At 49.2% G+C, this 144,179-nt stretch overlaps 1 long non-coding RNA gene across 1 annotated transcript; it reads right to left on the bottom strand.

The window, feature by feature from the left end:
- Nucleotides 1–28,392: 28,392 nt before the first annotated feature.
- Nucleotides 28,393–141,834, bottom strand: LOC138532951 (uncharacterized). The gene is made up of 2 exons (XR_011284867.1): nt 141,600–141,834; nt 28,393–28,775 (listed from the first exon to the last, which is right to left on the bottom strand). It is a non-coding gene; the product is annotated as an uncharacterized lncRNA (long non-coding RNA).
- Between the last annotated feature and the right edge of the window lie 2,345 nt (nt 141,835–144,179).

Genomic DNA, 144,179 nt, shown 5'->3' with positions numbered 1-144,179 from the left:
TACCCAACCAAGCATTCCATCCACTCCACATTGAAATCCCCATGTCATGATAGATCCCAAATAACCAGTATCAGCATGAGTACAAGTCTGTCAGACCCACACAATGGCGACACATGAATGTGAAAACCCACATTGTGACATGCACAAAACCAATGAGAGAAGACCACACAAATGAAGCATAAAATAAAAATGTATTATATACAAAAATGAATGAATGAAACGAAATTACACAAGAAAAATATGATAAATAAAAGGATGTCCGAAATGAAGGAAAAAATATTAATGCTGAAATCAATAAATGCAAAGAAAAATGCCTCCAAAGTGTCCGTCCATAACACCAAATCCAAAGTCAAAATAAAAACAAAACCATTCCTCCATGGTAAAAATAAATATGTAAAATCAGCTCCATAACTATATACAATGAAAAAATCAAGGGTCCATGTGCCCAACAATCCAAAGGAAACCTAAGAAAAAACCTACCTAATAAATAACTATTTACAAAAAGGCGGGGCATAGTCCATGCGCCCCAAAGGAAAAAATAAATAAAGGAAACCTACAACTACATAACTATTTACAAAGGTGGCAGGCTAGTCCCACGGCTCACTGTTTGATTTTTTGGCCGAGGCATCATCGAACTCCACGTCGATGTTCCGGAGGCGGGCCTGTTGCCTGGCCTCGAGGTCTCGCAGGGATACAGCCATGGAATCCCTCAACTCCTTGCGAGTTTCCTCAAGACCCTCTGCCCGCCTCAAAGTCTGGTGCATGGAGTTCTCCGCCCTGAGCATCCTGAGCCGTGCACTCTCCGCCCGCCGCCTCTCTGCATCTATTTGCTGGCCCAACCGCTGCCACACGGAAGAAACTCCCAGTCCGGGGTCCCCCTGCCCCTCGGCCGATGCCTGCCCCCGGGGTGTTGATGGCCCTGAGCCATGATGCCTCCCACGCTGAGCCTGGTGCTGCCTCTGACGCAACTGCCTCTGCCACCACAACGGCACCCGGGCTGATGGAATCCCCTGGTGCCGTCATGCACGTGCCCTACTCGATGATGCCGGCCCATCCTCCATCTGCTGGGGTCCGGTTGGTGGAGTGGCCACCCCTGCTGGACCTCCGACTCCCGTCTGCGGCAGGGATGGGATCTCCACCTGGCTGGCTGCGTTGGTTGGAGCAGATCCACAGGGGGCCCTGGTGGCATCTGGACCGGAAGACGGCACGGAGAACAACTGGCATATAGTGTGCACAGAGGAGGAGAGGGCCGCAAGACTGGCCGACACATGGAGGAAACCCTCGACTATGGACCCTCCCAAATGGGCCACATTGGCACACAGCTCTTCGTGATGACGTGCCTGGTCCACCCAGGAAGCAAGCACGTCATCACGAATGTCACGTGTGCGCAACGTGACACCAATCAAGATGGACTCCATCCGGTCACGGGTCCCCTCGTCCGCAGGTAGAGGAGTGCCAGATGACGTGGACCTCCCCCCTACCTGTGGACGGGCCTGGGACGGGGCATCCCTGCTGGTGCATGGTGATGCAGTCACAGTATCAGGGACAGAGACATGCACAGGCACCTCTGCATCGACCTGTGCTGCCTCCTGCCCATGCCCCTGGACTGCACCACTTGCACCAGTGGTACCACCCCCACCGGGCCCTATGTGCGGCTCTGTAGCGGCCTCCTCCTCCTCTATACACACCACGACCTGGATGGCTCTGCACCGACTTCCACCGTTGCAAGCCCCTGTGGGGGCTCATCTGCCCCTTCCGCTGCAGCTGTAGTGGTAGACGTGGCACCGGTCCCCTCGCTCCCGGATGATGGAATTTCCTAGAAGCATGACTGGGCCTTGCGTCGCTGGCCGGTGGAGGCATCCCTGCCGCTTTCCTCCACAGCGTCGTCTCCGCCCTCTTCTTCACTCGCTGCTGTGTAAAGGGAGACATTGAACACAAGCATCAGGGTACTGTACAATAGTCCCCTAGACAGAAAGCAATAGCACATGAGTGGCACTGTCAAACGTCACTTCCATCATGTCTCCAAACAACACATGGGTCAGTGCAAGCAACACAAATGCAGGAACCGGCATGGCACATGCAACAAACATTTGCATCCATGTCCACCGCACTGTAGAAACATCCAATGGTGGGCTGAAACTCACATGCATCAGGGGACATGCTGATCACATGCACACGCATCACCGGAGGGTCATGCATCTGGCCCCGTATACCCCCAGACACAGTGGATACAAGGATGAGTAGGCTGTATCAATGAATCAACACATCGTCACGGGCATGTGTCATTCATCCATGGTGCACACACTATTCAGACACACGGACATGTACATCATGCATGTCCATGACAGCAGCACACATCTCTCACAGCCCAAACATGTCAAAGTACAGACACAGGCATGCATACATGTGTGCATTCCGCATGCTGCTCCACATGATGCATTGCAACACATACACCATCCATGTGGGTCACGCCTGACTGGACTCACATGCAGCACCATCATGTCCCTGCACATGCACATCCAAACATGACCCATGTCACACATGCAGCCAAGTAGCTAACTACCGGCACACTGCAACATGCACTGTTTTAAACGTGAATGCATGGCCACTTACCGCTCGACTCCAGACGGGCCTGCATCTTGAGGATCTGGTGGTGAAGCACTGGCCGAATGTGCTCCAGGACCCTCATCTGCGGGGTGGTAAGCGGGGCCCGGCGCCCCACTGCATCCACTGCATCCAAGAGGTGCCGGGCCTTCTTGAGGGTCCTGGACCTGTAGTCCTCCCAGCGCTTCTGGATGTGATTGATGTCGCGGGGTGCCACCCCCTCTGCGTTGATGGCACCCACTATGTCCTTCCAGATACTCTTCCGTACTTCCTTGTCGGCGCTCAATGGTTTGAAGAGGGCATCATAATTCCCCAGAACTTGCTCCACCAGGATACCACCTTCCTTTTCAATGAAGCTAGTAGCCCTCTGCCTTTCTGCTGGGAGGGTTGCCACTGGTGCCGGAAGGTGTTGTGTCAGACATGGCAACACCCGAGGCAGGTGTGGGGGGGCAACTGAGTCCTGGGGCTGGGCTGTGGAGTGATGGAACACCAGTCGGGAGTCTTCTGTTCCAGCAGGTGTGGTCACAGCAACTGGACCCCTGCAGATGGCAGATGTGCAGGCACCAAATGGCAGGGCACGCTGGCAGCAGGCAGGCAGCAGCAGATGGCTCGTGGGAGGCTGCTCGGGGCTCTGGGGGGCAGTAATTCCACTTTCTGTGCAGCAGCGTGGTCTTCCGTGTGTTGTCGCATAGCCAGCTTGATACAGGGTGATTTGGCATATGAAAAGACAGCACCTCAGCGTGTAATTTGAGGAAAGCGCGTAGGTGACGTAACATGCACGCGGGTGTTTCCCTGGCACGGGTTAAAGGTCCCAAGTAGGTTTCCATCGCTCTGTACGTGCTTTTCGTGGAAAGCGGTGCGTGTGTTTTCCAGACGTTGGGGTTCACACATGATTACTTCGCATCGGCTACAGTGCGTACTTCTTCTTTTGGCGTGGGTGTTGGCTATGTGTTTTTCTTCTACACGCAAGGCAGAGGGTGAGTCGCACTTGCTATTTTTTGCTACTGCGAGTGTCCCTGTTAGTCACGTACCCCTTTTTTTTCGGGCATACTAGCCTGCGTGCTGTTCACGCATGCATTTTTTGTGTTCCTGGCTGCCACAGCGTACTGCGTGTGTTTTTATACATGCACATGGGCTACAGGGGTCGCGTATCTCTTTTTCTTGCTTTTTGGGGATGCCTGAGCGTTGCGTGACACATCATTTCTCCTAGGGGGCCACAGAATGGGACATTCGTCGTAGCTGTATATACGTGTCGGTTGTTTGCACACACTTTTGTAATGCACAGGGACTCTACCGACAGCCTTCGTGTGGCGGACGTGTTTAGGCCACTGCGTGTATTTGGCCGTGTGCAGGTTTCCCCTATTCGATTCCATGAATACGTGTAGTTTGCGTGTGTGTGGGCGTTCCGTGTATTTCCCTGCAGTACTTCCCCAGTTATGCCTTCTTTTTCACGCGTTGTTCCCCATTCCGCATGTTCCGCCTCATGTTCCACCCCCATTTTGGTGTGTTCGCTGACTTTGTGCACTTTCGCTGTGCGTTTCGCTCACAGCGTTCTGGATGTTGCAATGACGTGTGCGCCTGTGTGCGTCACGCACGGATTTGGCGCACATCCCGGGGTAAACACCACAGGGGCTTCCATGAATCGCACACGTGCGTGTGCGCTTGCTTTTTCACGCTTGCGCCACGATTCTCGGCACACATTTGTTCCATGAATCGGTCCCTTAGTTGGTAGCTGTGGCTAAGCAGTCAGACTTATCGCGAGAGGGAGATGAGCAGTAATCAGAGTTTACACATTAGGGCCTCAGTACTATGGAACAAGGAAACACTGACCAAAGCTTTGTATCAAAAAGAATCTATATTTTACACACTCTGATGTTCACACACAAATCACTATTATAAAAGCAAGTTAAATCAGTCCAGAAAAGTATACACAACTCCCTATTTAAATTGTAGACAAGTTTGAGAAAGAGTGAAAACTGAGCAAAACGGCACAGTGAAAACCAAGCAGAAATGGCACTCTAACAATTTCTCAGAAGGGAGGGAAAGGACAAGTTATTCAGGTTTAGACTCTTTAACACACCAGCAACACTTCCCAAGTAGATTGTGAACAAGTTAGGCAAGACAGTACTTTAGCATTTGCAATACTGAGGTGAAAACCGAGCAAAATGGCACTTCACAAGTTTAAAAAGGGAAGGGAAAAAGGTGGTTATAAGAGTTAGGTGCACCAACACCTTTCTAGGTGAGAAGCAATCTAGAGAAGGCAGTTGTAACAGATTTAGCCAGAGTCAATAGGCCTGTGCCAGAGTCAATGGTATAAGGCAATGTGCCCAGGATCAAACTGTTCTAGTAGCTGCAGTTAAGTCTTTGTTTAACGATTTGAAAAGGCGGTTGCAGAAGGTGAAAGACAATGTTAGATGATAGGGGCGGCCAACCTAGTAGGTAAGTAAAGGATTTAAAACACCTTTAGCGATACCCAACGAAACGGGAGGCCTGGTGGAACAATGTACCTTTGAAGTGGAAGAGGCTCCTGCGGAGGCGGTAGTTCCTGGCAGTTCCTGCAGTTCGGGAGATCCAGCAGAGGAAGAGAGGCTCTCATAGTGGAGGAAGGTTCGAGTTACTGGACTGCCCAGGGATGAAACCAGCCGCGGTGCTGCCAAAATGAATAAAAGGTACGCTCCTTTAAATCGCGGTCGTGGTGGACGGGTGCCTGGCTATCCGGTCTCCGAGTGCAGGGCACTGGCGATTCGACCAAGGCAGGTCCTGGAAGGCGATTGGCGAACTGGTTGGCCCCACCAGCTCAAGGGAAGAAGACTCTTGCAGAGGAAGATCTTCTCAAGTCGTTGGAGAAGGGCTTCACCGGTGGTTCAGTCGTTGCAGATGTCTTCAGCTTCTCTCCTCTTCAGTTTCTTAGTTCTAGTGGCAACGTCTTGTCCTCCAGTCCTCAGGACCCTGCTTTTATGCAGCAAGAACCCCATTCATACAGCCTAGCTGTCACTCACACAGTGGGGTGGCTCTCCTGGAGGGAGAAGCCCCCAGCCTATCAGGGCAGAGTGCGACTTGGGTTGAGTAGGCAACCCTGTCCAGGGTGCCTATTCCCCCTCCCACACATCCTATCCACCCCAGACTCAGCGGCGCCAAGAGGAGGGCTTCTGTGCAGAAGCCCGCCAAAAGGACGAACAAAGGATCCCCGACCTGGGTTAGGATTATAGAGAAAGACATGAGAAAGAAATATTATTAAAGTTCTGGCAATAAAAACCTGCCGGAGTAAAGTTAATATTAAAATAAACCAGCGGAATGTTAGAGGCTGTCAGTAAATGTTGTAGCCTCGAACAATGGGAAAATCCCATAGGAAAATATTTGCAGTCGAATATTTACGGTAGTAACCACTGCCACCAGCCAGAAAGTTTTGAGAGAGGGACTGTACGGTACTCCCTCGAACATGAACACTATGGAAAAACTATTAACCCTTCCCAGTACTTCCATATTAAGATGGGAGTTTGGGGCACTGCACAGTCCCGATTGTAAAGGCTCTCATGGGATGTTATGTTATGTTATGTTAACTTCTAAAGCGCACAGTTGCCTGAAAGCATCATGGCGCTGGAGAGGGAGATCGTGTTAGCCAGGTGAAAAGACAAAGGGAGAAACCTGGAAGAGCACGGTTTTCAGCGCTCTTCTAAAGGACAGATGATTAGACATTTTTCTCATTGGCGGTGGCAGGCCGTTCCATAGGTTGGCAGCGGCTATGGAGAAGGCACAGCCACCTATCCTGGTACGGCAAAACCTCGGGACAGCAAGGAGATCAGCGGTGGAGGAGCAAAGACACCGTTCAGGCTGATAGCAGAGAAATTTAGCCTGGAGGTACTCCGCCCCTTGACAATGAATAGCCCGATGGACTATGCACATAGCCTTAAATCTGATACGCTGGCTGGCTGGCAACCAGTGGAGAGAGCACAGCACCGGAGTGATATGTTCTCCATAAGGGGTGCCAGTAGCCAATCTAGCAGCTAGTTTTTGTATACGTTGCAACTGCTGTATGAGGCCAGACAGTTGAGCCAAATATAACGAGTTACAATAGTCCAGGCGAAATAAGACCAGCGCCGCGACCACCGGAGGACAGAGCGGTTCAGGAATCATGGGAAGGACCCTCTTCAAGACCTTGAGTTGGCAGTGGCCTGCTTGACACAAAGACAAAACTTGATTTAGCATAGATAGAGAGGAGGAAAGGATGACCCCAAGATTTTTGACCCTGCCAACTGGGCAAGGGAGGGGACCAATGGTGGAAGTCCAAAAGACAGCGACCCAGAGCGAAGGGTCAGGAGGACACCCAACCACTAGCACCTCCGTCTTATCTCCGTTAAGCTTGAGCCAGTTATGGTCCATCCAGTCGCCCACGGCCCTCAAGCAGCTCTGAAGGTACGACGACACCTCAGTATGATCCCTGTCTATCCGGATCAAAATCTGGGTGTCGTCGGCATAAGAGTAGCAGTTGGGGCCATGGGCGTGGATGAGAGACACCAATGCCCAGATGTAGATATTAATGAAAATCTGAGATAAAGACGAGCCCTGGGGAACACCACAAGTGAGATAGCAGGGAGACGAGAGGAATGGAGGCATGGCAAGAGTCTGTGTCCAGTCCGCTAGGAAAGACGTAAACCAGGCAAGTACCTGGCCAGATATTCCTATCTGAGCCAGGCGTGATAACAGGAGGGGGTGGTCGACAGTGTCGAATGCCGCTGATAGATCTTATAAAATCAGGGCCCCAACCCCACCTGAATTAACCATCCTGGACATATCATCCTGCACAAACACTAACACACTCTCTGTGCCTCTGCCCGGTCTGAATCCCGACTGTGCTGGGTTAAAGACTTCAGAGGATTCAAGAAAAGAAGACAGTAGAGGTGCAACTAAGGAATCCAAACGATTAAAAAGAAAAGGAAGCAAAAAGATGATATGGAAATTAGCGAGAACAGTAGGATCGAGTGTGGGTTTCTTAAGAAGTGGAATGACCCTGGCAAATTTAAGCTCAGGGGGCACAATTCCAGATTGACAAGAGTCATTAACAGCCACAGTAAGGGCTTCCAATAATTCAGGTGCACTCTTTTTCATGATCTCCATAGGAATGGCATCAACCAGGGAGAATGACTTAATTTTTTGAATAGCCATTAATACTTCACCCTCTGTGAAAAGAGGGAAGGTCGACCAATTGGCCGATTTTTTCAAAAGGAGTGACAGGTGGCATCTTACTCACATAAGCGGCAGATATCGCTAAAAATTTGGCAATGTTGGTCTGGATGACCGCTATTTTATTAATAAAAAAAAGGGAAAGGTCATCACATCATTTTTGGGTAGGTTTAACCCTAGAAGTAAGGGTTTGTGAGGAAGCCACCGATTTGACAATAGAGAAAAGCATTTTGGGTTGACACAGCGCTGTTTCAATCTTATGGGAGAAAAATCTGCTTTGGCAGTTTTGATGTCGGCCAGATAAGTGGAAAGACAAGCTCTATAAGATTCCCTAAATTGAGGGTTATACGTTTTGCGCCATTTACGCTCAGTCTGTCTCAGTTTCAGATGGGTGGCTTTAAGTAGGTCTGAGAACCAAGGTTGAGATGGCAATCTACGCCCTTGTTCTAATTTCAGAGGGGCAAAGTCATCTGCTGCGTCTTGAAATGTCTGAGACAGCGACAGCAGAGATATACGCCGTAAGGATGGCCGTAAGGATGAGGTAAGATGTACATTTCTCTTGCAGTGTACTTTATTTTCTGGTTTCAACATGACTGCTTTGATGTGTCTGTTTATTGTGGGAATTGTGGTTGCTAGGGAATGGTTTGGCCACTGAACCAGTTTAGTGTTACCCGCATTGTGGGTCCAGAGCTGTCCACGCATGTTAGGGAGAATTCTCATAAATGGCTAATTTCCCTTACCTACTGAGTCCCTCAGCAGCTTTGCTGGATTTCTAGGGTTTATTTTTTTCACCTGGTAAGAGTGTGAGCCTTTTACCCACTCTTACATGTGTTTTGCTGTGTGTGTTTTTACCAATTGTGTGATCTTGGGCTCTGGAGCCTCACCTACTCCACGAGCATCATCTTTTTGTGTGTTACACAGCACCTTCAGTGCAGTGATACAGGGTTGTCTTTTAGACTTCCCACTGACTACTGTCCCCCAGAAACATGTAAAGGTGCCATTAACTTTATGTAGTCTCTTTAAATCACAGGCCCAGTACACCCCATCTTACATGGAGAATTGGAAAGGGTTAATTCTTATCCCTTTTTGTCTGTTTCTCTTGGAGCACTATTTCGCTCCCTTTTCATCAAGACTTGGCTGGTGGCAGTGGTAACTACCCTATTTTTCATACCGCGGTTATCTTAAATAACCATGGTATTGTTTTAGGCTATTTTATTAGCCTCGACCTTAAACCCGCTTGACCAAATATATTTTATTTCGGGTCCGGCTGGGTTTATTCACCATTTCTTTTTGTAAAAGTCTTTCTCATGTTTTACTCTGCGTGCCAAACCAGGTTTGGTTCCTTTGTTCGCCGTCTTTTCGCGGGATTCTGCACAGAAGCCCTCCTTAAGGCGCCTGAAAGTCTGGGTAGGCAGGATGTGAGGGAGGGGTCTTAGGACCCCTGCCATGTGTTCCCTTGGTAACCCAAGTCGCACTCCTGTTTGATTGGCTGGGTGACTGTCCTTGCCAGGACAGCCACCCTGCCATGTGATTGACAGCCAGGCTGTGTGAATGGGGGAAACTGCATTAAAAAAAAAAGCAGGTCTCTAGGACTGGAAAGGGAGAGTCGCCACTGGAACGAAAGAACCAAGAGGAGCTGACAGAAGAGGACCCCTAAAACGACTGAACCGCCCAGTGAAGCCCTACTGCAGGTCCGGATTTCAGAATCCGACGACAGAGAGGATCCTTCAGGAATCTTCTTCCCTTGAGCTAGTGGGACCAACCAGTTTGCCCAAACGTCAAGGCAGGACCCCTCCTATGGTCGAATTTGCTGTACAGAGCTACAGTGGGCCGAATAGCCAGGAAGGTCGGACCCTGCTTGGGTTTTAAGGAGCACACCTTTCATTTGTTGCTTTGCCCGCTGCTGGTTTCTTCCCTGGGTAGTGCAGGACCCTACAGTTTTCCTACTTCTTGTCAGTCCGACAGTCGCTTCAGGAACCGTGAGCCTGCAGGAACTACCAGGAACGTCTGCCTCAGTTACAGCTCCCTCTGCGTTTTAAGGTACTGTGCAAATCCGGTTGTTCTTTTCGTTCAGCCGCGGTGAAAGTGTGTGAAATCTTTCTCCAACCCGAGGGCTTGTCCTTCTCTTCTCTTTCAACTAACTTTTCTGCCGACCAACTTCGTCCGGAACTCGTACCACGAACTTTACCGAGAACTACCCTGAACCATGTGATCTTGAGCAAAAGACTTTTGACCTATTGACTTTGGCCTTAAGCCTTTTTTACCTGATTCTATCACTGTAGTTCCTCTTGCTCAATTGCCCTGAGTACTTACCTGTTGGTGTGGTTCAATTTCTGCTAACTTTGTCTTTCCCTCCCTTTTAAATTGCTGGAGTGCCATTTTGCTCCCACTTCATTTTGTGAGCTTAACTTGTCTGGAGCTTATTGGGAGTGGTGTGGTGTATTAAGTGTGTGATTTTAAAACTGCTTTACTTCAGTGAAATGTTATATAACTGAAAAGTAAATAAATGTATATTCTTTTACTTGGAACCTTGAGTCAGTGTTTATTTGAATCATAGTTATTGCTGTCCTTTGTGTAACTATTTGATACTGCGCACTTACTCTTGAGATAAGTCTGGCTGTTGAGCCATCGCTACCACTTTTACTGTGTAGTACAGGCGTGTACCAAAGGTGAATTTGTACTATCACTTGTAATCTTAATTGTGTGTGGTGTTCCCAAAGGGGACTGTATATAATTCTGCCTAACACTGGTGTACAGTGGTGAGGATCAAAGTTTAGTAATTACACTTAGGGGATAATTCATAGAATTCGGCGCACAAATGACACATGCGGCTGGCGCACAGAGTACGTGTGCGGCAGTCTGCGCCAGCCGCGTGTGCCAAAACCCATTTCAGCGCACAGCGTATTCATGGATTTCAACATCCATAAGCAGCCGTGGCGCAGAGCGGCGCAGCAAACCTGCAGCAGCTCCAGTTATGCCCCCAAACCCGCCCCGTGCACCAAAAACATTGCACAAATCCCCTACACGGCGCAAAGGCCAGGGGACCAGCATACAACCCCCCCAAGCACAAAAACGCATGAAAAACTCCCAACGCACCCCTCGGAATACACGTACCCCGCTCGTGCCAGTGGAAATGCGTGTATAACTCCCCGTGCACCCCCGGAATACACGTACCCCGCTTGCGCCAGCGAAAACACGTGTAAAACTCCCCACGCACCCCTCGGAATACACATACCCAGCTCGTGCCAGTGAAAGCGCATGTAAACCTCCCTACGCACCCCTCGGAATACACGTACTCCGCTCGTGCCAGCGAAATCGCGTGTAAAACTCCCTGCGCACCACTCGGATGGGCTGCCTGCGGGGTATGGACTGGGGTGATGAGCTGCCTGCGGGCATGACCAGGGGTGATGGGCTGCCTGCGGGGCATGCCCCGGGGTGAGGGGCTGCCTGCGGGCTATGGACTGGGGTGATGGGCTGCCTGCAGGGCATGGGGAGGGTGGATGGGCTGCCTGCGCATATTCCGGGGGTGCGCGTGGAGTTTCACACACGATAGGCCTGGCGCGAGAAGGGTACGTGTATTCCAAGGGGTGCGTGTGAAGTTTTACACGCGATAGGCCTGGCGCGAGCGGGGTACGTGTATTCTGAGTGGTGCGTGTGAAGTTTTACATGCGATAGGCCTGGCCCGAGTGGGGTATGTGTATTCCGAGGGGTGCGTGTGAAGTTTTACACACGATTGACCCGGCGCGAGCGGGGTGCGTGTGAAGTTCCACGCAATTTGGCAGTATGTGCCCTCCTTGGTGTGCCCCCCTCCCCATGCCCTGCAGGCAGCCAACACCACAGGGGACCACTCCACACCCCTCGGCATGCCCCGCAGGCAGCCCATCACCCCTGGGCATGCCCCACAGGCAGGCCACATGGCACCATGCACTTGCGAGCCCCGACACATGACCCCCACCCCACCCCCATTGACGGGCACCTGCCAGCAGGCCCCGACTCATGTCCCCCACGCACCCACCCACCAGTGACGGGCACCTGTAGCAGGCCCCGACACATGTCCCCCACCCCACCCCAATTGACGGGCAACTGCCAGCAGGCCCCACCTTATGTCCCCCAAATGCCCACCCACCAGTGACAGGCACCTGCCAGCAGGCCCCGACTCATGTCCCCCACCAGTGACAGGCACCTGCCAGCAGGCCCCGGCTCATGTCCCCCACCAGTGACAGGCACCTGCCAGCAGGCCCCGGCTCATGTCCCCCAATGACGGGCACTTGCCAGCAGGCCCCGACTCATGTCCCCCAAACCAGTGACAGGCACCTGCCAGCAGGCTCCGACTCATGTCCCCCACCCACCCACCAGTGATGGCACATGGCCCACCAAACAACATGTCATAACAAAACAGACGCATGGCCCGAATGCCAACCCAAATTCCCCCTACCCCCAGCACAAGCACACAACCATCCACTGCACCCACTCCCAAATTAGCCATGCCATGAGAGTCTCAAAGGAAACAGCATGGCCATGCATGAGTGTACACCAGAGCCACACAGTGGCAACACAGGACTGAGGCAATGCTCATAGAGACATGCACAAAACCAATGACAGTACACCACACAAATAATGAAGGATTATGAAATGTATTGAAAAAGGTTATGAAATAACAACATGAAAAATCGAATGTGCAAATAAAGAAATCATGAAAGGTAAAAAATGAAAAGAAAGAATTCCAATGTAAAAAAAAAATCCACAACAGGAAACAAGAAAAGTGGTCCATTGCCATTGTCCATATAAAGTACATTAAAACAAATAAAAACCATTGATCCATGGAAAGTTCAAATAACGAAAGTATGTACAAGTATGAACTATTTACAATGCAAGTCCAATGGGTCCATTATCCCAAAAGAAAAGGAAACCTACCAAAAAACCTTTAATAAAAAACTATATACATAAAGTGGAGCAATATCCATGAACTACAAAAACAAATACTAAACAAAGGAAACCTAACCCTAAAGAAATTACTACCAAGGCGGCGGGCAAGTCCTACGGCTCACTCTTCGATGATCCGGGCCAGGGCATCATCGAACTCCTCTTCAACGTCCCGGAGGCGGGCCTCTCCCATGGCCTCGAGGTCTCACAGGGATGCAGCAATGGCCTCATCCAACTCCCTGCAAGTTGCCTCGAGGCACTCAGCCCACCTCAATGCCCTGTGCATGGAGTTCTCCGACCTGACCATAGTGAGCCGTGCCTCCTCCGCCCGCCGCCGCTCCGCATCTATCTGCTGGCCCAACCGCTGCCACACAGAAGACACTCCCAATCCAGGGTCCTCCTGCCCTCCGGCCGATGCCTGCCCCTGTGATGTTGATGGCCCCGAGCCATCATCGCTCCCACCTTGAGCCTGCTGCTGCTGTGCATGTGCCCTGTCTGTCGAAGCCTGCATGTCCTCCTCTTTCTGGGGTCCAGTTGGTGGGGTGGCCACCCCTGCTGGACCTCTGACTCCCGACTGTGGCAGGGATGTGTCCTCCACCAGCCTGGCCGCTGGCTTAGGGGCAGCTCCACAGGGTGCCCAGGTGATACTTGGGCAGGAATATGGGATGGAGGATGACTGGAACATAGGGGGTTCAGTTGAGGAGGGGGTCGCTAGATATTCCAGCACACGGAGGAACCCAGCCTTGCTGACCCGTCCTAATAGGTCGACACGGTCAATGAGGTATTCGAAATGACGTGCATTGTCCTCACGAGAACCCTGCACGTCATCCCGAATACCACGTTGACGCAATGCCACCCCAGCAAGGACAGGCTCAACACGGTCCCGGATTGCCACTTCCGCAGGGAGAGGAAGGCCAGTTGTTGTGTGCACATCCCCTCCCTGAGAACGGGTCTGGACGAAGGCATTCCTGCTGGTGCTGGATGATGCAGTCACAGGATCGGGGACAGGTTTACACACAGGCACCTCCGCAGCAGCCTGTGCTGCCTCCTGTCACTGCCCCTGGACTTCACCACTAGCACCAGTGGAATCCCCCCTCCATGCTCCGTGCGTGGGCCTTCCACGGCCTCCTCCTCAACCGAACCCCCTACCAACCTGGATGACTCCGTGCCATCTTCCTCCATAGGCCCCTGTCCGGGCTCAGCTGCCCCTTCTGATGCTGAGGAGTCTACCTCCAACCTCCGCCTCTTGGACCTTCCCTCGGCAGCTGCGGCCGTGGACGCGACACCAGAGTCCTCACTCCCCGAAGAGATGACAACCTGGGAGGGGAGCTGGGCCTTGCGTCTCCCGCTGGTGGTGGGATCCCTGCCGCTGTGCTCCATAGCACTGTCTCCGCCCTCTTCATCAGTTGATGCTGCAGACAGGGAGAGACAGAACACAGGCATCAGGGCCCTGTATAATGGTCTGATATACACATGACAGTTGCACATGAGTGGCAGTCTCAAACTTCACAGTTGGCATCACACTCCCCAACACACATATCATTTGAACCGACACACATGCGTAAATTAACAGGAATCGTGCAGCAGGCAGCAGCATCCATACACATACAACAGCATGAACTTCCGAAGGTTGGCCTGACGTCACATGCAACATGGGGAGTGCAGAACACATGCACACACGCCACCAGACATACATGCATCTGTACATCTCCACCACCTGTCACAGTGCAATCATCGGCAACTATGTCACATCTGCCAGTCGGGTTCCTACATGTCTGTGTCACATGCATCCATGGCGTATCACATTCGCACACATGTCAAACACACACACGCACATGTATGCCGTGCACGTACATGAAGGTGGAACCAGCATCCATGTGTCACACCCCAACTATGCCATAGTACATACACAGAAATGCTAACATGTGTGCATCCCCACATGCATTCATGCATCATGCATTTGAACACATACACCATTGATGTGCCTCACACATGACTGGACTCACATGGAGCAGGCTCATGTCCCTGCACATACACATCCATACATGGGCCTTTCAAGACATATGTCCAAGCTGTACACTCCTGGCACACATCAACATGCACTGCGTCCAATCAGTGCACATGGTCACTTACCGCTCGACTCCAGACGGGTCTGCCTCTCAAGGACTTGGAGGTGAAGTGATGGGCGTATACGTTCCAGGACCCTCATCTGGTCGTCGGTAAGGTGGACCCGGCACCCCTCTGCATCCGCTGCCTCCAAGAGGCGCCGGGCCTTCCTGAGGGTCCTGGACCTGAAGACCTCCCAGTGCTTCCGGACGTGTGGTATGTCGCAGGCTGCCACCCCCTCCATGTTGATGGCAGCCACGATGTCCTTCCAGATCCTCTACCGTCCGTCCTTGTCGGCGCGTGGTCTTCCGAAGAAGGCATCATAATGCACCAGGACTTACTCCACCAGGATACCAACTTCTGCGGCACTGAAGCTGGTAGCCCTCTACCTCTCTGGCTGGGGGTTGCCAGTGGTCTCCGATGGTATTTCCCCCAACATGGCAACCCCTGAGGCAGGTGTGGGTGGGCAACTGGGTCCTGGTGCTGGGCTGTGGAGCGATGGAACTTCAGTCGGAGTCTTCTGTTACAGCAGGGATGATCACAGCAACTGGACCCCTGCAGATGGCTGACGTGCAGGCACCAAATAGCAGGGCACGTGGCCAGCAGGCAGGCAGCAGCAGATGGCTGGTGGGAGTCGGCTCGGGGCTCTGGGGAGCAGTAATTCGGCCTTCTGGGCAGGAGCGTGGTCTTCCATGTGTTGTCGCGTGGCCAGCTTGATACGGAGTGATTTGGCACATGAAAAAACAGTATGTCAGCATGTAATTCAAGGAAAGGCCCTTAGCGCGTAAGCGCATCTGTGACGTAACACGTGCTAGTGTTTCCCTCGCCATGGGTTGAAGGTCCCACGTGGGTTTCCATCGCTCTGTACGTGCTCTTCGTGGAAAGCCGTGCATGTGTTTTCCAGACGTTGGGGTTCACACGCGATTACTTCACAGCGGCTACAGTGCGTACTTCTTCTTTTGGCATAGGTGTTGGCTACGCGTTCTTCTTCTACACCCAAGGCAGATGGTGAGTTGCACATGCTATTTTTCCTACTGTAGTTGTCCCTCTTAGCCGCATACCCCTTTTTTACGGTCATACTAGCCTGCGTGTACGCATTTTTTGTGTTCCTGGCTGCCACAGAGTACTGCGTGTGTTTTTTTACACGCACGTGGGCTACAGAGGTCACGTAACTCTTTTTCTTGCTTTTTTGGGATGCCTGAGCATTGCATGACACGTCATTTCTCCTAAGGGGCCATGGAATGGGACATTCATGTAGCTGTATATACGTGTTTGTTGTTTGTGCGCACTTTTATACTGCGCCAGGATGCTTCCACCTGCCTTCGTGTGGCAGACGGGTTTAGGCCTGTGCGTGTCTTTTGGTGTGCGCGTGTTTCCCCTATTTGATTCCATAAATATGTGTAGTTTGCTTGCGTTAGGGCGTTCTGCGTATTTCCCAGCAGTGCTTCCTCAGTTACGCCTTCATTTTCACGCGTTGTTCCCCATTCTGCATGTTCCGCCCCGTGTTCCGCCCCCTTTTGGTGTGTGCGCTACACGTTGTGCGCTTTCGCTGTGCACGTCGCTCACGGCCTTCAGGATGTTGCAATGACGTGTGCGCCCGTGTGCACCCGTGTGCGCCACCCGCTTATTTGGTGCACATCCCAGGGAAAACACGCGCAGGGCCTTCCATGAATCGCACGCGTGCGCTTGTGCCACATTTTTCTGCGCACATTTGTTCCATGAATCGGCCCCTTAGAGTGCTGCTATTACCTTGGATCAACTAACCACAAGGCTAACATCGCTAAAAAGCAATATTAATCATGTCTGATATGGAAAGCCACAGTCAGGAGACCCTCCTGAGTTACACTGCAGATTATCTAAGAAATCTGTGTAAAGAAAGGAAACTCTCTGCCAAAGGCAAAAAGACTGAATTAGTTGAAAGGTTGTTAAAGAACCAAAGTCTGGGGAGTGGGTCTGAAATACCTGACTCTCTAGTAAATGTGGAAAGTAATGAGGATGATAATATGTCTGTTAATGATGAGTTGGAAGAGGCAGATGTGTCTCCTGATGTAGGCCTCTCTGCTCCCTTGCCTGCTCAGCAACCTCAGCCCTTGTCCACTGGGACCCCCATAGGTCCTACACTCAGTCCTGAATTCATTTTTCTAGAGAAAATGAAGCTTGAACTGGAATTCAAGCTTTTAAATGCTCAAACTAAACAAAAACACCAAGAACTTAAGCTCAGAGAAATGGAGTTGAATCATGAACTAGAAATGAAAAGATTGTCTCTTGAAAATGCTTCTCTCCCTGAGTCTTCTAGGTCTTCCAGTCCTAAGAGACCCCGTATGCCTAAAGACATTGTGGGTATGTATGAGGTTAAGCTTGACATTTTGGATTTGTTGGCAATGTTTGAATATAACCATTGTATTCAAGGTTTAACAGGGAGTCACTTGCTTCCCCGGCTCTTCTCTATGCTACCCACTGTTGCATCTAATGTTGTGATGGAGTTGGGGGAGGTGGATAGTATGGATTATAAGTGTGTACATCTAGCTGTAATTACTAGATTTGGGAAGACACCGTACCAGTACCTTAAGAGGTTTAGGACCCTCAAAAAGCATGATGGTACCCTTTGGGCTACCTGGGTATGTGAATGTTTGAAAAACTTAGATGGTTGGATTAAGGGTTACAGAGTAAACACTTATGAAGGAATGAGAAATCTTTTTATGTTGGAGTCTATTTTTGATGTCTGCTCTCATGAGCTCAGACAGCACTTGGCTGATTCTAAGGAGATAGATACAAAGAAGCTAGCTAAGGCTGCTGACTTGTGGGTTGCCAACAGGGCTACTCACAAGGATTCTGGGGCTACTCAGAGGACGGTTGAGGGAAAACAGCCAAAGAAAGATAACAAGGAGAATTCTAATACCTCCAATCCAAAAGAGGGCCCCAAACAACAACATAAGGGTAAACCACAAGGGAAATTAAATCAGGCTAGTGTACCATCTGGACCCAAACCAGATGGAGGTCAGAACAAACCCCCATTCATCAAGACATTTGGGAAATGTTATGTTTGTGGGACAACTGACCATGTGAAAGGGGATCCCAGATGCATGGGTAAACCTTCAGGGGTCCGCACTGTCTCCTTAGCCTTCTCCTCAGAGGAAGAAGTACCTATGGCAAGTGGAAACTTTCACCTACTGGCTGATGAACCCATGAGAGGTTCAGCTAGAGTTTCTTTAGTGTCCCTGGGCTTGTGGGAACAACAGAATTCAGATATCTGTAATTCCATCCCAGATAATACTAAAGAGTACTATAAAGATAGTCTTCTTGTGGATGGTAAGGAGACCCCAGCCATCAGAGACACTGGAGCCAGAATAACTGTGGTGGATTAATCATTTTTCAGGGTGGAGGATGTTGCTAAGGCACCAAAACGCCTCACCAAGTTAGCTGGATGCCCTGTGCAAATGCTTCCCCAGTTACCAGCTCTCATCCAGTGTAATGATTTCACTGTCAAAATACCTGTTAGTGTGCAGAGTGAAGTGCCTGGGAGAGTCCTGTTGGGTAATGACCTGAAAACTCTTGGAGTTGTGACAAGCACCCCGAAGGCCTCCCAGTAAGAGGAGACAGGAGCTCACTAGGCCTGCAAGGGAGAGAACCTTGAGAGGCTCTCCAGAGGAGTTGATAGAGGAAACTATCACTCCCACTCCACAGGAGTTGCTCACTGCTATTTCTAAGAAAACAGAGGCAAAGGGGAAACCCAAGACCGACAGGGAAAAAATCAGACAGCACCCCTGTGCTACCAACAAGGACATCCCCAAGATTGTCCAAAGTCACACCTGTGACTCCTCCACCTGCTGAGGCAGAGTGTGAGGTGCAACCTTGTGTGGTTGAGCCAGTTTCTGAAGAATCAGATCTGGAAGAAGAAACTGTCTTAGTGGGAGATCTTGACCCTGTTGACCATCCTGAGCTGCAGTCTTTATTGGCAGAAGGTGGACCCAACAGGGCAGACCTCAGCAAAGGACAGAGAGAGTGTCCTACTCTTGAAGGTCTTCGACAACAGGCTGCTAACCAACTTGATGGGCAAGATGTTGGAAAGCACAGGTTAAGCTGGGAAGATGGCCTCTTTTAAAGGGAACCAACTGAGTCTATCCCTGGGGACTGCAAACGAATTGTAGTGCCCCTTGCCAACAGACTCCAGTTCCCACGGTTAGCCCATGAGATACCGTTGGCTGGTCACTTGAGTTTCAAGAAGATCAAGGAAAGGCTCTCCCTCTACTTCTACTGGCCTAAAATGGGTTCTGAGGTTGACAAGTTCTGTAGGAGCTGTCACACTTGCCAAACCTCTGGCAAGAGTGGAGCCAAGAATGTGGTACCCCTGGTGCCTCTCCCAGTGGTGGGAGTTCCTTTTGAGAGGGTGGGCATTGACATTATCGGTCCTCTTTGACCCGCCCACATCTTCAGGGAACAGGTTTATCCTCGTTGTAGTGGCCCATGCTACAAGATACCCAGAAGTCATACCTATGAGAACTGTTGTGGCTCAGGCTGTGGCTAAGGCTCTACTTGGTATTTTTACCAAAGTTGGATTTCCTAAGGAAGTGAGATCCGACAGGGGATCCAATTTTATGTCCCACTACATGCAAGCCATGTGGGAAAACTGTGGTGTCACTTATAAGTTCTCTACAGCCTACCGTCCACAGACAAATGGACTGGTAGAGAGGTTTATTCATACTAATAAGAGCATGATAAGTGCTTTGGAAGAACCCCTTAAGAGAAAGTGGGACCTTCTACTGCCATGCCTTCTCTTTGCATATAGAGAATTCCATCAGGAGGGAGTTGGTTACAGTCCCTTTGGCCTTCTCTATGGCCATCCATTCAGAGGTCCATTGGCCCTGATTAAGGAGGGGTTGGAGAGTGCTCCTTCCCCCAAGCCAGTCAGAGTGACTGACTATGTGATAGGTCTCCGGAGGAGAATGTCATACATGATGGCAGAAGCAAGTGATAACTTGAAAGCAGGTCAGGCTCTGGTCAAACATTGGCATGACCAGAAGGCCAGCATGGTTGAGTTTACTCAAGACCAGCTTGTACTAGTTATGGTGCAAACAAGGCAGAGGGCCATGCAGGGAAAATGGATAGGACCCTTCAATGCTGTGTGAGCATACTTCGAGAGGTGAACTATTTGGTGGACTTAGACAGACCTAAGGAGGCTCCCAGGGTCTTTCACACCAACTGTTTAAAGGCTTATGTCTCGAGACCAGAAGTGGGAGCTTTGCTTCTAGCTTCAGCTCAAGAGGAAGAGGACAACCTTTAGATGAAAAAATAGAAGGAGTTAATCTCTCTTCTCAGCTGACTTCTGAACAACAGGAGTGCAACGTTCTGTTGAATCAGTTTGCCTCCCTGTTTTCCCTCTCACCAGGCTTAACCCCTTGGGGCCAGCATGATATTATCACTGGTGACTGTCTACCTGTGAAAAGCAGAGGTTACAGAATGTCAGAACATGTGAGATCCCACATCAAAGGAGAGGTCAACAAGATGCTTGATCTCTGGGTTATAGAGCCATCTACAAGTTCATGGTCTAGTCCAGTTGTCCAGTTGTTCTAGTTCCAAAGGCAGGATCCAAGGTGTTGAGATTCTGTGTGGACTATAGAGCTCTAAATGGAGTCACTAAGACTGATGCCCATCCTTTGCCAAGGAAAGATGAACTGGTGGATAGACTTGGTTCAGCCAGGTACTTCAGTACATTTGATCTAACCTCAGGCTATTGGCAAATCGCACTGACAGACCATGCCAAGGAGAAAACTGCGTTCTCCACTCCAGCAGGCCTCTACCAGTTTAAGGTTATGCCTTTTGGACTAACAATGCAACTGCTACATTTCAAAGGATTGTTAATCAAGTTCTGAATGGGATGGAGGACTTCTGCATGGCATACTTAGATGACATTGCAGTGTTCAGCTCTACATGGAAATAACATATTGATCACCTGGGATATGTTTTGCAGGCTCTTGAGCAGGCACATCTGACCATAAAGGCAAGCAAATGTCAAATTGGTGAGCGAAAAGTGGTCTACCTTGGTCATGAGGTAGGAGGAGATGGAATAAGGCCATTGCCCAGCAAAGTACAAGCTGTGCAAAACTGGGCCACCCCTACTATTCAAACCCAAGTGAGAGCTTTCCTAGGTCTCACTGTTTACTAAAGGAATTTCATAGAGAACTATGGGACCATAGCTTATCCCTTGAATGTGATCTCCTCTCCAAAATTCCCTAAAAAGGTTAGATAGAATGAGGAGTGCACTCAAGCCTTTGAAAGCCTGAAGAAAGCCCTTTGTCAAGCTCCAGCCCTAAGAGAGAGCTCCTGATAATCACCAACAATTCAATTTAGCAGAAGGATGCATCCAATATTGGTATAGGTGCAGTCCTAAGTCAACTGGATGACAACGGTAGGGAGCACCCCATTTGCCTCATCAGTAGGAAACTGAAGGAACGAGAAACAAGGTGGGCAACCATAGAGCGTGAATGTTTTGCCATTGTGTGTTCTCTGAAGAAGAGGTTTAGACCATACTTGTATGGATCTACCTTTGTCATTCTAACAGACCACCAACCTTTGAGATGGTTAATGCAAATGAAAGGGGAGAACCCACAACTTCTAAGATGGTCAATCTGCCTGCAAGGGTTTGATTTCACCATTGAGCATAGAGCAGGATGTCACCACCAAAACGCTGATGGTCTCTCTAGGATGTTGTTAACCGACTAGAGGTAGAGATTCATCCAGGAGTGGATTAAATCCTCCTGTCCCTTAGTCTGGGGTTGGGGGGGCGAGTGTTAGGGAGAATTCTCATAAATGGCTAATTTCCCTTACCTACTGAGTCCCTCAGCAGCTTTGCTGGATTTCTAGGGTTTATTTTTTTCACCTGGTAAGAATGTGAGCCTTTTTCTCACTCTTACATGTGTTTTGCTGTGTGTATTTTTACCAATTGTGTGATCTTGGGCTCTGGAGCCTCACCTACTCTATGAGCATCATCTTTGTGTGTTACACAGCACCTTCAGTGCAGAGACGCAGGGTTGTCTTTTAGACTTCCCACTGACTCAATTTTTCTGGGACTGACTGCTTTCTCCCAGAAACATGTAAAGTTGCCATTAACTTTATGTAGTCTCTTCAAATCACAGACCCAGTATGCCCCATCTTACATGGAGTATTGGAAAGAGTTCATTCTTATCCTTTTTGTCTGTTTCTCTTGGAGCACTGTTTTGCTCCCTTTTCATCATGGATTGGCTGGTGGCAGTGGTAACTACCCTATTTTTCATACCGGGGTTATCTTAAATAACCATGGTATTGTTTTAGGCTATTTTATTAGCCTCGAACTTAAACCCACTTGACCAAATATATTTTATTTCAGGTACGGCTGGGTTTATTCATCATTTCTTTTTGTAAAAGTCTTTTTCGTGTTTTACTCTGTGCGCCAAACCAGGTTTGGTTCCTTTGTTCGCCTTCTTTTCGTGGGCTTCTGCACAAAAGGCCTTCTTAAGGCGCCTGAAAGTCTGAGTAGGCAGGATGTGAGGGAGGAGTCTTAGGACTGCTGACATGGGTTCCCTTGGTAACCCAAGTCACATTCCTGTTTGATTGGCTGGGTGACTGTCCTTGCCAGGACAGCCACCCTGCTGTGTGATTGACAGCCAGGCTGTGTGAATGGGGGAACACTGCATAAAAAGCAGGTCTTTGGGACTGGAAAGGCAGAGTCGCCACTGGAATGAAAGAACTGACGAGGAGCTGACAGAAGAGGACCCCTACACCGACTGAACCGCCAGGTGAAGCCCTGCTGCAGGTCCGAATCTTCAGAATCCGATGACAGAGAGGATCCTCCAGGAATCTTCTTCCCTTGAGCTGGTGGGACCAACCAGTTCACCCAAACTTCAAGCCAGGACCCCTCCTCTGGTCGAATTCACTGTACAGAGCTACAGTGGGCGGATAGCCAGGAAGGTCGGACCCTGCTTGGGTTTTAAGGAGCGCACCTTTTATTTGTTGCTTTGCTCTGCTGCTGGTTTCTTCCCTGGGTAGTGCAGGACCCTCCAGTCTTCCTACTTCTTGTCAGTCCGACAGTCGCTTCAGGAACCGTGAGCCTGCAGGAACTACCAGGAACATTCGCCTCAGCTACAGCTCCCTCTCTGTTTTAAGGTACTGTGCAAATCCGATTGTTCGTTTCGTTCAGCTGTGGTGAAAGTGTGTTAAATCTTTCTCCAATCCGAGGGCTTGTCCTTCTCTTCTCTTTGAACTAACTTTTCTGCCCACCAACTTCATCCAGAACTCGTAGCATGAACTTTACCACTGAACCAGTTTATTGTTGTGTTACCCGCATTGTGGGTCCAGAGCTGTCCACGCATTTTAGGGAGAATTCTCATAAATGGCTAATTTCCCTTACCTACTGAGTCCCTCAGCAGCTTTGCTGGATTTCTAGGGTTTATTTTTTTCACCTGGTAAGAGTGTGAGCCTTTTCCCCACTCTTACATGTGTTTTGCTGTGTGTGTTTTTACCAATTGTGTGATCTTGGGCTCTGGAGCCTCACCTACTCCACGAGCATCATCTTTTTGTGTGTTACACAGCACCTTCAGTGCAGTGATACAGGGTTGTCTTTTAGACTTCCCACTGACTCAATTTTTCTGGGACTGACTACTGTCTCCCAGAAACATGTAAAGGTGCCATTAACTTTATGTAGTCTCTTTAAATCACAGGCCCAGTACACCCCATCTTACATGGAGTATTGGAAAAGGTTAATTCTCATCCCTTTTTGTCTGTTTCTCTTGGAGCACTATTTCGCTCCCTTTTCATCAAGACTTGGCTGGTGGCAGAGGTAACTACCCTATTTTTCATACTGCGGTTATCTTAAATAACCATGGTATTGTTTTAGGCTATTTTATTAGCCTCGAACTTAAACCTGCTTAACCAAATATATTTTATTTCAGGTCCGGCTGGGTTTATTCACCATTTCTTTTTGTAAAAGTCTTTCTCATGTTTTACTCTGCGCGCCAAACTAGGTTTGGTTCCTTTGTTCGCCGTCTTTTCGCGGGCTTCTGCACAGAAGCCCTCCTTAAGGCGCCTGAAAGTCTGGGTAGGCAGGATGTGAGGGAGGGGTCTTAGGACCCCTGCCATGGGTTCCCTTGGTAACCCAAGTCTCACTCCTGTTTGATGGGCTGGGTGACTGTCCTTGCCAGGACAGCCACCCTGCCATGTGATTGGCAGCCAGGCTGTGTGAATGGGGGAAACTGCATTAAAAAAAGCAGGTCTCTAGGACTGGAAAGGGAGAGTCGCCACTGGAACGAAAGAACCAAGAGGAGCTGACAGAAGAGGACCCCTAAAACGACTGAACTGCCCGGTGAAGCCCTGCTGCAGGTCCGAATTTCAGAATCCGACGACAGAGAGGATCCTTCAGGAATCTTCTTCCCTTGAGCTAGTGGGACCAACCAGTTTGCCCAAACGTCAAGGCAGGACCCCTCCTATGGTCGAATTTGCTGTACAGAGCTACAGTGGGCCGAATAGCCAGGAAGGTCGGACCCTGCTTGGGTTTTAAGGAGCGCACCTTTCATTTGTTGCTTTGCTCTGCTTCTGGTTTCTTCCCTGGGTAGTGCAGGACCCTACAGTTTTCCTACTTCTTGTCAGTCCGACAGTCGCTTCAGGAACCGTGAGCCTGCAGGAACTACCAGGAACGTCTGCCTCAGTTACAGCTCCCTCTGCGTTTTAAGGTACTGTGCAAATCCGGTTGTTCTTTTCGTTCAGCTGTGGTGAAAGTGTGTTAAATCTTTCTCCAATCCGAGGGCTTGTCCTTCTCTTCTCTTTGAACTAACTTTTCTGCCGACCAACTTCGTCCGGAACTCGTAGCACGAACTTTACCAAGAACAACCCTGAACCATGTGATCTTGAGCAAAAGACTTTTGACCTATTGACTTTGGCCTTAAGCCTTTTTTACCTGATTCTATCACTGTAGTTCCTCTTGCTCAATTGCCCTGAGTACTTACCTGTTGGTGTGGTTCAATTTCTGCTAACTTTGTCTTTCCCACCCTTTTAAATTGCTGGAGTGCCATTTTGCTCCCACTTCATTTTGTGAGCTTAACTTGTCTGGAACTTATTGGGAGTGGTGTGGTGTATTAAGAGTGTGATTTTTAAACTGCTTTACTTTAGTGAAAGGTTATATAACTAAAAAGTAAATAAATGTATATTCTTTTACTTGGAAACCGTGAGGCAGTGTTTGTTTGAATCATGGTAATTGCTGTCCTTTGTATAACTAATTGATACTGCTCACTTACTCTTGAGATAAGTCTGGCTGCTCAGCCATCGCTACCACTTATACTGTGTAGTACATGCTTGTACCAAAGGTGAATTTGTACTGTCACTTGGAGCTGGTGTTGTGGGGTTCCTGATGGGTGTCATTATGAAGGTAGTCAGCGGGTAGGCACTGTACCCTGAAAATATCGACATTTTTGGCAGTGTTTATTGTTCAGTGTGTAACGTGCATGCATGTGCATGAGCGTTCATACTCACCAATGAGCCATGCCTTGCCATGTTTTCCAGCTACCAGGGCCCAGTGCATCAGTGACATACAGTTGATGTAGCTGTTGTTTGTGCTGCCTGGGAAATTAGTATAGACCTCTATGACGTTTCCCATCGCATCACACATGACCTGCACATTAATAGAGTTCCAGTGCTTTCTGTTGCTGTATATTTGCTTTGTCAATCTGGGTGGCCGTAGTGCTACATGGGCACAGTCTATGGCAGCTAATACACAGCGGTAGTGTGCCACTGCATAGACCTCCTGCATGACTTTCTGCCTTTCTGCCAGTGTTCAGGGCATATATATGTGCCTGCGCACACATGCATTTGATGTTATACAGGACAGCAGATGATGTATCATAACTGGGTGGCCTGTGATAGGCCACCAACTACCGCAGTCATCCGCTGGAAGCACCAGGTGGCAAGGAAATGTAGTACACTGAGCATTTTTTCTAGCGGCGCAAGGGCCTGGGAGCAGATAGTGGGTGATGTTAGGTCATCATCCCACTCCCTGACAAGGTCTAGAATTATATGAGGGGGATCTGTAACTGCCGAACACCTGATCATCGCCATCCCAAAAAGTGTGGTGCGTGTTGCGAAGATCCAGGCCTTGGTCGTCCTCCTCCTCCTGCGGTGTTAGTGCTCAATGGCTCCTAGTACTGTTGGATTCATCATGGCTGTAGACGTTGGTCCGGTGTTTATTGCATGGATCATACGCATTTGTTCGTATGTGCGTTGACGTTTACGCCTGCTATCATGTGGCGTATAGGTTCCGGGATTTGCGTGTACTTTTTTGCGACCCGACGTTCCCAGTTCAAATCCATGAATACGATTATATTTGCACGGCCATGAGCATGCGATTGCTTGGCCATGTACGTCCCTCGATACGCCTACATTTTCGTGTGTTGTTCCTCATTCTGCATGTTCCTCCCCCTATTTTGGTCGATGCGCAGGGACAGCCCAAACTCTGCGCGGAGACTCGCGCAAGGCGCTCGACGACTCGCACAGATGTTCCGGCCCTGTGATATGATATGATAGGTTATTTATAACGTGCTTAATACCCAGCAGTTTCTAAACGCGGACCGGGGGATCGAACCTGTGGTGCTGCGTGTCGTCTTGGTTCCAAGACTAGCACGGCACCCCTGAGCGAACTCTGCACAAGTCCCAAGAAAGTCCTGTGCTGTCAGTTTCATGAATCAACAAACGTGGATTTGCGTGCAGCTTGCCATCCAAGTTACCTGTTTTCAGGGCAAATAATTCCATGAATCTGGTCCTTTGTGTCTTGGCCCTGTAATGTTTGTGTAATACAAATTAAATAAATCGTTTGATTTTGTGACTCATTTTATTTGCCTTGTTATAGATTTAGCAATAACAATGCTGCTTCCAGGCCCATGCCGCCACTTATTGCATGGCACACTTCACTGTCCTGTAGTTGTGAATGTTTTAATTGCTCCTTGGAGCTTCCATTACCCGTGCTTGACTAAGCAGGGACCCCTGTTCACTACATTTGGTACTGCAAGCTACCCCACGTACTGCTTGCTGACTACTGGGAACTCGGGTAATAACTATTTTAATCGGCGATCATGGACACGCTGAAGGCTATAATTCTACCAGCATAGGTAGCGACCAGACCTACATTTAAAGGATTGCCATCTATCTACCTAGGAGGTTCCGGTATCAGCAGCTGCGGGCGACAACCACGCAGCCTTCTTCACTCCATACCCGGGCAGTGGCTGCGCACGTCACCTGGTAACAACTTCTGGTACTGCACTCTTCTAAACAGTTGTGCGGATGCCTCCATGACGAAAATGATGACCTCCAAGTACCTTTACAATATTTAACGATTATAATAAATATCTGGTGGGAACTGGTCTCCTTCAATTCAATTAAAAACATGTTTTTTTGTGAAAAAGGCCCATAAAACATGTTCAGCCATAATACCACACCATCATTTAATTCATTACATAAGTGACGAAAAACAAACTTTCGAAAATAAGAAATACAGGCACCAAAGTGCACTATACTGGTGATAAACGACTCTAAGAAAACCTTAAAATGTGTATAAATCATCAAGCCATTGTGCTCCATTATCTACGGCTTCCTTGTAACACTTAGATGAATTACATTTGTTTTCACGGATAGAAGAGTGTTCGTTTACAAGCAGCCAGAGTGCAACTTGTTGAAGAGCTACGGGCTTCAACACGGGACATTCTTCACTTGATACCCGACTGTTGGCTACAGACTCCCCCTGTTAACGACTCTGTGTACTGCATTCTTGTTAAAAAAAAAAGCTTCCTCTGACCTACAAGTAACTTTATAGTAGGCACATTTTATTAATGAACATGGAGTAGAGTTGCTTTCAATGTATTCAAGTGAATGTTTATTTGGGGAAAAATGTCCACAAAACATTTGCCGTGCAAATTGAGTAAACTGCCAGATACGCATGGCAGGCTGCGTTTACAATGGATCGCTAAGGGGTCCATCTGCTTTTTACTGGCAGATAAAGCTGGAGGAACCCACAGGGGTCCACAGCATTTGCGCTGGCAGAAAAATGCATGCCTTGCAAATGCTGGGAGTATTTGTTTTGCAGAGAGGAAAGGAGCACTGGAAACGCAAGGCTGCGTTCTACCTTTCCTCTTTACCATACAAATTAAGGAAATGGGCCATGGCGTGAATCAATGGCGTAAAAGTCTTCCTTTAGGCTTCTTCGTTTTCGACTCCATTCCCCCGCTACCCCTTTTTAACACATGGCTGTAAATAAGCCACTATGGGCTGATTCACAGAACGTTTTCCTATGGGATTGTGCCATTAAAAACCGCTTTGGTGAATCAGTCCCTATGTGTCTTGTCCCTGTAATGTTTGTGTAGCAAAAATTCAATAAATTGTTTTATTTTGTGACTCATGTTAATAGCCTTGTTATATATTTGGAAAAAACAATGCTGCTTCCAGACCCACACCACCAATTATTGCATAGTGGTGTCAGCCCCCATTAGGCCAGCCTCCCCTTTTCCAGGGCGGGGGGGATCAGACCATACACCATCTTTTACTAACCAAATAATAGACCGACAGTACTTATACATTTGGAAATAAAAGGTCACATTTTATTGGAGCATAACCATAAAGGGGGAAATCCTAGTCCTAAACACATCATGGTTAACAACCATACACTTCTAAAGGTGGCCCAAAAGCAGGGCAATGTTATAGTTCTGATTGTTCACAGTGTCCCCTTGCCGTCCATGGCTTTAGCAAGGCATCAGACATACGGTCCAGTTTGTACTGTACGCAGTACTTCCTCGTCAGGCCACTGAATCTTGCAGGTGAGGAACCTCAAGTGTCTCTAAGGGACTCAGTGTCCATCGTTCGAATTTGGCTTGAGTGCTGCAATCGGGAAACCTGCCCACAGTTCAAACCGCGGCGTCGCTCTCCTCCCCGGCTAGGACTGCCCCGAACTGCGCCTGTGACAGAAATGGAACAATTAATACATGGTAAAGGAAAAACAAGCAAACTGTATTTACCAACTTACACCTCGAAATCCGGTTAAACAAAATGTAACATATTTACACATCTTGATCCAAATAACCTCTTTAATGCTAAATGCTACCTACATCTGTTTCAATAAACCCAGAAAGTTTAAGACCTAGTGCAGATCGTACCCTACCCATCATCCACAGTTCCCATGGACCTACGACCTTGAGATCAGTTGTACCTAAATTAAGTGGCTGAACCCCCTCTTTTACCTTGGTCTGATACTCATGACAAAGTAACACGGGCTACTTAGCTGTTCTAAATTGGCCAGGAAGGGTGAGGGTGGGTGGGACTTCAGGCAGGGGGGACAGGAAAGAGACTGAGCTCCAGTCCCCCTGCCTTATATGCCATCCCCAGGGCACGCCGGATATTCCAGCCACCCCTGGTGATGCCCCTTCCTCCCGGAGGAAAGACAGGAGATCCTGCAGAGAGGAGGGGGTGGCCAGATGGGCGTCCCGCTATGCGGGCTGTCCCTCTAGCACCCCTTTCGGGGGCTTGGACATCCCCTTGGTGGTGTCAGCCCCCATTGGCCGTGCCTCGCCTTTTCGAGGGGGTGAGGGGGATCATACCACAGACCATCACTTACCACCCAACTAATAGACCGACAGTAGTTATACATTTGGAAAGAAAAGGTCACATTGTATTGGGGCATAACAATAAAGGGGGCAGTCCCAGCCCTAAACACATCATGGTTCAGGACCATACACTTCTGAAGCTGGTCCAAAAGCAGGACAATGTTATAGTTCTGAATGTTCACGGTGTCTCCTTGCTGCCCATGCCTTTAGCAAGACATTCACTCCAGATTGTACTGTAAACAGTACTTCCGCCTCGGGCCACTGAATCTTGCAGGTGAGGAATCTCAAGTGTCCCTAAGGGACTCAGTGCCCATCATCTGAATTTGGTTTGAGTGCGGCCATCAGCAAACCTGCCCACAGTTCAAACCGCAGCGTCACTCTCCTCCCTGGTTAGGACTGCCCGAACTCTGCCACGTTTTGGGGGTGGCCCCCCTGCAACTCCCACGAAAAGCTTCCAACTTCCCATTGCTCCAGCCGCAGCTGACCTTGAGAGGGCACACAGCATGGCTGTGGGGAACAGGTCTTTCCCTTTATCTGATACAAGTACCCTGTCTGCCACCAGTTGGGAAGGGGGCAAATGTAGGCAGGCATATCTAACGAATCCCGGGCCCTCAGCCTTTGTAAATTTCTCAATTCCTTGGCTGAGCCTGCGCCTGGACTTCTCCATGCACATGCGAAAAGTCGTCCCGTACCCTTACAATCTGGGCACCACCTCAGGCCAGATGATGTCAGTACCAGGTGATTCTAGCGCCCGTGTGTGCAGGCCTAATTTTATCTGGGCCCATAGTCGGCCCCTCCCCAGGGTGAAGCGATCGCTACCACCCCAATGCACCACAAACACACGGGGCGCCGGCCAATTTCTATTATTGCACCACTCATTTTGTAACTGTTCATAAGCACATGTGTATTTACTCACACCTTACGCTTCCCATCTAAATTAGTCCTCCACTTTGATGTCCCCCAGTCGATTGAACTACTGTCTCCCTTGGCCGTAAAATAATTTCACTTACCTGACTAATGTAGATCATTCCTGGCAGCCCAAAGTTCCCAGCTTTCCTGCGGTTGGCACATGTTCCACTTCTCTGGTGCATGACCGCCAAGTCCACCCCTTTCCCAGAGCCTGTGTAGGTACCCCCTTACTTCCCGGGCAGTAAATGACCACTGAGTATACCCCTTTCCCAGAGCCTGTGTGGGCACCCCCTTACTTCCCGGGCAGTAAATGACCACTGAGTATACCCCTTTCCCAGAGCCTGTGTGGGCACCCCCTTACTTACCGAGCAGTAAACAGACAGGTCCAGGCTGGTAGGTGTGTCCAAATCAAATCCCTATGTTATCCAATTGATGTTTTTGGGGGGGCTTTGTTCAAAAATCACTTTTCGTTGGGAACCTTCCCAAACCGGGGGGCTCTGACCCTCCTGGCCCACCCTGTGGGCTGATAAATAAGAATCTCTTTACATGTATGTGAAGGCTGGCCAACTACTAATTCAAGATTGGTAGCCCTTCACCACGACAAAGTCGTTTGACGCTCACATTTATGCTTCTCTTCTAACTTATCTCCAAGTTCAATGTCCATCCTCCTATTGACTTTCTGACTCCTTTGGCCAAAACATGCTTTCACTTAGTTGCCTTTGTATATCAGTACTGGCACTATCAGTGCCCCAAAGCCTGCCGGTGGCCCATGACTACCTAGTCAGTGATACCATTGAAGGCCTATGTGGGCCCCCAAACCTGGTAACCATGAACCGGCCTGTTGGTCGAGACCCTCAAATTGTGCACAAACCGTAATTTCAATTATCGGTGCACTTGTGCCATCCTCCCGTTTTTACCGTGGTATGTATCTGGTGGCAGTGTCCCCACAGCTAGCCCAACCTCACAGGGCTGTGGTGCTATGTTACTGGCCAGACCTTCAAGTTGTACGTAAACCACAATTTCAACTTATCAGTGTATGTATGCCATCATCCAGTCTTACCACAAACATGTACCATGTGTGAGTGTCCCACAGTTTACCATTTCAAAATTTCTTGGTGGTCATTATGGTACCTTTGCTGGCCAGACCAACAACTTGCACCCAAACCACAATTTAAAATTATTAAGGAGCTTATGCCAATGTCCAGTTTTCCCATGTGCCTGTACATTGCGGGAGGTTCCACAGTTCAATAAACCTTTGGAGATCTTTGGTCCGTGTTACTCGACAGACCATCCAGTTACATAAAGTGAAAGTTGAACTTATCGTGCATTTACGCCATCCTCCAGCCTTACCACTGGCATGTCATTGTGGGAGTGTCCCACAGCTTGCCAAACCTTTCGGGATTGTTATGCTGCGTTCCTGGTCACACTCCTGGGACCAGACTTAGGTGGTCATTGACATCCTCTATTATCGTCATATCCTATGATAACAAATAATCACAAATCTGTTATTCACACCATAAATATACAGAACAGTGTCCCCCACCTGACACCATCAAGAAATAACCCTCAGTGGATCCCCAAGTCCATCAACCGTAGATTCCCATGGCCAACCAGCTGCTGGTGAACACACTTCTGTTGTATAGAACTGTGACGCTGCCACCAGAGTGCAATCCACCAAGCTATCTCAGTTTTTTAAAACCTGATGTGAACCTGGCCATGATCAGAGTCACGGCAGAATTACTCTGGTAATTGTTTGTTGTTTACATTTGTGTGCAATTTAGACCTACAATTTTCACTGTGTGTGTTTAAACCACACCAATTCAGTAGAAGCTACTCCCTCATTATACCCTGTTCAATGCCGGTATGCCTGCCCCCACTGGCCTGCCAGCCCTATCCCGGACACTGGAAGCAGGCAATTTTAGGGGTATTTAAATCAAGATAACGGCACCTTCTTAACCTTTCTGTTTTTAAAACATTGAAACCAAAGTGCAAATATGCTATGCCAGGCAACCCTCACCCCCCAGGGCTCTGACTGTGCCACAAAATTGTCTCTTGCTTAAATGGAAAATTGCACACAATTGTAACTACCAATTACTTTCCTTTATGACCCAGTACCAATAGCACCCATTACGATGAAATAAGCTGCCAGTTGTGTATTTCAGAATCTGTACTCAGCAACACTGGTCAAACTACTGACCATACAATGCGTAAACGCATCTTAGGTTCTTTGTGGCCATGAGCCTAAAGGCCTTTAGTCCATTCCATGCCTGTCACCTGACCATTTTAATATCACTCAAGCCATGCTAGCATCAAACTCCTTCCTACCTTTTATGACCAGGTCTACTGGCACCCCTTACACCATCAACATCCTCAATATCAGTGCACGTGAACAAACTTTTCAATGGGCTATGTATGCCTAGCACTAGTATTACCCATAAAAGACTATGCCAAGATGTGCACCAACTGAATAGAGGACCAGCCTGGCAAATGTGATGCAAATTGATCATTTTTGAAGATATCTGATCTAGCCGCCTGGTCCGCAAGGCTTCTAGGTTTTCGATTCCCATTCCCCCACACTCCTTTTAACACATGGCTCTAAATACGCCACTGTGGGCCTGATTCACAGAACGTTTTCCTATGAGATTGTGCCGTTAAAAAACGATTCAGTCCCTATGTGTCTTCATTTTAATTGCCTTGTTATATATTTGGAAATACCAATGCTGCTTCCAGGCCCACGCCACCAATTATTACATAGCACACATCAGAGTCCGCTAGTTGTGAGTTTTTGTATTGCACCTTCGGGCTTCTATTTCCCGTGCTTGACTGAACAGGGACCCCTGTTAACTACATTTGGTACTGCACCCTGCCCCAAGCACTGCTTGCTGACTACTGGGAACTCTAGTAATAACTATTTTATTCCACGATCATGGACTCGCTGAAGGCTATAATTCTAGCAGCATAGGTAGCGACCAGACCAACATTTAAAACAAGGGATTGCCATCTATCTACCTAGGAGGTTCCTGTATCAGCAGCAGCTGCGGGCGACAACCACGCAGCCTTCTTAACGCGATACCCGGCCAGTGGCTACGCACGCCACCACGCCACCTGGCAACAACTTCTGGTATTACACGCTTCTAAACTGTCGTGAGGATGCCACTGTGCCGAAAATTATGACCGCCAAGTCCCTTTACAATATGAAACTATTATAATGAATTTGTAGTGACAGCTGGTCTCAATCAATTGAATTAAAAACATGTTTTTGGGGAAAAAGGCCCATAAAACATGTTCAGCCACAACACCACACCATCATTTCAATGATAAGATATGAGAAAAAAAAACTTTGAATACAAGAAATACAGGCACCAAAGTGCACTGTACTTGTGATAAATGACCCTAAGAATACATTCAAATGTGTATAAATAATCAAGCCACTGTGCTCAATTATCTAGAGCTTCCTTGTAACAATTAGATGAACTACATATGTTTTCAAGGATAGAAATATGTATCGTTTACAAGTAGCCAGACTACTACTTCTTAAATAGTTACGGTACCGTATATTCTTCACTTGATACCTGATTGATGGATACAAACGCCACCTGTTAACGACTCTGTGTACTGCATTCTTGTAAAAATGTTCAGAAAGTGATCAGACCTACAAGTCACTTTCTAGTAGGCACATTTTATTAATGAATATGGTGTAGAGTTGGTTTCAAAGTATTCAATTAAAAGAATATTTATTTGGGAAAAATGTCCACAAAACATTTGCCTTGCAAATTGAGTAAACTGCCAGATACGCATGGCAGGCTGCGTTTACAATGGATCGCTAAGGGGTCCATCTGCTTTTTACTGGCACGTAAAGCCGGAAGACCCCACATGGATCCACAACATTTGCGCCGGCAGAAAAATGCATGCTTGCAAATGCTGGGAGTATTTGTTTTGCGGAGAGGAAAGGAGCAGTGGAAACACAAGTGGTGTTCTGCAATTCCTCTTTAGCATGCAAATTAAGGAAATGGTCCATGGCGTGAATCAATGGCGTAAAAGTCTTCCTCAAGGCTTCTACGTTTTCGATTCCCATCCCCCCAACCCCTTTTTAACACATGGCTGTAAATAAGCCAATATGGTCCTGATTCACAGAACGTTCTCATATGTGATTGTGCCATTAAGAAACGCTTCGTGAGTCAGTCCCTATGTGTCTTGTCCCTGTAATGATTGTGTAGTAAAAATTAAATTCATCGTTTTATTTTGTGAATCATTTTAATTGCCTTGTTATATATTTGGAAATAACAATGCTGCTTCCAGGCCCACGCCACCAATTGTTATATAGATAGCACACATCAGAGACCTCTAGTTGTGAATCTTTGTATTGCACCTTCGTGCTTCTATTTCCCGTGCTTTACTGAACAGGGACCCCTGTTAACTACATTTGGCACTGCACTCTGCCCCAAGCACTGCTTGCTGACTACCAGGAACTCTAGTAATAACTATTTTATTCCCTGATAATGGACATGTTGAAGGCTATAATTCTACCAGCAAAGGTAGCGACCAGACCTACATTTAAAGCCAAGGATTGCCATCTATCTATCTAGGAGGTTCCTGTATCAGTAGCTGCGGGCAACAACCACGCAGCCTTCTTAACTCGATACCCGGCTGTTGTGTACGCCTCACGTTACCGCGTTGCGGGACATGCAGCGAGTTGAATAAAAGCCCCGCCCCCGCCAGGAGGAGAGCAGTTCCAGGCACACAACGAGCCACTGTCTGCGTCTCCTTTGTTCATGCTCTGTAGCCAGGCCTCGACCCGCGGAGCCCCACGTGGTCTCTCCCTTGCCAGCACACCGGCAGGAGAAGCCATTACACTGACGATGAGGAAACGAACCATGTCACACCACGTGCGTTTGCTTCAACAAAAATCCCTCGACATGGGTGACATTTTTGGAAACACGATGGGGGGCACATCCCCCATCAAAAAAAAAAAGGAAAACACCCTTCTTTCACCTGACAAGAACCACACCATTGCCACTCATATTTGGAGCCAGCCAACAGACCTCCAGGCAGTCCAGGCAAGACAGCACCACCAGCTACAATCCCCCACCCCTGAGGTGAGGAAATTTCGGCGCACGCTCTCCACTACAGCCCTCATTTCAGTGCACCATGGCATCAGGCTTATCTACACCCATGCCGGGCACGCCATCGAGGATTTCGGCCAACCTAACGCCCACAACACCGCCCCCGCGACCGCAAGGAGGTACCACAATGGCATTCAGACCTTTTGACCCATATACAGACACCTCATCTGTGGGCCCCTGATGGCTGCTGTGGGTCCAGAAGTTTGAAATGGCCATGGACTGCAAAGACATCACAACACCCAGGAAAATGAGGTCACACCTCCTGCTCAACGTGGGTGACGAAGTCCTACGCATCTTCAACTCGCTCGTCATCGGAGATGGTTTAGACGTCTACCAGCTGGCAAAGGACGCTCTCACAGCCCATTTCATGCCACAACTAAACCCAGACTACGAGACGTTCATTTTCTGCACCACCATCCAGCTAGAAGAGGAAACGCTCGACAACACATATCACACGAGACTCAGAAAACTTGCGCTCTCATGTGAGTTTGACAACGTCAAAAAAAGAGATCAGACGCCAAGTCATAAACGGCATGCACTCAGAAAATCTACGCATGATGGTGTTGAGAGAAAAGGGCATCTCACTGGCCAGAATCCTTGAATACGGATGTCAGATGGAACTATCACACGCGAGGGCGGCACACATGAGCACCACCCTGCAGAAGCTCCAGCTAACACTGATGACAGCGACGATAGCGCAAATCGCCAGCCGCCAACAATCAATAGAAGACTCCAGCGATGCAAACAATCCATCTCAGTGGCAATCAAGGACCCCAGGGCCCGCCGAATGTGAATGGTGTGGAGGCGTACGTCATGGAAGGGGAAACTGTCCAGCACAGGGAACCACGTGCGGAGCACGTGGCCGGAAGGATCACTACGCAAGAGTCTGCAGATCATCAGGACCCGCACAACGCCCCCCCCGCCGCAACAAGAAAAAGGGGCCCAGAGAAAAAAAAGACGGCCAACTCATCCACCGACGAAGAATGTGATGGCGACAGCGTCACAACAAAAGAGACAGATAGTAGACAACTGAGAAGAGGGAGGAAAGTCTACCTAGTCTCAGCACTTGACCAGAGTCACAAAGTCGCCAAAAAGGCAAAGAAGACGGAAATGCCTAGTAGCCATTCAAGGCCAAGAGACTCAAATGACAATCGACACGGGGCATCAGTGAACGTCATGCTGGCTACCACGTTCCGAAAGCTACGCCCCCCCCAGTCCTAAAGAAAACAGACACGCTTCTATTCGCCTACGGGTGTGAAACTCCATTACCAGTGGTAGGACGTTTTCAGACAACTCTTAGCAGAAGCGACCGAACACTAAAATCCAAGGTGTATGTCGTCGACTCGGGCATCGAGTGCCTGCTGAGTGGGGATGCAGCAGAAGACCTAGAGTTGATACGTTTTGTCTGCAACATCACAGATCAATCGGACATTGGCGTCCTCCTTGACAAGCACCCAGGCCTCCTCAAAGGTATCGGATGCCTGAAAGGCAAACTCATCAAACTCCATATCGATGAATCAGTGCAGCCCCGAGCAGTGCACCACAGATGGACACCTTTTCACATGAGAGACCTAGTCGAAAAGGAGCTGCGTGAACTCAAGAATGCCGGTTTCATAGAGGAGGTCACTGGGCCGACACCATGGGTGTCACCCATGGTGGTGACTAAGAAGCCAAAACAACCGGGGAAGGTGAGGATCTGCATCGACACGTGCCTCCCCAATGAAGCCATCAAGCGGGAATGGCACATCACCCCCACACTGGACGAAATCATCACAGACCTCACTGGATCAAAGGTGTTCTCCAGGATTGACCTCAATGCTGGATACCATCAGCTAAAACTGCATCGAGACTCGAGGTACATCACAACGTTCTCCACGCACCTGGGTCTGCGCCGATACAAAAGACTGAGCTTCGGCATATCATCAGCGGCCGAAGTCTTTCAGCAAGCCATCCAGGAAGTGATACAGGGCATCCCGGGAGTACTCAATGACAGTGATGACATTCTCATCCACACCAGCGACAAGCAAGAACACATGCGTCGCCTCGAGATGGGAGTTAGCAGGCTGGAGGCCGCAGGGTTAACCATTCATCGGGAAAAGTGTGAGTTTGTGAAGGATGAAATCATCTTCTTCGGATATGTGTTTAACGGTGCAGGAGTCTCAGCTGACCCACAAAAAGTCGCAGACATCAAGGAAGCCTCACAACACCTACTGAAGGGCGCAGTTTCTTGGGGATGGCGACGTACTGCGGGAGATTTATCCCCAACCTGGCAATCATGTCCGAGCCACTCAGGAAACTCACGAAATTGAACATTAAATGGGCCTGGGGCACCAACAGCTAGGAGGCTTTCGAGCAGATCAAGACGTCCCTATCGGACAACACCACAATGGCATACTACGACCCCACATTGTCAACAGAACTATATGTTGATGCCAGCCCCGTCGGCCTCGGGGCGATCCTGGACCAAGTAGCCCTGACAGGTGAGACCAAGCCGATTGCCTATGCGCCCCTGCCTTAACTACCACTGAACAAAGGTACTCCCACATTGAGAAAGAGGCCATTGCGGTACTGTGGGGCTGCCACCACTTTCACATATACCTGTATGGATGAAAATTCAAAGCATACACGGACCACAAGCCTCTCATCCCCATATTTGCAGGATCCTCCTCACACCCCCCGGCGAGGATAGGGAAATGGTTGCTACACCTGCAACAGTACGAATTTGAACTGACATACCAACCTGGCACTAGCAACCCCACAGACTTCCTATCCAGACACCCGAAAGTGGCCACGTCAAGGGAAGTGAATGTGGCAGAAGAAACCGAGGAAAACACATCTGCCAGGTCGTCCACATGATGACACCCAGAGCGATCAGCATCGAGGACATCATACAAGCTACCCAAGCTGACCCCTGCTGCGACCTCGTCAAAGACTCCATCATCTCCGGCAAATGGAAATTGTTTCTGCGAAACGTACACAATCGCACGCACGAAGCCAGAGACTTCCTCACAGGCATATTCCCGGTACGACAAGACCTGTCCGTCACCAAGGAAGGCCTCATACTAAGAGGAGCTCAGATCGTCAAACACACAGGGCTCCAAGACAGAGTCATTGCGCTAGCCCACGAAGGTCACCAAGGCATGGTTAGGACCAAAGCCAGGATCAGACACAGAGTATGGTTCCCGCACATCGACACCAAGGTAGAACAGCTTATAACAGCATGCCTACCATGTCAGATCACAAGCGCACCACCGAACCCTGAACTCACACAAGCAGCAGAACAAAGGGTCATGAAGATGGGACGCAATCAGCGTTGACTTCTGCACGGTCCATGAAGGCACGTACCTGCTGGTAGCAATCGACAACTACTCAAGATATCCCGAGGTGGAATTTGTGTCATCTACCTCTGCAGACATGGTAATGCCTGCTCTGGAGAAGATTTTCGCCACCCATGGCCTACCTCGCTGCATCCGGAGCGACAACGGGCACCCTTCCAAGGGGCGGAAATCAAGAAATACTTGCATGATCTGAACATTCATTATCACCACATCACGCTGAGATGGCCCCAAGCCAATGGAGACGTGGAGCGGTTCATGCATACCCTCAACAAGGTGCTACGCCTATCCCGGGCGCCCTCCAGCCCCTGGAGGGTGGACCTGTATCAATTCCTGTGGAACTACAGCGTGACACCCCACAGCACCACATGGTTACCACCGGCAGATGTCTTGTATGGGACAGTGATAAATTCATCCATTCCACACCACCCAAGCCGCCTACAGATGCCTACGACAGTGAGCACACTCACTAAAGAAGGATCACAGCGAATGAGCGCATGAGCACCAAGAGACATGCAAAGGAATCCAGACACCAATTCGGTGATTAAGTGTTGGTGAAGAGGAACCCCTGGAAAATGAAACTGGACACCCAATATGACGTGGCCTCCTGGACCATAACTCAACAGCGAGGAACCATGATAATGGCCACACGACGGCAACGACAGATCACCAGGAACGCATTATGGTTCAAGGGAGTGCCACGACAAATGTGGACTGATGGGGACCAGCAGCCCTCGGAAGAAGCAGGGTCACTACCGGAAGATGAGTACCAACAACCCGGGGAGGGGTCGACTGAGGAGCACAAGACAGACTGCTAGGCAGAATCCTGTGCAGTGCCCTTAGGGACCACTACACACAATTAAGACTACAGGTGATGATACAAGTTTTACCTTTGGTACAAGCCTGTACTACTATGTCATAGTGGTAGCAGTGGCGGAGCAGCCAGGCCTATCTCAAGAGTATATGAGCAGTAGCAAGGATTACACAAAGGGACCACAATTACTGTGACTCAAGCAAACACTGACTCAAGGTAACAGGTAGAAAAATATAAGTACATTTATTTTTACACCATTCGTTATAAACACAACACTTCTATTAAACTTCAATAAAAACCACACGTTAAATATGCTACAACTAACCAATTCACTTTGTACAGTAAGTCTCAAGGTAAGTACCCTGTGTTAGAATTAACCAGTGTTAGGCACAAAAACACATTACCGCGGATACGATTGCGATCACTTTTTGACAGTTCGGTCTACTAAACAAACGCGTATCCGTGACATGAAATGCTACCGGGGCAAAAACACACTTAGCACCTGAGATACCCAGAGGGGGATGGAGGCAAAAATCACAGGCAATATTTTGGTTAGGCAGGCAGAATCAAGAAACACTCAGAGATAGGAGTTCAAAAGTCAAAGGGGCGGAGCCAGGGTCGAAAGACACCAGAGCCAGTTGCCGAAGATCACACAGTCTAACAGTTCACGATTCAACAGAGCCAAAATTACTTCGATATTGTCAAGGTTCGGAAGCAAAAGTTATAAGAAGGAGGGATGAGGGCGGCAGCAGCAACACAGAATTAAAGGTGCGCTCCTTAAAAACAGGAGAGGCTCTTCAGGTGGCTATCCGGACCACTACAGCAGTTTGCAGCGATTTCGACCATGGAAGAGGATCCTCTGGCTGTAGAAGATGAGCTGGTTATCCCCACCAAGCTCAAGGGAAGAAGACTTCGGACTAGATCTTCTCTGAGTCGTTGAAGGCCAGATAGATCAGGACTGCAGCAGGGCTTCACCGGGACAGGGTAGTTGCAGCAGCCGTTGTTCTCTCCACTTCTCTTCGGTTCCTTGTAGTTCCAGTGGCGACTCTCTGACTTCTAGCCCAAAAGACCTGCCTTATATGCGAAAAACCCCCATTCACGCAGACTGGCTGTCAATCACCCAGCAGGGGGGTTGTCCAGCCCGGACAATTACCCTGGCCAATCATGACAAAGTGTGACTTGGGTTTCTTACGATACCCTGTGCAGGGAGTGACTACACCCCTGCCTCACATTCAGCCCACCTAGACACCCAGGCGCCTTGAGGAGGGCTTCTGGGCAGAAGCCCACCAAAAGACAGTGAACAAAGAAGGCAAACCTATTTTGGCGAATAAACCCAACCGCAGCCAAAAGAAAGACGATTTGGTCAAGCGGGTTTATGTTCAAGGCTAATATAATAGCCAAGAACAGTACGACGTTTATCTAATATAATCGCGGTAGAAAAGTTAGGGTAGATACCACTGCCACCAGCCAAGTCTAAATGTTAAAAGAGCGAAACAATGCTCTAGGAGGTACAGATAAAAAGGGATATGAGTTAACCCTTTCCAGTACTCCATGGAAGATGGGGTGTACTGGATCTGTGGTAGATTGACTAAGTAAAGTTAATGGTAACTTTACTCTTTTCTGGCGGACAATAGTCGCCTCAGAAATGGAGTCGAGGGAAGTCTCAAAGACAACCCTGTGCCACGGCACTGAAGGTGCTGTGTGACACACACAAAGAAGGGAGCTACTGAAGTGGTGTACTTCAGAGTCCACAATCACAAAAACAGATGGAAACACATAGCAACACACAGGTAAGAGTGGGGGAAAAGCTATCACTCTTACCAGATGGAAAAAAATAAACTCCAGAAGTCCAGCAAAGCTGCTGGGGGACTCACTAGGTGAGGGAAATTAGCCATAAATGAGAATTCTCCCTAACACAGACGAACTGCTAGAGGAACCGAGGGAGGCGTCTCTAAGTAAGGCAGATGAGCCGCAACAGAAAACGATCAGGGGGACAGCCCCTAGATGTGGGCACTATACCCTATGAACTGCACCAAGAGCCCCAGAAAAGTTAAGAGACTACGGGCCTCATTACGAGTATGGAGGCAGCCATGCCCTTAATAAGGGCATGGCTGCCTCCATACCGGGCTCCATTACCAGATTCCTCCAATGAGGACTTACCGGGCTATTCCAACCATGGAGGACCCGGTAAGTCCTCATTGGAAAAACCCTTCCCCTTTCCCATTTGAGCCCCCATAGGGCTCAAAGGGGATGGAGCTAATTACGGGCCTGCCAATAGCGGGCACGTTATTAGCTCCTTGGTCCCCCCTTACCAGACATCTGGTCCGGGTCCCGCAAGGGAACCTCGTAATAGGTGCTCCCGTAATGAAGGGTGCCGATCCCGTACCGGCACGCTTCATTAAGGGAGCGCCTGGGTTATAATGAGGCCCTATGAGTGGTAGGACTATAACGTGTGTTGGACTAGAATGCACAGTAGAGTTAAGTTGAATCAGTTGGACGTGCTTGTATTTAGTGTGTTGTGTTTTAAGTTGTTGGGAAAAAGGAGGAATGTTGCGGAACGTGAGGCAAGTTGAATAAAAGCCCCGCCAGGAGGAGAGCAGTTCCGGGCACATCACGAACCACGGTGTGCGTCTCCTTTGTTCATGCTCTGTAGCCAGGCTTCAGCCCACGGAGCCCCACGTGCTTTCTCCCTCGCCAGCGCACCAGCAGGAGAAGCCATTACACCAGCCAGTGGCTACGCACGACACCTGGTAGCAACTTCTGCCACTGCACTCTTCTAAACTGTTGTGCGGATGCCTCTGTGCCGAAAGTTATGACCGCCAAGTCCCTTACAATATGAAACTATTATAATGAATATGTACTGCGAGCTGGACTCATTCAATTCAATTAACAACATGTTTTTTTTGGGAAAAGGCCCATAAAACATGTTCAGCCATAACACCACACCATCATTTCAATCATAAGAAAAACAAACGTTTGAATACAAGAAATACAAGCACCAAAGTGCACTGTACTGGTGATAAATGTCCCTAAGAATGCATTGAAATGTGTATAAATAATCAAGCCACTGTGCTCAATTATCTAGAGCTTCATTGTAACAATTAGATGAACTACATATGTTTTCAAGGATAGAAATATGTATCGCTTGCAAGTAGCCAGACTGCTACTTGTTGAAGAGTTACGGCCTTCCACGCGGGATATTCTTCACTTGATACCCGATTGGTGGATACGCAAGCCACCTGTTAACGACTCTGTGTACTGCATTCTTGTAAAAATGTTCAGAAAGTGATGGACCTGCAAGTCACTTTCTAGTAGGCACATTTTATTAATGAATATGGTGTACAGTTGGTTTCAAAATATTCAATTAAAAGAATATTTATTTGGGAAAAATGTCCACAAAACATTTGCCGTGCGAATTGAGTAAACTGCCAGATACGCGTGACAGGCTGCGTTTACAATGGATTGCTAAGGGGTCCATCTGCTTTTTTACTGGAACCTAAAGCTGGAGGATTCTCCCAGGGACCCACAGCATTTGCCCTGGCAGAAAAATGCATGCCGTGCAAATGCTGGGAGTATCTGTTTTGCAGAGAGGAAAGGAGCGGTGCTAATGCAAGTGGTGTTCTACAATTCCTCTTTAGCATGCAAAGGAAAATGGGCCATGGCGTGAATCAATGGCGTAAAAGTCTTCCTCAAGGTTTTTTACGTTTCGATTCCACCCCCGCCCCACCCTCCCCACCCTTTAACACATGGCTGAAAGTAAGCCACTATGGTCCTTATTCACAGAACGTGTTCCTATGGGATTGCACCTTTAAAGAACGCTTTGGTGAATCAATCCCTATGTGACTTGTCCCTGTAATGTTTGTGTAATAAAAATTTAATAAATCGTTTTATCTTGTGACTCATTTTAATTGTCTTATTATAGATTTAGAAATAACAAAGCTGCTTCCAGACCCACTCTACCAATTATTACATAGCCCACCTCAGTGTCCTCTAGTTGTGAATATTTGTATTGCACCTTCGGGCTTCCATTACCCGTGCTTGACTGAACAAGGACCCCTGTTAACTATATCTGGTACTGCACTCTGCCCCAAGCACTGCTTGCTGACTACTGGGAACTCTAGTAATAACTATTTTATCCCACGATCATGGACACGCTGAAGGCTATAATTCTACCAGCATAGGTAGCGACCAGACCTACATTTAAAGCCAAGGATTGCCATCTATCTACCTAGGAGGTTCCTGTATCAGCACTTCACTCGATACCCGGCCAGTGGCTACGCACGCCACCTGGTAACAACTTCTGGTACTGCACTCTTCTAAACAGTTGTGTGGATGCCTCCGTGCCGAAAATTACGACCGCCAAGTCCCTTTAGAATATGAAACTATTATAATGAATATGTAGTACCAGCTGGTCTCATTCAATTCAATTAAAAACATGTTTTGGGGGAAAAGGCCCATAAAACATGTTCAGCCATAACACCACACCATCATTTTAATCATAAGATATGAGAAAATAAAAAAACGTTTGAATGCAAGAAATACAAGCACCAAAAGTGCACTGTACTGGTGATAAATGACCCTAAGAATACATTGAAATGTGTGTAAATAATCAAGCCACTGTGCTCAATTATCTAGAGCTTCCTTGTAACAATTAGATGAACTACATATGTTTTCAAGGATAGAAATATGTATTTGGGAAAAATGTCCACAAAACATTTGCTGTGCAAATTGAGTAAACTGCCAGGTACGCATGGCAGGCTGCATTTACAATCGATCGTTAACGGGTCCATCTGCTTTTTACTGGAACCGAAAGCCGGAGGACACCACAGGGATCCACAGCATTTGGGCCGGCAGAAAAATGCATGCGTGCAAATGCTGGGAGTATTTGTTTTGTAGAGAGGAAAGGAGCAGTGGAAACGCAAGTGGTGTTCTGCAATTCCTCTTTAGCATGCAAATTAAGGAAATGGGCCATGGTGTGAATCAATGACGTAAAAGTCTTCCTCAATACTTCAACGTTTTCGATTCCCATCCCCCAACCCCTTTTTAACACATGGCTGTAAATAAGCCAATATTGTCCTGATTTACAGAACGTTCTCATAGGCGATTGTGCCATTAAAAAACGCTTAGTGAATCGGTCCCTGCGTGTCTTGTCCCTGTAATGTTTGTGTAGTAAAAATTAAAATAATCGTTTTATTTTGTGACTCATTTTAATTGCCGTGTTATATATTTAGTAATAACAATGCTGCTTTCAGGCCCACGCCACCAATTATTACATAGCACACATCAGAGACCTCTAGTTGTGAGTTTTTATATTGCACCTTCGGGCTTCTATTTCCCGTGCTTGACTGAACAGGGACCCCTGTTAACTACAGTTGGTACTGCACTCTGCCCCAAGCACTGCTTGCTGACTACTGGGAACTCTAGTAATAACTATTTTATCCCACGATCATGGACACGCTGAAGGCTATAATTCTAGCAGCAATTACATTTAAAGCCAAGGATTGCCATCTATCTACATAGGAGGTTCCTGTATCAGCAGCTGCTGCGGGCGACAACCACGCAGCCTTCTTAACACGGCTGCGCACGCCACCTGGTAACAACTTCTGGTACTGCACTCTTCTAAACAGTTGTGTGGATGCCTCCGTGCCAAAAATGATGACCCCCAAGTCCCTTTACAATATGAAAATATTATAATGAATATGTAGTGCCAGCTGGTCTCATTCAATTCAATTAAAAACATGTTTTGGGGAAAAAGGCCCATAAAACATGTTCAGCCACAACACCACACCATCATTTCAACCATAATATATGAGAAAATAAACAAACGTTTGAATACAAGAAATACAGGCACCAAAGTGCACTGTACTGGTGATAAATGACCCTAAGAATACATTGAAATGTGTATAAATAATCAAGCCACTGTGCTCAATTAACTAGAGCTTCATTGTAACAATTAGATGAACTACATATGTTTTCAAGGATAGAAATATGTGTCGTTTACAAGTAGCCAGACTACTACTTGTTCAAGAGTTACGGCCTTCCACACGCGATATTCTTCACATGAAACCTGATTGGTGGATACGCACGTCACCTGTTAACGACTCTGTGTACTGCATTTTTGTAAAAATGTTCAGAAAGTGATCGGATCTACAAGTCACTTTCTAGTAGGCATAGGGATCCACAGCATTTGTGCCGGCAGAAAAATGCATGCCGTGCAAATGCTGCTGGGAGTATTTGTTTTGCAGGGAGGAAAGGAGCGGTGTAAACGCAAGTGGTGTTCTGCAATTCCTCTATAGCATCACATTAAGGAAAATGGGCCATTTCGTGAATCAATGTCGTAAAAGTCTTCCTCAAGGTTTTTTATGTTTTCCAGTCCAATGCCCCCCCTCCACCCACTCCTTTAACACGTGGCTGAAAATAAGTCACTATGGTCCTGATACTCCAGTAATAACTATTTTATTCCGCGATCATGGACACGCTGGAGGCTATAATTCTACCAGCATAGGTAGCGACCAGACCTACATTTAAAGGATTGCCATCTATCTACATAGGAGGTTCCGGTATCAGCAGCTGCTGGCGACAACCACGCAGCCTTCTTAACACGGTACCCGGCCAGTGGCTGCGCACGCCACCTGGCAACAACTTCTGGTACTGCACTCTTCTATACTGTTGTGAGGATGGGTTCGTGCCGAAAATTATGACCCCCATGTCACTTTATGATATGATATGATATGGCATTTGTAAAGCGCCTATACACAAGTGTTTCAAGGCGTGACGAGGCAGGGAGGGGGGAACAAGGGGAGACAGCCAACGATCCCACTAGGCCAGGTGTCATTCAGATCGCGCAAGTGCATGGGTAGGGGGGATGGGAAAAGTGCAAGGGGGAAAGGGAGAGGGGAAAGTGCAGTACAGGGTTAGTAATGAACAAGATAAATAATAAGGGCCAGCTGGTGGCAAGTGCAAGATAAGTGCAGACAAGTGCTGGGAAGGGGGGCTGTAGGGATACAGAGACAGTCCCACAGTGCAGGGGTTGCCAGGAAGGCAGTACAGGGGAGAGTGGCTGGGCCAGGGACCGAGATTGGTGAGTGGCCCAGTTGATGATTCAGTACAGTTTCAGTGATCTAGCAGGGGAGAGGGAGAGAGAAATTAGAAGCAAAGAGGAAGGTTTTGAGGTGCTTCCGGAACCGGAGATGGTTCTCCTCAAGTTTCAGGGAGGCAGGAAGGCTGTTCCAGAGGGAGGCCCCTGCTGCGGAGAGAGATCTTCCCCCAACTCGTTACTTGGAGAAGCGGCTGACCCTGAGGGAGTTAGAGGCGGAAGAGCGAAGTGCTCGAGAAGGAAGATATTTAGGAAGGGAGAGTTGAAGGTAATTTGGCCCCAGGCCCCATAAGGCCTTGTGGACAATGCAGAGGGTTTTGAACTTAATCCTCGCAGCCACAGGGAGCCAGTGTAGTGATTTCAGTCCTGGAGAGATACGGTCCCTGGGCTTGAGGCCAAGGACAAGTCTCGCAGTCCTGTTCTGGAGGAGTTGCAAAGGGCGTAGAGTAGAGGCAGGCAGATTTAGATAGAGGCTGTTACAGTAGTCCAGCTTCGAGAGAACCAGGGCTCTGGAGACAGTGAGCTTCTGGGGGAAGGAGAGGAAAGGAAGGATACCTCTGAGGAGGTGCAGCTGGTAGTGTGACTTCTTAGAAACGTCAGAAATGTGAGGAGAGAAGGAGAGTGTGGAGTCAAAGATGACCCCGAGGTTTTTTGCCTTGCAGGTAGGAGCAGGAAGAGGGCCAAGAGAGGCCGGCTAGAGAGCTGCAGGAAGGAGGGAGTGGGTGTGCCGATGAGTAGAATCTCGGTCTTACTGGCATTAAGGCAGAGGTCATTGGCGGCACACCATTCCTGGATAGCAGAAAGACAGTCAGAGATGAGGGAAGGAGAAGAGGAGGCCGAGGGTAGCCTGGAAATGTGCTGGGTATCATCCGCATAGCACTGAAAGTTGGTGCAGAGAGCAGCGATGCGGTGGGTGAGAAGTGCCAGATACTGGTTGAACAGCCAGGGAGAGAGGTTAGAACCCTGGGGGACACCACAGGTAGAGAAAAAGATGTCAGACAGGAAAGACCCCTGTTGGACCTGGGAAGGTCGATTTGAGAGGAAAGAGGTCAGCCAAGCCAGAGCCTGACCAGTGATACCCAGGTTATCACGGAGACAGTTGAGCAGGATGGTATGGTTGACAGTATCAAAGGCAGAAGAGAGATCAAGCAAAATGAGAACACATGGAATGTTAGAGTCAAGGTTCGAGAGCAGGTCCTCACGGATGTTCAGGAGAGCAGTTTCCGTGCTTCTGGCAGATCTGAAGCCAGACTGATGGTCATGAAGGCTACCAACAGATTCAGCATGGAGACTAAGCTGGGAGATGGCAAGTTTCTCCAGGTGCTTGCCCAGCAAAGGAGTGATAGAGATAGGGCGATAGTTAGCTGGGCAGGACGGGTCGGAAGAGGGTTTCTTAAGAAGGGGGTGCACAAGGGAGTGCTTGAGAGGGGATGGGAAGACTCCAGAGGTGAAGGAGTGATTGCAGAAGTCAGCAAGGGCAGGAGCCAAGGAGTCGATGTGGTCCTTAATAGTTTTGGAGGAGCAGGGGTGGACCTGTGTTGACGAGACTTTCATAGATCGGATTTGTCTCGAAACCTCATCAGCAGAAAAAAGGGGAAAAGCAGAGAAGGAGAGAGGAGGGGTGGCTGCAGAAGGGCCAGAGGATGGGCAGGGAATAGAGGGGGGAGGTGATGGGAGGAGAGTGAGGACAGGATGTCCTGAGTTTTTGAAATGAAGTGAGAGACCAGTGCCGTACAGAGGGCCTGGGAGGGGACAGGAGAGGTAGAGACTGCAGCAGGGTTGGCCAGCTCCTTGCAGATTTTAAAGAGTTCAGCTGAATTGTCAGATGCCGCAGTGATGCGGGCTTGGATAAGGGCTCTCTTCTTGGTGAGAACGGAGAGCCAGTATTGCCTTTGGAGCAGGCGACAGGCCAGTTTGTCAGAGGATGAACATGAAGCACGCCATTTCCTCTCTGCCACCCTGCACAAGCTTTTAAGGGTGACGAGATCCGAGTCATACCAGGAGGTACATTTGGCTTTGGGTTTCAGGCGGATTCTCATAACAGGGGCAAGGATATCAAGAGTATCAGATATAGCAGAGTAGAGAGTGGAGAGGGCTGTGTCAGGGTGGGAGTCAGCCGAGGGTGGCTTTGCCTGTGGGGTAGGGAGGGTGAGGTGGGAGGAGAGGAGAAAATGATCACTCCAGTAGAGAGGGATGGAGAGAGGGACAGAGAGGGGAAGGTCAGAAGAGATCAGGGCATCAAGAGTGTGCCCAGCAGAATGGGTTGGCCCAGACGGGAGAATAGAGAGTGAGAGAGAGTCACAGAGGTCGCGAAAGAGTCCAGAGGGGGGACAGGAGGCATCCAGGTGGATGTTGAAGTCTCCAAGAAAGAGGAGTTGAGTGGTTGAGGACAGGAGTGAGGAGGAAAGGTCCGCCCACTCGGAGAGGAAGGAGGAAATTCGACCAGGTGGCCGATAGATAGTAGCCACGGTAAGGGAATGGCTAGGAGATAGAGAGAGAGTCGGCAGACAAGAAATTCAAAAGAGGAGTAGGTCTGCGTGGGAATAGCAGTGGCAGGAATCCACTCAGGGAAGATAAGGGCCACACCCCCCCCAGCACGGTTGGGCCTGGGCACGGAGAGGATCTTGTAGCCGTCAGGTAGGAGTGTGTCAAAGCTGGTGACAGAGCTGGCCGTGAACCATGTCTCAGTGAGACCGAGTACGTCAAGGTCCAGTTCCTCAAGAAGGCGGCAGATATCAGAGGAATGTTTGACAGCAGAGCGAGAATTAAGAGTGGCAATGTAGAGAAGGTTGCCATCTTTGAAGGACTTCCGGGGAGGGGTACAGATCAGAGGTACGCCCTGCGGAGGAGAATAAGGAGCACGGGAGGGGGCAGGGAGGGAGGGTAGAGGCAAGGTAGCCGAGGACAGAGGAGGGGGGACAGCAGGAGAGGAAAGGAAGTTGATGAGGCGTGGGAAGCGTCTATCAAAGAGGTGAAGGTTGGCCTGAGTGCCTTGGACCAAGACGGTCCCATTAGCGTAAACATTAATGATGGCCTTAGAGGAGTGGAAGGAGGCCAACAGGACATCCCAGCAGGTGCCACCATTAATGGGAGAAGAGGAGAAAGGAGAGAGCACAGAGACCATATGAAGGGTCCATAGGTCAGGTGAAGGCACGAAAAAGAGGATGTCAGTTTCCTTAGAGGAGGCACTAGTGTAGGTGTCAGCGATAGGGAGGCCTGGGTTGGAGACCAGGATGTCCTTTTTAAACTTTTTCCTACCAGATTTACTGAGGAGAGCTGGATAGTCAATGGAGAAGCAGTTAGAAAAGATAGGTGAGATAGAGAGCGCCATGGGATAGGAGGGAGTGGGGGGGGGGGTAGGACAAGCACGAGCGGGCAGGAAGAGAGCATCAAGCCCTAGTTTACCACAGGTTCAGAACACAGTGAACACAGTAATGCATATCAGGTACCCAGTGGAGAGGCCACCTAAGTTTGAAAATCCTGCGAGGGGAGAAGAACCCTAGTTTACCACATTTTGCAAGGCAGGGTGAAGACAGGGCGCAATGCGAAGGAGGTGACAGGTCTCAAAGCGGTGGGCAGAGGGAGCAGGTGGAGCTAACCAAGGTGGACCGGCGCCAAGCGTCCCCTGCGGACACCTGCAGACACACAGGGAGCCGCAACTGTAGGAGTCGCCCTTGGCCTAGGGGCCCTTAGCCGCAGGGGGCTGCCGGGCAGAGGACTGCTCAGGAGGGGGTGGTTATAGGCAGAGGGAGGAGAGGAAGGGGGGAGGGGTGTGGGCGGGCAGGGAGGCGGGAAGGGAGAGGAGGAGCAGGAAATGGGAGGGGGGAGCAGACACAACAACGCGCTCAGAGCGCGAAGCAAATAATCAAATTAAAAACAAACATCCACTCACGGTGGCCCGCAAAGGCCAGGCAGGGCTTCCTTGGCCTGCAGTTCCCTCAGGGCTACCGGTGACCGCTCTCCCACACTCCGCTGAACAAAGAAGCGAGCAGGGGGAGCAGCCGTCGAGTAGGCCAGAAGGGAACCAGCCAGACAGCCAATCAGAGGGGGGGGGTGGGCAGGCAGGGAGGCGGGAAGGGAGAGGAGGACCAGGAAATGGCAGGGGGGAGCAGGCACAACAACGCTCTCAGAGCGCGAAGCAAATAATGCTGAATAAAAAATACTGTATGTAACTATTATAAAGAATATCTAGTGCGAGCTGGTCTCATTCAATTTAATTAAAAACATGTTGCTTTGGGAAAAGGGCCCATAAAACATGTTCAGCCATAACGCCACACCATCATTTCATTCATAAAATAAGAGACGAAAAACAAACGTTTGACCACAAGAAAAACAGGCACCAAAGTGCACTGTAGTGGTGATAAATGACTAAGAAAACCTTAAAATGTGTATAAATGATCAAGCCACTGTGCTCAATAATCTACAGCTTCCTTGTAAGAAATAGATGAATTACATATTTTTTCGCGGATAGAAGAGTGTTCGTATACAAGCAGCCTGAGTACTACTTGATGAAGAGCTACGGGCTTCAACACGGGACATTCTTCAGTTGATACCCTATTGATGGCTGCAGACGCCACCTGTTAACGACTCAGGTGATGTCCAAGCCCCCGAAGGGGGCGCTAGAGGGACAGCCCGCATAGCAGGCTGCCCCTCTGGCCACACCCTGCCCAGTGCAGGGAACTCCCACCTTTTCTCCTCCTGGAGGAAGGGGCGTCCCCAGGGATTCCACATCCGGTGCGCGCCTGGGACAGGATATAAGGCGGGGGGGCTGGTAGCTCAGTCTCTTTCCATTCTCCCCTGCCTGAAGTCATCTTTGGTGTCTTGTCTTCAAGGAGGAAGTCGTTTGCTCACATGAGGTATGTAACGGGAATTTGGGTATGCGTCCAGTGTGGTCCACGCACGGAGGGAGGGCTGACACTATTCGGCCGTTGTTTTTATTGGTTGCCAGCAGTTGGGGGGCCGGCTGTTTTGGTCGCCTCCTGGCTTTCCTTTCAGGCAGGGGATTGAGTGTGCAGCTGCGTCTGTGTATCGCAGTTGTAGGGATTGTCTAGCAGAGGGACATCATTGGTGTGGGGTGTGCTTGGTGTCGGCCACAGTGCCACATGAGTGGGTTAATTGTTCTAATTGTAATGACTTTGCACCATGGGCTCAGTGTATGCACCACAAGAAAATGCTTTTTCCATTGTGTTTTCAACGATCGGCCGCCGCGCCACGTGGGAAGTTACTGTTTGCTATGTTCGCCTATTGTTTCAATGCTGGGACCGGCCACCGCGCCATGTGGGTAATTACTTCTTTCTATGTTCTTCATTTGTTTCAAAGCTGGGATCGGCTGCCGCTCCACATGGGAATTTACTGTTTGCTATGTTCTTCATTTGTTTAATTGCTGGGGCCAGCCACGGTGCCACAAGTGATGTTGCATTTTGTTGCAAAGTAAATTCTGTACAGAGGATGTGATGATGTTGGATTGTCGTGTCTTGAGTGGAATGCTTGATTCTGTATGCCACCATTTGGCGTTGGATTCATGCCCAGGGTTGGTCGCAGTGCCGCATGGGTTGTCTGCTGATAATTACGATGTATGTTTCATTTGAATGGCTGTTTGCTATGTGGTTATCTACCAGTAGTGGACCGAGAGAGGCGGTTCCCTCTGGCTTCAGTAATACTAATATCAATGGAGTCCGCACGCATGGGATTCATTTAAATTAGAGGAAAATGTGTTGCATCAGACACAGATTATTATTTATTGCACAGTATAACTCAAAGCGGATTGTGATTGATTTCGCTCAATCGCACCGGACAATTGAAAAATGCACATTGAAGTTAGGGCGGCGAATGGCCACCATGCCTAGTGAGGCAGCGTTTTACAATTGACCTATTTCCCGGGCATTGGCGACCGCCGGGCCTCAGAAGCACTGTAACGATTTTATGCGCCACATTTTTTAATGGGAGCCAACAAGATGGCAGTGTTTTGGCGCACATTAAGGACCACAAAGGTTCAGCGCCCAGATGCCCTTGGTTTCGATGCGCTTGATAAATGCCAAATAAGTAGGGTTAACACGCACTATCCCCTTTTGGTCCGGCTTCTCCTGAACCTCAATGATATTTTAAGTGGAAATTGGGGGTGCCCAGTCTTAAATATGTTTCCCATCACATTGTTTATTTATATTATTCATGGACTATTGGATTGGACTAAAGTCAGCTAGCATCACGCTGGATGCTTTGAAATCGCTTGTGTTTTAGAAATGGAAGGAACTAAGGGAATGGGCTGCCATCCCGCGTGTGGCAACACTATTCTAAAACCACATACGTCAATTTTTCGAAGTTTGGCGCCGATCTTGGAAGCAGGACGACGCAGCGCAAACGCAGTGTTTTTTTAACCTGCATTTTTGGACCATTGGGTGTGTAGTACCGTGTTCGGGACACACATAAGGCTCGTGAATTTATGTTTGTAGGGATCACAGTATTACTAGCCAGTAGGACAAGCACTGATTAAGGAAATGTTTTTACTGAATGTTTGTAGTGAATTTTGTGCCACAAACAGGTTTAGGTTACTGGAAAGAAGTACTTGGTGTGATTGAACAAGGTATGGTGGAAGAGAACAGACGGATCGGTAAGGTTACTTAAACGAGAATAAACTGCATAGTTTTGACCCAGGATAAGTGGGGAGCTTTTTTAGCAAGTACAGGAATATATTATTTGTGGAGAAACGTGGCAGTCTGGGCAAACACATGAAATAAATGAATTAATTCTTTTGCCCAAATACAGGTCGCGCAGCATGTCTCACCTTGGGTCACCAGACATGTTTTCTGGAATAGACATTGTTTTCAACAGTTCTTGCGGGGACGAATTTGATGAGGAAGCAATGATGTTTGCACGTTTCCAGGAAAAGATGCGTAAAAGGGGCAGAGACTGGCCAGAGAAAATGTTGGAGGATGAGCAAGAACTGCTCCCTCACCAGCATATTGTGCAGGCACAGGTGTGTGCAGTCCCGGACACCCCACTGCCTACCGAGGCACCTGCGGTCGTGACACCCAAACCTAAAAGGGCAGCATGGGTTACAAAGGGTAAGGCTGTGGCTGTATTGCCTGTGGGGGATTTGTTACCACCTGGGGTGGGCAACCAGGGGACACCAACACCAAAGAAGCAGGCGGCAGGGTAAAGATATAGTGGTCATATCACTAGAGATGGTCTCACCACAAGCTCCCGCAAGTGGGATGGATTCTCCCATAGGCACACAGAGGCCTGCGTCAGTCAATTTGGGGAGTACAGTTGTTGGTGCTACTTCACCCACAGAACAATCTAGCAATGATTTGTTGATTTCACTGCCAGCAGTAGTTACAGGGATGAGTGAGAAACTGAATGAGACACGGTGTGAGATGTTGAAGTTATTGCAGGGATCTGTGCTGGCGCCTCCAGGTGCACCTAGCACAGCCATTAGAGAAGTGTGGGGAGCCACCCCCAGAATCAACTCCTGTTGCAGGGGTCTCAGGTACAGTCTGTGGGGCTTCTCACCCTAGTCCTCTAGCTCTGCAGAACCAGGCAGTTTTTGGGGTGACGGGGGTGCAATTCCTGTCTGATCGGGGGGCGGTTACTTCTGGGTCTGATCTAGCAGGGCAACAGCCTGCTCAGCAGTCTGGGGGAGTAGGGGGAACAACCACCATGGAGGGCACTGCAAGGGCCAGGATAGGCGTGGTTGCCCCACACTTGTAACAGTAGCACCCACACCGCAGCCCGCTCAGCCGTCTGGGGGAGTAGCAGGCGTAACCACCATGGTTAGCGCTGTAGGGGAGGGGGAGTGGAAGTTTCCCTCCCACTGGTAACAGTAGCGCCCTTATTATCTGACAGATCCACCCGAGCATGGCATATCCAAATGCATATGAAAGAAAGGATCTGGGCAGGGCGTATTTTGATATATTCTCACTGTTAGAGACAGAAACAGCGGGCCAGGACCTTAATATTAGCACGAACAAGGACAAGAAGAGGCACAGAAGGTTCGAGCCTGAGGAGAACATGCAGAATTGGGAGCTAGCATTTGATCTGCTGGCAGCAGTCTGGATGGAAAAGGATGCAAGCATGGGCCCGGCTTTGGAGAAATATAAGGGAGTATTTGTAATGGAATATAGAATGTATGGCTCCACGGAATGGATTGATTACGACAGGGGGTTTAGGGCTAAAATGGCCCTGGTACCCCAGATGACGTGGGATCAAAAGGATATGGAAGATTGGGTGACATTCATGCGAGGTAAAGATAGGACCAGTAAACCAAATGGTGAGGTGTACAGAGGCACAAAGAAACCATGGTATGGTAAGAATGAGCAGAACCAAAACAATGATGGGCGGCCCTTTCAATCAGCCCCCTCAGGACAGAGGGGGAATGAACGAGCACAAAGGCACTGCATAGCACGTAAGGGGTGTAGATCGTTCAACAAAGGGTCTTGTACTTGGTGGCCTAGGTGTAAGCTCCCACATCGATGCTCTAAGTGTGGGGGGAGCCACCCAAAACTAAATGGGGCTCCAGGGGCAGAGGCCAGCACAAAGGGGGCCAGTGAAAGGGTATGGAAAAAAGGCCCACCTCCAGTGGACAAGTTAGTGTTGCTGGAATTTCTACAGGATTACCCGAGGTTGATGGATACAGATTTATTGTGGGAGGGCTTTGGTGAGGGGTTTAAGATCCCCTGTGAGAGGCCAATGACAGGTCGGATGGCAAGGAACCTCCTTACAACCCTCCAGCAGCCTCATGTTGTAAGACAAAAGATAGACAAGGAAGTTGAGCTGGGTAGGGTGGCAAGCCTCTTCCCCGCCCCCTCCCCTTCCCGATTGTATAGTCTCCCCCTTGGGGATCATGCCCAAGAAAGAGAAAGGCAAGTTTAGGTAGATCCACCACCTGTCCTTCCCCAAAGGGGATTCTGTTAATGATTGGCTGGACCAGGACTGTTGCTCAGTGCATTATGCCTCGTTTGACCAAGCCATGTTGATGGTCACTGCCATGGGGAGACAGGCTCTCTTGGCTAAAGTGGACATAGAGTCTACATTCCGACTCTTGCCAGTACAGCCAGACAGTTTTCACCTGTTGGAGTTTCATTGGGAGGGTAGTTTCTACATTGACAAATGCATGCCAATGGGTTGCTCTGTGTCTTGTGCATTGTTTGAGGCATTTAGCACATTCCTAGAGTGGACTGCTCGCAGGGTGGAATCACAGGGGTGGGGGCATCAGCCATTATTTGGATGACTTTATGTTCATGGGACAGGAAGGGTCCAGGGACTGCAGCCTGGCCCTATCTTCTTATATAAACTTGATGGCCAGAATGAGGATCCCACTGGCACCAGAGAAAACGCAAGGACCCACTGAGATGATGACCCTTTTAGGTATTGAGATAGATACCATAAAGGGGCCTTGCAGGTTGCCACAGGAGAAGGTGTACGAATTGATTAAGGAAATAGAGAGTACATTGGCTAAAGACAGGACCACCTTGGAGGGAGTGCCACAATTGTGGGCAAATTGAATATTATGACCAAAGTCTTCCCGGTGGGCCGGGTGTTCGCCCGAAGGTTGGCAAGGGCAATAGCAGGAGTGTCACAGGGCCACCACCACATCCGCCTAGGGGCGGGTTTAAAAGATGATTTGCGCATGTGGCCAGCATTCCTCTACAAGTTTAATGGGGTGCTAATATGGAGAAGCCCTTGGCAGACCAGTGGGGAATTACAGTTGTACTCTGACGCTTCAGGGAGTGAACATTTTGGGGTAATACTGAGACAGGAGTGGTGCGCCCAGAAGTGGCCGGGGTAGTGGCACAAGAAGGGTAGGACAAAGAATATAATGGCATTAGAACTATTTCCTATTGTACTGGCACTCAGATTATGGACCAAGGAACTAGGTAACAGGAGGGTGCGCTTCTGGTGCGACAACAAGGCCGTGGTGCAGGCCATCAACATGCAGCCAACCTCATGCCTGGCAGTCTTGAGCGTATTAAGGAGATTGGTTGAGGCGTGCTTGCGAGGAAATATCAAGTTCAGGGCACAACATGTACACGGTGTGTGTTACGCTCACCTGGCTCCTACAGAGGCGTCGATCTGAACTGGACAGCTCCGGTCTCCACCAATGTGACAGGTAAGGCAGAGATGACGGACTGGACTGGCCCACCTAACTTTGTTTGCTTGGCCCGTAGGAATATTCTTCTGCAAATGGAGAAGGGGAATTAACCACCCGTGGAGTTGAGCGTAAATCCCCCCACCCCTGCTGTTCTCCCCACTGATCACCTTTGTCCCCTCTTATAGTCTCACCTGATGATTAGAAAAGATGAGCTCTACATCCTGCATTGAGCGCAGGGGCGCGTAGATTACCAGTTGCTACACTGGCTCGAAGGAATTGGTGAGTTCCAGAACAATATTGACTCTGAGATTCCCGGCAAGACGCCGTAAGAATGTAGTTTGTAAGAGTTCAAATGCCTGACTTTCACTCTTCTGATTCCTTGCAGGTTGCAGCTTGACCCTAGTGAAGAGTTCCTCGTGGCAACCGGTAATATTCTGGTAAGGATTGTATTATCCAACACAGTTCGATAAAATAATGTCAATATGTAACCTGTTGCTTTCTCCCTTATTCAGGAGCTGAGAGAATGTATGAAGTCTCGGGGAATAATGCCTCCGGCGGTAAAATCAGGTAAGTCTATTGTGGTGAGGAGGGTTCCCCTTGTTAGTCCCTTTGTTTCACCTTGCTGTCCTTTTGTTTCCCCTTAGGGGCTGGGGTTCGGAGAATATGCAGTGGAAGCTGCGCCGACCCGTGAAGAGGAATAGTACCCCCGGTGATAAAATCAGGTAAGTCCATGGGGGGTAACTAATATTCCTCTCTGTATTCCCTTGGCTCACCTTGCTGTTCTTGTCTTCTTAGGTGCCGGAGTGCAGCGGGAACATGCAGGAGGATGCGGTGGAATCGCATCTTCGAAGATGCTGCGAAGGCCGGTGAGTTCAGCGTGGCGCTGCAGCAGGAGAGGCGATGCGTATAAAATAGCTTCTTTCTTCCAGCTCGAAGGCGCGATGGATCAGGAATTCAGGTAAGGATCAAAGGTATTGCTCTTGTTCTAACCTTTTCCCCTTCTTTCTCCCTTTTTCTAGGAGCTCCAAACTCGAGGCGGGCGTGGCAGAAGACTTGAAGCAGACTTGCAGGCACGGTGAGCATTACGCTGCTGGATGCAGAATAATGCAAAGCTTGTGCTGCTTTTCGGGCGTGGTTTTAATAGCCTCCAAAGTAGTCCCAGGTAGGTATTCCTCCCCAGCCCCACCCGAGTAAAAAAATAGTTCCTAAGTAAAGTAGTCCCTTCCAAGCCTCTTTTGGCTTGGAGATCTTGCAGGATGGTCTGCATCAGGTAAGTTTGCAGCATGGTCTGCATCAGGTAAGTTTTAATCTATGAGCCTGGCGCCATGGGTGCAAGGACTGCACCCAAATAGCCCCTAGCAGGGGTTGTTGGGCTTGCTTGGGATAACTTGATGCCTGCTTCCGGGGTTGCTGGACTTGGTCTGGGTCCCCGGGGGTAGGCATCATGACAGTGTGGTGAATGTGGCCGCTGATGCTCTTTCTCGTTTTCAGTGGTGCAAGTTCCAGGAGGCACATACAACTGCAAGGAAGGAACAGAGGTTATTCAAGAGCAAGTGGTAGAAGCTGGTGTCATGGACCAGGTGTTCTGGAACTTGGGGGAGCGATCGCTCACACCAGGCATTAGATCCAAGTACCGCCAGGGCTATGGTAAGTTTGTAAGCATGACAAAAACACTGCATATAACTGGCTGTTCACTTGAGGAGCAGGTGCGGGCATTTGTGGTATGGGTACATGGTATTGGGAAGAGCAGGAGTTGGGCGGTGGGTCACCTTGCAGCCATAGCATTCCATTGCAAATTAAAGGGGTTGGGAGACCCAACCATACGGTTCTTGGTACGCATGGCTTTGAAGGGATGAGGCCGGGCTGAGGGACCCAAGCGTGCCCTTCGGAAACCCATCGACTTCGAATTACTGCAAAAACTGCTAGGTCCCTTGCCCGGGGTATGCTTTGATGCATTTTTGTGGCTTTTAGGATCAGTGAATTGGTGGCAGCAGGTAAAGAGGATCTCTCCGGTAGGGCTCTAGCCTTTGGGGACGTGCAGTTCAGTCCAAAAGTCGACAGGGAGGTTTTGACCATTAAATTGTGCCAGTGTAAAACGGATCAAAGGGAAGTTGGTGGTGCTTCACAAGTCCACCCACAGCGACAGTTGTCCAATTGCATAGTTAAGGGTTAACTTGGCTTTGAGGTCCCAGCTGCCAGGCACCCAGCTTGTGCACTTTTGTGGAGCCCCACTGACCAACTATCAGTTTAGGAAGATTCTACCAACCACGCTGGGTGCAGTGGGGATTCAGGGGAAGGGATGCTCCTCCCACAGTTTCCGCATTGGTGCAGCCACAGCTGCCTTTTTGCAAGGCATGCCAGCACCCCCGATTCAAAAGATAGTGAAATGGCAGCCAAAACCGCTTTCAGCTATATGTAAGGCCGCAGGGGATGCCAGATTCCGACACAGGTGGCACTTAGTGGGGATTTCTCTGCATGTCAGAGCGGATGGAATTGATGGTGATGGAGCTGATTTTCCCAATATGTTTTTTCAACACATTTTTTTTATCAACAAGCGAGACGGTATGGATTGTAGGCCATTAACTCGGGCTGAGGTGCGGCTCACCGATGGCCCCTGGACCCTAATCTAGAATTGGAAATGAACTGGGTGGTTTGGCTAGGGACCCCAGGTATGAGGTGGCACGCCTTGTTACCAGAACTGCATAGACGGCTGCAGCGGAGGCCCGCGCCCAGGGTGATTGTGGTAAATTTGGGTGGTAATGATCTAGCCATCACGGGAAGGGGTCAACTATGGGCCCAGATCCAAGTAAGTCTGCATGCACTGGTGCAAGAATTGCCTGGTACCAACATCATCTGGTCAGAGGTGGTGCCCAGATTGCAATGGCGCGTGACGGCGTCTCACATGGGCATGGAGAAGTGAAGGTGCAGGCTCAACAGTGGGATTGAAAAATGTGCAACGGCTGAGGGCCTTGGAGTTATGAGACACGCCTGTCTAAATTCGCTCACTTCCCATTAAGTGGCAGATAGTGTGCATTTATCAGATAAACGCAATGACCTGTATTTCACAGCCATTGTGGGTGCCCTCTTGAAGGCCGGTTGCAGCTAGAGCAACGGTAAGTCTGAAGTGTGGTATGGGAGTATTGGGGGGGCAGCGGCGGGCCACCCTCAAAGTGGGGTGGAGTTCGGGGTAGTCCTAGCAGCGGAGGAGTGTGAGGCAGCGGTTTCAACCATGGGCGGTTTCCCGATGGCCGCACACGAGCCAAATTCGGACGATGGGCACTTAGTCCCTTAGGGACAGTTAAGATTCCTCACCATCAAGTTTCAGTGGCCCAAGGAAGAAGTAATGCATGTAGTACTATCTGGAGCGTATGTCCGCTGCCTTGCTAAGGCCGTGTGCAACAAGGGTACACCAGAACTTCAGAACTCTGACATTGCCCTGCTTATGGGCTACCTTAGAAGTCTAAGGTTGTGAACCATGACTTTGATGAGGGCTGGGACTGCCCCCGTATTGTGTTATTGCTCCAATAAATGTGACATTTTGTTTCCAAATGTATGACAACTGTCTTTGTATTAGTTGGGTAGTAATCGTTATGGACTGTGGTCTGACTCCCACAACGGAAAGGGGGAGGAGGGACAATGGGTGATGCCACCGCTAGGTATACTGCATTCTTGTAAAAAGCTTTACGGCTGCCTCTGTTCAGAAAGTGCTATGACCTACAAGCCACTTTCTAGTAGGCACATTTTAGTAATGAATATGGTGTAGATTTGGTTTCAATGTATTCAATTAAAAGAATATTTATTTGGGAAAAATGTCCACAAAACATTTGCTGTGCAAATTGAGTAAACTGCCAGGTATGCATGGCAGGCTGCGTTTACAAAAGATCCCCATGGGGTCCATCTGCTTTTTACTTGCACCTAAAGCTGGAGGACCCCACAGGGATCCACAGCATTTGCGATGGCAGAAAAATACATGCTGCGCAAATGCTTGGAGTATTTTTATTGGCGTAGAGGAAAGGAGCGGTGGAAATGGAAGTTGCGTTCCGCCTCTCCTCTTTACCATACAAATTAAGGAAAATGGGCCATGGAGTGAATCAATGGCGTAAAGGTCTTCCTCAAGACTTCACCAGTCCCTATGTGCCTTGTCCCTGTAATATTTGTGTAATAAAAATGAAATAAATTGTTTTATTTTGTGACTCATTTTAATTGGTTTGTTATAGATTTAGAAATAACAATGCTTCTTCCAGGCCCACGCCACCACTTATCACATAGCACACTTTAGTGACCTCTAGTTGTGAATTCTCTAGTTGTGAAATCTCTATACTTGAAATGGAAAAAGTCATACAATCTAAGAAACCCTCAAATTGCCAGGGTGACAGCAGCCCAGCACAAATAATTAAGGACGCAGCTAGAGATTTAGCACCATTTATCGATAACCTAATTAATGCCTCCATCAAGACTAGTATCGTCCCAAACAATCTCAAAGAATCATGGGTTCTACCGTTACTGAAGAAACAGGCATTAGACCCTTCCATCCCGACAAACTATAGACCAATTACCACGGTCCCCTTCCTCCTCAAAATAATTGAAAGAGTAGTTTATCCCCAAATTCAGAATCATCTTGAAACCCACCACCTAATAGGCTCCCGCCAATCCGGATTCAGACCACAAAATGGTACGAAAACGGCACTAATTGATTAAAAGACTCAAATCGATGAGTTGAAGGATAAAGGTAAAACAGCTATGCTACTACTCCTCGACCTATCGGCAGCATTTGACATGGTGGATCATGCAGTGTTATGCAAACACCTAGCGTCAGCCGCACATTTCTCGAGTGATGCTATAGCCTGGTTACAATCCTTCCTTGCCAACCGTACAATGAGATTATTCTCTCCCTCAGCATCTGCAGACCTAATCAAAATTACCTGTGGTGTTCCACAGGGATCATGTGTCTCACATACAATGTATAACACCTTTACCAGGCCACTCTTAGACAAATTGGACAGTCTGGGTCTCACCTACACTAACTATGCAGACGATAACCAGATCCTCATACCCCTTACGGGCAATTTTGACGCAGACACGGCTTTGGTAAACAAGATATATCTTCTCATTCAGGCATGGATGGCATCACATGGACTCTGCCTGAATGATGATAAAACGGAGATCCTGATTCTGGGCTCAGACACTAACCTAAAAAAACTCAGCCCCAGCTACGCCTCATTCAATATTGATGGCAATGTAATTATGGCAATAACTGAGGTAAACATTTTAGGATTTTACCTAGACTCCACCTTATCACTAAAAAAACAAGTCAGTGCCATGGCATCCTCAAGCGCCTATACCTGCAAACTTATTAGGGCCTGCAGACCCTTCCTTTCCAAAGCCAGCTGCATCACGCTCGCCAATGCACTAATAATGTCTAAACTAGACTACTGTAATGCCCTATATAGAGGGGCTAACAAATACATCATAGATAAAATGCAAACATTGCAAAATAATGCCCTCACAGCAGCTCTGAACATACCCAGTAGAGAACACATTTCCAGCATCAGAAGAGACCAGCACTGGCTAAAAATGTGTGATAGGATCCTTCTTAAAACTGTATCCCTCTCTTTTAAATGCCTGAACAATGCAGCACCCCCTTATCTCTCAGACAGAATGATTAGAAGAACGTCGATCCGCCCTACGAGATCATCTAAGTCCCAGTGCTTAGAAATTCTGAAATTCAAACTGTCCAAATCTGGCAGAGCTAGCTTTCCAGTTAGAGCAGCTCTATCCTGGAATGCTCTCCCGCAAACCTTCAGAATGGAATATCCATACCATAGATTCAGAAGCAACATGTTAAACTGGCTTCGAGCCAATAACATGTAACACTTGCTTGTTTTTGTTGAACTCATATGTTGAACTCATATGTGCACCTTTGTCTGTTACCTTGTCCCCCTTGCATTCCCTAAAATGTTTACTGTACCTTTACCATGCTGTAACTAAGCTTCAAGTATACATGTAACTTCTGCGCCCAGCTACCTAAGGGTTTTGTGCACATTACCAAATAAACAAACAAACAAGATATAAGACGAAAAACAAACGTTTGAATACAAGAAATACAGGCACCAAAGTGCACTGTACTGGTGATAAATGTCCCTAAGAATACATTGAAATGTGCATAAATAATCAAGCCACTGTGCTCAATTATCTAGAGCTTCATTGTAACAATTAGATGAACTACATATGTTTTCAAGGATAGAAATATGTATCGCTTACAAGTAGCCAGACTACTACTTGTTCAAGAGTTACGGCCTTCCACGCGGGATGTTCGTCACTTGATACCCGATTGGTGGATACAAACGCCACCTGTTAACGACTCTGTGTACTGCATTCTTGTAAAAATGTTCAGAAAGTGATCGGACATACAAGTCACTTTCTAGTAGGCACATTTTATTAACGAATATGATGTAGTTATTTTCAAAGTATTCAATTAAAAGAATATTTATTTGGGAAAAATATCCACAAAAAATGTACTGTGCAAATTGAGTAAACTGCCAGGTACGCATGGCAGGCTGCATTTACAATCGATCGTTAACGGGTCCATCTGCTTTTTACTGGCACCTAAAGCTGGAGGACCCCAAAGGGATCCACAGCATTTGCACTGGCAGAAAAATGCATGCCGTGTAAATGCTGGGAGTATTTGTTTTGTGGAGAGGAAAGGAGCAGTGGAAACGCAAGTGGTGTTCTGCAATTCCTCTTTAGCATGCAAATTAAGGAAATGGGCAATGGCATAAAAGTCTTCCTCAAGGCTTCTACGTTTTCGATTCCGATCCACCCAACCCCTTTTTAACACATGGCTGTAAATAAGCCACTATGGTCCTGATTCACAGAACGTTTTCATATGCGATTGTGCCATTAAAAAACGCTTCGGGGAATCAGTCCCTATGTGTCTTGTCCTTGTAATGTTTGTGTAGTAAAAATTAAATGAATCAGTTTATTTTGTGACTCATTTTAATTGCCGTGTTATATATTTGAAATAATAATGCTGCTTCCAGGCCCACGCCACAAATTATTCATAGCACACATCAGAGACCTCTAGTTGTGAATTTTTGTATTGCACCTTCGGGCTTCTATTTCCCGTGCTTGACTGAACAGGGACCCCTGTTAACTACATTTGGTACTGCACTCTGCCCCAAGCACTGCTTGCTGACTACTGGGAACTCTAGTAATAACTATTTTATCCCACGATCATGGACACGCTGAAGGCTATAATTCTACCAGCATAGGTAGCGACCAGACCTACTTTTAAAGCCAAGGATTGCCATCTATCTACCTAGGAGGTTCCTGTATCAGCAGCAGCTGCGGGCGACAACCACGCAGCCTTCTTCACTCGATACCCGGCCAGTGGCTACGCACGCCACCTGGTAACAACTTCGGGTACTGCACTCTTCTAAACAGTTGTGCGGATGCCTCCGTGCTGAAAATTATGACACCAAGTCCCTTTAGAATATGAAACTATTATAATGAATATGTAGTGCCAGCTGCTCTCATTCAATTCAATTACAAACATTTTTTGGGGGGAAAAAGGCCCATAAAACATGCTCAGCCATAACACCAAACCATCATTTCAATCTAACGTTTGAATACAAGGAATACAGGCACCAAAGTGCACTGTACTGGTGATAAATGACCCTAAGAATACATTGAAATGTGCATAAATAATCAAGCCACTGTGCTCAATTATCTAGAGCTTCATTGTAACAATTAGATGAACTACATGGGGCGGCTTCATGGAATAAATGTGCGCCGAAATGTGTGGCGCAAGCCTGAAAAACTAGTGCACGCGCATGCGTGCGATTCATGGTATGCCCTGCTCGTGTTATTCCCGGGATGTGTGCCAAAATCGTGCGTGGCGCACACATCACTGCGACACGCACAGCGAAAGCACACAACGTGTAGCGCACACACCAAAAAGGGGGCGGAGCACGGGGCATAAAACGCGGAATGGGGAACAACGTGTGAAAATGAGGGCGTAACTGGGGAAGCACTGCTGGGAAATACACAGAACGCCCACACGCTTGCGAACTACACGTATTCATGGAATCGAATAGGGGCAACCCGCACACGCCAAAAGACACGCACAGGCGTAAACACGTCCGCCACACAAAGGCAGGCGGAAGTGTCCTGCGCAATATAAAAGTGCGTGCAAACAACCAACACGTACATACAGCTACAATGAATGTCCCATTTCTCGCAGCACTGATCGTGGGACACCGCAGGAAGAGGAGAATAGTCAGACCCTGCATTTTTATGCCTGGGACCAGCCTTTTTGGGATGCCTGATGACGACGTCTATGGCAGGTATAGGTTTCCACCTCATATCATACTAGACCTGATCACTGAGTGGGAGGATGACCTCACATCACCCACCTTGTGCTCCCAAGCACTGAGCCCCTTGGAAAAGGTGCTCAATGTCCTGCATTTTTTGGCCACTGTGTAATTTCAGAGGACAACTGCCATAGTTGGGGGTGTCTCACAGCCCACGCAGTCACGCTGCCTACACCAGGTGTTGGCAATCCTTACTGCGCACCCCTCAGTCCGCAGGCACATATGCATGCCCAGAACTCCTGCAGAAAGGCAGGCCGTGGTCCAGGACTTTTACAGGGTGGCACATTTCCCCAAAGTGCTTGGTGCCATAGATTGCACCCATGTGGCCCTCCGTCCACCTAGGGCCACTGAGAACATCTACCGCAACCGCAAGCACTGGCATTCCATGAACGTGCAGGTTGTATGTGATGCTAAGGGAATCATCACCTCTGCCCATGCAAACTATCCAGGGTCCACCCATGACAGTTTCATATACAGAATGTCCGCCCTGATTCGGGCCCTGGAAGCTGGGAAGCATGGCGACACATGGCTCATAGGTTAGTACAAATGCCTGTGCACATGCATGCATGTCACACAGGCAAATACACAAACCCAACTAATGACAACCATTATCACCACCCCAGGGGACAGTGCCTACCCTCTGAGCAACCACATGATGACGCCAATACGGAACCCCACAACCAACACCACCCCAGGTAAGATACAACGCAGCCCATATTTCAACCTGGGCCATAGTGGAGCGCACATTCAGAGTGCTCAAGACACGCTTCTGCTCCCTTTACCGCTCTGGCGGGCAGCTACTCTATGCACCCCCAGTAGTGTGCAGGATCATTGTGGCAGCATGTGTTCTGCACAATGTTGCAACATGGCGGGCGTACCGGTGGACATGGTGGTGCCCCCACATCCCCAACCACACGCACTGCACATGGGAGGGGAAAGGGCATGTGGAGGCCATCCAACTGAGGTGCCCCTCACCCTTTGTGGCCTCCCAACCATGGCACAGATGTACTAGTACTAATGGGAGGTGCACACAACAATTGTCCTGGGCAACTTGGGTGATGGGGCAAGGTACGTGATGCAAACAGCACCCCTGTGCTACTGCAAGGCTGCCTGTGGCCCCTTAGGAAAAATGCTCAGGCATTCCAAAAAAAACAAGAAAAAGAGATACGCGACCCCTGTAGCCCACGTGCGTGTAAAAAAACACATGCAGTACGCTGTGGCACCCAGGAACCCAAAAAAGACATACGTGCTCAACACGTGGGCTAGTATGACCGAAAAAAGGGGTACAAGACAAACAGGGACACCCGCAGTGGGAAAAATAGCGTGCGCGATTCACCCACTGCCTTGCGTGTAGAAGAAGAACACGTAGGCAACACCCTTGCCAAAAGAAGAAGTACACACTGTAGCCGCTGTGAAGTAATCGCGTGTGAACCCCAACGTCTGGAAAACACACGCATGGCTCTCCATGAAAAGCACGTACAGAGCGATCGAAACCCATGTGGGACCTTTAACCCGTGCCGAGTGAAAAGCCTGTGCGTACATTACGTCACCTACGCGCTAAGGGCCTTTCCTCGGAATTCATGCAAACGTGCTACCTTTCACGTGCTAAATAACTCAGTATCAAGCTGGCCACATGACAACACACGGAAGACCACGCTCCTGCCCAGAAGGCCGAATTACTGCCCTCCAGAACCCCGAGCAGCCTCCTGCAAGCCATTTGCTGCTGCCTGCAGCCAACAGTGCCCTGCCATTTTGTACCTGCACATCAGCCATCTGCAGGAGCCCAGTTGCTGTGACCACCCCTGCTGGAACAGAAGACTCCCGACTGGTGTTCCATCGCTCCACAGCCCAGCCCCAGGACCCAGTTGCCCACCCACACGTGCCTCGGGGTTGCCATGTCTGACCCAACACCATCCTGCACCAGTGGCAACCCCCCAGCACAGAGGCAGAGGGCTGCCAGCTTCAGTGATAAAGAAGTTGGCAACCTGGTGGAGCAAGTCCTGGGGCATTATGATGCCCTCTTCACACCATTGCGCACTGACAAGGAAGGACGGAAGAGGATCTGGAAGTACATAGTGGGTGCCACCCACGTGGAGATGGGTGCTGCTGTCATGGACATGCATGGTGTACATGTTCGTGTGTCTGAGTAGTGTGTGAGTGACTACCAAATGCCATGGATGCATGACACATGTCCATGATGATGTGTTGATTCTCTGATACAGCCTAGTCATCCTTGTATCTGCTGTGTCCGGGGGTATACAGGGCCACATGCATGACCCTCCGGTGATGTGTGTGCATGTGATCAGCATGTCCCATGATGCATGTGAGTTTCAGCCCACCAATGGATGTTTCTACCGTGCCTTGGACATGGATGCAAATGTTTGTCGCATGTGCCATGCCTGTTCCTGCATGTGTGTTACCTGCACTGACCCATGTGTTGTGGAGGGACATGATGAAAGTGACGTTTGACGATGCCACTCATGTGCTATTGCTTTCTGTCTAGGGGACTATTGTACAGTACCGTGATGCTGGTGTTCAATGTCTGCCTTTACACAGCGACGAGTGAAGAAGAAGGCGGAGACGGCGCTGTGGAGGAAAGGCCCAGTCACCCTCCCAGGAAATTCCATCAGCCGGGAGCGAGGGGACTGATGCCGCGTTGGCCACTACAGCTGCAGCGGAAGGGACGGTGAGCCCCCACAGGAGTTTGCGACGACGGGAGATGGTGCAGAGCCATCCAGATTGGTGGTGTGTACGGAGGAGGATGCTTCAGAGCCGCACATGGGGCCTGTGGGGGTGGTACCACTGGTGCAAGTGGTGCAGTCCAGGGGCAGGGGCAGGAGGCAGTAAAGGTCGCCGCGGAGGGGCCTGTGCATGTCACTGTCCCTGACACTGTGACTGCATCACCATGCACCAGTAGGGATGCCCTGTCCCAGGCCCGTCCGCAGGTAGGGGGAGGTCCACGTCATCTAGCACTCCTCTACCTGCGGACGTGGGGACCCGTGAGAGTCCGTCCTGATTGGTGTCGTGTTGCGCACACGTGACATTTGTGATGACGTGCGTGCTTCCTGGGGGGACCACGCACGTCATCATGAAGACATGTGTGGCAACGTGGCCCTGTTGGGAGGGATCATGGTTGGGGGTTTCCTCCATGTGTCGGCCAGTCTTGCGGCCCTCTCCTCCTCTGTGCACACTAAACACCAGTCGTTCTCCGTGCCGTCTTCACCACAGATGCCACCTGGGCCCCCGTGGAACTGCCCCAACCAATGCAGCCAGCCTGGTGAAGATCCCATCCTTGTCACAGTCGGGAGTTGGAGGTCCAGCAGGGGTGGCCACGCCACCAACTGGACCCAGCAGATGGAGGATGCGCCAGCATCATCGGACAGGGCACGTGCACAACGGTGCCGGGGAATTCCATCGACCCGGACGCCATTGTGGTGGCAGAGGCAGTTGCGTCAGAGCAGCAGGTTCAGCGTGGGAGGCATCATGGCTCGGGGCCAGCAACACCCCAGGGGCAGGCATCGGCCGAGGAGCAGGAGGACCCCGGACTGGGAGTGTCTTCCGTGTGGCAGTGGTTGGCCCAGCAAATAGATGCGGAGAGGCGGCGAGCGGAGAGGGCACGGCTCAGGATGGTCAGGACGGAGAACTCCATGCACCGGGCTTTGAGCCGGGCAGAGGGCCTTGAAGAAACTCGCAGGGAGTTGAGGGATTCCATGGCTGCATCCCTGCAAGACCTCGAGGCCAGGGAACAGGCCCGCCTAGGAACATCGATGTGGAGTTCGATGATGCCCTGGCCCGGAACATAGCTAAATGAGACGTGGGACTGGACTGCCTCCTTTGTAAATAGTTATGTAGGTGTAGGTTTCCTTTCTTTTTTATTTTTCTTTGGGGCACATGGACTATGCCCCGCCTTTTTGTAAATAGTTATTTATTAGGTAGATTTTTGGTTAGGTTTCCTTTGGATTGTTGGGCCGATGGACCCTTGATTATTCATTTGTATATAGTTATGGACCTGGATTTTCTTTATTTTTTGACCCATAGAGGAATGCTTTGCTTTTTTTTAAACTTTGGATTTTGTTTAATGGACTGACACTTTGGAGCCATTTTACTTTGGATTTTTTTTATTTCCCCCTTGATTTTTGTTGCTTAATTTTGGACATCCGGACTTGGATTTATTTTTTGTTTTCTTGTGTGCTTTCATTTTATTCATTCAGTTTTGAATTTAATACATGTTTTTTTCTATTTTATTTGTGTAGTCTTCTCTCATTGGTTTCGTGCATATCACAATGTGGGTTTCTCAGTAATAAGTCACCATTGTGTGTGTCTGACGGACATGTATTCATGGGCATGCTGTTTATTTGGTATCTATCATGACATGAGGAATTCAATGTGGAGTGGATGGAATGCTTGGTTGGGTGTTTGGACTGGGGTGGCGTGGGGTGGGATTTGGGTGGCCATAAGGGCAATGGGTCTGGATTGTGATGACATGTTGGGTGGGGGGACATGAGTCAGGGCCTGCTGGCAGGTGCCCGTCAATGTGGATGGTGTGGAGGACATGAGTCAGGGCCTTCTGGCAGGAACCCGTAAATGTGGGTGGGGTGGAGGACATGAGTCGGGGCCTGCTGGCAGATGCCCGTCAATGTGGGTGGGGTGGGCGACATGAGTCTGGGCCTACTGGCAGATGCCCATCACTGGTGGTAGGGGACATGAGTGGGGGCCTGCTGGCAGGTGCCAGTCACTGGGGGTGGGGTGGGGGACATGAGTCGGGGCTCCCAAGTTCATGGTGCCATGTGGCCTGCCTGTGGGGCATGGGGAGGGGTGATGGGCTGCCTGCAGGGCATGGGGAGGGGTGATGGGCTGCCTGAAGGGCCTGGTCTGGGTTGATGGGCTACCTGAGGAGCATGGGGAGGGATGATGGGCAGCCTGTGGGGCATAGGGAGGGGTGATGGGCTGCCTGCAGGGAATGGGGAGGGGTGTGGGGTGGACCCCTGTGGCGTGGTATGGCTGCAGGGGGTGCATGTGTCTTCTCACCACACTGCTGTGTGAATCTGGGGGTACGGGAGTGAGAATTACACGCGATTCCGCTGGTTCAAGCGGGGTACGTGTATTCTAGGGGTGCGCAGGGAGTTTTACACATGCGCGAGCGGTGTACACATATTCCAGGGGTGCGTGGGGAGTTTTACACGCAATTTCACTGGCGCGAGCGGGGTCCATGTATTCCGAGAGGTGCACGGGGAGTTTTACATGCGATTTCACTGGCACGAGCAGGGATACGCATATTCCAGGGGTGAGCAGGGAGTTTTACACGTGATTTCACTGGTGCGAGCGGGGTACGCCTATTCCAGGGGTGCGTGGGGAGTTTTACACGTGCGTGGGCAGGGTACGCCTATTCCAGGGGTGCGTGGGAGTTTTACACATGATTTTGGTGGCGCGAGCAGGGTACGCGTATTCCGAGGGGTGCGCAGGGAGTTTTACACGTGATTTTGCTGGCGCGTGAGGGCTCAGTGGCGTTTTTAATGCATTTTCGTGGTTGGGGGGCTGTATGCTGGTCCACTGGCCTTTGCACCATGTAGGGGATTCGTGCAATGTTTTTGGCGCACGGGGCAGGGTTGCGGGCGTAACTGGTGCTGCTGCAGGGTTACTGCGCCACTCTGCGCTATGGCTGGTTATGGATGTGAGTATCCATGAATACGCTGTGCGTGAAAATGGGTTTTGGTGCACGCGGCTGGTGCCACATCTGCGCTTGATTCCATGAATTACCTCACATATGTTTTCAAGGATAGAAATATTTATCGTTTACAAGTAGCGAGACTACTACTTGTTCAAGAGGTACGGCCTTCCATGCGGGATATTCTTCACTTGATACCCGATTGGTGGATACAAACGGCACCTGCTAGCGACTCTGTGTACTGCATTCTTGTAAAAAATGTCAGAAAGTGATCGGACCTACAAGTCACTTTCTAGTAGGCACATTTTATTAATGAATATGGTGTAGAGTTGGTTTCAAAGTATTCAATTAAAAGAATATTTATTTGGGAAAAATGTCCACAAAACATTTGCTGTGCACATTGAGTAAACTGCCAGGTACGCATGACAGGCTGCATTTACAATGGATCGCTAAGGGGTCCATCTGCTTTTTACTGGCACCTAAAGGTGGAGCACCCCACAGGAATCCACAGCATTTGCACCGGCAGAAAAATGCATGTCGTACAAATGCTGCTGGGAGTATTTGTTTTGCGGACAGGAAAGGATCTGTGGAAATGCCAGTGGTGTTCTGCAATTCCTCTTTAGCAGAGGCGTTGCTAGGGGGGGTGCTGAGGGGGCTATAGCCCCAGGTCTTTTGGTTGTAGCCCCAGATAGAAGCTCAGGGACTGCAACCAAAAGGCTATGGCTAGCCCTGAATCCCGCCAGTCCCGACATTAGCTTAGCCCCTGATCTTTTCCAGACCTAGCATCGCCCCTGCTCTTTAGCATGCAAATGAAGGATATGGGCCATGGCGTGAATCAGTGGCGTAAAAGTCTTCCTCAAGGATTCTACGTTTTCGATACCCACCCCCCCCTAACCCCCTTTTTAACACATGGTTGTAAATAAGCCAATATGGTCCTGATTCACAGAACGTTCTCATTCGCAATTGTGTCATTAAAAAAATGCTTCGGTGAATCAGTCCCTATGTGTCTTGTCCCTGTAATGTTTGTGTAGTAAAAACGTAATAAATCGTTTTATTTTGTGACTCATTTTAACTGCCTTGTCATATATTTGGAAATAACAATGCTGCTTCCAGGCCCACGCCACCGATTATTACATAGCACACATCAGAGTCCTCTAGTTGTGAATTTTTGTATTGCACCTTCGGGCTTCCATTACCCGTGCTTGACTGAACAAGGACCCCTGTTAACTACATTTGGTACTGCACTCTGCCCCAAGCACTGCTTGCTGACTACTGGGAACTCTAGTAATAACTATTTTATCCCACGATCATGGACTCGCTGAAGGCTATAATTCTAGCAGCATAGGTAGCGACCAGACCTACTTTTAAAACCAGGGATTGCCATCTATCTACCTAGGAGGTTCCTGTATCAGCAGCCGCGGGCGACAATCACGCAGCCTTCTTAACGCGATACCCGGCCAGTGGCTACGCACGCCACCTGGTGACGACGTCTGGTACTGCACTCTTCTAAACAGTTGTGCGGATGGCTCCGTGCTGAGAATTATGACCCCGAAGTCACTTCACATGTAACTATTATAAAGAATACCTAGTGCGAGCTGGTCTCATTCAATTTAATTAAAAACATGTTGCTTTCGGAAAAGGGCCCATAAAACATGTTCAGCCATAACGCCACACCATAATTTCATTAATAAAATAAAAGACGAAAAACAAACGTTTCACCCATTAAAAACAGGCAGCAAAGTGCACTGTAGTGGTGATAAATGACTAAGAAAACCTTATGATGTGTATAAATGATCAAGCCACTGTGCTCAATAATCTACAGCTTCCTTGTAAGAAATAGATGAATTACATATTTTTTCGCGGATAGAAGAGTGTTTATATACAAGCAGCCTGAGTACTACTTGGTGAAGAGCTACGGGCTTCAACACGGGACATTCTTCAGTTGATACCCTATTGATGGCTGCAGACGCCACCTGTTAACGACTCAGGTGATGTCCAAGCCCCCGAAGGGGGCGCCAGAGGGACAGCCCGCATAGCAGGCTGCCCCTCTGGCCACACCCTGCCCAGTGCAGGGAACTCCCACCTTTTCTCCTCCTGGAGGAAGGGGCGTCCCCAGGGATTCCACATCCGGTGCGCGCCTGGGACAGGATATAAGGCGGGGGGGGGGCTGGTAGCTCAGTCTCTTTCCATTCTCCCCTGCTTGAAGTCATCGTTGGTGTCTTGTCTTCAAGGAGGAAGTCGTTTGCTCACATGAGGTATGTAACGGGAATTTGGGTATGCGTCCAGTGTGGTCCACGCACGGAGGGAGGGCTGACACTATTCGGCCGTTGTTTTTGTCGGTTGCCAGCAGTTGGGGGGCCGGCTGTTTTGGTCGCCTCCTGGCTTTCCTTTCAGGTAGGGGATTGAGTGTGCAGCTGCGTCTGTGTATCGCAGTTGTAGGGATTGTCTAGCAGAGGGACATCATTGGTGTGGGGTGTGCTTGGTGTCGGCCACAGTGCCACATGAGTGGGTTCATTGTTCTAATTGTAATGACTTCGCACCATGGGCTCAGTGTATGCACCACAAAAAAATGCTTTTTCCATTGTGTTTTCAACGATCGGCCGCCGCGCCACGTGGGAAGTTACTGTTTGCTATGTTCGCCTATTGTTTCAATGCTGGGACCGGCCACAGCGCCATGTGGGTAATTACTTCTTTCTATGTTCTTCATTTGTTTCAAAGCTGGGATCGGCTGCCGCTCCACATGGGAATTTACTGTTTGCTATGTTCTTCATTTGTTTCATTGCTGGGGCCAGCCACGGTGCCACAAGTGATGTTGCATTTTGTTGCGAAGTAAATTCTGTACAGAGGATGTGATGATGTTGGATTGTCGTGTCTTGAGTGGAATGCTTGTTTGATTCTGTATGCCACCATTTGGCGTTGGATTCATGCCCAGGGTTGGTCGCAGTGCCGCATGGGTTGTCTGCTGATAATTGCGATGTATGTTTCATTTGAATGGCTGTTTGCTATGTGGTTATCTACCAGTAGTGGACCGAGAGAGGCGGTTCCCTCTGGCTTCAGTAATACCAATATCAATGGAGTCCGCACGCATGGGATTCATTTAAATTAGAGGAAAATGTGTTGCATCAGACACAGATTATTATTTATTGCACAGTAGAACTCAAAGCGGATTGTGATTGATTTCGCTCAATCGCACGGGACAATTGAAAAATGCACATTGAAGTTAGGGCGGCGAATGGCCACCATGCCTAGTGAGGCAGCGTTTTACAATTGACCTATTTCCCGGGCATTGGCGACCACCGGGCCTCATAAGCACTGTAACGATTTTATGCGCCACATTTTTTATTGGGAGCCAACAAGATGGCAGTGTTTTGGCGCACATTAAGGACCACAAAGATTCAGCGCCCAGATGCCCTTGGTTTCGATGCGCTTGATAAATGCCAGATAAGTAGGGTTAACACGCACTATCCCCTTTTGGTCCGGCTTCTCCTGAACCTCAATGATATTTTAAGTGGAAATTGGGGGTGCCCAGTCTTAAATATGTTTCCCATCACATCGTTTATTTATATTATTCATGGACTATTGGATTGGACTAAAGTCAGCTAGCATCACGCTGGATGCTTTGAAATCGCTTGTTTTAGAAATGGAAGGAACTAAGGGAGTGGGCTGCCGTCCCGCGTGTGGCAACACTATTCTAAAACCACATACGTCCATTTTTCGAAGTTTGGCGCCGATCTTGGAAGCAGGACGACGCAGAGCAAACGCAGTGTTTATTAACCCGCATTTTTGGACCATTGGGTGTGTAGTACCGTGTTCGGGACACACATAAGGCTCGTGAATTTATGTTTGTAGGGATCACAGTATTACTAGCCAGTAGGACAAGCTCTGATTAAGGAAATGTTTTTACTGAATGTTTGTAGTGAATTTTGTGCCACAAATAGGTTTAGGTTACTGGAAAGAATTACTTGGTGTGATTGAACAAGGTATAGTGGGAGAGAACAGACGGATCGGTAAGGTTACTTAAACGAGAATACACTGCATAGTTTTGACCCAGGATAAGTGGGGAGCTGGTTTAGCAAGTACAGGAATATATTATTTGTGGAGAAACGTGGCAGTCTGGGCAAACACATGAAATAAATTAATTAATTGTTTTGCCCAAATACAGGTCGTGCAGCATGTCTCACCTTGGGTCACCAGACATGTTTTCTGGAATAGACATTGTTTTCAACAGTTCTCTCGGGGACGAATTTGATGAGGAAGCAATGATGTTTGCACGTTTCCAGGAAAAGATGCGTAAAAGGGGCAGAGACTGGCCAGAGAAAATGTTGGAGGATGAGCAAGAACTGCTCCCTCACCAGCATATTGTGCAGGCACAGGTGTGTGCAGTCCCGGACACCCCACTGCCTACCGAGGCACCTGCAGTCATGACACCCAAACCTAAAAGGGCAGCATGGGTTACAAAGGGTAAGGCTGTGGCTGTATTGCCTGTGGGGGATTTGTTACCACCTGGGGTGGGCAACCAGGGGACACCAACACCAAAGAAGCAGGCGGCAGGGTAAAGATATAGTGGTCATATCACTAGAGATGGTCCCACCACAAGCACCCGCAAGTGGGGTGGATTCTCCCATAGGCACACAGAGGCCTACATCAGTCAATTTGGGGAGTACAGTTGTTGGTGCTACTTCACCCACAGAACAATCCAGTAATGATTTGTTGATTTCACTGCCAGCAGTAGTTACAGGGATGAGTGAGAAACTGAATGAGACACTGTGTGAAATGTTGAAGTTATTGCAGGGATCTGTGCTGACGCCTCCAGGTGCACCTAGCACAGCCATTAGAGAAGTGTGGGGAGCCCCCCCCCAGAATCAACTGCTGTTGCAGGGGTCTCAGGTACAGTCTGTGGGGCTTCTCACCCTAGTCCTCTAGCTCTGCAGAACCAGGCAGTTTTTGGGGCCACGGGGTGCAATTCCTGTCTGGTAGGGGGGCGGCTGCTTCTGGGTCTGATCTAGCAGGGCAGCAGCCTGCTCAGCAGTCTGGGGGAGTAGGGGGAACAACCACCATGGAGGGCACTGCAAGGGCAGGATAGGCGTGGTTGCCCCACACTTGTAACAATAGCACCCACACCGTAGCCCGCTCAGCCATCTGGGGGAGTAGCAGGCGTAACCACCATGGTTAGCGCTGTAGGGAAGGGGGGAGTGGAAGTTTCCCTCCCACTGGTAACAGTAGCACCCTTATTATCTGACAGATCCACCCGAGCATGGCATATCCAAATGCATATGAAAGAAAGGATCTGGGCAAGGGCGTATTTTGATATATTCTCACTGTTAGAGACAGAAACAGCGGGCCAGGACCTTAATGTTAGCACGAACAAGGACAAGAAGAGGCACAGAAGGTTCAAGCCTGAGGAGAACATGCAGAATTGGGAGTTAGCATTTGATCTGCTGGCAGCAGTCTGGATGGAAAAGGATGCAAGCATGGGCCCGGCTTTGGAGAAATATAAGGGAGTATTTGTAATGGAATATAGAAGGTATGGCTCCACGGGATGGATTGATTACGACAGGGGGTTTAGGGCTAAAAAGGCCCTGGTACCCCAGATGACGTGGGATCAAAAGGATATGGAAGATTGGGTGACATTCATGCGAGGTAAAGATAGGACCAGTAAACCAAATGGCGAGGTGTACAGAGGCACAAAGAAACCATGGTATGGTAAGAATGAGCAGAACCAAAACAATGATGGGCGGCCCTTTCAATCAGCCCCCTCAGGACAGAGGGGGAATGAACGAGCACAAAGGCACTGCATAGCAGGTAAGGGGTGTAGATCGTTCAACAAAGGGTCTTGTACTGGTGTAAGCTCCCACATCGATGCTCTAAGTGTGGGGGGAGCGACCCAAAACTAAATGGGGCTCCAGGGGCAGAGGCCAGCACAAAGGGGGCCAGTGAAAGGGTATGGAAAAAAGGCCCATCTCCAGTGGACAAACTAGTGTTGCTGGAATTTTTACAGGATTACCCGAGGTTGATGGATACAGATTTATTGTGGGAGGGCTTTGGTGAGGGGTTTAAGATCCCCTGTGAGAGGCCAATGACAGGTCGGATGGCAAGGAACCTCCTTACAACCCTCCAGCAGCCTCATGTTGTAAGACAAAAGATAGACAAGGAAGTTGAGCTGGGTAGGGTGGCAAGCCTCTTCCCCGCCCCCCCCCCCCTTCCCGATTGTATAGTCTCCCCCTTGGGGATCATGCCCAAGAAAGAGAACCACCTATCCTACCCCAAAGGGGATTCTGTTAATGATTGGCGGGACCAGGACTGTTGCTCAGTGCATTATGCCTCGTTTGACCAAGCCATGATGATGGTCACTGCCCTGGGGGGACAGGCTCACTTGGCTAAAGTGGACATAGAGTCTGCATTCCGACTCTTGCCAGTACACCCAACAGTTTTCACCTGTTGGGGTTTCATTGGGAAGGTAGTTTCTACATTGGCAAATGCATGCCAATGGGTTGCACTGTGTCTTGTGCATTGTTTGAGGCATTTAGCACATTCCTAGAGTGGATTGCTCGCAGGGTGGAATCACAGGGGTGGGGGAATCAGCCATTATTTGGATGACTTTATGTTCATGGGACAGGCAGGAAGAGTCCAGGGACTGCAGCCTGGCCCTATCTTCTTATATAAACTTGATGGCCAGAATGAGGATCCCACTGGCACCAGAGAAAACGCAAGGACCCACTGAGATGATGACCCTTTTAGGTATTGAGATAGATACAATAAAGGGGTCTTGCAGGTTGCCACAGGAGAAGGTGTACGAATTGATTAAGGAAATAGAGAGTACATTGGCTAAAGACAGGACCACCTTGGAGGGAGTGCAACAATTGTGGGGAAATTGAATATTATGACCAAAGTCATCCCGGTGGGCCGGGTGTTCGCCCGAAGGTTGGCAAGGGCAATAGCAGGAGTGTCACAGGGCCACCACCACATCCGTCTCGGGGCGGGTTTAAAAGATGATTTGCGCATGTGGCTAGCATTCCTCTACAAGTTTAATGGGGTGCTATTATGGAGAAGCCCTTGGCAGACCAGTGGGGAATTACAGTTATACTCTGACGCTTCAGGGAGTGAACATTTTGGGGTAATAATGAGACAGGAGTGGTGTGCCCAGAAGTGGCTGGGGCAGTGGCACAAGAAGGGTAGGACAAAGAATATATTGCCTAGAAGTCTTGAGCGTATTAAGGAGATTGGTTGAGGTGTGCTTGCGAGGAAATATCAAGTTCAGGGCACAACATGTACACGGTGTGTGTTACGCTCACCTGGCTCCCACAGAGGCGTCGATCTGAACTGGACAGCTCCGGTCTCCACCAATGTGATGCGTAGGGCTGAGATGACGGACTGGACTGGCCCACCTAACTTCGTTTGCTTGGCCCGTAGGAATATTCTTCTGCAAATGGAGAAGGGGAATTAACCACCCGTGGAGTTGAGCGTAAATCCCCCCACCCCCGCTGTTCTCCCCATTGATCACCTTTGATGTCCCCTCTTATAGTCTCACCTGATGATTTGAAAAGATGAGCTCTCCATCCAGCATTGAGTGCAGGGGCGCGTAGATTACCAGTTGCTTCACTGGCTCGAAGGAATTGGTGAGTTCCAGAACAATATTGACTCCGAGATTCCCAGCAGGACGCCGTAAGAATGTAGTTCGTAAGAGTTCAAATGCCTGACTTTCACTCTTCCGATTCCTTGCAGGTTGCAGCTTGACCCTAGTGAAGAGTTCCTCGTGGCAACCGGTAATATTCTGGTAAGGATTGTATCATCCAACACAGTTCGATAAAATAATGTCAATATGTAACCTGTTGCTTTCTCCCTTATTCAGGAGCTGAGAGAATGTATGAAGTCTTGGGGAATAATGACTCCGGGGGTAAAATCAGGTAAGTCTATTGTGGTGAGGAGGGTTCCCCTTGTTAGTCCCTTTGTTTCACCTTGCTGTCCTTTTGTTTCCCCTTAGGGGCCGAGGTTCGGCGAATATGCAGTGGAAGCTGCGCCGACCCGTGAAGAGGAATAGTACCCCCGGTGATAAAATCAGGTAAGTCGATGGGGGGTAACTAATATTCCTCTGTGTATTCCCTTGGCTCACCTTGCTGTTCTTGTCTTCTCCTTAGGTGCCGGAGTGCGGCGGGAACATGCAGGAGGATGCGGTGGAATGTGAAGATGCTGCGAAGGCCGGTGAGTTCAGCGCAGTGCTGCAGCAGGAGAGGCGACGCATATAAAATAGCTTCTTTCTTCCAGCTCGAAGGCGCGATGGATCGGGAATTCAGGTAAGGATCAAAGGTATTGCTCTTGTTCTAACCTTTTCTACTTCTTTCTCCCTTTTTCTAGGAGCTCCAAACTCGAGGCGGGCGTGGCAGAAGAGTGGAAGCAGACTTGCAGGCACGGTGAGCGTTACGCTGCTGGATGCAGAATAACGCAAAGCTTGTGCTGCTCTTCGGGCGTGGTTTAAATAGCCTCCAAAGTAGTCCCAGGTAGGTATTCCTCCCCAGCCCCACCCGAGTAAAAAAATAGTCCCTAAGTAAAGTAGTCCCTTCCAAGCCTCTTTTGTCTTGGAGCTCTTGCAGCATGGTCTGCATCAGGTAAGTTTGCAGCATGGTCTGCATCAGGTAAGTTTTAATCTATGAGCCTGGCGCCATAGGCGCAAGGACTGCACTCAAATAGCCCCTAGCAGGGGTTGTTGGGCTTGCTTGGGATAACTTGATGCCTGCTTCTGGGGTTGCTGGACTTGGTCTGGGTCCCCAGGGGTAGGCATCATGACAGTGTGGTGAATGTGGCCGCTGATGCTCTTTCTCGTTTTCAGTAGCGCAAGTTCCAGGAGGCACATACAACTGCAAGGAAGGAACAGAGGTTATTCAAGAGCAAGTGGTAGAAGCTGGTGTCATGGACCAGGTGTTCTGGAACTTGGGGGAGCGATCGCTCACACCAGGCATTAGATCAAAGTACCGCCAGGGCTATGGTAAGTTTGTAAGCATGACAAAAACACTGCATATACCTGGCTGTTCACTTGAGGAGCAGGTGCGGGCATTTGTCGTATGAGTACATGGTATTGGGAAGAGCAGGAGTTGGGCGGTGGGTCACCTTGCAGCCATAGCATTCCATTGCAAATTAAAGGGGTTGGGAGACCCAACCATACGGTTCTTGGTACGCATGGCTTTGAAGGGATGAGGCCGGGCTGAGGGACCCAAGCGGGCCCTTCGGAAACCCATCGACTTCGAATTACTGCAAAAACTGCTAGGTCCCTTGCCCGGGGTATGCTTTGATGCATTTTTGGGGCTTTTAGGATCAGTGAATTGGTGGCAGCAGGTAAAGAGGATCTCTCCGGTAGGGCTCTAGCCTTTGGGGATGTGCAGTTCAGTCCAAAAGCCGACAGGGACGTTTTGACCATTCATTTGTGCCAGTGTAAAACGGATCAAAGGAGTAAAGGGAAATTGGTGGTGCTTCACAAGTCCACCCACAGCGACAGTTGTCCAATTGCATTGTTAAGGGTTAACTTGGCTTTGAGGTCCGAGCTGCCAGGCACCCGCCTTGTGTACTTTTGTGGAGCCCCACTGACCAACTATCAGTTTAGGAAGATTCTGCCAACCACACTGGGTGCAGTGGGGATTCAGGGGAAGGGATGGTCCTCCCACAGTTTCTGCATTGGTGCAGCCACAGCAGCCTTTTTGCAAGGCATGCCAGCAGCCCCGATTCAAAAGATAGTGAAATGGCAACCAAAACCGCTTTCAGCTATATGTAAGGCCGGAGGGGATGGCAAATTCCAACACAGGTGGCACTTAGTGGGGATTTCTCTGCATGTCAGAGCGGACGGAATTGATGGTGATGGAGCTGATTTTCCCAATATGTTTTTTCAACACATTTTATTAATCAACAAGCGAGACGGTATGGATTGTAGGCCATTAATTTGTAACTCGGGCTGAGGAGCGGCTCACCGATGGCCCCTGGACCCTAATCTAGAATTGGAAATGAACTGGGTGGTTTGGCTAGGGACCCCAGGTATGAGGTTTCACGCCTTGTTACCAGAACTGCATAGACGGCTGCAGCGGCTGCCCGCGCCCAGGGTGATTGTGGTAAATTTGGGTGGTAATGATCTAGCCATCATGGGAAGGGGCCAACTATGGGCCCAGATCCAAGTAAGTCTGCATGCACTGGTGCAAGAATTACCTGGTACCCACATCATCTGGTCAGAGGTGGTGCCCAGATTGCAATGGCGCGTGACGGCATCTCACATGGGCATGGAGAAGTGAAGGCATAGGCTCAACAGTGGGATTGAAAAATGTGCAACGGCTGAGGGCCTTGAAGTTATGAGACACGCCTGTCTAAATTCGCTCACTTCCCATTAAGTGGCAAACGGTGTGCATTTATCAGATAAACGCAATTACCTGTATCTCACAGCCATTCTGGGTTCCCTCTTGAAGGCCGGTTGCAGCTAGAGCAACGGTAAGTCTGAAGTGTGGTATGGGGGCATTGGGGGCAGCGGCGGGCCACCCCCAAAGCGGGGTGGAGTTCGGGGTAGTCCTAGCAGCGGAGGAGTGTGAGGCAGCAGTTTCAACCATGGGCGGTTTCCCGATGGCTGCACTCCAGCCAAATTCAGACGATGGGCACTTAGTCCCTTAGAGACAGTTGAGATTCCTCACCAACATGTTTCAGTGACCCAAGGAATAAGTACTGCGTGCAGTACATTCTGGAGCATATGTCTGCTGCCTCGCTAAAGCCGTGTGAGGAAAGGGTACACCGGAACATTCAGAACTTTGATATTGCCCTGCTTATGGGCTACCTTAGAAGTCTAAGGTTGTGAACCATGACCTTGTTTAGGACTGGGTCTGCCCCGTACTGAGTTATTGCCCCAATTAATGTGACCTTTAATTTCCAAAATGTATAACACTGTTGATTAGTAGGGTAGTTATGGTCTGCGGTCTGACTCCCACCCTGGAAAGGGGGGGGGCAATGGAGGGAGGCAATGTTAAGGGAATGTCCAAGCCCCCGAAGGTGGTGCTAGAGGTACAGCCTGCAAAGCGGGCCACCCCTCTGGCCACCCCCTCCCCAGTGCAGGGAACTCCCACCTTTCATCCTCCTGGAAGAAGGGGCGTCCCCAGGCTTGCGCATCCGGTGCACACCTGGGGACAGGATATGAGGCAGGGGGACTGGTAGGTCAGTCTCTTTCTAGTCCCCACCACATGAAGTCCCACCCACCCTCAACTTTCTGGCTAGTTTTAGGATAGGCAGGGATCTCACAGGGTGAGGTAGTTGGCAGATTTACTTTGACCTAAATGTCATATCAATCCCAAACAGTATGCACAGTCATTAACTCTGTTTTCAGCGGATCTTGAGGTCATAAGTCACTAGGTACTGGGATGATGCGGTGTTACTGTCTACATCAGTTATAGGATTTTCAGTGCGTATCAACATCGGTGTAGGTAGCCTTTCACCTCAGTGAGATCAACCCGATTGGGATTTGCAGCTATGTAACTTTTGGTTTCAGTGGATTTCGAGGTGTAATTTTGTAGGTGCGGTTTTGCTTGCTTTGCTTTTACCATGTACTAATTGTTCCATTTCTGTCACAGGTGGAATTCAGGGCAGTCCTAGCAGGGGAGGAGTGTGACGCAGCGGTTTCAACAGTGGATGGTTTCCCAATGGCCGCACACGAGCCAAATTCGTACGATGGGCACTGAGTCCCTTAGGGACAGTTGAGATTCCTCACCATCAAGTTTCAGTGGCCCAAGGAAGAAGTAATGCATGTAGTACTATCTGGAGCCTATGTCCGCTGCCTTGCTAAGGCCGTGTGCAACAAGGGTACACCAGAACTTTGACATTGCCCTGCTTATCGGCTATCTTAGAAGTCTAAGGTTGTGAACCATGACTTTGATTAGGGCTGGGACTGCCCCCGTATTGAGTTATTGCTCCAATAAATGTGACATTTTGTTTCCAAATGTATGACAACTGTTTTTTTATTAGTTGGGTAGTAATGGTTATGGACTGTGGTCTGACTCCCACAACAGAAAGGGGGAGGTGTGACAATGGGTGATGCCACCGCTAGGTGTACTGCATTCTTGTAAAAAGCTTTACGGCTGCCTCTGTTCAGAAAGTGCTCTGACCTATAGGCCACTTTCTAGTAGGCACATTTTAGTAATGAATATTGTGTAGATTTGGTTTCAATGTATTCAATTAAAAGAATGTTTATTTGGGAAAAATGTCCACAAAACATTTGCTGTGCAAATTGAGTAAATTGCCAGGTATGCATGGCAGGGTGCGTTTACAAAAGATCCCCATGGGGTCTATCTGCTTTTTACTTGCACCTAAAGCTGGAGGGCCCCACAGGGATCCACAGCATTTGCGATGGCAGAAAAATACATGCCGCGCAAATGCTTGGAGTATTTTTATTGGCATAGAGGAAAGGAGCGGTGGAAATGGAAGTTGCGTTCCGCCTCTCCTCTTTACCATACAAATTAAGGAAAATGGGCCATGGAGTGAATCAATGGCGTAAAGGTCTTCCTCAAGACTTCATCAGTCCCTATGTGCCTTGTCCCTGTAATATTTGTGTAATAAAAATGAAATAAATTGTTTTATTTTGTGACTCATTTTAATTGGTTTGTTATAGATTTAGAAATAACAATGCTGCTTCCAGGCCCACGCCACCACTTATCACATAGCACACTTTAGTGACCTCTAGTTGTGAATTCTCTAGTTGTGAAATCTCTATACTTGAAACGGAAAAAGTCATACAATCTCTGAAACCCTCAAATTGCCAGGGTGACAGCAGCCCAGCACAAATAATTAAGGACACAGCTAGAGATTTAGCACCATTTATCGCTAACCTAATTAATGCCTCCATCAAGACCAGTATCGTCCCAAACAATCTCAAAGAATCATGGGTTCTACCGTTACTGAAGAAACAGACATTAGACCCTTCAATCCCGACAAACTATAGACCAATTACCACGGTCCCCATCCTCCTCAAAATAATTGACAGAGTAGTTTATCCCCAAATTCAGAATTATCTTGAAACCAACCACCTAATAGGCTCCCGCCAATCCGGATTCAGACCACAAAATGGTACGAAAACGGCACTAACTGATTAAAAGACTCAAATCGATGAGTTGAAGGATAGAGGTAAAACAGCTATGCTACTACTCCTCAACCTATCGGCAGCATTTGACATGGTGGATCATGCAGTGTTATGCAAACACCTAGCGTCAGCCGCACATTTCTCGAGTGATGCTATAGCCTGGGTACAATCCTTCCTAGCCAACCGTACAATGAGAGTATTCTCTCCCTCAGCATCTGCAGACCTAATCAAAATTACCTGTGGTGTTCCACAGGGATCATGTGTCTCACATACGATGTATAACATTTTTACCAGGCCACTCTTAGACAAATTGGACAGACTGGGTCTCACCCACACTAACTATGCAGACGATAACCAGATCCTCATACCCCTTACGGGCAATTTTGACGCAGACACGGCTTTGGTAAACAAGATATATCTTCTCATTCAGGCATGGATGGCATCATATGGACTCTGCCTGAATGATGATAAAACGGAGATCCTGATTCTGGGCTCAGACACTAACCTAAAAAAACTCAGCCCCAGCTACGCCTCATTCAATATTGATGGCAATGTAATTAAGGCAATAACTGAGGTAAACATTTTAGGATTTTACCTAGACTCCACCTTATCACTAAAAAAACAAGTCAGTGCCATGGCATCCTCAACCGCCTATACCTGCAAACTTATTAGGGCCTGCAGACCCTTCCTTTCCAAAGCCAGCTGCATCACGCTCGCCAATGCACTAATAATGTCCAAACTAGACTACTGCAATGCCTTATATACAGGGGCTAACAAATACATCATAGATAAAATGCAAACATTGCAAAATAATGCCCTCACAGCAGCTCTGAACATACCCAGGAGAAAACACATTTCCAGCATCAGGAGAGACCAGCACTGGCTAAAAATGTGTGATAGGATCCTTCTTAAAACTGTATTCCTCACTTTTAAATGCCTGAACAATGCAGCACCCCCTTACCTCTCAGACAGAATGATTAGAACGTCGATCTGCCCTATGAGATCTTCTAAGTCCCAGTGCTTAGAAATTCTGAGATTCAAACTGTCCAAATCTGGCAGAGCTAGTTTCCCAGTTAGAGCAGCTCTATCCTGGAATGCTCTCCCGCAAACCTTCAGAATGGAATAGCCATACTATAGATTCAGAAGCAACATGTTAAACTGGCTTCGAGCCAATAATATCTAACACTTGCCTGTTTTTGTTGAACTCATATGTTGAACTCATATGTGCACCTTTGTCTGTTACCTTGTCTGTTACCTTGTCCCCCTTGCATTCCCTAAAATGTTTACTGTACCTTTACCATGCTGTAACTAAGCTTCAAGTATACATGTAACTACTGCGCCCAGCTACCTAAGGGTTTGGTGCACATTACCAAATAAACAAACAAACAAGATATGAGAAGAAAAACAAATGTTTGAATACAAGAAATACAGGCACCAAAGTGCACTGGACTGGTGATAAATGACCCTAAGAATACATTGAAATGTGCATAAATAATCAAGCCACTGTATTCAATTCAATTATCTAGAGCTTCATTGTAACAATTAGATGAACTACATATGTTTTCTAGGATAGAAATATGTATCGTTTACAAGTAGTCAGACTACTACTTGTTCAAGAGTTACGGCCTTCCACGCGCGATATTCTTCACTTGATACCAGATTGGTGGATACAGTCGCCACCTGTTAACGACTCTGTGTACTGCATTCTTGTAAACATTTTCAGAAAGTGATCGGACCTACAAATCACTTTCTAGTAGGCACATTTTATTAATGAATATGGAGTAGAGTTGGTTTCAAAGTATTCAATTAAAAGAATATTTATTTGGGAAAAATGTCCACAAAAAGTTTGCCGTGCAAATTGAGTAAACTGCCAGGTACGCGTGACAGGCTGCGTTTACAATGGATCGCTAACAGGTCCATCTGCTTTTTACTGGCATGTAAAGCTGGAGGACACCACAGGGATACACAACATTTGCGCCGGCGGAAAAATGCATGCCGTGCAAATGCTGCTGGGAGTATTTGTTTTGTTGAGAGGAAAGGAGCAGTGGAAACGCAAGTGGTGTTCTGCAATTCCTCTTTAGCATGCAAATTAAGGAAATGGGCCATGGCGTGAATCAATGGCGTAAAAGTCTTCCTCAAGGCTTCTACGTTTTCGATTCCCATCCTCCCAATCCCTTTTTAACACATGGCTGTAAATAATCCAATATCGTCCTGATTCACAGAACGTTCTCATATGTGATTGTGCCATTAAAAAACGCTTATTGAATCTTTCCCTATGTGCCTTGTCCCTGTAATGTTTGTGTAGTAAAAATGAAATTAATCGTTTTATTTTGTGACTTGCCTTGTTATATATTTGGGAATAACAATGCTCCTTCCAGGCCCACGCCACCAATTGTTACAAAGCACACATCAGAGACATCTATTATGAATGTTTGTATTGCACCTTCGAGCTTCTATTACCCGTGCTTAACTGAACAGGGACCCCTGTTAACTACAGTTGGTACTGCACTCTGGCCCAAGCACTGCTTGCTGACTACTGGGAACTCTAGTAATAACTATTTTATTCCACGATCATGGACACGCTGAAGGCATTCTACCAGCATAGGTAGCGACCACACCTACATTTAAAACCAGGGATTGCCATCTATGGGCCTCATTACACAAATGGCGGTAAGGGTTTACCGGTACCGGTATTTTACTGGTACGGTAAATCCTTACCGCCTTACTACGAGGTCCCTTTGCGGGTTGGGTAATTTAATGCCTGCTTTTTGCAGGCGTTAAAAACCAACCCTCAAAGGGACCAGGGAGCTAATTACGGTACCGCAATTTGCGGTACCGTAATTAGCACCTTCCCCATTCCCATAGAGCCCTATGGGGCAAAAATGGGAATGGGGAAGGGCAATGGTGGAAGGGGGAATTACCGCCCCACCAACCTTGGAATAGGGCGGTAATTCCCCTTTCCACCAAGGCGGTGCCTGTATTTTACCGGCATGAACCATGGCGCTATTAGCGCCATGGTTCACCGCCATCCGTGTAATGAGGCCCTGTCTACCTAGGAGGTTCCGGTATCAGCAGCTGGGGGCGACAACCACGTAGCCTTCTTAACGCGATGCCCGGCCAGTGGCTACGCACATCACCTGGTAACAACTTCTGGTACTGCACTCTTCTAAACTGTTGTGCGGATGCTTCTGTGCCGATAATTATGACCGCCAAGTCCCTTTAGAATATGAAACTATTCTAATGAATATGTAGTGCCAGCTGGTCTCATTCAATTCAATTACAAACATTTTTTGGGGGGAAAAAGGCCCATAAAACGTTCAGCCATAACTCCACACCATCATTTCAATCAAACGTTTGAATACAAGGAATACAGGAACCAAAGTGCACTGTACTGGTTATAAATGACCCTAAGAATACATTGAAATGTGCATAAATAATCAAGCCACTGTGCTAAATTATCTAGAGCTTCCTTGTAACAATTAGATGAACTACATGGGGCGGCTTCATGGAATAAATGTGCGCCGAAATTTGTGGCGCAAGCCTGAAAAACTAGTGCACGGAAGGCCCTGCGGGTGTTATTCCCAGGATGTGTCAAAATCATGTGTGGCGCACACGGGCGCAAACGTCACTGCGACATCCCGAACGCCGTGCACAACACGCACAGTGAAAGCGTCCAACGTGTAGAGCACACACTAAAAAGGAGGCGAAACACGGGGCGGAACAACATGTGAAAATGAGGGCGTAACGGGGAAGTACTGCTGGGAAATAGACAGAACGTCCACACGCTCACGAACTACACGTATTCATGGAATTGAATAGGGGAAACCCGCACACGCCAAAAGACACGCACAGGCGTAAACACGTCCGCCACACGAAGGCAGGCGGAAGTGTCCTGCGCAGTATAAAAGTGCGCGCAAACAACAAACACGTATATACAGCTACGATGAATGTCCCATTTCTCGCAGCACTGATCGTGGGACACCGCAGGAGGAGGAGGATAGCCAGGCCCTGCATTTTTTTGCCCAGGACCAGCCTTTTTGGGATGCCTCATTACAAGGTCTATGGCAGGTATAGGTTTCCACCTCATATCATCCTAGACCTGGTCACTGAGTGGGAGGATGACCTCACATGACCCACCTTGTGCTCCCAAGCACTGAGCCCCTTGAAAAAGGTGCTCAATGTCCTTCATTTTTTGACCACTGGGTCATTTCAGAGGACAACTGCCATAGTTGGGCGTGTCTCACAGCACACTCAGTCACGCTGCCTACACCAGGTGTTGGCAATCATCACTGCGCGCCCCTCAGTCCGCAGGCACATATACATGCCCAGAACTCCCGCAAAAAGGCAGGCCGTGGTCCAGGAATTTTACAGGGTGGCCCACTTCCCCAAAGTGCTCGGTGCCATAGATTGCACCCATGTGGCCCTCCGTCCACCTAGGGCCACTGAGAACATCTACCGCAACCACAAGCACTGGCATTCCATGAACGTGCAGGTTGTATGCGATGCCAAGGGAATCATCACCTCTGCCCATGCAAACTATCCAGGGTCCACCCATGACAGTTTCATATACAGAATGTCTGCCCTGATCCAGGCCCTGGAAGCTGAGAAGCATAGCGACACATGGCTCATAGGTTAGTACAAATGCCTGCGCACATGCATGCATGTCACACACAGACAACTACACAAACCCAACTAATGACAACCATTATCACCTCCCCAGGGGACAGTGCCTACCCTCTGAGCAGCCACATGATGACTCCAATACAGAACCCCACCACCCACACCACCCCAGGTAAGATACAACGCAGCCCATATTTCAACCTGGGCCATAGTGGAGCGCACATTCGGAGTGCTCAAGTTATGCTTCTGCTCCCTTTACCGCTCTGGCGGGCAGCTACTCTATGCACCCTCAGTAGTGCGCAGTATCATTGTGGCAGCATGTGTCCTGCACAATGTTGCAACACGGCGGGGCGTACTGGTGGACATGGTGGTGCCCCCACATCCCCAACCACACGCACAGGCGCTGTGCATGGGATGGGAAAGGGCACGTGGAGGCCATCCAACTGAGGTGCCCCTCACCCTTTGTGGCCTCCCAACCGTGGCACAGATGTACTAGTACCAATGGGAGGTGCAGACAACAATTGTCCTGGGCAACGTGGGTGATGGGGGCAAGGTACGTAATGCAAACAGCACCCCTGTCCTCCTGCAAGGCTGCCTGTGGCCCCTTAGGAAAAATGACGGGTCACACAACGCTCAGGAAACCCAAAAAAACAAGAAAAAGAGATACACAACCCCTGTAGCCCACGTGCATGTAGAAAAACACATGCAGTATGCCTTGGCACCCAGGAACCCAAAGAATGCATACGTGATCAACATGCCGGCTAGTATGACCCAAAAAAAGGGGTACACGACAAACGGGGACACCCACAGTGGGAAAAATAGCGTGCACGACTCACCGACTGCCTTGCGTGTAGAAGAAGAACGCGTAGGCAACACCCTCGCCAAAAGAAGATGTACACACTGTAGCTGTTGTGAAGTAATCGTGTGTGAACCCCAACGTCTGGAAAACACACGCACTGCTCTCCACGAAAAGCACGTACAGAGAGATCGAAACCCACGCGGGACCTTTAACCTGTGCCGAGTGAAATGCCCGTGCCCACGTTATGTCACCTATGCGCTTACGCGCTAAGGGCCTTTCCTCGGAATTCATGCACACGTGCTATTTTTCACGTGCCAAATCACTCCGTATCAAGCTGGCCACATGACAACACACGGAAGACCACACTCCTGCCCAGAAGGCCGAATTACTGCCACCAGAGCCCCCGAGCAGCCTCCTACAAGCCATCTGCTGCTGCCTGCAGCCAACAGTGCCCTGCCATTTGGTGCCTGCACATCAGCCATCTGCAGGGGTCCAGTTGCTGTGACCACCCCTGCTGGAACAGAAGACTCCCAACTGGTGTTCCATTGCTCCACAGCTCAGCCCCAGGACCCAGTTGCCCACCCACACCTGCCTCGGGGTTGCCATGTCTGACCCAACACCATCCGGCACCAGTGGCAACCCCCCAGCACAGAGGCAGAGGGCTGCCAGCTTCAGTGATAAGAAATTTGGCATCCTGGTGGAGCAAGTCCTGGGGCATTATGATGCCCCCTTCACACCATTGCGCGCCGACAAGGAAGGATGGAAGAGGATCTGGAAGTACATAGTGGGTTCCACCCACTGGGAGGGGGTGGCACCCAGTGACATCAAACAGGTCCAGAAGCGCTGGCAGGACTACAGGCCCAGGACCCTCAAGAATGCCCGGCGCCTCTTGGACGCAGCGGATGCAGTGGGGCACCGGGTCCACCTTATCACCCAGCAGATGAGGGTCTTGGAGCGCATTCGCCCAGTGCTTCACCACCACATCCTCATGATGCAAGTCCGCCTGGTGTCGAGCGGTAAGTGCCCATGCATTCCCGCTTAAAACAGTGCATGTTGCAGTGTGGAGGTAGTTAGCTACTTGGCTGTATGTGTGACATGGGTCATGTATGGATGTGTGTGCGCAGAGACATGATGGTGCTGCATGTGAGTCCAGTCAGCCGTGACCGAAATGGAAGGTGTATGTGTTACAATGCATCATGCGGAGCAGCATGCGGAATGCACACATGTATGGATGCCTGTGTCTGTACTTGGACATGTTTGGGGTGTGAGAGATGGGTGCTGCTGTCGTCAAGGACATGCATGATGTACATGTTCGTGTGTCTGAGTAGTGTGTGAGTGACTGCTAAACGCCATGGATGCATGACACATGTCCGTGACGATGTGTTGATTCTCTGATACAGCCTAGTCATCCTTGTATCCACTGTGTCTGGGGGTATACAGGGCCTCATACATGACCCTCCAGTGATGTGTGTGCATGTGCTCAGCATGTCCCATGATGCATATGAGTTTCAGCCCACCAATGGATGTTTCTACGGTGCCTTGGACATGGATGCAAATGTTTGTTGCATGTGCCATGCCTGTTCCTGCATGTGTGTTGCCTGCACTGACCCATGTGTTGTGAAGGGACATGATGGAAGTGACGTTTGACAGTGCCACTCATGTGCTATAACTTTCTGTCTAGGGGACTATTGTACAGTACCCTGATGCTTGTGTTCAATGTCTCCCTTTACAGAGCGGCGAGTGAAGAAGAGAACGGAGACGGCGCTGTGGAGGAAAGCGGCAGGGATGCCTCCACCGGCTGGCAGCGCAAGGCCCAGTCACCCTCCCAGGAAATTCCAACACCCGGGAGCGAGCGAACTGGTGCCGCGTTGGCCACTATGGCTGCATCGAAAGGAACGGTGAGCTCTTGCAGGAGTTTGCGACGGTGGGACACGGTGCAGAGCCATCCCGGTTGGTGGTGTGTACGGAGGAGGAGGAGGCCGCTTCAGAGCCACATATGGGGCCTGGAGGGGTGGTACCACGGGTGCAAGTGTTGCAGTCCAGGGGCAGGGGGCAGTAAAGGTCGCCACGGAGGGGCCTGTGCATGTCACTGTCCCCGACACTGTGATGCATCACCATGCACCAGCAGGGATGCCCTGTCCCAGGCCCGTCCGCAGGTAGGGGGGAGGTCCACGTCATCTGGCACTCCTCTACCTGCGGACGTGGGGACCTGTGAGAGTCCATCCTGATTGGTGTTGTGTTGTGCACACGTGACATTCGTGATGACGTGCGTGCTTCCTGGGTGGACCATGTGTCGGCTACTCTTGCGGCCCTCTCCTCCTCTGTGCACACTATACGCCAGTCGTTCTCTGTGCTGTCTTCAGGCCCAGATGCCACCAGGGCCCCCTGTGGACCTGCCCCAACCAATGCAGCCAGCCTCGTGGAGATCCCATCCCTGCCACAGTCGGGAGTTGGAGGTCCAGCAGGGGTGGTCACGCCACCAACTGGACCCCAGCAGATGGAGGATGTGCCGACATCATCGGACAGGACACGTGCACAACGGCGCCGGGGGATTCCATCGACCCGGCCGCCATCGTGGTGGCAGAGGCAGTTGCGTCGGAGGCAGCAGCAGGCTCAGCGTGGGAGGCATCATGGGTCGGGGCCATCAACACCCCGGGGGCAGGCACCGGCCAAGGAGCAGGAGGACCCCGGACTGGGAATGTCTTCCGTGCGGCAGTGGTTGGGCCAGCAAATAGATGCAGAGAGGCGACGGGCGGAGAGGGCACAGCTCAGGATGGTCAGGGCGGAGAACTCCATGCACCGGGCTTTGAGGTGGGTGGAGGGCCTTGAGGAAACTCGCAGGGAGTTGAGGGATTCCATGGCTCCATCCCTGCAAGACCTCGAGGCCAGGGAACAGGCCGCCTCGGAACATCGATGTGGAGTTCGACGATGCCCTGGCCCGGAATATAGCTAAATGCGACGTGGGACTGGCCCGTCACCTTTGTAAATAGTTATGTAGGTGTGGGTTTCCTTTCTTTTTTATTTTTCTTTGGGGCGCATGGACTATGCCCCACCTTTTTGTAAATAGGTATTTATTAGGTCGATTTTTGGTTAGATTTCCTTTGGATTGTTGGGCTCATGGACTCTTGATTATTCCTTTGTATATAGTTATGGACCTGGATTTTCTTTATTTTTTGACCCGTAGAGGAATGCTTTGCTTTTTTTAAAACTTTGGATTTTGTTTAATGGACTGACAGTTTGGAGCCATTTTACTTTGGATTTTTTTGATTTCACCCTTGATTTTTGTTGCTTAATTTTGGACATCCGGACTTGGATTTATTTTTTGTTTTCTTGTGTGCTTTCGTTTTATTCATTCAGGTTTGAATTTAATACATGTTTTTTTCTATTTAATTTGTGTGGTCTTCTCTCATTGGTTTCGTGCATATCACAATGTGGGTTTTCTCAGTCATGTGTCGCCATTGTGTGTGTCTGACGGACATGTATTCATGGGCATGCTGTTTATTTGGTATCTATCATGACATGGGGAATTCAATGTGGAGTGGATGGAATGCTTGGTTCGGTGTTTGGACTGGGGTCGCGTGGGGTGGGATTTGGGTGGCCATAAGGGCTATGGGTCTGGATTGTGATGACATGTTGGGTGGGGGGACATGAGCCGGGGCCTGCTGGCAGGTGCCCATCAATGTGGATGGGGTGGAGGACATGAGTCGGGGCCTGCTGGCAGGAACCCGTCAATGTGGGTGGGGTGGGGGACATGAGTCGGGGCCTGCTGGCAGGTGCCCGTCAATGTGGGTGGAGTGGGGGATATGAGTCAGGGCCTACTGGCAGGTGCCCATCACTGGGGGTGGGGTGGGGGACATGAGTCGGGGCTCCCAAGTGCATGGTGCCATGTGGCCGCCCTGTGGGGCATGGGGAGAGGTGATGGGCTGCCTGCAGGGCATCGTCTGGGGTGATGGGCTACCTGCGGGGCATGGGGAGGGGTGTGGGGTGGACCCCTGTGGCGTGGTCTGGCTCAAGGGGGTGCATGTGGCTTCTCACCACACTGCTGCGTGAATCTGGGGATACGGGAGTGAGAATTACACGTGATTTCGCTGGCGCAAGCGGGGTACGTGTATTCCAGGGTGCGCGGGGAGTTTTACATGCGATTTCACTGGTACAAGCAGGGTACGACTATTCCAGGGGTGCGCGGGAAGTTTTACACGTGCGCGGGTGGGCTACGCCTATTTCAGGGGTGCGCAGGGAGTTTTACATGTGATTTTGCTGGCACAAGCAGGGTACGCGTATTCCGAGGGGTGCGCAGGGAGTTTTACATGTGATTTTGCTGGCGCGTGAGAGCGGAGTGGTGTTTTTAGCGCGTTTTCGTGTTTGGGGGGCTGTATTCTGGTCCACTGACCATTGCGCCATGTAGGGGATTTGTGCAATGTTTTTGCCGCACGGGGCAGGGTTGGGGGCGTAACTGGCGCTGCAGGATTGCTGCACCACTCTGTGCCATGGCTGGTTATGGATGTGAGTATCTATTAGGGAGAATTCTCATTTATGGCTAATTTCCCTCACCTAGTTGTGCAATCTGATAAAATGAGGAGCCTGGAATTGTTATCATTAAAGAATCATAAGACCCAGTAGAGAGTAATTATTTATTGTTAGCCAGTATTATCCCTTTAGGCATGGGTGCATCATGGTTAGCTATCCATTATGCATCCAGTTTAGTTCTGATTAGTATATTGTTGAAGTAGACATTATCCATATTATTAGACTGCCACTTTATGCATTAGCCATTGACATGTTATGCATTTGAAGAGAGAAATAGGCCCTGTTGTATGAAGGGCTGGATTTTAGAATTATATGTTTGCATTAGAATATTGTGCTTGCCATTAGGAGAGAAACATGCTAGACACTAGAGTTTGCAATAGAATCACACTTGCATGTATTTTAGAGACACAGTATATTTGACGTGTAGAGAAGATGTTAACTATGTTTACATTGTAGCGCTTAGGCTGAGAGAAATGTATTGTTTGCAGGATTGAGAACGAATGAGGCCTGGAAAACGAATGAGGCCTGGAAATGGCACACAGTGCATATTTGAAATGACATGAAGAGCCATTTAGTATGATGGCATTGTTATGTTTAGTAGAGACACGTTTAGAGATATGTTTTACACATATGCAAGTATGTTGAGTGTGCATTTAGAATGAGTTTGTATTATGTAGCTAGCGCTTGCATTGTGAGAGAAATCGTAAATGCTAGGAAGCATTTAGCTGGCATTATAAAGCCATTTCTGAAAGGAGACACATTAGAAGCGCCACTGTGCTCTGTGCACAGAGAATTGTTATGAATTACACTGAGTACAGGAATTTGTACACAGTTGCTTGGCAGGCAGACAGATAGAGAGAAGGGAGGCTAATCAGCTTGGCTTCTGTGCCGCAGAGACAACGCGAGGGTTGGGGCCATGAAGGGAGCGACGTGGAGAGAGAGGAGGGAAGCCTTTTCACACAAGGAGTAGCTTTGAAAACGGGCACTAAGAGAGCATTTCGTAATGCAGACAGAGCCAACAGTGGAAGCGAGCGGAGAAATAGGGAATTAGATGGTATTTTTCGCACCAGACACGGAAGGCCAAGGCAGAGAGATATGACGTCCAATGTCAATTTGACACTTTGACACAGAACACACAGTGAAAGTACACGCAAAACACAGACTGGCACGCACGGCCTGAATATAGAATGCTGAGAAAGAAAGAGACATTCTTAGAATGCAAGTAACCATAGAAATGGGTGCGTCATTGGAAACTATAACCAGAGCTGGAGAGAGAGGAGAGTGGCTAGTTCGAGGCAGTTGCTGTAGTTCTTGGTAGTTGCTGAGAGTCTGATGGAGGATGCAGCTAGAAACTGAAGGAGTTCATTCGAGCTAGCTGCTGATGGAGTTTGGATGGAGAATGCAATCATGAGAATAAAAGAGAGATGTTTTGGTGCAGCAGAATCCGATGGCTTTGGGGCAGAGAGTTTAGCAGAGCTTGGCAGAAGCAGTTCGTGTGACCAGATCTTGGGGCCTGCCACTGCTGACTGAGTGATTGAAGAGAGTAGCAGGAAGAGGGGAGACTTGGCTTGACAAATACAGAGCTGGAGACAGAGAGATACACAAGCAAATGGGAAGTATGGTTCATGGCTAGACAAACTGATTGATTATATTTAGTGGGGTAACTTTGCTGATGGGTTTGGAGAGGACATGACATCTGAAGGGGAGGGGCCCGAGCCAAATGAGTGGGGACAGAATGGTGTGCCATGGAGATTGGGGGGACGTGCATCCCTGTGCCCCCCCCCCAGAATTACACCCATGATTAGAATGTGACACCATCTAGTTGTTGGTCAGACACTCACACAAACAGTTTTGAGTTTGGGAAAGGGGAGATTAGACAGGGATTGTCTTAAAAAGAGTGAGTGTGAAGCATGGTGTGGATTTGAAGAGAGGTTCGATTCTGTATGAAGGAGAGGAATGTTGGATGTTTGACGCTTGCACAATAGGCTTGTATTTTAGACTGCATTAGAAACACACACTTGCATTAGACTGTATTAGAATGAAAGGCTTGCATTATAGGCTTGCGTTAGGAACCTGAAAGGCTTATAGTTATTGCATGGTAGATTTGCACCAGAAGCACAAAAGGTGCAAATTCGATCTTGGCTAGAGTTTTAGCATTGTTTGAATTATGCTTTGGTATTAGCACAAATAAATGTATTCCACTGTTATAATTGAATTGATTCATGTGTTTTTCTTTGTGTCTTGTGATTTGTGTCCACAGTAGTAAGATAGGAGCATGTTGGTATTGTGCTGGTATTATTTGTTCTGTATAGCATGGGTATGTTGTCAGGAGTAATCTAGGAGTAACACAGTGCACAAAGGACCTGAGATACGGAGGTGGGGGGTATAGGACACACCCCTCCCTAGGGGATTGTCAAAGATTGTCTGAGACCGGAGCATGCTTGCCCGGGGAGGTGTATGGGGGGCAAGACGATGATGGGGGCTCTATTTTGCAGAGTAACATAGTGAGTCCCCCAGCAGCTTTGCTGGACTTCTGAAGTTTATTTTTTTCCACTTGGTAAGAGTGGGAGATTTTCCCCCACTCTTACCTATGTTTTGCCATGTGTATTTCTCTGTTTTTTGATTGTGGACTCTGAAGTACGGCACTTCAGTAGCCCCCTTCTTTCTGTGTGTCACCCAGCACCTTCAGTGCCGTGGCACAGGGTTGTCTTTGAGACTTCCGCCAAATCCATTTCTGAGGCTGACTACAGTCCCCCAGAAGAGGGTAAAGTTGCTATTAACTTTACTTAGTCAATCTACCACAGATCCACTACACCCCATCTTCCATGGAGTACTGGAAAGGGTTAATTTGTATCCCTTTTATCTGTACCTCCTAGAGCATTGTTTCGCTATTTTAACATTTAGACTTGGCTGGTGGCAGTGGTATCTACCCTAACTTTCCTACCGCGATTATACTAGATAAACGTGGTATTGTTCTTGGCTATTATATTAGCCTCGAACATAAACCCGCTGGACCAAATCGTCTTTTGTTTGGCTATGGTTGGGCTTATTCACCATTTCTTTTTGTTAAAGTCCTTCTTGTGTTTTACTTTGCGCGTCAAACTAGGTTTGCCTTCTTTGTTCACCATCTTTTGGCGGGCTTCTGCTCAGAAGCCCTCCACCAGGCGCCTGGGTGTCTAGGTGGGCTGAATGTGAGGGAGGGGTGTAGTCACCCCCTGCACAGTGTATCATAGGAAACCCAAGTCACACTTTACCATGATTGGCTGAGGTGGTTGTCCGGGCTGGACAACCCCCCCGCTGGGTGATTGACAGCCAGGCTGTGTGAATGGGGGTTTTGCGCATAAAAGGCAGGTCTCTTGGGCTAGAAGTCAGAGAGTCACCACTGGAACTACAAGGAACCAAAGAGAAGCAGAGAGAACAACGGCTGCTGCAACTATCCTGTCCCGGTGAAGCCCTGCTGCAGTCCTGAGCTATCTACTCTTCAACGACTAAGAGAAGATCCAGTCCAGAGTTTTCTTCCCTTGAGCCTGATGGGGATAATCAGCTCATCTTCCACAGCCAGAGGATCCTCTTCCTTGGTCGAAATCGCTGCACACAGCTGTAGTGGTCCGGATAGACATTTGAAGAGCCTCTCTTGTTTTTAAGGAGTGCACCTTTTATTCGTTGTCACTGCTGCCGGCTTCATCCCTGTGTGGTGCAGACCCCCTTCAAACATCCTCCTTCACAACAAAGCTCCAGGAATCGGGGGTCTGCGAGAAACCAACAGGAACAACTGCCAGGGCACCAGCTGCACCATTGGAATAAGGTACCATGTTCTGCTTGAACCCCTGTTCTTCATGTCCAAGGCTTGCCCTTGTCTTCCCTCCTTCTTATAACTTTTGCTTCTGAACATTGACAATATCGAAGTACTCTTGGCTACGTTGAATCGTGAACTATCTGACTTTGTGATCTTCGGCAACAGGCCCCCGGTATAACTTGACCCTGGCTCCGGCCCTTTGACTTTTGAACTCTTGTCTCTGAGTGTTTCTCGATTCTGTCTGCCTAACCAAAATATTGCCTGTGATTTTTGCCTCCAACTCCTTCTGGATATCTCAAGTGCTAAGTGTGTTTTTGCCCCGGTAGCATTTCATGTCACGGATACGCGTTTATTTATTAGATCGAACTGTCAAAAAGTGATCGCAATCGTATTCACGGTAACGTGTTTTGTTCATAACACCGGTTCATTCAAACACAGGGTACTTACCTTGAGACATACTGTACAAAGTGAATTGGTAAGTTGTAGTATATTTAACGTGTGGTTTGTGTTTAAGTTTAGTAGAAGGGTTGTGTTTCTAACAAATGGTTTAAAAATAAATGTACTTATATTTTTCTACCTGAAACCTTGAGTCAGTGTTTGCTTGAGACACAGTAATTGTGGTCCGTTTGTGTAATCTCTGCTACTGCTCATATACTCTTGAGATAAGTCTGGCTGCTCCGCCACTGCTACCACTGTGGCATAGTAGTACAGGCTTGTACCAAAGGTAAAACTTGCAATGCCACCTGTAGTCTTAATTGTGTGTAGTGGTCCCTAAGGGCGCTGCACGGGATTCTGCCTAACAGTATCCATGAATATGCTGTGCGTGAAAATGCGTTTTGGTGCACGCGGCTGGCGGCACTTCTGCGCTTGATTCCATGAATTACCGCACATATGTTTTCAAGGATAGAAATATGTATCGTTTACAAGTAGCGAGACTACTACTTGTTCAAAAGTTACGACCTTCTACGCAGGATTTTCTTCACTTGATACCAGATTGGTGGATACAAACGCCACCTGTTAACGACTCTGTGTACTGCATTCTTGTAAAAAATATCAGAAAGTGATCGGACCTACAAGTCACATTCTAGTAGGCACATTTTATTAATGAATATGGTGTAGAGTTGGTTTCAAAGTATTCAATTGAAAGAATATTTATTTGGGAAAAATGTCCACAAAACATTTGCCGTGCAAATTGAGTAAACTGCCAGGTACGCGTGACAGGCTGCATTTACAATTTATTGCTAAGGGGCCCATCTGCTTTTTACTGGCACCTAAAGGTGGAGGACCCACAGCGATCCACAGCATTTGTGCCGGCAGAAAAATGGATGCTGTGCAAATGCTGGGAGTATTTGTTTTGCGGAGAGGAAAGCAGTGGTGGAAACGAAAGTGGTGTTCTGCAATTCCTCGTTAGCGTGCAAATTAAGGAAATGGGCCATGGCGTGAATCAATGGCGTAAAAGTCTTCCTCAAGGCTTCTACATTTTCGATTCCCACCCCCCCCCCCCCAACCCCTTTTTAACACATGGCTGTAACTAAACAAATATGGTCCTGATTCACAGAACGTTCTCATATGCGATTGTGTCATTAAAAAAAACGCTTCGGTGAATCAGTCCCTATGTGCCTTGTCCCTGTAATGTTTATGTAGTAAAAATTAAATAAATCGTTTTATTTTGTTACTCATTTTAACTGCCTTGTCGTCTATTTGGAAATAACAATGCTGCTTCCAGGACCACGACACCAATCATTACATAGCACACATCAGAGACCTCTAGTTGTGAATCTTTGTATTGCACCTTCGTGCTTCTATTTCCCGTGCTTTACTGAACAGGGACCCCTGTTAACTACATTTGGTACTGCACTCTGCCCCAAGCACTGCTTGACTACTGGGAATAGTAATTATAATAATAACTCTTTTATTCCGCGATCATTGACACTCTGAAGACTATAATTCTACCAGCATTGGTAGCGAACAGACCTTCATTTAAAGCCAAGGATTGCCATCTATCTACCTAGGAGGTTCCTGTATCAGCAGCCGCGGGCGACAACCACTCAGCCTTCTTCACTCGATACCCGGCCAGTGGCTACGCACGCCACCTGGTAGCAACTTCTGGTACTGCACTCTTCTAAACGGTTGTGCGGATGCCTCCGTGCCGATAATTATGACCGCGAAGTCACTTTACCGTATGTAACTATTATAAAGAATATCTAGTGCGAGCTGGTCTCATTCAATTTAATTAAAAATATGTTGCTTTCAGAAAAGGGCCCTTAAAACATGTTCAGCCATAACGCCACACCGTCATTTCATTCATAACATACCTGCCTGCCATTTCATTCATAACATACCTGCCTACATTTGAAAATCAAAATTCCTGAGATTTATGCCCCGCCCACAGCCACTCAAGGCCCCGCCCACCTGTCAAAATGGTAAACTCGGTTGTTGTAGCCTTCAGTTTGCTTACTATAGCATTGAAAATAATTAATTCAATTCTATAGAAAGCAAAATGAAGGCGACGCCGCTGCCGAAATAATAGTGCTTTCAATCCATGTCATTGGATTGAAAGCACTATTATTGCTGCGGCGGCGCCCTGAGTGTGCTTACTATAGCATTGCATGGATGATTTTCAGTGCTATTGTAAGCAAAAAGAAGGCGGCGCCGCTGCCGAAATAACAGTGCTTTCAATCCATGTCATTGGGCCTCATTACGACCCAGGCGGTAAGTTACCGCCTGGGCCGTGACTTTACCACCATGGCGTAAACTACGTTTACGCCATGGTGGTTGGCGGACTTACCGCCCCATTCCGACCTTGGCGGGGCGGTAAGTCCCCAATCCCCATTTACCCTTCCCCATTCCCATTTCAGCCCCATAGGGCATAATGGGAGTGGGGAAGGCGTTAATTACGCCACCGTAAATTACGGTGGCGTAATTAACTCTATGGTCCCTTAGCGCCATGGATTTTAACACCTGCTAAAAGCAGGTGTTAAAAGCGCCATGGCGCTAAGGGACCTCGTAATTGGCGGTAAGGGGTCGGCGCAGCTAACGCTGGCGTTAACCCCTTACCGCCAGGGTCGTAATGAGGCCCATTGCATTGAAAGCAGCATTATTTCGGCAGCGCCGCCGCCGCCTTCATTTTGCTCATAATAGCACCGAAAATCATTCATTCAATGCTATAGTAAGCAAAATGAAGGCGGCGCCGCAGCCGAAACAATGCTGCTTTCAGTCCAATTACATGGATTGAAAGCAAAGCACTATTATTATAATGGTGCAGGCAGTGGGCACAAACATTTCGCGTCGTTTCCGGGTCCCGTCATATTCTCCACCTGATTGGCTACCGGCGGCAGCCAATCAGGTGGAGAATATGACGGGACCCAGAAAGAATCTCCAAATTCCTGAGATTCAAGGAACTTTTTCGGAGACCCGGAGAAATGCTTGAAATTCCAGAGTCTCTGGAAAAATTCCGGAGGTTAGGCAGGTATGCATAAGAGACGAAAAACAAACGTTTGACCACAAGAAAAACCGGCACCAAAGTGCACTGTACTGGTGATAAATTATTAAGAAAACCTTCAAATGTGTATAAATCATCAAGCCACTGTGCTCAATAATCTACAGCTTCCTTGTAACAATTAGATGAATTACATATTTTTTCGCGGAAAGAAGAGTTCGTATACAAGCAGCCAGAGTACTACTTGGTGAAGAGCTACGGGCTTCAACACGGGACATTCTTCACTTGATACCCTATTGATGGCTGCAGACGCCACCTGTTAACGACTCAGGAGATGTCCAAGCCCCCGAAGGGGGCGCTAGAGGGACAGCCCGCATAGCAGGCTGCCCCTCTTGCCACACCCTGCCCAGTGCAGGGAACACCCACCTTTTCTCCTCCTGGAGGAAGGGGCGTCCCCAGGGATTGCACATCCGGTGCGCGCCTGGGACAGGATATAAGGCGGGGGGACTGGTAGCGTGTAATAATCCACCGCCACTCCAATGTATAAGAATATAAGTATCTTTATTTGTGAGACCCCGCAGCGGATGCCACAGCTCCCTCAGCTCCAACGGCCACTGTGGAATGTTGGTTGCCAAACACGCATCAACATTCCACCAGTGTGCCTATGCACGAGCCCGTGCATATTACAACATATCCTCTTCCCTTGGATAAAACTGTTAATATCAATTCGAACAATGGAACATAAACAAAATATTACATGACTTATCATCAATACAACTTCCATCTAGATACAGACCAAAAATTAGAGCAATTAAATGTACTTGTACTTTTAACAAATGTAAACTCTAAATCTTATGGGAGGACCACAGGTTCTACCCACACAACCCCTATGTTGTCTCTCATTATGTTGCTGATCCATAGCATTCTGACATTCCACATCTACCTCTGGACCAACAGGAATTGGAATTTGACACATCCCTTCTTGTTCAATCCTTATTCCTTGTGAATCCACAGGATCATAATCCAGAACTGTTTCTTGCGATTCCAAATTAGATCCCACACCTGGCCTATCCATACTTTTGCACCCACTCACCACCACCACCCTTCTCTTACTCCAAACAGTGCCATCCTCCAAGTGCACATGCCCCTTTCCCACCTTGATAACTCTCTTTGAGGGCATAAAAGAGCTGTAACCCTTGTGAACCATCCTAGGATTCTTAATGTAAACTTCATCCCCAGGCTTAACATTCAACTCCTTCCTAGCTTTTTGTGAAGACATTGTGCTCTGCTGGCGCTCCAAAACACTGCGATGAATGGCTCGCAAGTCCATATCGCATGGCCCACCACCCCCCATGGCCAAAGTTCTCAATGTTGTACCTGCCTTCCTAAACCTCATGAGTTCAAATGGAGATCTTCCCGTAAGCATGGCAGGCGTTCTCCGATATGCAGCCATATATTGTGTCAACACATCCTGCCAATCTAACCAATTGGCCAAAGCCAATTGTATGGCTGACTTAATAGTACCATTTGCTTTCTCAACTAATCCATTCGCAGAAGGATTATATAAAGCTGTCCTACAATGCGAAATGGCATGCTGCTCCAAAAAATCTCTCATTGCTCTAGAGGTGAACTGCACCCCATTGTCAGTAACTAAAGTTGCAGGTAATCCTTCACGATCAAATACTTTCCTCAAAAAATCAATAACTGAAGTGGTTGTAACACTAGAACATGCCGCCACCTCAATCCACCTGGACGTATAGTCCACCAATACCAACATATATCTGGACTCAGGCTCTAAACAATCAAATGGACCCATGATATCCAAAGCCAATTTTCGACCATACTTGCTCTGGAACCTCTACAGGATGTATAGGTTGTGGATGCAGTACCTTGCTCTTATCACTAACAGAACATGCCATACAATCTTTCACTACTTGCTCAACATCCTTATCCATAGACGGCCACCAGTACTCCTCTCTCAATCTCCTTTTAGTCAAAGATCGTCCCAAATGACCAACATGTGCCAATTCCACTATTCTAGCCCTCAAACTCACAGGAGGTATCAATCTACAACCCCTAGACACACCCCAGGGACCCTCGGCTAATTAATCAATAACCTGAACATAAGCTTTCCCTTCCAACCTGTCCTTAACAGTGTGCCACCCCTTAAGCAAACCTTCCCTAATCCACCTCAACTCAAGATCCCTCTCAGACTCCCGATCCCACAACGACTTCTCCACAGCTGAAGTCACCAAAGCAACCTGACACTCCTGCGAATCATCCTCTTGTACTACACCTGCCTCACCATCACACTGACCCACTGGCAAACGGGACAAACAGTCCGCAACAACATTCAACCTTTCTGGAAAATACTGCAAGGAAAAATTGTAATCCTGCAATTGTACTGACCAATTCCAATTCCTGTTGGTCCAGAGGTAGACGTGGAATGTCAGAATGCTATGGATCAGCAACATGATGAGAGACAACATAGGGGTCGTGTGGGTAGGACCTGTGGTCCTCCCCTAAGATTTGGAGATTACATTTGTTAAAAGTACAAGTACATTTAATTGCTCTAATTCCACATTAACTCTTTTACCAAAACGTATTTGCAATTTTTTCAAAGCAGTCTCATAGGCACTTACCACCATTTCCCCTTCACCTCCCCCTTGAACCATCACATTCTCTCCAGGCAAATGACGAAAAACCCTCAACCCCTCAGTACCAATGCAATTCAGTAAAGCAGCCTCCTTTTCATCATCATTGAACTTTGCCCCACCTGCAGCCCTCAAATATACCTTAAAAGCATTTACCCACTGCTCCCAAGGAGCAACCGGCTCTCCATGATTCGGCAGAAAAGCAGGTGGAGGCCTAGCAGCTGTATGCAACATAATTGAATATACTCCCCAGTTCCTTATGTCCCCAATAATAACTTGCTACCTTTGTGCAATGTTAAAAGCTCTTAATTCCCTAGCAGCAGACAATTATCTCACTGTCCTTTGTGCGTCTGCCCCCCCAAAAAATGCATACAGTCCCCAAAGTATTTGTCACTGTGGATCACCATACACCCACCAATACAAAAGCAGACAAATATCTCCCACTGTTGCCTTGGGCACGTGCACCCACACGTAAATGCAGTACAGCCAGGTTCTGGCACTGGGTGAGTCTCAACTACTGCCTTTAGCACGTGCACCCACACGTAATTGCAGCACAGCCAAGTTCTGGCACTGGGTGAGTCTCAACAGCTTATCCAAACATTTCTTGGCAGCCAACCCAGCCCAAGCAAATCCCCTAACCTCCTGTTGGCGACACTCCAAGCAGTTTATATTCCCACCTTACCTCCAGCCGCCTTTAGGACTAAATTACAGCCCTTTCCACTTGCCTGGATTGAGTTATACTCCTGCCTCACCCAAATTGGTAGCTGCGCAGCGCCTCCGCAGCCCCTCCTGCTTCCCCAAGGCGACCCAGTCCGCGGAGACAGCCTTGGATAAGGACGCTGTCAGCGGCGGGCCACGTTATTTCCAGCGCCACCTCAGCCCCCCTCCTTCCCGGAGACACACAGTCCCCAGAAAACAGCGTTGGGTAAAGACGCTGCTGGGAGCGGGGCTAGCCGCCGGCCTCTGCTATCTGCGCAGGCTCACAAGTGTGCCGGCCTCAGTGCAGCTCAGCGGCCCTCTTCCTGCCAGCCCCACCAGGATCAGAGCGGCGGAAACAGCGTTGGATAAATACGCTGCTGGGGGCGGGGCTAGCTGCCGGCCTCTGCTATCTGCGCAGGCTCTCTCGTGTGCCGGCCTGCGTGCAGCTCAGCGGCCCTCTTCCTGCCAGCCCCAACAGGATCCACGGGCGGAAGCCTCCTTGAAGAATGGAGCTCACCAGCCCCTGTCGCTCCCACCAGTGGCCGGGATCCAACATCCGACCCGCGAACTCCCTGGTCTTCAGCTGCCCGCCACGAACTGGCAGCAACTGGCCTGCGCAGTGCCCCGACTAGGCACCCAGACCGCTCCTCCCTGCTCACGTCTCGCCGATGCAGACTGGCCCGCGGCAGTACCCGACAGGACACACGGATAACTCCTCCGCTCCCCGCCTGAGCACCCGGACAACTCCTCTCTGCTCGCCACGATCCGGCGCGGACTGGCCCACAGCGATGTTCTGGCTGGACACCCGGACTGCTCCGCTTCACCTCCCAATCACCAACAACACCGAAGGTGAGGTCGAAGCCCAGACCGCTGCTCCGCGCACACGTGGGACGGGGTCTCACACCACCTTCGTCGCCAATGTAATGACTTCGCACCATGGGCTCGGTGTATGCACCACAAGAAAATGCTTTTTCCATTGTGTTTTCCACAATCGGCCGCCGCGCCACGTGGGAAGTTACTGTTTGCTATTTACTTCGATTGTTTCAATGCTGGGTCTGGCCACTGCGCCACGTGGGAAATGACTGTTTTCTATGTTCTTCGATTGTTTCAATCCTGGGACCGGCTACCGCTCCACATGGGAATTTACTGTTTGCTATGTTCTTCGTTTTGTTTCAATGCTGGGACCGGCCACAGTGCCACATGTGATGTTGCATTTTGTTGCGAAGTAAATTCTGTACAGAGGATGTGATGATGTTGGATTGTCGTGTCTTGAGTGGAATGCTTGTTTGATTCTGTATGCCACCATTTGGCGTTGGATTCATGCCCAGGGTTGGTCGCAGTGCCGCATGGGTTGTCTGCAGATAATTACGATGTATGTTTCATTTGAATGGCTGTTTGCTATGTGGTTATCTACCAGTAGTGGACCGAGAGAGGCGGTTCCCTCTGGCTACAGTAATACTAATATCAATGGAGTCCGCACGCATGGGATTCATTTAAATTAGAGGAAAGTTTGTTGCATCAGGCACAGATTATTATTATTTATTGCACGGTAGAACTCAAAGCGGATTGTGATTGATTTCGCTCAATCGCACGGAACAATTGAAACATGCACAGTAAAGTTAGGGCGGGGATTGGCCGCCATGCCTAGTGCGGCAGTGGGCCTCATTACGACCCAGGCGGTAAGTAACCGCCTGGATCGTACCTTTACCACCATGGCGTAAACTACGTTTACGCCATGGTGGTAGGCGGACTTACCGCCCCATTCCGAGGTTGGCGGGGCGGTAAGTCCCCAATCCCCATTTACCCTTCCCCATTCCCATTTTTGCCCCATAGGGCATAATGGGAGTGGGGAAGGCGTTAATTACGCCACCGTAAATTACGGTGGCGTAATTAACAACATGGTCCCTTAGCGCCATGGATTTTAACACCTGCTAAAAGCAGGTGTTAAATCCGCTATGGCGCTAAGGGACCTCGGAATCAGGCGGTAAGGGTCGGCGCTGTTTACGCCGCCGTAAACCCCTTACCGCCTGGGTCCTAATGAGGCCCAGTGTCTTACAATTTACCTATTTCCCGGGCCTTGGCGACCGCCGGGCCTCAGAAGCGCGGTAACGATTTTATGCGCCACGTTTCTTATGGGGAGCCAACAAGATAGCAGTGTTTTAGCGCACATTAAGGACCACAAAGGTTCAGCGCCCAGATGCCCTTGGTTTCGATGCGCTTGAGAAATGCCAAATAAGTAGGGTTAACACGCACTATCCCCTTTTGGTCTGGCGTCTCGTGAACCACAATGATATTGAAAGTGCAAATTGGGGGTGTCCAGTCTTAATTATGTTTCCCATCACATCGTTTATTTATATTGTTCATGGACTATTGGATTGGAATAAAGTCCACTAGCATCACGTGGGATGCTTTAAAATCGCTTGTGTTTTAGTAATGGAAGGAACTAAGGGAATGGGCTGCCGTCCCGCATGTGGCAACACTATTCTTAAACCTCGTACGTCAATTTTTCGAAGTTTGGCGCCGATCTTGGAAGCAGGACGACGCAGCGCAAACGCAGTGTTTTTTTAACCTGCATTTTTGGACCATTGGGTGTGTAGTACCGTGTTCGGGACACACATAAGGCTCGTGAATTTATGTTTGTAGGGATCACAGTATTACTAGCCAGTAGGACAAGCACTGATGAAGGAAATGTTTTAACTGAATGTTTGTAGTAATAACTCTGTGAATTTTGTGCCACAAACAGGTTTAGGTTACTGGAAAGAATTAGTTTGTGTGAATTAACAAGGTATAGTGGAAGAGAACAGACGGATCGGTAAGGTTACTTAAACGAGAATAAACTGCATAGTTTTGACCCAGGATAAGCGGGGAGCTGGTTTAGCAAGTACAGGAATATATTATTTGTGGAGAAACATGGCAGTCTGGGCAAACATATGAAACAAATTAATTAATTGTTTTGCCCAAATACAGGTCGCGCAGCATGTCTCACCTTGGATCACCAGACATGTTTTCTGGAATAGACATAGTTTTGAACAGTTCTTGTGGGGACGAATTTTATGAGGAGGCAATGATGTTTGGACATTTCCAGGAATAGATGCGCAAAAGGGGCAAAGACTGGCCAGAGAAAATGTTGGAGGATGAGCAAGAACTGCTCCCTCATCAGCATATTCTGCAGGCACAGGTGTGTGCAGTCCCGGACACCCCAGTGCCTACAGAGGCACCTGCGGTCGTGACACCCAAACCTAAAAGGGCAGCATGGGTTACAAAGGGTAAGGCTGTGGCTGTATTGCCTGTGGGGGATTTGTTACCACCTGGGGTGGGCAACCAGGGACACCAACACCAAAGAAGCAGGCGGCAGGGTAAAGATATAGTGGTCATATCACTAGAGATGGCCCCACCACAAGCACCCGCAAGTGCGGTGGATGCTCCCATAGGCACACAGAGGCCTGCGTCAGTCAATTTGGGCAGTACAGTTGTTGGTGCTACTTCACCCACAGAACAATCCAGTAATGATTTGTTGAGTTCACTGCCAGCAGTAGTTACAGGGATGAGTGAGAAACTGAATGAGACACTGTGTGAAATGTTGAAATTATTGCAGGGATCTGTGCTGGTGCCTCCAGGTGCACCCAGCACAGCTATTAGAGAAGTGTGGGGAGCCCCCCAGAACCAGCTGCTGTTGTAAGGGTCTCAGGTACAGTCGGTGGGGCTTCTCAGCCTAGCCCTCTAGCTCTGCAGAACCAGACCGTTTTGGGGCCAAAGGGGTATCCTGTCTGATAAGGGGGCGGCTACTTCTGGGTCTGAACTAGCAGGGCAGCAGCCTGCTCAGCACTCTGGGGGTTAGGGGGAACAACCACCATAAAGGGCACTGCAGAGGCTGGGATAGGCTACTTGTAACAGTAGCACCCACACCGCAGCCCGCTTAGCCATCTGGGGGAGTAGCAGGCGTAACCACCATGGTTAGCGCTGTAGGGGGAGGGTGTGTGGAAGTTTCCCTCCCACTGGTAACAGTAGCACCCTTATTATCTGACAGATCCACCAGAGCATGGCATATAATAATAATATCCCAATGCATATGAAAGAAAGGATCTGGGCAAGGGTGTATTTTGATATATTCTCACTGTTAGAGACAGAAACAGTGGGCCATGACCTTAGTATTAGCATGGACGAGGGCAAGAAGAGGCACAGAGCCTGAGGAGAACATGAAGAATTGGGAGTTAGCATTTGATCTGCTGGCAGCAGTCTGGATGGAAAAGGATGCAAGACTGGGCCGCGCTTTGTGTAACTATAAGGGGGTGTTCATAATGGAATATAGAATGTATGGCTCCACAGGATGGATTGATTATGACAGGGGGTTTAGGACTAAAATGGCCCAGTTACCAGAGATGACGTGGGATCAAAAGGATATGGAAGATTGGGCGACATTCATGCGAGGTAACAATAGGACCAGTAGACCAAATGGTGAGGTGTACAGAGGCACAAAGAAACCATGGTACGGTAAGAATGAGCAGAACCAAAAAAATGATGGGCGGCCCTGTCAATTGGCCCCCTCAGGATAGAGGGGGAATTACCGAGCACAAAGGCACTGCATGGCAGGTATGGGGTGTAGATCGTTCAACAAAGGGCCTTGTACTTGGGGGCCCAGGTGTAAGCTCCCACATCAGTGCTGTAAGTGTGGGGAAAGCCACCCAATTACAACCTGTTTTAAAACTAAATGGAGCTCCAGGAGCAGAGGCCAGCACAGAGGGCGCCAGTGAAAGGGTATGGAAAAAAGGCCCATCTCCAGTGGACAAGTTAGTGTTGCTGGAATTCCTACAGGATTACCCGAGGTTGATGGATAGGGATTTATTGTGGGATGGTTTTGGTGAGGGGTTTAAGATCCCCTGTGAGGGGCCAATGACAGGGTGGATGGCAAGGAACCTCCTTACAGCCCTCAAGCAGTCTCATGTGGTAAGACAAAAGATAGACAAGGAAGTTGAGCTGGGTAGGGTGGCAGGCCCCTTCCCCGCCCCCCCTCCCCTTCCCGATTGTATAGTCGCCCCCTTGGGGATTGTGCCCAAGAAAGAGAAAGGCAAGTTTAGGTTGATCCACCACCTATCCTACCCCAAAGGGGATTCTGTTAATGATTGGCTGGACCAGGACTGTTGCTCAGTGCATTATGCCTCGTTTGACCAAGCCATGTTGATGGTCACTGCCGTGGGGAGACAGGCTCTCTTGGCTAAAGTGGACATAGAGTCTGCATTCCGACTCTTGCCAGTACACCCAGACAGTTTTCACCCGTTGGAGTTTCATTGGGAGGGTAGTTTCTACATTGACAAATGCATGCCAATGGGTTGCTCTGTGTCTTCTGCATTGTTTGAGGCATTTAGCACATTCCTGGAGTGGGCTGCTTGCAGGGTGGAATCACAGGGGTGGGGGAATCATCCATTATTTGGATGACTTTATGTTCATGGGACTGGAAGGGTCCAGGGACTGCAGCCTGGCACTACGTTCTTTTATAAACTTGACAGCCAGAATGAGGATCCCACTGGCAGCAGAGAAAACGCAAGGACCCACTGAGATGATGACCCTTTTAGGTATTGAGATAGATACCATAAAGGGGTCTTGCTGGTTGCCACAGGAGAAGGTGTACGAATTGATTAAGGAAATAGAGAGTACATTGGCTAAAGACAGGACCACCTTGAAGGGAGTGCAACGATTGGGGTGAAATTGAATTTTACGACCAAAGTCATCCCGGCAGGCCGGTTATTCGCCCGCAGGTTGGCAAGGGCAATAGCAGGAGTGTCACGGGGCCACCACCACATCCGCCTAGGGCCGGGTTTATAAGATGATTTGCGCATATGGCTAGCATTCCTCTACGGGTTTAATGGGGTGCTATTATGGAGAAGCCCTTGGCAGACCAGTGGGAATTACAGTTATACTCTGACGCTTCAGGGAGTGAAAGTTTTGGGGTAATACTGGGACAGGAGTGGTGCACCCAGAAGTGGATGGGGCAGTGGCACAAGAAGGGTAGGACAAAGAATATGATGGCATTAGAACTATTTCCTATTGTACTAGCAATCACATTATGGCCCAAGGAACTAGGTAACAGGAGGGTGCGCTTCTGGTGCGACAACAAGACCTTGGTGCAGGCCAACAACATGCAGTCAGCCTCATGCCCGGCAGTCTCGAGCCTATTAAGGAGATTGGTCGAGGTGTGCTTGCGAGGAAATATCGAGTTCAGGGCACGGCATGTACAGAGTGTGGTGAATGTGGTCGCTGATGCTCTTTCTCGTTTTCAGTGGCGCAAGTTCCAGGAGGCACATCCGTCTGCAAGGAAGGAAGGGAGGTTGTTCAGGAGCAAGTAGTGGCAGCTGTTGTCATGGACCAGGTGCTCAGGAACTTGGGGATGCGATCGCTCACACCAGGCATTAGATCCAGGTACTGGCAGGGCTATGGTACGCTTGTAAGCATGACAGAAACACTGCACATAACTGGCTGTTCACTTGAGGAGCAGGTGCGGGCATTTGTGGTATCGGCACATGGTATTGGTAAGAGCATGAGTTGGGTAGTGGGTCACCTTGCAGCCATAGCATTCCATTGCAAATTAAAGGGGTTGGGAGACCCAACCAAATGGTTCTTGGTACGCATGGCTTTGAAGGGATGGGGTCGGGCTGAGGGACCCAAGCGGGACATTGGGAAACCCATCAACTTTGAATTACTGCAAAAACTGCTAGGTCCCTTGCCGGGGTATGCTTTGATGCATTTTGGGGGCATTAGGATCAGTGAATTGGTGGCAGCAGGCAAAGAGGATCTCTCCGGTAGGGCTCTAGCCTTTGGGGACGTGCAGTTCAGTCCAAAAGCCGACAGGGAGGTTTTGACCATTAAATTGTGCCAGTGTAAAATGGATCAAGGCGGTAACGGGAAGTTGGTGGTGCTTCACAAGTCCACCCACAGCGACAGTTGTCCAATTGCATTGTTAAGGGTTAACTTGGCTTTGAGGTCCCAGCTGCCAGGCACCCAGCTTGTGCACTTTTGTGGAGCCCCACTGACCAACTATCAGTTTAGGAAGATTCTGCCAACCACGCTGGGTGCAGTGGGGATTCAGGGGAAGGGATGCTCCTCCCACAGTTTCCGCATTGGTGCAGCCACAGCTGCCTTTTTGCAAGGCATGCCAGCACCCCACGATTCAAAAGATAGTGAAATGGCAGCCAAAACCGCTTTCAGCTATATGTAAGGCCGCAGGGGATGCCAGATTCCGGCACAGGTGGCACTTAGTGGGGATTTCTCTGCATGTCAGAACGGATGGAATTGATGGTGACGGAGCTGATTTTCCCAATATGTTTTTTCAACACATTTTTTTTTATCAACAAGCGAGACGATATGGATTGTAGGCCATTAATTTGCAACTCGGGCTGAGGTGCGGCTCACCGATGGCCCATGGACCCTAATTTAGAATTAGAAAAGAACAGAGTGGTTTGGCTAGGGACCCAAGGTATGAGGTGGCACGCCTTGTTACCAGCGGTGCATAGACGGCTGCAGTGGGGGCCCGTGTCCAGGGTGATTGTGGTACATTTGGGTGGTAATGATCTAGCCATCATGGGAAGGGGCCGTCTATGGGCCCAGATCCAAGTAAGTCTGAGTGCACTGGTGCAATAATTACCTAATACCAACATCATCTGGTCAGAGGTCGTGCCTAGATTGCAATGGCGCGGGACGGCATCTCACATGGGCATGGAGAAGTCAAGGGGCTGGCTCAACAGGGGGATTGAAAAATGTGCAACGGCTGAGGGCCTTGGAGTTATAACACACGCCTGCCTAAATTCGCTCCATTCCCATTAAGTGGCAGACGGTGTGCATTTATCAAATAAACAGAATGACCTATTCCTCACAGCCATTCTGGGTGCCGCTAGTTGCAGCTAGAGCAATGGTAAGTCTGAAGTATGGTGTGGGGGCATTGGGAGTGCAGGGGGCCACCCCCAAAGCGGGGTGGAGTTCGGGGTAGTCCTAGCCGGGGAGGAGTGTGACGCAGTGGTTTCAACCATGGGCGGTTTCCCGATGGCTGCACTCAAGCCAAATTCAGACGATGGGCACTTAGTCCCTTAGAGACAGTTGAGATTCCTCACCAACATGTTTCAGTGGCCCAAGGGAGAAATACTGTGTGTAGTACAATCTGGAGCGTATGTCCGCTGCCTTGCTAAAGCCGTGTGCGGAAAGGGTACACCGGAACATTCAGAACTTTGTCATTGCCCTGCTTATGGGCTACCTTAGAAGTCTAAGGTCGTGAACCATGACGTTGTTTAGGACTGGGACTGCCCCCGTATTGAGTTATTGCCCCAATAAATGTGACCTTTAGTTTCCAAAATGTATAACACTGTTTATTAGTAGGGTAGTTATGGTCTGTGGTCTGACTCCCACCCTGGAAAGGGGGGGGGGGGGGCAATGGGAGGTGGCACTGCTAAGGGAATGTCCAAGCCCCCGAAGGTGGCGCTAGAGGTACAGCCCGCATAGTAGGCCACCCATCTGGCCACCCCCTCCCCAGTGCAGGGAACTCCCACCTTTCATCCTCCTGGAGGAAGGGGCGTCCCCAGGGCATGCAGGTCTGGTGCGCGCCTGGGGACAGGATATAAGGCGGGGGACTTGTAGCTCAGTCTCTTTCCAGTCCCCACCACATGAAGTCCCATCCACCCTCACCTTTCTGGCTAGTTTTAGGACAGGCAGGGATCTCACAGGGTGAGGTAGTTGGTAGGTTTACTATGACCTAAATGTCATATTAATCCCAAACAGTATGCACAGTCATTAACTCTGTTTTCAGCAGATCTCGAGGTCATAAGACACTAGGTACTGGGATGATGCGGTGTTACTGTCTACATCAGCTATACGATTTTCAGTGCGTATCAACATCGGTGTAGGTAGCCTTTCACCATAGCGAGATCAACCCAATCAGGATATGCAGCTATGTAACTTTTGGTTTCAGAGGATTTTGAGATGTAATTTTGTAGATGCTGTTTTGCTTTTATCATGTACTAATTGTTCCATTTCTGTCACAGGTGGAGTTCGGGGCATTCCTAGCAGGGGAGGAGTGTGACGCAGCTGTTTCAACAGTGGACAGTTTCCCGATGGCCGCACTCCAGCCAAATTCGGACGATGGGCACTGAGTCCCTTAGGGACAGTTGAGATTCCTCACCATCAAATTTCAGTGGCCCAAGGAAGAAGTACTGCATGTAGTACTATCTGGAGCGTATGTCCGCTGCTTTGCTAAGGCCGTGTGCAACAAGGGTACACCAGAACTTCAGAACTTTGACATTGCCCTGCTTAGGGCTGGGACTGCCCCCGTATTGTGTTATTGCTCCAATAAATGTGACATTTTCGTTTCCAAATGTATAACAACTGTCTTTGTATATTAGTTGGGTAGTAATGGTTATGGTCTGTGGTCTGACTCCCTCCCGGAAAAGGGGAGGGGGGCAATGGGGGTTGGCACTGCTAGGTGTACTGCATTCTTGTAGAAAGCTTTACGGCTGCCTCTGTTCAGAAAGTGCCCGACCTACAAGCCACTTTCTAGTAGGAACATTTTAGCCATTCATATGGTGTAGAGTTGGTTTCAATATATTCAATTAAAAGAATATTTATTTGGGAAAAATGTCCACAAAACATTTGCCGTGCAAATTGAGTAAATTGCTAGGTACGCTAAATTTACAACGGATCCCCATGGGGTCCATCTGCTTTTTACTGGCACATAAAGCTGGAGGACCCCACAGGGATCCACAGCATTTGCGATGGCAGAAAAATGTATTTTTTTGGCGTAGAGTAAAGGAGCGGTGGAAATGGAAGTTGTGTTCCGCCTCTCCTCTTTACCATACAAATTAAGGAAAATGTGCTGTGGGGTGAATCAATGGCTTAAAAGTCTTTCTTAAGGCTTCATCAATGTGTCTTGTCCCTGTAATATTTGTGTAATAAAATTTAAATAAATTGTTTTATTTTTGACTCATTTTAATTGATTTGGTTAAAGATTTAGAAATAACAATGCTGCTTCCGGGCCCACGCCACCACTTATTACATACCACACTTTACTGACCTCTACTTGTGAATGTTTGTATTGCACCTTCGGGCTTCCATTACCCGTGCTTAACTGAACAGGGACCCCTGTTAACTACATTTGGTACTGCACCCTGCCCCAAGCACTGCTTGCTGACTACTGGGAACTCTAGTAATAACTATTTTATTCCGCGATCATGGACTCGCTGAAGGCTATAATTCTACCAGCATAGGTAGCGACCAGACCTACATTTAAAGCCAAGGATTGCCATCTATCTACCTAGGAGGTTCCTGTATAAGCAGCCGCTGCGGGCGACAACCACGCAGCCTTCTTCACTCGATACCCGGCCAGTGGCTGCGCACGTCACCTGGTAACAACTTCTGGTACTGCACTCTTCTAAACATTTGTGCGGATGCCTCCTGCCGAAATAATGGCTCCCGAGTCACTTTACAATATGTAAATATTATAGAGAATATCTAGTGCAAGCTGGCATCATTCAATTCAATTAAAACATATTTTTTTGGGAAAAGGGCCCATAAAACATGTTCAGCCATAATACCACACCATCATTTCATTCATAACATAAGAGACGAAAAACAATCGTTTGACTACAAGAAATACAGCCACCAAAGTGCACTGTACTGGTGATAGAGGACCCTAAGAAAACCTTTAAATGTGTAGAAATCACCAAGCCACTGTGCTCCATTGTCTACAGCCTCCTTGTAAGAATTAGATGAATTGCATATGTTTTCACAGTAGAACTATGTATCGTTTACAAGTAGCCATAGTACTACTTGTTGAAGAGCTGCGGGCTTCAACACGGGACATTCTTCAATTGGTACGCGATTGATGGCTACAGAAGTCCCCTGTTAACGACTCTGTGTACTGCATTCTTAGAAAAAGCTGTACGGCTGCCTCTGTCAAGAAAGGGATCGGATCTACAAGTCACTTTGTAGATACCGTTTTATTAATGAATATGGTGTAGAGTTGGCTTCAAAGTATTCAATTAAAAGAATATTTATTTGGGAAAAATGTCCACAAAACATTTGCTGTGCAAATTGAGTAAACTGCCAGGTACACATGCTCTGATTACTTACTGGTAATCTTCATTACTCATAGTCATACTCTTCCTCATCGCAGTACTTACCACATGAAGCCCCTGCCTCCGACAAAAGACCTTCTTTTATTTTTGTTCCCTATAACTCCTCCCTTCACCCCACATCACCCAGTTTACATAACTAAGCTGGAGCATGGGACCTTCTCCGCAGGGAGAGAGAGGAGGGTCACCAGTACTGTGAGGAGGAAGAGGAGGACTCAGAGTAATGAAGATTACTGGTAACTAATCGGAGCATTTCCTCCACTCCCACTCTTCCTCGTCCCAGTAGTTACCTCATGAGGCATACCATAGCAGCAATGGGGAAAAGGTCTCAATGAGAAACAGAGCCAAAAACAGTGCAGAAAAGCACACACCTTTAATAATTCTAAATTCACATCCCCACTGACAAAACTCCAATCCCGAAGGAACCAACACGCAAGTGGGAGACAATCAACCGATAGTTGTTGATGAAAGTGGTTTGATCTACCCAGGTGGCAGTCCTACAAATCTCCTGTAGAGAAACCCCCCTTGCATCAGCCAAGGAAGCTGCCAAATCCCTGGCAGACCGCCCCTGAGTGTGCGCAGGTACAGGCAGCCCAGAAGCCACATAGGCCATGGAGACAACAACACGTATCCATCAGCTAATGGAAACCACTGAGGCCTTGTGACCAGCACCAGCCGGGCCAAAAGTAATCAGCAGACTATCAGATTGTCGGAAAGGAGCAGTCCTAGCCAAATACTCCAACAGCTCCCGCCGCACATCAATGGCATGCCAAACCACCTCCTGTGGCGTTTGCGGATCCTGAAAAAAAGCAGTGAGAACCAGATCCTGTGAGGTGTGAAACCGAGACACAACTTTAGGGAGGAACTTAGCATCATAGCAGGAACAGTCTCAGACTTCTTCCATCTACGACGACCGGAGCTGCGACTCGGATGCCTCCCCACTTCCATCCTGAGGCCCTGCAATGCACACGGTGCATTTTCGGAACTGCAGGTAAGCCCCCCTGGGCTTATTGTATCGGCGCATGATCGCACCACAGCATACTCACAGCATTCTGCTAATTTCACTCCGTGACTTTGCCATCAGCCACAAGTACTTTATTTGCTAAATTCGCAGATGCTGTCATGCTTTGTGTGTTGTTGTGTGTTTTTGCCTCACTGGGTTCTCGAGGCACGGCCATTCCAAGATGGCGTTTTCTTTTTCTTTCTTTGTTGGGCACCGGAGTGCCTTCCATCCTGCTGCTGGTGGCCTGGGATTGGCCCTGGCCCACTACATCTGGGCCAATGAGGAGGCCGGCAGGCTTGGCCGGCCCTCCTCACAAGGCCCACTCCTAAGGCCCTGTCTACCGCGGTATGCCGGATCGTCGGCCCCATGTGAGTGTTTGTCTAACCCCCGTGAGTATCTGTGTGCCCACCCTGCCCCCCCGTGAGTATCTGTATGCCCCTCCTGCCCCCCGTGAGTATCTGTGTGCCCCCCCTGCCCCCCGTGACTATCTGTGTGCCTCCCCTGCACCCCCCTGCCCCCCCACCCCCCCTTGCCCCCCGTGACTATCTGTGTGCCCCCCTGCCCCCGTGAGTATCTGTGTGCCCCCCTGTGAGTATCTGTGTGCCCCCCCTGCCCCCCGTGACTATCTGTGTGCCCCCCCTGCACCCCCTGCCCCCTGTGAGTATCTGTGCGCCCCCCCTGCCCCCCGTGAGTTCTGTGTGCCCCCCCTGTCCCCCGTGAGTGTCTGTTTGCCCCTTCCCCCGAGATTCTGTTTGCCCCCCCGTGAGTATCTGTGTGCCCTCACCCGGCTTGCCCCCCCCTCTTGCTCTGCGCTCCACCCCCCCTCCTCTTTTTCCATCCTCCTCAACTTCCCTCATACTCCCCCCTCCTTTTCTCCCCCCTCTTAGACTTCCGTCTCCTAGCACTTACTCCTATCATCTGTTCCGTGACTCTTGATAGTAGCTTGTCTGTCCCCCCCCTTTTGTTCTCCCCTCCCCCCTCCCCTACTTTTCAATTTGTCACTGACTTTTTGCTCAGTAGCGTGTCTTGTTCTCCTTCCCCCCTCCGTCCACTTGCCCCCCCTCCCACCCCGCCTCTTGTTACCACCTGCACTGCGTAAATTGTCGTCAGACTTAGTAATGTTACTGCTTGCTCTGTTTTCCTTCCTTTCCATCACCTCTTGCCTTACTTGTTCTATGCACTTGCACTATCAGAAATGTCGACAGGCCTATTATGATAGTTTTTTCACATTCTGTATTGTTTCAAGGACTTTTGCTGAATGTAACTGTATTTTCCTATGTCCCCTCCCTCCTTGAAGCGCTTTGAAACACATTGTGTATAGGCGCTATATAAATAAACTATCATATCATATCATATCATACCTCAACACAACACCACCGAGTCTGGCAGCACCCTCAGGAAAGGGGGGTGACACAATAGAGCCCCAATCGCCCCCAGCCGATGGGCAGAAGTGATAGCTATAAGGAAAGCAGTCTTCAGTGTAAGATGTTTGATGTCAGTCTCAGAAATGGGCTCAAATGGAGGCCCTTGAAGGAACCGTAAAACAAGAGGGAGATCCCAAGGGGGAAGCTCTTTATAGTCACAAGGATGGGAAGAAGAAAGACCCAGGAGCAACTTCCCCACCAACACCTCCCCAAACAGGTGACCATCAGAATCCCCCAAGAGGAATTTTATGGAAGCCCACTGAAAACGAAGCGTAGAGACCGCCAGGCCTTTGTCAAACCCCTCCTGGGGGGATTGGGGAATAGCAGGCAGACCAGAACTCAGGAGAGGGATCCCAGACTGCCCACACCAGTCCAGAAATGTCCCCAATGCCTGCCATACACCTTCAGAGTAGAGGCCCTACGAGCATTCATGATGAACTTGACCAGAGGACCTGAAAACCCCTTAGACATCGAACTAGACCGTGCAATAGTCATTCTGGCCATTGAATCCGTCGGACTCCCAACCCGAGATCCTCCTGCAGGGGACATGGCCACTTACGCACCAGCCAAGGCTCCTGGGCGCGAAGCTCCAACAGAGAAGGGAACCAACACCGGCAGGGCCAGATCAGAGCAACCAACAATACTGTCGACATGTTCACTCTGATGTGCTGAACCACCCGGGCAAGAATGGGGAGAGGAGGGAATGCATAAAGGAGACCACGAGGCCACTGCACCATGAGGGCATCCACCCACCAGTGCCTCCTTGGCCTGAAACTGGGAGCAGAAAAAGGGAACCCTTGCAGAGGCTGGAGAGGCAAAGAGATCCAGAACGGGGGTCCCGAATCTGACACTGATCTCCGCAAAGACCCGGTCCAATGGAACCAGTTCCGCAGAGGAGGGAAACCAGCGGCTGAGAAGATCCGCTCGAACATTGTCCACCCCCCTGACATGAGAGGCCACCAGGGACACAGATGCGACTCCCCCCAAGAACCAATCTGAGCCGCCAGAGAATTTAAGGAGCAGCTGCAAGCCCCCTTCTGGTTGACATATGCCAAGGCCGTTGTATTGTCAGTTCGGACCAAAACCACCCGGCCTTCCAGAAACACCTTGAAGTAAACCACAGCCCGGAGAATGGCACACAACTCCCTCCAACTGGATGATCGACAGCTCTCCTCCGAAGCCCATAGCCCCATGGCTGAAAGAACCCCCAATGTTGCCCCCAACTTCTTCCACTGGCGTCTGTAGTAAGAGTGGTCACAGGAGGAAGGACCAAGGACACCCCAACCCGGAGACTTGGAACCCTCAACCACCACAGCAGGAAGACCCCCAGAGCTGGGGACACCGGGATCAAAGCCTCGTAAGCTTGAGATGGTGGGAGCCAGTGGGAAAGAAGATAAGACACCAGAGGGCGTAAATGAAGATGCGCTCAAGGAACCAGAAACACGCAAGATGCCATGTGCCCCTGCAGTTTGAGCAATAGGTGAGCCGAGACAAACTGCCTCCTGAGAATCCTGCCCAGAACAGACATCAAGCGACGGACCCTCTCCTGGGACAGAAAAACCCTTCCCATCCTGGTGCAAATCTGAGCCCCGATAAAAACTAGATTCTGAGAGGGCTCCAGCTGAGACTTCTGCCAGTTCACCATATACCCCCAGTCCCACAATGCCTGGCAGACCAACTGGAGATGAGTCAGGACTGTCCACCTGAGGGCCGCCTTGACCAACGAATCATCCAGGTAGGGAAAAATCTGAATGCCCCTCGTGAAAATGCACCACCATGGGAGCCACCAGCCTGGTGAGCACTCTGGGGTCTGAGCACAGCCTGAACAGGAGCACTCGGAACAGAAAATGCTGGGATCCCACTGCAAAACGGAAGAACTTTAAATGATAGGAGCGCATCGCCACGTGGTAATAAGCATACTGGAGATCCAGAAATGCCACCCAGTCCCCCTGTACAACATTGGGAGAATGTTCTGCAAAGTCTCCATTTTGAAGTGTTCCTTATGGACGAAGCAGTTCAGGGCCTTGAGGTCCAAAATTGGACGACACTTCCCTGAAAGTTTGGGGACCAGGAACACCACACCTGCGAGTAGAAATCCTGACCCTGATACGGGAATGGAATGGGCAAGAAGGGTTTCTTCAGCAACAACTTGGAGAGAGCAGTTTCCATAGCCAACCTCTTGATCGGAGCCCTGGGTACAACAGTCCGAACCATGCAAACCTGGACAGGTGGAGACAGGAAGTTCATTTGATAACCCCTCCGAATGGTGTCCAGAACCCAGGAATCCGAGCACCACCAGTCCCATATATCGGAAAAAACAGCCAGAGACTCCCACCCACCAGCCTTTCCAAACCATCAAGATTTCAGTACCAGACCAGGACATGAAGAGCGTGGAGGACCCCAATCCCCCTCGATCTCTGAAAAGACTGAGAGGAGGAGCCAGGGAAAGACCTTCCGGGCACTGCACCCACACCAGAGGAAGACTTATTGGTCGTCAAGGTAGGCATGCGCCTCAATTTGTCAGCGTGCTGGTCAGCCCGAAATACTTTATGCACTTTATCCTCAAGTGAATCACCAAAAGTTTGGACCCATCAAAAGGAGGTTTTAGCCCAGCACACCTCAAAGGGCCTTCTGTTTTTCAATCCCGCAGATGCACATGTCTCTGGGCCGACACACCAGCCCCCATGCTCGTGGCCAAGCCATGCACTCCATCAAATACAAGATCAGACAAAAGTTCAATCTGTCTCTGCATCTCTGATAGCGAAGGGGCACAATCAGAAACCCCATCCACGGCATTTTTCAATTTCCTGAAACCATTAAGCACAGTTTCTGCTGTGTAGGAGCGGTAGATATTGACCCTGAGGGCCAGATGTGCATCAGCATGAACCTTCTTGAAGCTGGAATCAACCCTACAATCCACAAGGTCCCGGACAGCTGCATCATCGGCTGACATAGAGGAGCGACCCACCAGACTGGCGAGGATATCATCAACCTCAATTGAATTTGAGAGCAATGTCTCACACCTTTCAATGGGTAGAGTTTGGCCATAAAGAGGGGCATGGCAATCTTCTCCGGGTCATGCCATTCACAGAGGATCTTAGCCCAGATACCAGAAAACAAAGACAACCCCATCCTGGGGGTATGCTTATACTGGCGAAGAGTGGGCGCAGCCCTCTCCACTGGTACCACAGTCTCCAAAAAACCCATGCAGTCCCAAACTTCAGCAAGTACTTCCTCCATCTCTTCCTAGATATTTCCCTTCTGCATCAGCTGATGAAGAACAGGAAGCGGCAGAGGAGGACTCTACGCGAAAAGATGAGGATGATAATGACCAACGCCGGAGCTTGTGACCATTTGTATGGCCATGATGCCTTAGCAACTTCTTTAAGTCTTTTCTGGATAAGGAAAAGTGCCTTGATTTCTTCTTTTTCCTTCTGCGAAGGTCAGGTGATGAGGAAGGCGAGGAAGAGGACAGGGCAAGGTGCCTGAGTTTAGCAGAGCGCTTTCCCATGGTGTGCAGTAACAACAAAAGGGCACTCCACTTGCTGTGCCGGCCAGGAGAAAACCACCAATAGGGGAGAACAAACAATCTATCCCCATGGAACAGGTTGTTAGATTCTGCGTTTCCCTCAATTCCATCTGAGAAACATGAACAAGAAACTTCCCCTCCCCTCTGGAAGCGGAGCCAAACCTCCTCTGGAAAGGCTCTGAAAACAATTTGCAACGCCGTATAAAAAATGGAACGCTGATCAAGAAACACTGGGAATAAAGAGGCGTGCAATACTACCCACTAAGCCCCCCCGGGGCATACATGGTTCCAACACTTCCCCATCTCCTTACCATAGTCCCGGGCCCTGCAGGACCCGGGCAGCGATGCCTCGTGCCGGCCTTGGGCCAGGCAAAAAACCGGGAGAGGCTTCCTGCTCAACCAGGACCCAAACCCCGCAGGGGGCCCGGGAGCATGCTGCACCTGGAGGGAACCAAGGCTCCGCCACACACCAAATCAGGGGGCCAGCAACTGTAGCTCCCCAATTTAACTGGATGACGTGGGTTAAGGGAGTTATAGGAAATAAAAGATATAAAAGAAGGTCCTGTGTCGAAGGCAGGGGCCTCATGAGGTAAGTACTGTGATGAGGAAGAGTGAACATGGAGGTAATGGGCCATGGTGTGAATCAATGGCGTAAAAGTCTTCCTCAAGGCTGTCACATTTTTGATTCCCACCGGCCCCCCGTCCCCTTTTACTAATGACTGAAAATAAGCCACTAAGGGCCTGATTCACAGAAAGTTTTCCTATGGGATTGCGCCCTTAAAAAACGCTTCAGTGAATCAGTCCCTATCTGTCTTGTCCCTTTAATGTTTGTGTAATACAAATTAAATAAATCTTTTTATTTTGTGACTCATTTTAATTGCCTTGTTATAGATTTAGAAATAATATTTGTGTACTCTTCTATCCCTCTTAGGTCCTCAGTTGGTGTACCTGCGTAAACCATTTCGATAGTGAATTGTGGTTCTGGTAATTGGTCGGTGTGGCTTTCCAGAATGTTATAATATTAATCTGTTTTAGCTTTGATTTCGACCCTCACATCTATGGGACAACTGACGAGGGACGAAGCAGCCATGGGGGTCGAGATGGCTAATACCATGCTGTTCTCCTCCCAGGAAGTCTCTGATGTCGGGACTCTGCCTGAGTGGTCGCCATTCCTAAAGGTACGCAGCAGCAACGTCTCAATCTCGCACAGCCTTCCCGAGGTGTAGGTATTCCAGTCGTTGCCTCGTGGATCAAAGGACTTACGCCCCACAGTCTCCACGACTAGGTTGCGTGCATGCTGTGCTATTTTTGCTAACTATTTTGTCACCCGCACCTCAATAACCTTCAAGAAGTATCATATGTATCGTGAATGCGGGTAACAGACACTTGATCTGTAAAGCTGTCAATCAGTGTGACCAACAGATTAACTTCACAGAGTCAGCGGGGTGTGAGGGAATCAGTTCAAGCAAATGTCTGACAGCGACTGAATGTTATAATAGCAGCGCTTGCTGTCGTGGTCTGAACTGCTCACCTGCGGACTGCAGACTGCTACACCACTTTGGACCACTTTGTGCCCGCTTCGTGGTCCCACAAGAACTTTTAGTTGAAGTGGGGGGTGGAGCCCTTCCGCTTAACGCAGCGTCCCCAGGCTGGTTTAAAGGAACAGCGCAGACTAGTTCAAACAGCACCAATTACTGGTCGGCTTTTGCTGTCACTGCAGCCTCTGCCTTCTGTTGCTGCAAGTCCTCTCTGCCAATCAGAGATCTGAACACTGCAACTTCTTACCTCGAAACGCGGTCAGTGGCTACGCACGCCACCTGGTAACAACTTCTGGTACTGCACTCTTCTAAATAGTTGTGCGGATGCCTCCTGCCGAAAATTACAACCTCCAATTCACTTTAGAACATGTAACTATTATAAAGAATATTAGTGCGAGCTGATCTCATTCAATTCAATTAAAAAACATGTTTAGCCATAACAACACACCACCATTTCATTCCTAACATTAGAGACGACAAACAAACGTTTGACTAAAAGAAATACAGGCACCAAAGTGCACAGTACTGGTGATAAAGGACCCTAAGAAAACCTTCCAATGTGTATACATCCTCAAGCCACTGTGCTCCATTGTCTACGGCTTCCGTGTAACAATTAGATGAATTACATTTGCTTACGCGGATAGAAGTATGTTCGTATACAAGTAGATGGGGTACTACTTGGTGAAGAGCTGCGGGCTTCAACACGGGACATTCTTCACTTGATAAGCGACTGATGGCTACAGACGCCCCCTGTTAACGACTCAGTGTACTGCATTATTGTAAAATGCTGTACGGCTGCCTCTGTTCAGAAAGTGATCTGACCTACAAGTGACTTTCTATTAGGCACTTTTTATTAATTAATATAGTGTAGAGTTGGTTTTAAAGTATTCAATTAAAAGAATATTTATTTGGGAAAAATGTCCACAAAACATTTGCCGTGCAAATGGAATAAACTGCCAGGTACGCATGGCAGGCTGTGTTTCAAATGGATTGCTAACAGGGGAGCCGACTTATACATTTCCCGTGGGGAGTACAGGGGGGGGGGGCAAAAACAGGAAGTGACATCACTGGCAGTTATAGGACCACAAATTTGCATGTAGTCGTCAACTTGGTGAAACGGGGTGGTGGCGCGCGCAGAACAGTGGAAACATTGGCTAGCATGTACTGCATATACTAAAGTCAAGTAAGAAGGAGATTTAAGCCTTCGAGTTGCATTCCAGTAGGCCATCATTGCCTCTACTCCACCCCTCTATAATCATCCAGGCTGTAGTAGCCCTCAAAAGGCAGAGCAACACAACTAGGATGGGAGAACGAAATGTCGTCCCATCCTGTGAGTGTGTCAAACGTCAGAGCAAAGAATGTGCGTGTGCCTCCTACCTTGGAGCACAATCTCACTAATTTGGTGCAAATCTCGCAAGTGGGTGCATGGGAATCCCCTGCGAGTGTGTGGGCTGCAGAGCCCGGATCACATGCTCACTTCTTCAGTGTGAAACCCTGGCCAAGGCTCTTTGGGCAAGCATTCAGGATGGGTCTCACACCTATAAACAGTGTGATATATTGAGTGGGCACCTCACTCCTTGGAGCATAGTATCAACCGTTGCTGGTAATCTCACAACTGAATGTACAGTTTCACTCTTGGTCATCTCAGTGAACCCATGTATATTAATGGAGTCAATCTCCCATCTGGGAAGACAATTATATTTCCGTTAAAACACTCTGAATTGTCACTCCAGTTTTCTCGATCTATATATCCATACCATATTCATTCAACGTGTGTGCAGGGGTGATAATTTGTGTCTGAGAGAGCTCATTCTTTCATTTAGGAGAGATAAAGGGGTAACAGCCCCCTGTATGTGGGATCAGGCTCATTTTGCCCCATGCCCCCTCCAGAAGGAGTGAGCAGGTTTTAAGACCCTGCTGATTCTGCTATCCGACAGGCTCAAGCCTTCTATCCCTTGCCCCATCACGGCACCCAACATCCTGAGCGGCAGCTTATGGACAGCAGGCAGCTCCAGACATGCCTGTTGCCAATTGAATGTAGACAGATCTACTATTTAGACACTGGGAGAGAGCCATGAATACACATTCGTGGTGAAGAAGCACTCAACATACAGAACACAATGGTATAGTGTTGCAGTCCTGCTGAGAAATGACAATTCTGAGCATGTGAGCAGTAGGCTGGATCAGTGCTGCCCCATAAAAGGTGTAGAAGCCTCTGTGAGAAGTGGCAGTACTGTCCCAATGGTGAGAAGTGTAGTATTTTCACATTAACTTTGCTTAAGAACTTTGGGTTATTGAATAGTGCTGCTACATTCTGAGTAATTCCATCCCTCTAAATATATGAGCTCTTGTATAACCACGACAGTGTTGAGTTATTCTGATGATGACAGACTTGCTCAATAGTTCTGGTTCTGTATCATTAAATGTACTTCAGATCTTTAGAGTAACGGAAGGATAGCTCAGGGGCAACGTGCTCGCCTTTGAAGTAAGACGACACAGAGCAACACAGGTTCGAGCCCTCGGTCTGCGCAACACAGGTTCGCTCCCTCAGTCCGCGCAACACAGGTTCGATCCATCAGTCCGCCCTTAGAAACCTCTGGGTAGTACACGCATTATAAATAACCAATTAAAATAAAAAGAAATACATCTGTTGAGAAGTGCTGGGGCCTTGTCAATAAGAGTGTAGCAGCTCAATTGAGAAGTGCTGATGTTGTCCCATCAAAAGTATAGCAGCCCCACTAAGATGAACTAGCATTGCCTCAACAAAAGCATAGTATTATCGCTGAGAAGATTCAATAATTATAGAAGCCCTGTTACAGCAGTACTATCCCATCAAGAGTATAGCGAGCTAACTGAGGAGTACCAGCACTGCCCCATTTCAAATATGCCAGCTCTAGTAGAAAGTGCTGGCTCATACGCCTCCGCCATAGCATTCACCCCCACCACGTGCACACTCAGAGACATGTAAATAGTCTCATTTGCCCTCTCCCTGCCCCCTCCCTCGCTTTGCATCTGTACCTCTATTTCTAAAAATCATTCTGGGTTGGATGTACCTCTACATCTGTTCACCCCTCTTACTAAGAGGGGTGAACAGATGTACAAATACACCAAACCCAAAACGATTTTTAGAAAGTGAGGGACAGACTTGTTTTGCATCTGTGCCTCCATTTCTAAAAATCGTTTTGGGTTGGGTGTACCTCTACATCTGTACACCCCTCTTGGCAACAGGGGTGCACAGATGTACAAATACACCAAACCCAAAACGATTTTTAGAAATTGAGGGACAGACTTGTTTTGCATCTATGCGTCCAGTTCTAAAAATCGTTTTGGGTTGGGTGTACCTCTACATCTGTGCACCCCGGTGCACATATGTAGAAGTATACCCAACCCAAAACGATTTTTAGAAATCTGTCCCACAATTTCTAATCATTTTTCCCTGGCTTTTACCCGGGCCACCAGAGAGAGACACAGTATGGATGGAACAAAGGGCCATCCATACTGCGTCTCTTCTCTCCGGCCCGGGGGGGGGCTCAGCCCCGACTTCAATCTGCCGGGGGAGCCCGGGCCCCGCAGCCCCCCGTACTTGCTAAGGGGTCCATCTGCTTTTTACTGGCACCTAAAGGTGGAGCACCCCACAGGGATCCACAGCATTTGCGCCTGCAGAAAAATGCATGCCGTGCAAATGCTGGGAGTATTTGTTTGGCGGAGAGGAAAGGAGCGGTGGGAACGGAAGTTGCGTTCCGCCTCTCCTCTTTACCATACAAATCAAGGTAAATGGGCCGTGGCGTGAACCATTGGCGTACAAGTCTTCCTCAAGTCTTTAACGCTCTTGATGCCCACCTTTTCTCCCCTCCCTGCATTTACACATGACTGAAAATAAGCCACTATGGGCCTGATTCACAGAACGATTTCTCATGGGATTGCGCCATTATAAAAAATGTTTCTGTGAATCTGTCCCTATGTGTCTTGTCCCTGTAACGTTTGTGTAGTAAAAATTAAAGAAATGGTTTTATTTTGTGACTCATTTTAATTGCCTTGTTATAGATTTAGAAACAACAATGCTGCTTCCAGGCCCACGCCACCACTTGCTACATAGCACACTGTAAAGGTCTCTAGTTGTGAATTTTGTAATTGCTCCTTGGCGCTTCCATTATCCGTGCCTAACGACACGGAGACCCCTGTTAACTACATTTGGTACTGCACTCTGCCTCAGTGGCTACGCACGCCACCTGGTAGCAACTTCTGGTACTGCACTCTTCTAAACTGTTGTTCGGATGCTTCAGTGCGAAAATTATGACCCCAACTCCCTTTAGAATATGAAACTATTATAATGAATATTTAGTGCCAGCTGGTCTCATTCAATTCAATTACAAAACATTTTTTTGGGGAAAAAGGCCCATAAAACATGTTCAGCCATAACACCAAACCATCATTTTAATCAAACGTTTGAATACAAGGAATACAGGCACCAAAGTGCACTGTACTGGTGATAAATGACCCTAAGAATGCCTTAAAATATGTATAAATAATGAAGTCACTGTGCCCAATTATCTAGGGATCCTTGCAACAATTAGATGAATTACATATTCGTTCACGGATGGAGGTATCGTTTACAGGTAGCCAGAGTACTGCTTGTTGAAGAGCTGCGTGCTTCCACACTGGACATTCTTCACTTGATACCCGATTGATGGCTGCAGCAGCCACCTGTTAACGACTCTTGGCCAATTCATGGAAATTCGCGCAGAGGATATAGCACGAGCTTGCGCGATTAAGTAAATGTGCATGCTCAGCGTATTCATGGATCCAAATGCACAATTCCAGCAGACACGCAAAGGGAATGGAGCTACGCAAGGAATGCCCACAACACGCCCACACGCAAACCAAAACCCAAGCTATACCCCAACCCAAGTGCCAACCTCTGAGCCACCATCAGGCACCACTGCGAAAATGCACAGGCCACCCTCATAAGCATGCAGCACCTCTACGAAAAGGTGAGAGCTACCTCGTAAGCTAAGGCGGCACCTCTGCGAAAATGTGAGAGCCACCTCGTATGTGGAGGCCGCACCCACCAACGAAAGTGCGCGGGCTCCCTCATAAGCCAAGGCGGCACCCCTACGAAAATGTGAGAGCCACCTCGTAAATCAAGGCCTCACCCCCGCACGAAAACCTGTGGGCCTCCTCGTAAGTTAAAGTGGCACCCCTGCGAAAACCTGAGAGCATCCGTGTACGTTGAAGCCGCACCCCCAGCAAAAATGCACAGGCTCCCTCATAATCTAAGATGGCACCCCAACGAAAATGCGTGGGTTCCCTTGTAATCTACTGTGGCACCCCTGTGAAAATGCAAGAGCCTCCTCGTAAGTTGAGGCCACACCCCCCAACGAAAATGGATGGGCTCCTTCATAAGCTAATTCAGCACCCCCAACAAAATCAGGTGCGCTCCCTCACATGTTAAGGTACCCCTGCAAAACTGCCAGTCCACCCCCACTACACCCTAGACACCCAATCTGCAGGCATATACCCCTACTGCACATCAACCCCTCAAGTCCAGACACCACCAACCAGCCCCCTTCACCTCTGACACCACCCCAGACAGCCCCCTCAAGTCCAGACACCACCCATCAGCTCCCTTAATCTCTGACACTACCCCAGGCAGCTCCCTCAAGTCCAGACACCACCCAGCAGCCCCCTTCACCTCCGACACCACCCAGGCAAGGCAGCCCCCTCAAGTCCAGACACCACCCATCAGCCCCCTGAATCTCTGACACTACCCCAGGCAGCTCCCTCAAGTCCAGACACCACCCAGCAGCCCCCTTCACCTCCGACACCACCCAGGCAAGGCAGCCCCCTCAAGTCCAGACACCACCCATCAGCCCCCTGAATCTCTGACACTACCCCAGGCAGCTCCCTCAAGTCCAGACACCACCCACCAGCCTCCTTCACCTCAGAGACTACCCCAGGCAGCCCCCTCAAGTCCAGACACCACTCACTAGCCCCCTTCACATCCGACACCACAACAGGCAGGCCCCTGACAGTCTCCCATGCATGCAGTTCAATGTATGGCTGCAACCTATCCCCCTAGTTCGTCAATGTCTACATGGCACCTCTGGCCCGCAGGATCTCTGCCTTCATCTCCAACTTTCAGTGTTATGCGGATGACACACAGCTCTCTTTCAGGCTACCCTCGGCCTCCTCCTCGCTCATCCCAGACTGCCTGACTGCAATTCAGTCTTGGTGTGCTGTGAACGATCTCTGCCTTAATGTCAGCAAGACAGAGACCGTCCTCATTGGGACCCCTGCTCCCTCGTTCCCACTCTGGCTGACCTCCCTTGGCCCTGCGCCCTCTAGTGAGGCAAGAAATCTGGGGGTCATCTTTGAATCTACTCTCTCCTTCTCCTCTCACATCTCGGACATCTCTAAAAAAGTCTGAGTACCAGCTGCACCACCTCAGAGGTATATTACCTATTTCCACTTTCCCCCAGAGGCTTACTTTCTTCAGAGCCCTGGTCCTCTCTAGACTGGACTACTGCAACAGTGTTTTTCTCAATATTCCTACTTCTACTCTCCAACCTCTACAACTCATCATGAACAGAACCGTGAGACTTGTCCTTGGCCTCAAGCCCAGGGACTGCATCTCTCTGGCACTGAAATCCCTCAACTGGCTCCCTGTGGCTGCAAGGCTCAAATTCAAGACACTCTGCATAGTCCACAAGGCTTTTAGGGCCAGGGCCTGCACTATTTACAACTATCTCTCCCTAAATACTCTCCTTCTAGAGCGCTCCGCTCATCCTCTTCCAACTCTCTGCGGATGAGCCATTTTTCCAACGAGAGATTTGGGGGTAAATATTTATCCTCTGTAGGTGCTTCCCTCTGGAACAACCTCCCTTCCCCTCTATGGCTTGAGCCTGATCTCCTTAAGTTCCAGAAACTCCTTAAGACCTTCCTCTCTCTCTCTCTCTCTCTCTCTCTCTCTCTCTCTCTCTCTCCCTCTCCCATGCTAACCTCCTCTCCATTCCCTCCTCCTTCTCTACCCTAACTCTGCTCTGTTTTGCTTACTGGTCGCCTGCACCTACAGAGCTTCACAGGTCCCAGTCTCCCCCGCCAGTCTTTGCACTTGCCCCCAGGCCTCTGCACTCTGCTCACCATTACTGTACTTCTGGAATTCGTTCCATGAGAAGGGTAACCTCTCTGCACTTAATCCAGGGCACTGCCTGACAGTGCACATTTGTTCCCGTCCTCCTCCCTTTCTCTTCCTGTATGTGCACTTCCATTACCTAGAAAGCACTAGGCCTACTTCGCCTGGCGTAGTGCAGTAGTTTTTGTTTCTGTATGTTCTTCACCTTCTCCTCCCCTCCCCTATCACCTCACTCATTGTCCTGCCCTTGCACTGAAACGTCGCTGGCCTAGTATGGTACTCTGTGGATTGTTTGTCTTCTCCCTCTCCTCCCCCGTTCGCCTTCCTCCCTGTCATGCACTTCACTAGTAGTAATGCTGTCAGGCCTAGTATACTGGTCATTTTCTGTTAGATCATTGAGAAACCTCAAGGCCTAAGAAAGACTCTGCATTCCACTGTTCCCTTCCCACCTTGAAGCACTTCACTTGTGTATAAACGCTTTACAAATAAACAATTACAACTCACCTGAACCTCTGTGGTCTGCCTCCACCACGAACCACACCACCAACATGTCCACCACCAACATGATCAATAGGAAGCAATGAAGACCAATCCTGGACTGGAGAATCCGCGGTCGCTCCCTGGCAGACTGGAATCTGAAGCCCCCCCAGCCAGACAGCACTACATTGCATCAACAACACTGTGGCCACCCAATCAACATGTGACAAGTGAATGCAATGCAAAGTGGCATTTGGTGGTGTGTGCCTGTTGGCTATGGGTCATTGCAAAGGCATCAAAGCACACCAACTGAATTCATGCAAAGGACAGAGTAAACATATTCATACATCAGCCAGATCTACAAATAATGACCAGGCGAATCAGAGCCTGAGCACACGTGATCTGGGTGGAAGTGGTGTCAAAGTCCCTGTCAGGGACCACAACATGACAGGCGCATGGTGTGAAGGGAGGGCAGTCAGAGAGTGCATGACTAACTGAGATAGGAAATGTGTGCTGCCACACAGGAAGAGCCAAATTGGCTTGCAAATGCATTCCAGTTGCAGAGATGGAGCAAGACATAAGAACAGGCAGTGTGTGACAGCACATGCTGGTGAGCATGTGTGCATGACACGGGTTTAACGCAGCAAGGACAAACAAATGTGCAAGTAATGTGACCAGGGCACACCTCCACAGTGAGCCCACCCCCCACCATCCCAACCACACGGATGCCAAACACACAGTGATGCTGCTAATGTAAATGCAAACGAAAACATACAGTGCAGACCCAGTCATCTGATGGACTGACCCCCACATGTCAGGCACATGTGCATCCTTCAGCCGCAACCATTACAGCAACATCACACACACACAGGCACGCCACAGGACACATGACTTGAAATGGAGAGATGCACTGTCTGAAAAGTGAACTATCAAAGTTGCAGACAGACACTTGAACTGTGTGAAGCGTGGAATGGGACAAAATGAAAGATGTATTAAATAAAAATATGTGCAAGAAAAACAGGGAATGAAGGTCCAAACAGTCCGGGGAAAAATATGAAATTACAAAACAACCCTATGCCTAAATAACGATATACAGGAAAAACAGAGAAGGAAAGTTTGCAAAGTCTGGAGCAAATAATAAATTAAAAAAGGAAACCTACACCTAAATAACTATATACAAAAGCAGATGGCTAGTCCTCCTCTCCAATCTCACTCAAGCGGTCTACCAGGGATGAGACGAACGCCACGTCCTCCTCCATCAAGGTGGGCCTCTGTAGTTTTCTGGAGGGCTTGCATAGTAGGCAGCATCTGTGCTACGGCTTGCTGCACCACCATGCATGTGGCCTCCAGGATGGCAGCCTGCCTCCTTGCCCGACGCAGCGGAACCTCAGCCCTGGCCATCCCCACTCTAGCTTCCCGTGCCCGCTGCCTCTCTGCCACAATCTGCCGTTCATAGTTCTTGAACATGGAAGATATTGAGTGCATCATTTCCACTTGGCACTCCTGCATCACACTTTCCACCTGCCTCATTGGGGTGGTCTGCCCTGCAACATAATGCGTCTTCCTCATTGCCACCTGCTGCTACTGTGCCCAGTGCATGCTCCATTGGTACGCCCTCTGACCTGATGACGATCATCGGGGTGTACACCACCTGCACTGCTCCGTTGTGCCTGCTGACCCTCGATTGCCTTTGCACCTGGCGGTGCCTGGGTAGGCATGGTGACCACCTCAGCTGCCGTACATGTGACTCCCACCTTGGGCGGGGATGTAATCTACACCAGATGGGGAAATGTGGGTGGGACTAGTGCACAGAGGGACCTGCTGGTGTGTGGTCTGGAATGCACCCTGGAGGATGACCGTTGCATAGAGGAGAAGGCCAAGGAGTGGTTACAGCAGTGAACAGCCCACAGAACCCAGCAGGGAACAGACCTGCTGCCTGCAAGGCCACAATGTGGTACAGCTCATTGTGATGATGGGCAAGCAGACAATGAGTAGCCTGCCCATCATCACGAATGACTGCAGTCCGCCTCGTAAGCCCGGCCAGCAGGGACAGCACCGGATCCCAGATGGGCACATCAGCCGGCAAGTGGATGCTGGTCTGGGTGGAGGCATCCCAGCAGGTGCACAGTCCTGTATCCAATAGCCCAGGGACAGGATTTTGCACAGGCACCTCCACGGTCACCTGCACAGACCCATGCCCCTGGGACAGGATGACAGCATGCACTCCTTCCTTGACACCCCCACCTGACCCCCATGGGCTGGGCTGGACCAGCCACCTCCTCCGCCTCCCCCTCCATCAACCTGGTTGACTCAAGGGTGTCTTCTGTCATGGATGGCCCCTGTGATGCCTCACCCGGTCCCACCGATGCTGAGGAGACCCCTGCCACCTCTACCTCCTTGGACTTACCCCCAGCAACCACTCCCGAGGGTACAGATACCACCTCAGCCACATCACTCCCTGAAGATGAGCTGTCACAAGGGAGTGGCTGGGTCCAGCGCCCATGTCTAGTGGAGTGATCCACGCTTCCGTGGTCCACAGCACCACTTCCATGCTCTTCATCAGCTGCAACAACTGTGGTTAAGGGGACACAGAACAGCAACATCAGTGTGCTGCAACTAAGCCGGTGTGGCATCAACAACATTAGGAGAAACATGACGTGTCCATGGAACAAGCAGCAACATACACAGCCACACGTATGGACAGGCAATCCACATCCAAACAGACACAACAACCCAGGCACAATGAAAAACACTTCCATGACACATCCACATGTAAACACAGCACAATGTGGCCCGAGCACAGACACATACAGAGATGATTCCCATGACCCTAGGAGAAGGTCAATGTGACCCAACTGCAACCTGATGCACATCCATGGGAGACATGCCACATGGGCACAGGGGTGGGCAGGGAGAAAACATGTATGATGGGCACACACGTACAGTATGGGAACACAGAAGTGGTGTCCCAGCACCATTGACACATTGTGGGCAAGACACACAATGTAATCATGGCCACCAGTGGCCAACCGTATTTGCACCGCTCACAGCATGGCCATGCCGATACCTGCCTGGAAACCTCTCCACACCATCACATCAAACAGCATGCCTCTGTCACAACCCATCCAGCACGCATGCAACACATACATGCATCAACTGCACATGTGGCATGCCATAGCTACAAGCACATTCATATGGCATGCACACACCTCACTCTAAGTGCACATGCAGCATCATAACCGATCACAACACAGTTCCGCTAACTGCAATGCCCAAACATGAGTACACAAAACATCCAAATGCATGTGTGACCTCCAGACATGTGTGATGCATAGCCACACATTGCTATTGTTGCCACAACCACAGGAGCAGCATGCATGCACATGACATGGTCAACACTGCCTCAACTGTCACACTTGCCATCCAGGCACGTCTCAGACATAACAAACATTGCATGTGTACAGTTTGCAAACATGTACTACAATACCCAATGCAAATTACAGTGCATTTCTAATCAGCACAGGTCTGATGTCCCACATGGGGAGCATTGTCTGGGGCCTGCATGCAGATGATTTTCCCTGAGACATATATGCTGCAAAAGTAAGGGGGTCACTGCAAACATGCTAGCACATGCACCGTAGAGCAGTACAACACATGCCTACTCACCATCCGACTCCAGACGTCGTTGCAACGTGCAGACTTGGGCATGCAGCTACAGGTAGTACCTCACCAGGACTCGTGTGTTGTTGTTCGACAACCGGCACCTGAGCGCACAGTGATCCTCTGCAGTTGCACCAGCCTTCAGGAACTGTCCGGTCTTTATGTGGGTCCTGGATTTGAGATCCTCCCAGCGCTTGTGGACGGTCTTGTAGCATCGGATTGCCACCCCCTCCACGTTGAAGGCAGCCATTATGTAGTCCCAGATCTGGACGCATCCTTCCTTGCCACGTTGCAACATTGGGTTGAAGAGGGCATCATAATTCTCCAGGACCTTATACACCAGGATGACAACTTCTTTGGCAGTGAAGTTGACAGCCCTCTGCCTTGCTGCCAAGGGTTTTCTGCTCTGGTCAGAGGTTGATGTTGTGGACATGGCAACCCCCGAAGCAGGTGTGGGTGAGTAGGCTGGTCCTGGATATGGGCTCTGGAGCAGTGGTGGTGGTGGTATGTGAAGGAGGGAATCCAACCCAGCAGCTGAGGTGGACACAGGGCCGAAGACAGGAACATAGCCAATGGCTGGAAAGCAGGCGCCCCAACACAGTGCAGGTGGGCAGTAGGCACTCACACTGGACAGACAACAGTAGATGGCAATGTTGGAGGCAGTACAGGACAGGAGGAGGCAGATTTTGAGGCACGGAGGCAAGAGAGTGGGTCTTCTGTTTGCAGCTTGAAAGGCAGCTGAAAACAGAGTAAAGGCCCTTAGTACGTAAGTTATGTGACACGCGCTGCGTGCAGCGTGTCCACGCAGCACACGTCATTGGGACAAGTAAACGCATCAATGGCTGTGCACGCAAAGGAACCGAGACAGAGTATTGTAGTTTCCACGTATTTGGGGGGGACCCACGCAATCTGTTCCCTACAGGTAGTGTACTGTTCTTTTTTGGGGAGGGTTGTGCCTCAGCGCATAAACACATTTTTTCTTTCCCCCCATTTTGAGGCACATGGTCTGTCGTGTACGCACCTTTTCTGTTTGTGATTGGCACACAAATTACATACTTCCTTTTTCATTGTCAGAAGCTTTACGGGTGTCGCATATGCGCTTTTTGTATTATTGGGTGCCACTGTGTATCGCATACATCTTTTCAAATTTTTGGAAGCTTTCCAGGTGTCGCATATGCACTTTTTGCATTATTGGGTGCCAATGCGTATCCCGTACTGCTTAGTTTTCTTATTTGGCATAGATTTGAGCCTTGCTGGACCACACCTCTATGTCGTACATCAAGTAGTCTGTTCCCTGACCCACAGTGCCCAGGACAATAAATTGGTGTGCCTCCTATTCATCCGTTACACCTGTGACATGGTTGGAAAAGCCCCAAAAGGGAAAGGGGGCAGAAGGGGTTGGGCTGGGGGTGATGGTGGTGAAACACATGTCCCAGATGGTTGAGGAAGTGGTGGTAACACACCTGCCCAAGCCCCAGGTGGTCAGAGAAGTGGTGGTGGCCCACCTGCCCCATCCCCATGTGGTTGGGGAAGTGGTAGTGACACACCTGCACCAGCCCCAGGAGGACATGGCGGCCCGGCACCTGGATGCCAAAGTGGTTCCAGTCAGACAGGGGTAGCTCCAACTCATGGCAGGAAGGGACATCCTGCACAGCAGGGAGAGGCTCAACCCCATGACACGGCACAGGACACTGTTCTGCACAGGAAGAAGAACTTCTCTGATGAGGAGCTCCAGATCCTGATTGACTATGTGACCGATCACCATTGTGACATGTGCCTGTATGTGGGGAGCACACGTACAGTCGCACAACGTATGGTGCATTAGCTGAGTGTCACAGAACAGATAAACCTATTAAGGGTGGAGATGTGCTCAACAGAACAGGTCATCAAGTGCTGGAATGAGCTCACCCGTCGCACCAAGCACAAGCTCAGTGTCAACCTGACCTCTGCACTGGCAACTGGAGGGAGCCACCAGACGAGGAACAGCTCACACTGCATGAAGAGGCCATGAAATAATTCATCCTCATTGAGGCACGGAGGCAAGAGAGTGGGTGCAAAGAATGGGAGGCCTGGAGCATTATGAGGACACATCAGGTGAGTGTCCGTCATTGTGCCTCCGTTGTTTTGCTAGTAATGCATCACCCAAACCCAATGTGTCTTGGTACATCTGGCAGAATTTGTATGATAGCCCTGGGTAAAGCATGTCCTGTGATGTAAAGACTCATGTCAATTGGCCATCATATTGGGCGTAGCCCGTGTGGCAGCCAATCGTGCACACGTCGGTGTGACATGACACATTCCCCCGGTACTTGGGAAACATGTGACACTGACAAGTAGTGTTCATTACTACATTCTTGTTGCATTTCACTGTGCACTGCTAGACCGGTGCATGCACAAAAAAGTATCCCTAGACAACATACACATTGACTCAATTCCAGTGCCAAAGAGAGCCTACTTATTGTGACGCATGCTCCCTCTTACTCTCCCACACTCTGTGCCCAAGCACTGCTTGCTGATTACTGGGAACTCTAGTAATAACTATTTTATTCCACGTCCATGGACACGCTGAAGGCTATAATTCTAGCAGCATAGGTAGCGACCTGACCACCATTTAGAGCCAAGGATTGCCATCTATCTACCTAGGAGGCTCCTGTATCAGCAGCTGCGGGCGACAACCACGCAGCCTTCTTAACTCGATACCCGGCCAGTGGCTATGCACGCCACCTGGTAACAACTTCTGGTATTGCACTCTTCTATACTGTTGTGCGGATGCCTCTGTGCCGAAAATTATGACACCCACGAGTCACTTATTATAAAGAATATTAGTGCGAGCTGGTCTCATTCAATTCAATTAAAAGGTCCCATAAAACATGTTCAGTATAACACCACACCATCATTTCATTAATAACATCAGAGACAAACAACAAACGTTTGAATACAAGAAATACAGGCACCAAAGTGCACTGTACTGGTGATAAATGCTCTGATTACTTACCAGTAATCTTCATCATCAATCCTAGTCCTGCTCTTCCTCGTCGCTGTACTTACCTCATGAGGCCCCTGCCTCCGACACAGGACCTTCTTTTATTTCTTTTATCCCTATAACTCCTCCCCCTTCACCATGTCACTCAGTTTCATATCACCAAGCCGAAGCATGGCACTTTACGCCCAGCAGCAGCCGGGCCAAAAGTAATCAGAAGACTATCAGAGTGGTGGAAAGGGGCAGTCCTAGCCAAATGCTCCAACACCGCCCGGCGCACATCAATGTTATGCCAAGCCACTTCCTCTGGCCTTCACGGATTCTGAAAAAAGGCAGGGAGAACCAGTTCCTGAGAGGTGTGAAACCGAGAAACAACTTTAGGGAGAAACTTCGGATCACACCTCAACACCACTGAGTCCGGCAGAACCCTCAGGAAAGGAGGGTGACATAACAGAGCCCCAATCTCCCCAAGCACACGGGAAGAAGTGATGGCAATAAGAAAGGCAATCTTCAGCATCAGATGTTTTATATCAGTCTCGTAAATGGGCTCAAAAGGAGGCCCTTAAAGGAACATTAAGACAAGCGGGAGATCCCAAGGTGGAACCGCCTTATAAGTACAAAGACGGGAAGAAGAAAAACCCCAAGCAACTCTCCCACCAACACCTCCCCATCCAAGTGCCCATCAGAGTCCCCCAAAAGGAATTTTAAGGAGGACCACTGATAGCGAAGCTTGGAAACCCCCAGGGCCTTGTCAAACCCATCCCAGAGGAATTCAAGGATAGCAGGGAGGCCAGAACATAGGGGAGGGATCCCACACCACCCACACCAGTCTCGGAAATGGCTCCAATGCCTGCTGTAACCTTTCAGAGAGGAGGGCCTAAAAGCATTCATTATGGACTCTACCAGAGGACCAGAGAACCCCTAAAATATCAGCCTTGCCTGCGCAATAGCTACACTGCCCATTGCATCTGGCGGACCCCCAACCACAGATCCCTTAGAAGGAGACAAGGCTACTTCGGAACCAGCCAAGGATCCTGGAACCGAAGCTCCAACAGAGAGGGGAACCAACTCCTGCGGGGCCCGAGCATAGCCAACAATAATACAGTCACCCTCGACACTCTGATGCGCTCAACCACCCGGGGCAGAAGGGGAATAGGTGGAAACGCATAAAGGAGACCCTGAGGCCACTGCACAGAGAGGGCATCCACCCCCCAAGGTCCCTCAGCCTGGAAATGAGAGCAAAAGAGGGGAACTTTCGCTGAGGCTGGAGATGCAAACAGGTCCAGAACAGAGGTCCCGAACCTGACACAGATCTCCGCAAAGACCTGGGTCGACAGGACCAGTTCCACAGAGGTGGGAAACCGTCGATTGAGAAGATCCGCTCGAACATGGTCCACCCCCCTGATATGTGAGGCCACCAGGGACACCAGATGTGATTCCCCCCATGTGCCTATCTGAGCTGCCAGGGCATTCAAGGAGCGGACGGAGCCCCCTTGGCGGTTGATGTATGCCAAGGCCGTCATATTGTCCGTCTGGACCAAAACCGCCCGGCCTACCAGAAGCCGGAAAATGGCACTCAACTCTCACCAATTGGATGATCAATGACTCTCCTCTGGATCCCACAACCCTTGAGCAGAGAGGACCCCCAATGTAGCCTCCCAATCAATATTCGCTGGCGTCAATAGTAAGAGTGGTCACAGGAGGAAGGATCAGGGACACCCCAGCCTGTAGATTTGGAACCCCCAACCACCACAGCAGGGAGAACCACAGCGCTGAGGACACTGGAATCAAAGCATTGAATGCTTGAGACGTCGGGAGCCAGTGGGAGAGAAGGTAAGACACCAGGGGACGTAAATGAAGACAGGCCCAGGAAACTAGAAACACGCAAGAAGACATGTGCCCCTGCAACTTCAGCAACAGGTGAGCTGAGGCATACTGCCGCCTGAGAACCCTGCTCTGAACAGCCAGCAAGCGACAGACCCTTTCCAGGGACAGGAACACCCTCCCCATCCTGATACAAACCTGTGCACCAATGAAAACTAGATCCTGAGAAGCTTCCAGTTGAGGCTTCTGCCAGTTCACCAGGAAACCCAAGTCCTGCAATGCCTGGCAGACCAATTGGAGATGAGTCATGACAGTCTGCTGGCAGGACGCTTTGATCAACCAATCATCCAAGTAGGGAAAAATCTGAATGCCCCGCAGATGTAAATGCGCCACCCAGGGAGCCACTATCTTGGTAAACCCTCTGGGGGCTGATCGCAGTACGAACGGGAGCACTCTGAACTGAAAATGTCGGGATTCCACCGCAAAGCAGAAGAACTTCATGTGCCAGGGACGGAGAGCCACATGGTAATAAGCATCCTGGAGATCCAGAGATGACATCCAATCCCCCTTGAATAACATTGGAAGAATGTTCAGTAAACTTTCCATTTTGAAGTGCTCCTTCTGGATGAAGCAGTTCGGGGCTTTGAGGTCCATAATTAGGCGATACTATCCCAAAGGTTTGGGGACCAGGAACACCTGCAAGTAGAAACCCTGACCCTGAACAGGGAGAGGAACGGGCATAATGGCCGCCTTCAACACCAATTCGGAGAGAGCGGTGTCCATGGCCAACCTCTTGATCCAAGACCTGGGAACCACAGTCCGAACCATGCAATGCTGGACAGGAGGAGACAGGAAATGCACTTGATAACCCCTTTGCACTGTGTCCAGAACCCAGGAGTCGAGACACCACCTTTCCCATACTGGTAAAAAACTGCCAGAGCCGCCCGGCTACCGGCAAGTACAACTGTCAGGGTTTAGGTGCCGGCCCAGGAAGCGAAGAGCGTGGAGGACACCGACCCCCTCTAGCTCTCCGAAAAGAATGTGATGAGGATCCAGGGAAAGACCTGCTGGTCACTGCACGAGCACCAGAGGAAGACTTCTTGGCCATTGAAGGATGCATGCGTCAAAGTTTGTCAGCATGTTTGTCCGCCCTAATAACTTTGTGCACCTTATCCTCAAGGCAATCCCCAAAAAGCCTGGACCCAGTGAAAGGAAGTTTCAGGGCAGCCGCTTTCTGAGACGCATCAGTTTTTTAGTCCCTCAAGTGCACATGCCTCCGGGCAGGCACACCAGCCCCCATGGCCATGGCCGAAACACGCACCCCATCAAAAGCCAAATAGGCCAAAAGTTCAACCTTTCTCTGCATGTCTGAGAGCAACGGGGCACACTCAGAGCCTTCATTGACAGCCTTCTTCAATTTCCTGAAACCATCCAGCACCGTTTCAGCCGTGTAGGAACCAGACATTCAGACGTTCACCCTAAAAGCCAGATGCGCCCCTGCATGAATTTTCTTAAGGCTGGAATTAACCCGGTGTCCACTGGATCCCGGACAGCCGCAACCTCGGCCGACATAGAGGAGCGACCCACCAGGCTGGCAAGGATATCGTCGACTTCAACTGGATCAGACAGCAAAGTTTGGCCCCTCAATGGATAAAGTTTGGACATGAAGCTGGGCATTGCAATCTTCTCCTGGTCATGCCATTACCGAAGGATTTTATCCCAGATATCAGAAACCAATGGCAACCCCAACCTAGGGGTATGCCTATACTGGCAAATAGAAGGGTTGGCCCCCTGCACCGGTACCAGGAGTTCCGAAAACCCCATGCAATCCCTCACTTGAGCAAGCACCTCCCCCACTCCCTCTCTGTCTAGATACTTCCCTTCCGCATCAGCCGAAGAGGAACCAGAAGAGGCCGAAGATTCAGTACCAGAAGATGAAGAGGAAGACAGATGCCTGCGCTTGTGTTCATGTGCATGTGCCAACCTCCTGCCATGATGTTTAAGCAGCTTTTTCAACTCCTTGCTGGACAGGGAAAACGCTTAGCCGCCTTCTTTCTCTTTCTGCAGACCACAGCAGAAGAGGAAGAGGATGAGGAAGAAGACAGGACCAGATGCCTGCCCTTTGAGGAATGTTTGCCCATTGTGTATTCACAGAATGCAGGTTACCAAAGGATGCCAAGACCGCTCAACACTGATGCAAAACAAAAAACGCCAACCTGCCGCTAGCCTCCACTCCTTAAATAGAGGCCAGAAAACAAAACAACCAATAGGACCACATCAATCCTATAGCAACCTCACTTATAGCACCAGAGGCGGAGCTCCCATGCCTCCGGAGCAACGTGGAGAGAGAGAGGGAGACGAACCCGAGCTGCAAAACCGAGCAGAACGGCGTTAGCAGGAAACATATCAACAATGAATCACACCTGACAGAGGAGCCGGCAGACTCCTGCTTCAGCAGAGTCCCCTCCCCAAAACTCCTTACCTGCACGCGGGCTCATTTCTCCAGGACCTGGGCCGGAAAGCCCTGTACTAGCCATAGCCACGCCGAAGCGAGGCGAAGCAACCAACTCCACTGGGTCCCGAGCCTATCAGTATCGCTGCACCTCAGGGAGCCGGAGGCCCTGCCACACATCCCCACCAGGGGGCCAGCAAACGTTGCTCCCCAGCGCCCTGCGCCAGGAAAAGCAATCCCAGGAAAAATTAAACTGAGTGACATGATGAAGGGGGAGGGGTTATAGGGATAAAAGAAATAAACGAAGGTCCTGTGGCGGAGGCAGGGGCCTCATGAGGTAAGTACTGTGACGAGGAACAGTGGACGTGGAGATAATGGGCCATGGCGTGAGTCAATGGCATAAAATTCTTCCTCAAGGCTTTCACGTTTTTGATTCCCACTTGTCCCCCGCACCCTTTTACAAATGGCTGAAAATAAGACACTATGGGCCTGAATAACAGAACGTTTTCCTATGGGATTGCGCAATTAAAAAGTACTTCGGTGAATCAGTCCTTATGTGTCTTGTCCCTATAATGCTTATGTAATACAAATTAAATAACTCGTTTTATTTTGTGGCTCATTTTAATTGCCTCATTATATATTTGGAATTAACAATGCTGCTTCCAGGCCCACGCCACCGATTATTACATAGCACACATCAGAGACTTCTAGTTGTGAATTTCTGTATTGCACCTTCGGGCTTCTATTTCCCGTGCTTAACTGAACAGGGACCCCTGTTAACTACAGTTGGTACTGCACTCTGCCCCAAGCACTGCTTGCTGACTACTGGGAACTCTAGTAATAACTATTTTATTCCACGATCATGGACTCGCTGAAGGCTATAATTCTAGCAGCATAGGTAGCGACCAGACCAACATTTAAAACAAGGGATTGCCATCTATCTACCTAGGAGGTTCCTGTATCAGCAGCAGCTGCGGGCGACAACCACGCAGCCTTCTTCACTCGATACCCGGCGAGCGGCTACGCACGCCACCTGGTAACAACTTCTGGTACTGCACTCAACAGATGTGCCGAAAATTATAACCCCAAATCAGTTTATAATCAGTAAATATTATGAAGAATATCTAGTGAGAGCAGTTTTATTCAATTCAATAATGTTTCTTTGGGAAAAGGGCCCATAAAACATGTTCAGCCATAACACCACGACATCATTTTATTCATAACATAAGAGACGAAAACAAACGTTTGAATACAAGAAATACAGGTACCAAAGTGCACAGAACTGGTGATAAAGGACCCTAAGAAAACCTTCAAATGGTTATACATCATCAAGCCACTGTGCTCGATTATCTACAGCTTCCTTGTAAGAATTAGATGTACTACATATTTTTTTCACGCTAGAATATACAAGTAACCAGTGTGCAACTTGTTGAAGAGCTCCGGCCTTCAACACGGGACATTCTTCACGTGATAACCAATTGATGGCTACAGACGCCACCTGTTAACGACTCTGTATACTGCATTCTTGTAAAAAGCTTTACAGCTGCCTCTCTTCAGAAAGTGATCTGGCCTACAAGTCACTTTCTACTAGTCACGTTAGTTTATTACCTCCACGTCCACTCTTCCTCGTCCCGTTACTTACTTCATGAGGCCCCTGCCTTCGACACAGGACCTTATTCTATTTCTTTAAATCCCTATAACTCCTCCCCCACATCCACGTCACTCAGTTTACTTTTTCCTGCCTCTGGCAGGGTGGACTTTTTCTAACCGGTGCGGGGCACCGGGGAGCACCAATTGCTGGCCCCCTTGGGGGGCTGTGTGGCGGGGCCCTCAGCTCCCTCAGGTGCGGCGCTGCTCCTGGGCCCCCTGTGGGGCTTGTGGTCACAGTTGAGCCGGATTGCCTCACTCGGTTCTTTGCTGGGCTCCGGACCGCAGCGTGAGCATTGTTTCCCCGAGTCATGCACGGCCCGGGGGAAGGTAAGGAGAGGGGAGGACTCGGCTTGATGTTTTTCCACTCTCCTCCTGTTTTGGCCACTGTGTACACATCTGTATTGGAAATGATGGTAAGCACTTGGCAGTATGGGCTAGCCTTCCCTTTTCTTGTGAGGCCTTTTTGCTTCTTGTCGTGGGGTGACAGTGGCAGAGAGTCTTTGAGAGTGCGGGGGCTCTGTTCTGTCGCAGGCATGTCACATACCACCCGCTCCTCAGACACACACAGCCCAGGATGCACCAGATGTTAGCTGCATTTTCTGGGGGAAGGTAAGGAGAGGGGAGGACTGTGCTTGATATTTTTCCCCTCTCCTGCTGGTATGGCCATCTTGACTCCTTCGACAGGCCATTTTCCTCGTGCTTTGTGTGCACATCTTTATTGGAAATGATGGCAAGCACTTGGCGGTATGGGCTAAGCCTTCCCTTTTGTTGTGAGGCCTCTCTGCTTCTTGTCATGGGGTGACTGTGACAGAGAGTATTTGAAAGTGCGGGGGCTCTGTTCTGTCGCAGGCATGTCACATACCACCCGCTCCTCAGACACACATGACCCAGGATGCACTGGATTTTAGCTGCATTATCTGGGGGAAGGTAAGGAGAGGGGAGGACTGTGCTTGATGTTTT

This window comes from Ambystoma mexicanum, chromosome 1q, assembly GCF_040938575.1.
Source record: "Ambystoma mexicanum isolate Mex_15411 chromosome 1q, UKY_AmexF1_1, whole genome shotgun sequence".
Lineage (NCBI taxonomy): Eukaryota > Metazoa > Chordata > Amphibia > Caudata > Ambystomatidae > Ambystoma > Ambystoma mexicanum.
This window is presented reverse-complemented; position numbering and strand designations above follow the sequence as displayed.